Source organism: Metopolophium dirhodum, chromosome 1, assembly GCF_019925205.1.
Source record: "Metopolophium dirhodum isolate CAU chromosome 1, ASM1992520v1, whole genome shotgun sequence".
Classification (NCBI taxonomy): domain Eukaryota; kingdom Metazoa; phylum Arthropoda; class Insecta; order Hemiptera; family Aphididae; genus Metopolophium; species Metopolophium dirhodum.
This window is the reverse complement of record NC_083560.1, coordinates 100,288,903-100,416,123: the sequence shown is the minus strand read 5'-3', so window position 1 is coordinate 100,416,123 and position 127,221 is coordinate 100,288,903. Positions and strand designations below refer to the sequence as shown.

General features: G+C 29.4%; 4 protein-coding genes and 1 long non-coding RNA gene across 6 annotated transcripts; 3 read left to right on the top strand and 2 right to left on the bottom strand.

Annotated features, from left to right (window-relative positions):
* Positions 1–3,481: 3,481 nt before the first annotated feature.
* Positions 3,482–12,114, bottom strand: LOC132935760 (histone deacetylase 6). 2 transcript variants are annotated; one of them, XM_061002372.1, is made up of 18 exons: positions 11,852–12,113; positions 11,242–11,367; positions 7,737–7,867; positions 7,488–7,671; positions 7,251–7,348; positions 7,018–7,191; positions 6,760–6,952; positions 6,640–6,699; positions 6,487–6,576; positions 6,319–6,425; positions 6,021–6,232; positions 5,873–5,954; positions 5,382–5,469; positions 5,110–5,292; positions 4,865–5,022; positions 4,598–4,793; positions 4,382–4,511; positions 3,482–3,997 (listed from the first exon to the last, which is right to left on the bottom strand). In XM_061002372.1, the coding sequence occupies exons 1-18, from the start codon at positions 11,852–11,854 to the stop codon at positions 3,693–3,695; spliced, it is 2,520 nt and encodes an 839-aa protein (XP_060858355.1). In that variant the 5' UTR covers positions 11,855–12,113; the 3' UTR covers positions 3,482–3,692. The 2 variants fall into 2 exon arrangements, 1 of the variants encoding a protein (XP_060858355.1); XR_009663339.1 differs by having other exon boundaries at positions 3,858–3,997; positions 4,575–4,793; positions 11,852–12,114.
* A 13,108-nt stretch (positions 12,115–25,222) lies between these two features.
* Positions 25,223–32,558, top strand: LOC132936944 (WD repeat-containing protein 74-like). The gene is made up of 7 exons (XM_061003761.1): positions 25,223–25,357; positions 27,355–27,562; positions 27,624–27,831; positions 27,987–28,085; positions 29,490–29,596; positions 30,999–31,209; positions 32,428–32,558. The coding sequence occupies exons 1-7, from the start codon at positions 25,306–25,308 to the stop codon at positions 32,485–32,487; spliced, it is 945 nt and encodes a 314-aa protein (XP_060859744.1). The 5' UTR covers positions 25,223–25,305; the 3' UTR covers positions 32,488–32,558.
* A 9,546-nt stretch (positions 32,559–42,104) lies between these two features.
* Positions 42,105–82,867, bottom strand: LOC132936884 (homeobox protein SIX6-like). Its single transcript, XM_061003668.1, has 3 exons — positions 82,163–82,867; positions 73,376–73,753; positions 42,105–43,142 (listed from the first exon to the last, which is right to left on the bottom strand). The coding sequence occupies exons 1-3, from the start codon at positions 82,489–82,491 to the stop codon at positions 42,761–42,763; spliced, it is 1,089 nt and encodes a 362-aa protein (XP_060859651.1). The 5' UTR covers positions 82,492–82,867; the 3' UTR covers positions 42,105–42,760.
* Positions 82,868–108,611: 25,744 nt separating this feature from the next.
* Positions 108,612–114,760, top strand: LOC132932994 (uncharacterized). The gene is made up of 3 exons (XM_060999357.1): positions 108,612–109,144; positions 112,115–112,610; positions 114,170–114,760. Exons 1-3 carry the CDS (start codon positions 108,612–108,614, stop codon positions 114,758–114,760), a joined length of 1,620 nt encoding a protein of 539 aa, XP_060855340.1.
* A 5,923-nt stretch (positions 114,761–120,683) lies between these two features.
* Positions 120,684–121,457, top strand: LOC132938835 (uncharacterized). The gene is made up of 3 exons (XR_009663941.1): positions 120,684–120,906; positions 120,969–121,132; positions 121,222–121,457. It is a non-coding gene; the product is annotated as an uncharacterized LOC132938835 (long non-coding RNA).
* Positions 121,458–127,221: the final 5,764 nt, after the last annotated feature.

The following is a 127,221-nucleotide window of genomic DNA, read 5'->3' as shown; positions in this document are numbered from 1 at the left end:
AATCATTTGCGAGTCATCTTATTTCTACAACACATTAAAATATTAAATTAGGATATTAACAAAAAAGTAAACAAATTTCTGACTTAGGTATTAAAATATTATTTATTTACGCATCGTAATGAGTATGACTATTGACTATCTTGTTTTAACTTACGAAAACAGTGGTAAAATCAGGAATGGACGGTCAGACTTAATTTTAAAGTTAGCTTAGTAAATTTAAAGTATTTTTATATACATCCCGACACCCGGCGTGGCCAACTCGATCACTGCGATCACTCGGATAATTATAATCAAAAACATCTCTCGCCTTGTTATTATGTAAAACAACCTTGGATGGGTCTAAGACTTCAAATAGCTAAAACTTCATAACTAGTCTGACCGCCAAATTCTGACTTCACCATCGTTATGCACAACCCCGTTCTTAACTGAAATACCTATGTATGTTTCAAAAAAAAAATTGTTTATAATGCCAGGTAGCTAAAGTAAATTCATGCCTTAGGTTACTTTTTTACATTAGATGTTCACTTCATACACATCAGAAATCTTATTTTGATAAAAATATGTTCTGAAGATAAACTACGAAATTCTAAACAAATCACCTACTATCACAACATTCACACCAATATATATAGGTACCTACAACATCATATTTGATCGATACATACAAAGTATAGGATATATTAAAATGAAAAATAAAAAGCTAGAAATATCAAATATTGTATTTGTATAGGTACAAGCGCATTTATTTTCTTCTACTTGCCTATATCTTTCTCTGGAAATACAATAACCTAATTATTGTTTTGAAACATAAGTGGTTTTTATATTATAACAGTGATAATATATGTATTAAACAAATAAACTATATTTTATAATAATTTATTATATAAGTAATATATATTTAATAGAGAACAATAATAATAATGCTATAATATGCATGTATACTGTATACATATGTATAAATTGTTAAAATAAATCTAATCAAATTACTAAAAAGTTTTCATCAACAAAGCAATTTAATTTATGTATGAGCTACTCACACATATATTTTTTTACATGAACTGATGAACTACCAATATTATATTATAATCTACATTTAATAAGTTATACTAACGCAATAACACTACATCTGTATGTTGCTTGACGTAAAAACAATTCTGTTGTTTGATTTATATTATTTAAATAAATTTACTAAAGCATACGTAAATAAAAGACAATATTATATATTTTGATTGACCATTAATGCGTAATGCCTAATGCTATAATATTATACTGGCATACTAAATTTTATAATCTGCATTTAATAATCAAACATTAACAACGTTCAACTGTATATAGTTTAACGTAGGTATGATCTATTATGTATGTGGTTTTATTATACTTAAATATATATTGTTTTTTAATAGGTATTAAAAACTAAGAGCAGAAAAAAACCATTTTTCGAAAATTTTACCATTCACGGAAAATGCTAATATAAATATTTGATGAAAATGACAAGTCTATGGTTATTAGTTTTTGAGCTACTCCAAAAAAATTACCACCTTTTTTTTTGTTTTTTTTAACGGTTTCTAAAACTTGACCCCTCAAAAGACGAACTATATAGATTCACTTTTCTATCAAAAAAAATTCCGATCTCGAAAATCGGAGAATTTAAACTATTCTAAATGTTGATTACAGACAGAAAAAACACACAATCATTGTAAATAGAATATTTTTTTTTGCTTTGCTTAGAATTTACAATAAAAATAGTAAACAAAAAAATATGGATCTTATATTAATTACTATCATTACGTACTCATCTACATAAATATCATATAACATATTATATAATATTTATATGTACAAAGATTTCAATTCACACACAATATATGCACCTTGCCTCGATACAGTAACGAGTTATATTTATTACTGTTAAAATTGTTCATGATTACACAACTGGTTATGCCTCTTAATGATTATTGATTTCTATACTAATCTGTGTTCCAATTAATTATCAGTTGTACCCTACTAATATGCTTTAAATTTTATTTTTTTTTAATATAACTAATAGTTGGTAAAAAAATATTAAAATATTCGTGCAACATCTCTTAAAAAAGGAGTTAAATATGTCTTAAATGTGTGTCTTTTATTGATTCCTCTCCACCCCATTTCAATAAGAAATATGTAGGCTTAAATAATGTATTATATTTATAAATATATAGGTACATTATATGTATAAATGATTACCTAATACCTTGGAAGCATGCATATCAGAAGTTGCTGAGTAAATAAATTACTGGTGGTTCACAATCTGTGGTAGACCGCATACAATGTATCCTATAACATTAGATAGAATCTCAGTCCAAGTTATTACTCAAAAGGTATATTGACAAATTATCTATTCTGGTAAAGACGTATAAATCTTCATATAAAAATACTTATTTACAAAAATATTGTAATTTATAAAAATTGCAGGAAAAAATGTGTATTAAATATTGTGTAGTGTAATTTTTTTAAAATGTATATAAATAGTTAACATGGATTTTATGCACTAAAAAGTATCATAATATGCAGTACAAATCGTGAAAATATGCAACAAATATATAAAAAATTGGAAATAGAAAAAAAAATCTACACAATTAAATCATTTATTGGATACTTATAAATAAATTTGGTATAAAAATAATTTAAAATAAATTTAACAATGTAATTAGGTATTCATTGGAAAACAAATAATTATTTTAGTGAAATTGCAAGATGATGAACAAGTTCACTTCCTATTAAAAATGATAAAATTGAAATTAATTTACCGATATGTTCACAGTTATTCTTTATATAATTTCACAATATTATTATACTCCAAAATGTATTATTGGAATTTTCTACTTGACCAAATATTATTTTACATCTGTATTAGGTTTGGAAAACAGTCTATAATTTATCACTTCAATGTGCAATAAATATTAAAACTTGTTAAAATATGCAAAATATGTTAAAAAAATGTTTTATCATTAACTTGAAGCTATTACAATTCGTAAAGATTAGTAACAAATATCCAAAAATATACAATTGCATAGAATTCAACATTCTAAAAAAGCAATATTTTTAATTTAATATTATATTTAAAAAATAATTACACGACTGTTTTTAACTTTTAACATAAACAAAAATAATTGATTAAAATTGATTTTAAGGTTCATAAACTATAAATAATTATCATCAATAATGTGAATATGTATGGAATAATGGATATTATTTTTACTGAATAAATCTTCCATTAATTATTTACCTATTGAATTACAAAAATTAATTGATTGTGGACATTTTGTTAATATCTTTTACAATTAATAATCAAATAATTATTTTAAGTATATTTTTCGTATTTGTAGGACAAAATAAAATTTGTATTCATATTCCTCAGAATCTTTGCATTGTAACAGCATATTTTAAGTGAATAGTTTTTCATAGAACAGTGCTTTTTAAACCGCTTATAAATGTATAATAATAGTGTTTAGAAACTAATGTTTTATTTAACAGTGAAATCAGTAAGCATATTGAAAATTAAACAACATATGTGAAAAAATACAATACTAGTAGATAATATACTTAAACAATACATAAATACTTAAAAACCATGACACTTAAATTACAAAAATTATCTAAAATTGTATAAATAAATTGATCAACAATATAACTATAATTATTATCAAAGACATTTAATCATTTATACTAAATGAGTGTTTACTTGTTCTCTCATAATTGAAATACTTAAAACAAGACCAATAATTTTTCTGCACATTAACTACTCTTTTTATTGTCTTCTGAGCGTTTTTGCAAATGGGAAATTCCAGGTCTAAAGGTGGTAGAGGATCTCCAAGTAAAGCTTTCGTGCACATGGTCATACAATATGAAACCGCATCTATATTGTAGCCTCCTTCTAAGGCAAGTATGACTTTACCATTGGCTAAAGATGACAGAAAATGTGTGAGATGTCCATAACACTCGGGTGTCACTTTACAACCTGGAAAAATTACAGACATGAATAATTATATATTTAATTTCTGGCATAAGTAAATTTAATAATATATTATTTATCTAAAGCCAATAAATGTCAATAATCAATAGGAGAAAAATAGAGAAATATAAATACTGACATAGGATTTATATTAAGATTAATTAGATATTAAGATTCTAATTTGCGGACCCATTGGTTATTACATGGGATTAAAAATGTACTAAAATAATTATCAACAAAATCATATTGAAATGAATTAAATGTTTAACACGTCTATAGATTTCAACTAAATCTATTGTCAGGCGAGTGTGTGTCAATGACATAAATAAACTTAAATGTTATAGAATAATGAATATTATATGCTAAGCAATAAAAATATGATTTATTAACCTCCGAGTGGGTCCCCAACTGCAGCGTCAAATCCAGCTGACACCAAGACGAGCTCAGGACAAAACTCATAGGCTACTGGTAAAATTATATTTTGCATGACTGAGATGTACTCAGCATCACCCATGCCATTCTAAACAATAAAAAATAAATAATCAAACATTTTTTTTATCAAAATAATAATTTATTATCCGACTTTTTAACTAGAGCAATGTTTACTTTATTCCATGGTATATTAATGGTATATCCTTCTCCACTCCCTGAACCTGTCACCTTATGTGAGCCTTCTTCAGAGCATGGGAAAAATTTTGCGTTCTGGTAACGATGTATTGATATATACAAAACTCTTGGATCTGAATTAAACGCTCTCATTGTGCCATTACCAAAATGTATGTCCCAGTCCAAAATCATAATTCTAATTAAACATCCAGATATAGTGGTAGGTAAATAATATGACTAATATGTAACACATTTGTTGACACATACCTTTTGAGACCATACTTATTCAAAGCATAGCTTGCAGCAATAGCAACAGAATTAAAAATACAGAAACCACAAGCTATATCAAGTTCCGCGTGATGACCAGGAGGACGAATTACAGCTACGCCCGATGCACTTTCATTATTCATTACAGAATCAACAACCTGTGCGTAAAACAATTTGGTTTGGTTAATTGTTTCATTACTAAGACAACATATTTTGTAATAAAAATGATTGATTTATGTTAATACTTGCAACAAACACCCAGACGCTAGAGTCGAGACTTTATATGTATCTGTAGTCAAATACACAGAATCATAACATTTTTCTTTTTCACTCAATTCTGATGGTGACAATTTGTGTAAGTTTGACATTTCATCTACATGTTCTCTAGAATGAGCAAGGAGTAATTCACTTTCTTCAGCTTCCCTTGACTAAATAAAATAAAATACATTATTTTTTTAAAAAATGACGTTAAATTATTAAAAATAATAATATATTTGCTCAATAAATATGCTCATACTGGTAAAATTAAAAGCCGATGTGTCAATTGAAACTCATTGTACATATTCAAAATGGCACTTATTCTACCAGGGCATTCTGGATGTCCACTAAAACAATAAAATAAAATAATCACAATAAGTACTTACAACTTGCAGTCATAAGATGTGTACATTTTCTTTGAAAAATTTTTTTTATATAAATTTGTTACATTTACGTAAACTAAATGTATAAATACGTTATTAGTTTAAAACAAAATTTTTGTTTGAAATTTGTTTGTAATTTACAAGTAATGTACGATTCTGTATAGTAATTTTACTACTAACAAGTTAGAAGAAACATTAAAATGAGTATACATAAAAACAAATTGCCAACATTTGTTTATTTAGTTTTTGAGTGTCAAACATTTCAAAATACCATTAGTTTTATTATTTTATGTTAATTATAAGATCAATGATAATAATATGATAATTTTAACTAGGTAAGCTATACTAGATAAGCAACAAGTTATACCTTTCACTGCTTTCATGTTTTTGGTCCATAATCAGATCAAACGAAACACAAACTTTATTATTTATGTTTAATAATTGAGTCTCTATAAATATAAATTTTTAATTTTAAATATTGGATGAAAATATTAAAAGCACTTATATATCCTCACCAGAAATTAAATGTTGAAGAACTGAAAATTCATCTATTTTTGAGATATCTTGAGTAGGATAACAGTCAACAGTTGGAAACACACTCAATGGTTCCTCATCGTATGAATACATAGATACTGCCTTGAACGATTGACTTAACAAAAAGTCAACTTGAAAACATTTCCAGTACTTCTGATGTGCATAAATTACATTTTGTATTGTTTGCATAATACTAAAATAAAAATAACAATAATAAAGGTATTATATTTTTTTTTTTTTTAATCGCGCGTCTACAAACAAAATATTTAAAAACTTTACCTAGTGCATGGATTGCTAGTCATATCGAGTGATGGACATGGATCTCCGAGTAATGATTTTAGTGTTAATGCTGCACCTTCCGCTAATGATTTTAAACAATAACCCCCCTTCAAATATCTATGTTAGTAAATGTATTTTTTAATTGCTTGAAGCAAAAGTAAAATATACCTCAAGTAAAACAGCAACTCTACCACACGCAAAACCCATAAGAGAATGAACTAAATGAGCATAACATGCAGGTGTAACTTCCATTTCTCCCTAAATACAGACAATGATACACTTAAAAGTGTTTAACGTAGAACATAATGTTATGATAGTTACCTCTGGGCATCCTAGAGCAGCATCATAACCAGATGAAATTAATATAAGATCTGGTTGAAACTAAAATGAGCAATATTGTAATCAGATTTAAAAGAACAAACAAAAGTATCTGTAACTTACTTCGGAAGCAACTGGTAATAAAATTTGATGAAAAATGGCAAGGTAATCGGTGTCTCTCATGCCAGTAGCATTAAGAGGTACATTTATATTGAAACCTTGGCCATCACCATTACCAGTATAGTCCCAATCACTTTCACGCAAATTTGGCCAAAACTGTCCATGTTCATAACGATGAATAGAAAAATACAATACTCTGCAAAAATTAATACATCTCAGTAGAAATAAAAATTTAAATAGTAATAAAAATTTAAATCTTACCTTGGATCATCATAAAACATTTGTTGTGTAGATTGTCCGTGATGAACATCCCAATCAACAATTAAAATTTTAGAAACCGAATAGTGGCGAAGAACATATTCTGCAGTTATAGCTATATTGTTGAAAAAACAATAGCCACAAAATTCTGATTTCATAGCATGATGTCCGGGAGGTCTTAAAAACAAATTAGACTAACAACTTATAATGAATAAATTTAATATAATATTTCTTACCTGATAAAAGCCATTCCATTTTGTATTTTGTTTTCACAAATTGCTTTAACAAGTTCTATTGAACTACCTGTAGCTAACAAAGACTGCTTATACGTTGACTAAAATATAAATAAAATTATTTACAATATTAATATTTCTATGAAAAATAATATTACAAAATATTATATTAGGTAAACTAAATTTAATATAATTAATTATGTTCTTTTTTGATATACACTAAAATTAAAGTTAGCTTACCGGGTGAAAGTAAATTGCATCAAATTTAGAAGACAACGTTTGTAAAAGATCAACCGATTGTGTGTCATCAGTAGATTTTAATATGTCTATTATGCTTTGTGAATGTTTCATTAATAACTCATCATTAGTAGCATTCCGGCATTGTATTTTAATACATCTTTCAATCAATCCCAGCTCATTACATCTGTTGACATTTTGAAATATAGTAGATAAAAACAAATTTAACAAATGTTCTTCTGTTGAGCATACCTTTTAATGATCGATTCATATCGTTGAGGATTTTCTGGATAGTTAATATCCCAAGCACACAAATGGTTAGCAAACTGATCATCATAAATAATTCCAGTACTTTTAATTGACTTGTCAATAAAACTTCTAGCCTATAGAAAAAAAATAGTTCATTATTTACCTTGGTAATTAATTTTAACTTATTATATTTGGTGTAAATACTGTAAATAACATATTTAAGTATTAGAAATGGTTAAGTGATATATCTTAAATTAGAATTTAGTAGTACCTACACTGCAAATAAATAATAATAATTAAATAATTACTGAGTAAAAATTATGTTTTTCTTTTAATACAAATATTTGTACTTAACCACTTTAAAAATAATCTAGAAAAATTGTTTAAAAAAAAAAAATCAAAAATATTAATAAAATAATATTTATAAACAGATAATTAGAATAGTTCAAGTAATAATCACATGTGAAAATAAGCATAAGCGTGTGCACGGGGTAGTCATGTTAGGCACTTGACTACTCAGTGAACATTCCTCCCTCCACAATATTCAATATTATAATGATGATCAATCATTTTATTTTTATTTATAAAATACTTTTTTACTATGGTAAATGCATGACGAAATAACAAGGTATGATCACAATTTTGTGATATGCATTATATCTCTATTATCTGAAATAGGGGTATAGGAGTGGGAGTCTTCCTCGGCTTTACATTAAGATAATATTATATTATTATATATATTATTAACTCATAAAACAAGCAATAAATATAAGCCAATCAAATGACAAGGATGACTCCTACCCTAGTTTATTGTGATCATACCTTGTTATTTCGTCATGAGTAAATGTAGTTTAGGGAGGTTACTCCATCCGAATTAGTTTTTATAACTGTGAATAAGAATATAATATATACTGTGTGTGTGTTAGTGTGATATACTTAATAATTATGTATGACAACTCTGCCAGAAATGTCTGAGCACAAGTTTACAGCAATAATCAATATTCTGGAAACTACTTTTTGTATTGTAAAAATGTACCTATCAGAAATTCGTAGGTTGTAAAATAATTTTATACAATAATAATCAGAAATCTTGATAAAATTGTGTGTAATATTTTAAGTTTGATAGGTACACTAAATATCAAGTGTGATCCAATCAATAGATCATTTTTAAATGAATATGAAAAACATAATTTTTTAATTATACCTATCAACTAGAGATAATCTGTAGAATATTTTAAAAATGTCTCAAGGCATATTTAGCTCAGAGTCAAAATATTTCGATATTGTGATCATCTATTAAATATGCTAATACAATTATTAATTTTTTAGTTACACAAAAAAATAAAATTGAATTAGTTTTGTGTAAAAACTACCACTTTTTTTTTGTTTTTCTTGATGCTTTAAAAATCTACTAGGAATTTTCAATTTTAACCACTGTAAAGTACCAACTAGATTTGCTTTTCTATCAGAAAAGATGCTGATCTCAAAAACCAGAGCATTTTTACTATCCATAATGTTGCTGACAGAAAAAAAACATACACATCATTATAAAATCAATACATTCTTTAGCTCCACTCAGAATCTAAAAAAAGATTTGTATTAAAAACACTAGTCATTAATACCAAATCCAGTATTAGTTAAAAATGTTTTAATATAAATAAACGTGGTATTTCTTAAACCCTTTCAACTTTTTTTGAAAATTTCAACAGTTGGTTTTAATATATTGTGCATATTTTTAAATTCTAAAAAATTATATATTTCTTTAGATTTTAGTGTTTGAAAAAACTATCATTACCTATAGTTTATAAGAAACATTATTTTACTTTTAGATTCTGAGCGGATAAATGTATTGATTTTACAACGATGAGTGTTTTTTTTTTGTGTCAGTCATCATCTTTTAGGTTTTAGGACAGTAACAATGCTTAAATTGTCTTTACAGTATCTTTTTTGACAGGAAAGTAAATCTAGTTGGTACTTTAGAGGGTAAAGTAAAAAAAAGTAAAAATTTCCCAGTAGTTTTCAAAAATTCGGAGAAAAACAAAAGAAAAGTTAAAGAAAAACGGGAATTTTTAAGCAAAATCTATTTTTGAGGAATTCGATTTTGATTTTTGGTGTAACTCTAAAACAAATAACCATAACATTTTGACTGAATGTTTATATTAGCATTTTCTATACACTATAACATTTTCAAAATATTTTGATTTATTTTGAGTTGTTTACGGACATCTTTTTCTATAAAATAAATAAAATTGTATTTGTTGCTTAAAAAAGTTTGAACATTTAATAGAAAGCTCCTAGTCTATTGTTTCAAAGGTAGATAAATTAAAAATCCATGGCCACAATTTTTTTTATAAGCATTTAAAGTTCAAATATTGACAAAATATGTAAAATTCACAAAAATGTGCAAATTATTTTGAGTTAGAAATTCATAAAAACTTTTTTATTTAAATCTAAGATTATAAAATGTAATACAAGATTCCTCATAAGATTGTCTATCTTTATCAACAATAAAAATGTCTACAAGCAAATCAAATTCAATTTTTATTAGCGTTTGAAGTTCATATTTTTACAATATGGACATTGGATATTCACTCGATTTCTCAAGTAGCAATTTTGTTATTTTGTTGTAATTCAAAAACTAATAACTGTAGAAACATAAAAATTTCATTAAATGTTTGTACTTTTATTTCTTAAACACCATAACATTTTGACTCTTTCTGAGCTGTTTACAGACATTATCAGTTTTCTATTTTTTTTAGTTTTTTTTTCTATAATTGTCAATAAAATTGTATTTGTTGTGTATAAATACGTGAAAATTTAATACAATGCTCCTTATGTATTGTTACAATAGCAGTTAAAAAATATTAAAAATACATAGGTACAATTTTTTTTTATTTGTATTTAAAGTTTGAGTTTTGACAAAATTTATCAAATTTTAATAATTATTTTGAAGTTAGAAATGTATAAAATGTTCAATTTTTAAATCTAAAGATTGAAAATTTTAAACAAGGTTCCACGTAAACAGGTTATATATAAATTACTTTATTTACAATAATATCATAGGCTGACTGACCATCTTCGCTCAGAATCGTTTTTCTTATACAATGATATTATATCATTGAATTTAAATTTAACACTCTAACATTCTTGTTGTGTTTATAAAAAAAATGTTTGATTCACTAATTAGTAATTTTGGAGGTCAACTTTAGAATTCGGGAAGGTTTTGGGGGACCATCAAAATGTTAACCAAAGAAAGTAAAGGCAAAATCTAAAAATCAAATGAAAATTATTGAAATCCTTATTTAATTTTCCATCAAAGATAATAAAAATTAATGTTTTGTCTGCAACTAGATGAAGTTTGTTCACGGGCGATATGCTACCTTTAAGTCACCATTATAGCTATAAGGTATATACTTGAGTGTACACACATTTAAGTGAATATGGTTAAAATTATATTATGATATATTGTATTATTACTCTGTAACTTAATAGTACTAGAGCAACTCACATTTTTAAAATCATCTTGCACATGGTCATACATTTGACGACCTTTCATATTATTTGTTTCCAGAAATTCTTTTTTTCTTGCAGCTATTAGAGCACTTGTAGTGGGTTTTACTTTAATTTGATTTTCCTGGAATAAATGAATAATTACTTTAGTATTATTACGAGTCTTAAGCTGGGTTACATAAAAAGTTGATTTATTAAATAATTCAGGAATCTTGGGTCACTAAATTATGTTTAAGAGGACATATGCTCACTAATGATTCGTCAAATGTTTATATAACTCAGCATCTCAGCATTAGAAATGCACAGTTACCTATCATCTGAAAATGTCAATGTTTATAAGTTGTAATTATTATACTAGCATACATCTGTACCTGCATTATGATGAGTTGTATACTAAAAAACTATACTTAAAAAATTATTTTTGAAATTTACAAATCATATTAAAAGAATCTCAAAGATGAAAATCTATAAAACCTCAAGAGACACACAACAGAAACAAGTAACGCTAATTACCAACTAGGTGGATGATGATAGGTAATAGCTACACATTTTTTTCGGGAGGTTGTAAACATGAGAATCACTTACAGTAACCCTACCAGCATCCTTACCATTAGTTAAGTCCGTCGAGAGTCAAAACGCAATACAATATCATTTGGTGGTTGCGAAGAAGTTATGAGACAGTAATAATTATACTGTTGTTAAAAACGTTCAATATAATTCACACAAACATAGTGAGTGCCTCAAGAATAAAATCGTCAAAAGTGTAAAAAAAAAACCAATTATGTTAAAACTAAAAAAAAAAATGTTATTATTTAAACGCGACGACGCGATGTACTTATCACATACTCGAGCAGACTAATCCTAAAAAATGAGTGCTCTGCTTATCACCAATGATTGGCCGCGAAGTTAATGGAAACGGGCAACAGGGTAAACCGATAACGGTCGAGATTCAGTGGTTCCAAAACATATATTTAGTTATTGTTTCCGAGCGATTTGGCGGTAAAGTACATTGTTTTATTTTTTTTATGTTTTTCATGGTTTTGATTATTTGAAGCCCTGTCCCTTAATAAGTAATTATTGAAAAATCAATAAATTACTTAGGTACACGCACGACTCACACGGCACACTAATTGCAGTGGCATGTAAACATGGGGAAATTATACGGAAAATAGAATATTATTAACATTTCAATTCCTCCGGCAAACTACAAAGAAGTCAAAAATTGCAAATCCATCAAATCGACTTCTGATAATGAATTCACTTACACGATATAGCCCACTAGCCCATACGAGACGACATTATTATAACATAATATTATACTATAAAAAAAAATATATTCAGTTAATTTTAGATTAGTAACTAAGTACTTGGAGTTTGAACAAACCAATTTGTTAGGTTGAGACTATTTCGACGATCTCATAATTCGTATAGGTAGTTGTGGTAGTATAGTAAATCAGTTTTAGTTTTTTGGATTAGTCGCGTGTCACGTCATATTTTGAGAAAAGTGGATAGGCCCTCGACCAGATGACCTATTAACATAAGGTTTTAGGCGGTTTGGCGGCTGGCGCCAATGTAAGTAATATTTTTTTTTTTTTTATTTGACAAGGTTATTAATTATTTACAATCTGTATTTATAGAATAATAAATTGTAATACAATAAGAAAATTAGATAAAATGAAAACAAAAATAAATAGAAGGACAGGAGAACAAAGCTTCTAATATATTGTTACAATGACGGTTGAAAAATATTAAAAATATATTTTACATAGTCTTAATTTTTTTTTTATAAGCATTTCAACTTCAAATTTTGACAAAATACGTTAACTTTTATAGCTGAGGATTGAAATTTAAAGAAGGTTCGTAAATAGGTAAATAAATTACTTTATTCACAATAGTATCATCAAATATAATTAGTTATATACCTATCATAGGCTGACCGACCGTCTTCACTCAGAATCGTTTTTCGTATACAATGTTGTTATATCACTGAATTCAAATTTAATACCATCCATTTCATTGATCCCCTTGTAACTCACTATACAGCAGAGTGACACTCACTTGCCCACTTTTTTTTATTATGGCAACATTTTAGATTTTATGACACCGCTTTTGTTACTTTTGTTGAATCAATGAGTTCTGTATTGTAAATTTGTTTAAAAATGTACCTAATTTTCTTCAGACATATAAAAAAAGATTTTAACTCTTCTTGAAATAAATAGTTTTGTACCTAATCTATTTTAAGTTATATTACATTTGGAGAATATATTTTCACAATTTACTTAAGAACCACAAATGTACGATGATGTAAATGTGCATGCAAAAAATAAATTTGTTTAAGCCAGAGTGTAAATTGTTTATTTAAATTTGTCATTGCATTAAAATTAAAACAACATACAGGGTAATATTTATATTATTGGAGTATAAGCTTTTCTTTTTATAAATATTTACTCATATGATTAAAATTGTCTTCTTAAATATAATTATTTGTATGTGTTATCAAAGTGTTGACACTAAACCATTTCCAAAAAATGTATTCTATTTCCAATACAAAACCGGAAAATCATTAGGATATTTATCTATAGGTTGGTAATTGCTGTCTGCTGACTTCATCCCATTTGCCTATCCATATAATATATGATTCAATGATTCACTTACAAATACAGCACATGCATTTAATAGATATACCTACACCAAATTAACTTATAGGTACTATATGAGCATTTTAATGTTGTTCCTCATCACCAAATTGAACAGAGCCCATAACTTGGTTAGCTTGAGTTATCAAGATAATTTGTCAGTGGCTTATATAATAATATTTTAAATAGTATTTAATCATAAACCTTCCAGTCTCTTGCCCCACAGACCACAATATAAAATTTATTGCAACCCACCTAGTTTTACTCTGTAGCTTGGCTGCTCAACTAGCACCCAATATCGCCTATTGATTATTGCTGTATTGGTATAGACTATAGGGTACCTATCTCTAATAAGTTTTTCTAACTATATGTTGTTACTTATAATTTTATGCAATAAAAACACAATTTATTGTTTAAATCATTTGATTGTAAATAAACCAAATTAATCAAATTAAAATAATAAATTAGGCAACAATGAAATTTTATTTCATTTGTTCATCCATTTATAACTATGATAATATAGGTAATCTATTACTTCAATATTTGGTATAATAGTTTAATGGGTGGAGTTGTGCTTTGCATAATTTTTAGTTTCACTAACTTTTCAATTATTTTTTTTAACACATATTTTTATTTTTGAGAATATTCGAATAACTTACCTTATATATTTATTATATTATAATCTATTACTTACCTTTATATTACTTATTATAAAAATGTGTTAGTTAGTTCAGCTAAAATATATACAATATAGTATATACTAATGTAGGTAGGTACCTAATGGGAATTGCCTATAGCTCTTCTAGTTACCCCTCCCCAGCATTTACGCCACTTGACAGTGGACAATAATAATATGCAGGTTACATTACATGCTATTGCTATTAAAGATATAAAGCACTTCTCACATTTCAGATAATCAGATCGCAGTCCTGTTTGCAGAGTCGTAGTGGTGTAGAAGAAAAATATTATAACGATAAATAAACACTATAAACACGATCTTTTCACAGTTCTAAAATAGGTAGGTACCTTCCTATACAATATTCGATATAATATTATAACTTACGAGACAAATGAACGCTTTGTGCCCGGGAAAGAACCGAGAACGCTACTGCAGTCATAACTAAGAAACGAAATTTTCACCATATAAAAAGGAGAACTTTGGCTGTGCTATATCGTTTTTATTTTTTCGTTATCGGAACTTCAAAAAAAGTTATTAAAGTTTGAATAACAGTAATAACACAAATAAAAATGGATTTTGAAACAATAAGAACTTTTTTCGTATAAGTGATATCAAAAAAATAAAAACGATATTGTACAGCCAAAATTCTCCTTTATATTTGGTGAAAATTTCGTTTCATAGTAATGACTGTAGCGTTCTCGGTTCTTTCCCGGGCACAAAACCGTTTTTGCTGTCATTTATATTTGTTTCATAGTTATGAGTTATAACTGTAACCTTCTCGGTTCTCTCCCGCGCCAAAATGTTTTTTCTATGCCGTACGTATGAAAGACGGAGACAACATATGCGGGTGCAACGTCCTCTTAAAGAAGTTGTTCTATTATGAACTTAAAAAGTTAAGAAAATTATCTGTTATTATTATATTATATGTTACGACTTATTGTAGGTATTTCAATAGTTTTATGTGAGATGCCTGTTATGAGCATGTAAAAATGTTTCATATTAACTAGCTTTAAGATTAAAATATCATAAAAAATCAATGTATTAATTCAGATAATATTCTAAATCTAAACTTTGATAATAATTAATAGGTCTATTAGGTCAATTCATTTTAAAATTAAGCCTAACATGCAAACTTGGTAACTAGCTTGGTTCTGCCAAACGAAAATTTGGTATAACGTGTGTTGTATAGTAAGTTGTATCCGCACTCACATAAGTATATCGAAATATTTTTATCTATAACGACAACAAACCATATTTATATTTGGTACATACCGTCCAATGTAGTACCTACCTCTGTAAAATCGTACAATTAATGTAGTTATACTTGTGCATAATCGTACAGTCGTATGCCATTAATATTATAGGTAGGTAGTAGGTAGGTAGTAGCCAGTAGGTAGGTAGGTACTAGGTACCTACCTATAATTACATCCCAAATATGAAATAAATATTTTTTCTTATATTGCATCAATTGTGCGTACATCGGTACCTATGGTAAGTACAATATTATAATTTCTAAAGTGTATTACCAACAAAGTAATCGAAGAGTCTTCTTCGGTCTGGTTGGTCAAAATTCTTGACATTGTCAGCATTTTTATTATATTGTTTATATTTATAGTTTTTATTTTTTCAAAACGACGACGACATATTATTTTTGAATACAAAGAATTCTACAAATAGACGAGTTTATCTAAAATCAGTATAAAATATGACCGACGAATCTCCACTGACACAAGACTGTGGCACGACTGTACTAAACGTTATACCTACCGGCTACCACTATATGCCTATATTTAGGTACCTATACGTGTATAAATACAAATCAATAGAAAAATAACTAAAAAAACAACGTTAATATAAAAAAATATCGTACCGTGAAGTTAGTCACACTATAAAAAATATCGTTGTATAGGTACCATATTATTGTATTATTATGCATAAAATATTCACGCACGGCATTGCATTGATACCGGTATATGCGCCATATGCGATGTAAGGAGGCGAGAATGTGAAACCGCTCCAAACAAGGAAATGGCCAAATACGTCCCGTCCCGCCGAGTGATATTACCTTAACAGATAAAAGAAAACTTAATACGTGTAAAAATTCAATTCGAAGTGTTCCATATTCACGCATATATATAGGTAATATATATATTTGACATATTATAATAGGTAGGTATACTTATTGTGTCGTTTTATAGTTAATAGTAATACCTATCTATCTATATATATATACAAATAAGTGTACATTTTGAATAAATTTTATAACTCAAGATTCACTAAACCAATTTCGATAACAATTTCAGGGCATATTAAGATTAATATGTAGATGGTTTCTGTGAAGTTTTTACGCTGTAGGATAAGTGGTTCCAGAGTTATGGTCTCTTAAGTGCACACCTGGCGACATGGCCAAAAACAATAACAACGTGTATACAATTATTTTTATCTCTATATATAACCCATGGAAACCATTAAAAAACAAAAATTTCTATTGTAAATCTCAAAATTCCTGTTTGAGCACCTACCGGGGGTGATCACTTCCCTTTTTAAATTAACAAAGAATGTGACTTTGTATTGGTGAAAGAATTTTCGAAATTTTCAACAGAAAAGTTAAGATAAATTTTGAACACCATACACCGAATATTAAATAACGAATTGAACAAAGTTTGAGTCATATAGAATTGGTACATTTAACGGGCAACGAAGCGCCAGCGGGATCAGCTAGTATAATATTATAATAAACTAAAATACTTGTGTATTAATGTATATATTTTATATTATGATGTACTAATAATATTTTGTAGTGATTTTATATTAAGTATATTATTATTCAGTGTTGTATAAAAAAATACTCATAATATGTAATTGTAGTAGTTTTCAAGTACCTAATTTCTACAGCAGTTGACAACTATATGAACGAGAATTATTTAGTTCTTATTTATGTACCTACGAAAAACAGCACTGCTGCAGAAAACCACTACACCCACTTGCGTCTTGCTTACATTATATATTATAATATTTTAGATTCTGAGCGGAGCAAGGAAGCTAGTGGTTTTACAATAGTGTTTTTTTTTATATCCTGTATACAAAATTTCTATCAGAAGGAGTTCTTTGATCTCCACATATAGTACCTTATCTTTTAGAAAATTGGATCAAGATGGTACATTGGTCATTTTTTGATTTTCTCAATAGTTATTTAATGCCACGGGGAAAACTACTGACAAATTACGAAAAACCACTTAAAATGGGATTTTAATTTCTAACGATTTGTTTATCACTCGTTCAACGAATAACAAATTATAATATTATAATATTAATTCTAGGTACTTAAAAGGACGTGATACCCGCATGTGTTGTCTCCGTCTTACAAGTGCGTAATATAGCTAATTCTGTACGCTCAGCAGAACACCTGTAGCTCCGTTAGTTAAAAAATAAGAGTAAATTTACCTCTTATAAAATCTAAAGGTAAGAATATTATCTAGACAACCTCGTGGGTTTTTCATTATATTTTAATTTTAAAGCGAGCTATGAGTATTTTAAAATTGTAAATTGTTTGTATATCTTAAAGTACTCATAACTTACTTAAAAATAAAAATATAATGAAAAGCCTATGAGGTTGTCTAGATAATTATCTTACCTTTAGATTTTATAAGAGGTCAATTCACTCTAATTTTTAAACTAACGGAGCTACACGTGTTCTGCTGAGCGTAGAATTTGCTATATTACGTACTTGTAAGACGAAGACAACACATGCGGGTATCACGTCCTCTTAAAGGCTATAATAATTAATAAAAATTTAAAAAATCTAGACTGATAAACCGTTTCCGCTCAGAATCGTTTTTCTTATACAATAATATTATATCATTGAATTCAAGTTTAATACAATTCATTATACATTGTCCTACTTGTAACCTACTGTACAGCAGAGCGATATTCACTTACCCGCTTCTTAATATTTATTCTGTATATAAAACAATACCTAATATATATGTATATATCTAAAGTTTATACAGTATGACTCCATAATCCTAAATCCATAAGACCATAACCCTTATAGTTAAGTACCTGCAGATGGCAGGCCCAAAAAAAATGTAAATCAGGTTGGCTCCTGAAGTTCTTAGTACCTTGCAAGTTTAAGTCTGTTGTAGACTGTAAATTTTGTTTGTTGGTACTTTTTATATTTTATTAATAAGTAAAAAAGCTTGTTATTTTCATTTTACAATATTGGACGATATTGTATAATATGACTCGTTATATCTTAATATATATAATATATTTCTTCTGTCCATTATGTAAGTATCCAACTCCTCCTAAACGGCTACACCGATTTAGATGAATTTTTTTTTGTGTACTTGAGTCTTGAGTGGGTCATTGAGTAGTTTGGATTCACAATTGGACCCGGTAGATCCGACCCGGCGAGGTGGTTGAGATTTACGTTGGAAATGTTTGTTTATAAATGGTTGCTATAGGTTATAGGAGAAATAATAAAATTAGTAGAAATTTAAAATTAGTTTTTATTTATTAATGGTTGTCATTGGTAATTTGTGTAAATCAGGTACAAGCTGCTTCTAAACGATTTTTTGCACTTTGGCTACCGAGGTGGTTGAGTTGCACTAATAGCAGGTGGATTGCCTACTTGAAATGCTGTCGCACATTGTCCGCGTTCCGACATAGGTAGTAGAATTTCCCACCATTTATGGTGGCTCTTACTGCAGCGAGTTACACCCAAAAAGAGTTGAACAAGGAATCCCAATTTTTTAAGAGTCGTCAACTTTTACGGACAACGAAGTGGGAGGATCAGCTAGTATATTATATAAAATATAAATACTTGCAGATGTTTTGGACTTTGGTATACTGAACTATAATATTATGTATTTACTAATTATGTAAATAGGTATACAGTAACTACTAGTGATGGCGAACTTTCCCGATTTTTAAACTAGTAAACTCTCCCTGGTCGAGTGGTCAACATTATACGTTTACCTGAAGGAGTTATAATTTTTTTACTATTTACTATATGATTTATATACTTGACTTTTAAAAAAATAGTTTGTTCATATTATTATATTTTATAAAATGATACAAATATTGAAATATACAGTTATAATGTTCAAACGAAGTTATTACAGACACGGAAGAGTTAAAAATTACCTCGTCAACATAAGCGATAAGCAATGAGCTCAGCTTTCCGAAAAATATAATAATAATAACAATATTCTTGAATTTTTTATTTGAATACAATGTTTTTGATAATTTTTATAAAAGCATAAAGCGTTCATAATATTTAAAAGTAAATTGTAAATGGTTTTGTAATTAAATATTCATAGAACTTATAATTTTAATTTAACTAAGGTTTGAAAATGTATAATTCAAGATTCTTTTTAAGTCTTTTTACTGGATTCCCAGATTTAAAAATAAAGTTTAGCGTAAAGCTACTAACATTTTTTATGGCAATCTTATTTAAGGACGTTGGATAATATAAATTGTTTTTATTTTGTTGTAATTATAAAGGTATTAATTATTGAAACTCGAAGCATTCTACTATAGTAGATCACCAATAATTCAAGTTAGTACCTACTTGCCTACTTAATAATTAATTTATGGAATACATTTATGAAAAATGGTTTTTTAAATTTATATATTAAAACTAAAAAAAAAGTCTAACTTTTAACTTTTACTCTAACTTAAGTTACTATTTAAACTAACTTCTAACTAATTAAGTTAGAAATTTGATAATTTTTGGAAACTATCATATTCTAATTTAGTTACTTTTTAATTTCTTATATTAAAGTAACTTAATTTTAGCTAGGTAGTTGAAAAAATTGACGAACTTGGCCAGCTTTGACTATAATAACTAGTAAGCATTAGGTAAAGCATAGGATTAATAGCGATGATATTCCTATACTAGGTATATTAGGACATTAGGTACTTTTTTAAAATTCATCGGCTATTTAAATACCAATGTTGTATATAAATATATAATATTATAATTATGTTCTATAATAGATATATAATAAATTCAATTTGTTTATACCACCGTTCACAGAACACTAAACAGGGAACAGTATAACTTTCAATTAGGTAGGTATAGACCTACTTTAGGTACTTAAATTAAATTAATGTTAAACAGTTTAAATATAATATATAAGTGGTATACACAGGTACCAAAATATTAGAATAATAAAATCTGACTAATGAGTAACATAAGACATTATATTAATAAGAAATAAGTAAATAGTAATACTATTGTTGAAAAAAACTACATAGGTACAAAGTACAAAAGTAATAAAATATTAAATTATTTAAATTGATGAATATAGCTAGGACGCCAAGGCCACATCACTACACCAGCGTTTGTTATCTTCACCTTACAAGTGCGTAAAATAATGCTATTATAATTTATAGCACATAGCAAATGTACGCTCAGCAGTAAGTTCACGTTTTGCTTCATTAGTTAATTGGTCTATATAATATATAGATTGTTTTATCATACTCAATGTTACAATAGATACTGTGGTATGTGTTTGTACTTTGTACGTCAGCTTTTTTTCGATATTTAAATGTTTAGTGACTTAGACTTATAGTACCTACCTATTTCAATATTTATTACTTATACTAGTTATACTCACAACTTTCTTAAAATAATTTTATTGATGTATCGTATACAAAACCGACGTTAAACACAGTATAGGATGTTATACCTTTAAGTTTGACAATGGATAAATTCGCCATAATATTAAAATTAACAAAGGCTCAAAGCTGTAAAGTGCTAAACGTGAACTACTGAGTGTATTTAACTACTAAATGTTCAATGTTACGCACTAGTAAGACGCGGAAACAATGAAACATATTATTATGGGTGTGGCATCCTCCTAATCACAGTTGACAGCATAAATAATATAATAATATTATATACTGTGTCCTAATTTCCTATACCTAATGGCTAATACCTTATAATGGGTAAATCTACTATACTATACTATACTTACTAATACTTATCTAATATACTTATATACGTAAAATGTGACTTATTTTAACTTGTAAAGTACCTATACTCAATATTGCTGTATTAGACATTTGGACGTAGGTAATACAAATTCGACGAAAATAACTTATAATACGATAGCCGATAGGTTATAAATTATAGCTATGAGCTAATAATGATATAAGTAGGTAGGCACCTACATATATGTTATTGTTATAGGTAGGTATATATAAAAATATACATCATAATATTGAATATTAGGTAGCATATAATATATTAATATGATATTATAACTTTTATTATTCAAATGTTTGACGATCGATATTTTATAATATTAATTATTAAGTATTTAGTATATCCACCCAAGTACGTATCTCTAGTAAGTGCAAAATGTTAAATAATGCCTTATATTGATGTTTAATGTGGTACCATCATAATTTACCGTCGCTATGTCTACATTCACCTATGAATATATTACTTTTATTATAAAATCAATGGTTTAATGTACCTACATATATTATGTACCACAGATAAATAAATTAATGCACACATATTATATCAGAACATTTTTTATTTTATATCCACAAATGTAAATCATTCCGGTAGATACATAAAGTGAAGATTTATTGTTTTACAGAACTTAAAATTCAAGTTAATTTTATTGATCACGAAATTTTAAAGTATAGATAGATATTCCAAATTAAATATTAACAAATTACTTATATGGCTATATTATATTAAGAGAATATTTAATAATATTTAAAAAAACATTTCACTCTTTAATCTGTTTTTAAGGGATTTAGTATAGGCAATTTTTATGAATGTTAAGAATAATTAATAAAATATCTTATTACAAATTATTCAAATACCATTTTAGTTGACAACTATGTTGAATTAAATCAGTTATTAATGCTTCCAGTATGATTTCAAAGCTGAAACACTTATAATAAAATGGAAAGAGGTATATTGAAGTCTTGGAGAACATAACAGTTTTTGAATATATTTAGGATTTAATTTACGATTTAAGGTAACTAATAATTTATTATACTTTTAGATTCTTTGCGGAGCGATAAATGTATTGATTTTACAATGATGTGTGATATACTTTTATACATAAATTGGATAAACACTGACTTTTTAATCTTTTTTTTGGATTTCCTGGAGTTTCACATGATAGTTGAGTGATAACGAGGTTAAAATGTTGAGTTAGGTAGTTGCTATTATATCGGTTATAACTTATAGTAGAGTTTCGCTAATTGAGTGACAGTGGGTATTTTGAAGTCAGATTGAAGGGTATTATTGGAAACGTAGAAGAGAGCTTTTGATATAATGCGAATGACTTTCGATTGGTTAGTGTTAGAAATTTTGGCTGAGCCTCAAAGCTGTATGCCGTAGGACCAAATATCAAAAAGTAGTAGTCTCATGATAGCAGTACGCGACTATTCCCCTGATAATAATCAACTGACCGACGAAATGCAAGATTCACTTCTATGCTAACAGTATTATTATAATGTTAATTTATATTAAAATTATTTAGAAATTATTGTGAAACACTTATTTTTAGATAATTTGAATTTTATTATATTTATTGAAGTATGTTTATTGTTTATTATTATTGATTACTATTAATGATAAAGACTTACTAAAAAATAATTTTTTACGTCAGTCGATCCCCAAAGAAAAATATTTATCATTAGTTGATATATTTTTCTATGATATCATGGACTTAGATATATCAATTAACAAAAAGTTTGGCTATATCTGCTAACCCAGTATGGCAATAATAATATTTATTTAATATTTATTGTATAGCAAACCATAATAATAATATGTACTACCTATAATCCTGTTAGCATTATTTTAGACATGCGCCTATACGTCCTACCAACTTACAATTTAAGAAAATATATATTAGGTATGTTTAATATAAACAAATAAAAAAAAAATGTAGCCACTGACTCGATATCAAATCCCAATTTATATTTTTGAAATAATAAAATATTATATTTCTAATATAAAAACATCAGTATAATATATAAATTGTTTTTCTCTGGTAGATATCACTATAGCAGATCGAGATGCCGATATGCTGATTGTCGATATAATATCATGAACTAAGATGTACAGGACTGTACACCGAAAGGTGGGCGGGTATGTGGGGGCACAGTCAGTGATTGTTACGAGTTTTCTTTGTTCGGAGCTTACGTAATCTATGAGAATATATTCTCAACCATATAAAAAAACAAACTAGCATAGATGCTATAAATACAAAATACATTTTCAACCATATAAAAAAGTCAAATTAATGTAATATATTCATATTTTTTTCTTTGTTCATGTTTACAACCTAGTTCACATAACATGAAATATTAAATTTTAATCGTTTGACACTGTACAGTGTACACGCACACTTTATTATAGTTTATTAAAGATTGTACCTAATAATTGTTTTGTATACAAATTACAAACATAGTAAACAAGTAACAACTGTTCTGTTTTGCTCTGTAAAAGTCGGAAGCGCATTAAAAATGAATCGATTTTTTAAGCGCCGAACTGTGGTCAAAAATTGTGTCGAAGGTTAGCAACTGTAAACGTACTACAGAGAAGTTTTTGTATAAACGCCATTTCACCAATGACGATATAATAAATAATTATGATTTATGAATTATTCGGGCCGCTGGAATATGGAAGCTAAGCAAAACAGGTTGGTTCAGTGGCGTACCTGTGAATAGTTCAACAACATACTTTAAATTTAAAAGTTCCAAGTACCTACCCACGATTCTCGAATAATACATTATTAAATTAAGGGGCTCCACCGTATCATGTTTTAAGGAGTAATATATAGGCAATTCACATGACTTCAACATTTGGGCTATGTTTATGTGTGAGTAGTAAATTAACATTAATGTATGTTTCAGGGAAGCGCTGTAATGCCGCGCCGGATAACCGTCGCCGGATGCAACATTCTCGCACACGCACGCAAATGTTAATACTTGATGAAAAAGGAAAATATATATTCTTGTTCGTATAAATATAAAAACTTCTAAAGGCTGTATTAAATTAAACATACTTCCTGAAGTTCGATTGTAATTTCGAAAAAAATGGTTGAATTTTAGACTACGCCTTTTAGGAATCACTTTTTTGATTTAAAATCAGATATACCAAAAATAAAAACAAATGTTATGCAATTATTTCATGGGATTTTTGAAAAACAATTTTAATAATTTTAGTCTTTTAAATTGAAATAGTTATTTTAAGAAAACCGTGTTTTTATATTTTGTAAGATATTTTTTTTTATGAAGGTAAAAAAACTAATGAGGAATCTCGTATTTAATTTTCAAATGTTAGATATAAAAAGAACATTTTTTATAATTTTCCAACTCAAAATAATTTGAAAATGTTCGTGATTTCGACGAATTTTGTCCTATCATGTATAATAATATGTACCTATAACCGTATACAAATACAAACAATTACCAGCCTGTCCAGCCTACAGTTGTTACTGGTCCTATTTACAAATAATAAAAATTACATTGTGAAGTTATGGAGGCCGTAATGATTGTTGTTAAATCATGGAGGCAAAAATAATGTTTTACAGTCGCGCAGAGTAATCAATAAATTTACGTCGTTTCAAAACAACTACAAGCACGTGGTTTTCGATAACACAAGTGTTCGCGACGGGTGATAAGAGACCGCATAGTAAAAACTCGACTCGCCGTTTTTGTGGAGCGAATTTTTTCAATCGTTGTTTTTTATTCAATTAAAATGGCTTGGACTTACGATGCGATAATTGGGTTCAGCAATGGAATGTTAAAAGGTAATATTTGAAGTTATTTGTTATGCTAAGAAATTTGTGTAATGCCGATTTTGATTGGTCTCCTAGTGTACCGGTAATTTAAAATAATTTCTTAATATCTAAACTCATATGAGTGCGAGGAAATTAGTAACTTGTCGTTTAGGATTGTATACATTATTTAATTAAGTTAATGCATTGATACTAAATAGTTAATAAATATAACTAACCTGATCTGTTCATGCACGCGTTACTGCGTTCATACAGGCGACAAGTATAAACCATACTTTTAGGATGTGATAGTATTTAAATATTCATTGTTCAGTCAAAGAAATTAATACTGCATAATTTATTTAAAATAACTACTTACTTACTTTTTACGATATAATAATATCACAGTCAGTACAAAAGATCAACAGCAATGTCAGTAACTAACTATATTAATGAATTAAGTGGATTATCTCGACATGTGTATAGATGAATATCATGTCTGTCATACTGACATTTAATACATACTATATACCTAACAAATTAAGTTAGTTTTTGGGATGTAGGATTGCACCATCAGTGTATTAGTGGTGTAATTTCAATTTTTAGTAGCATGGGGTAAAAGTTTTGACCAGCTCATATAACTGAGCGAAAAACTACTCTCGTCAATCGCAAATTAATTTCCACTTACATTTTTATCTCAATACAATTCCGATCTTACTAAACTAGTTATAAAAATATGGTACCTACCTCAATAGTGTTGTTTTAGATTTTTATTTGCGGGTGGAACAACTCAAATTACAATACTAAACCTGACTGCTGTAACTGAAAAATCTATAAATATTAAATACTATCAGAGATTTTTAGAAATAGCTATTTACTGAGAATGTGTTCCCAGCCCTTCCTTCCACATTGGAATTTTAGAAATATAATTATCTGGGATTATAATACTTTTGTTGTTGTACATGCCCGCATACTGATCTTTGTAAATGTAGACATAATATAGGCAGATATAATATCATTGTATTCATAATATGTCATATACTCATGTGTATATAATATTTATTATCTTCCTTCACACACCACTTTATGTTACATCTTATATCATATACACTCCCTGCTTCTATATATTCAAACTTAAAAACTATAAATTTTCATTATTATTTTTTATAATTTCCTAATGCTTCGCAATATTAATTTTTATATTTCCTCAAAATTATAAAAAAAATATGTTTTATCACCAAAAGCCAGACCATTGGTTGTTCTAGTAATATATATTTAATGTTGACAGTATGCAAAATTAATTTCTATTCAATTTGCAAGTTGTATGTACCTAAATAATTATCTTTGATTCATTTTAAATTTACTTCTCATATTTAGTAATTAAGTATGCATCTAGTCCTTGACACAACAATGATTGTTGATTAACATTGTAGGTACATGTTTATTATTATTAATATTCATTGTTACTTTAATTTATAGTAAATATTTGATAAATAAATCAAATATTTTTTAGATTTTGTGTTTTTATCAATTATATACCTTTGTTTATTGGTATCTTTAAATAAGTACCTAAATAGTAAATATTTATCATTGAGGATTCTCCATATATTTAATATAAGTTTTATTATTTTAAGTTAATTTAATAAAAATAAAATTGACATAGAATTATTTTACTGCATACATACCATAATTATTTCTATTAGTAAGAATTGTCTACTAAGTAAATAGGTAAATTTAAGTATCTAATACATTTATAAAATTTAAATTAATAAATTATAATTCTTATTGGTTATGGACAATTGGACCAAAAAAAATATATATATAAACATGAACTTTTGTTGTTATTGAAATAAGTTTTACAACTGGAAATTTTATTAATATTCTATTGCTATTTGGATGTCTAATCAAGTTAATAAGTTTCTTAGTTTTAAAAATAAATAGTTAGATTTATTTACTTACAATAATCTTAGAGTAGCTTAGGAGATTGTTAGAATTGTTGTTTAACATGTTTTAAATATTTTTTTTAACAGGTGTTGAATTTAAAAAGAACAAGTTTAAATACACAAATTTATTGGATGCATCTATAACGCTAAATAACCTTGGCTATTATGATGAAAGCAAAATTATAATAAGCTCAAAAAGAAAAATGTTATTATTCGATTTAAAAAATAAGAAAATGTCTAAGAAATATATCATTCAAGAATCAGGAAATATTATTGGTGTATTTAAAAAAAATAAGTAAGTAATTTATCACAAATATTTTGTATTTTATTATTAATAATTTATGTCTTATGATAAGTGTTTTAATTGCTGGAGTGGACAATGGAATGGTTGTGGTTAAACCTATCAAACAAACTAAAATTGTTTCGGAAAAAATAAGCACTGGATCACATTTATCATGTATTAGAGAAGTTCTTACATTAGATAAATTTGCAACAGGAGGAAATGAAAATCCGTTAAAAATATGGGATTTAGAAACGGGAAAGGTTGAATTTACTGCTAAAAGTGTAAGTTTTAATTTAATTTTTCTGTTTCTTTTAAATATGTTAACCCTATTTACCTTTTTCGAGTAATAGTACAAATTTTGTTAATAATATGTTCCTACTTAATATTAGTCCATTAGTTTTAAAGGTTTATATTTATTTTATTTTATTTTTTTCAGCCTAAACCAGATATGCTTCAACTCAAATTGCCTTGTTATGTGTCTGATATTCAATTTTTTAATAACAATAAAGTAGTAGCTTCTCACAGACATGGAGTGGTAAATATTAATTTATAATTTGTTTAAGTATAAACATTTTTAGAAATTAAAGACTAAAAATAAATTAAATCTCGTAACTTAAGGCTCTGTCAAACAGTAAGTGTTATTTTCACGTCGCTTGATTTTGTAATTTGTTACAACGCGACGTTATTCACGCGCGTGAAAGCACCACCCCGACAAGCCATTTACCACTTTAACGCACGTTATAGTGAATTCTGTTTGACAGAACCTTTAATTGAAGCAATCCATAAAAAAAAATATTTTTTGTATTTTCTATCAATAAAATCATATTACGTCTTGACACATCATACATATAAATACAAATTAATAACTGTGATGGTTAAATTATACAATTTGGTATATACTAAAAGTAAAATTATATTTATAAGAAATTATTTTCATATTAAGTTGTTACATTATGTAGATACAAATGACTAAAACTTTGAGAAAATCAGTGCAAAAACCCATAAGCTTTAAGTTATGAATTAATTAATGAAAATAATATTTAAAAATGTTGATCTTATTTGTAATGTCTTAATTATTTTATACTTTTTACTTCAAAATATTTAAACATGGTTAGTAATAAAAAAATAAATTTACTACATTATTTCCACTGTTAAGTATCTAAACAAATATATAAAGAATTAATCAAAATTATGTTTAGTTAGTGTAAAACAAATTTTAGACAGGAAATATAACTAGAAATTTGAAGTTTAACCTCCGGTAGGGATCAGAGTAATTAATACTTTTTATTTATTGACACAACATTTTTATATTGCAATGGTCATTCTTCCTAAGTACACAATAAAAAAAAAAACTCCTACAAATAAATGTATGTTCATAAATTATACAAAGACAGAGACAACAAATGTCTGTGTAGCTTAAATCAATCTAAAGATTAGGTATTACTTAATACTTAGAATCTAGATAATGGTTTGTGGAGAGCTTTATTCTCTTATAGCTTAATATATGGTGGTAAGAACTGGCTATAAACTTAAACTAAGTTAATTTATAAATTAATTATATACCTAGTACCTAAATAATAATATAATATTTAATCAATGGTTACCCTATAAATGATAAGAAATAATAATATTATTTTTTCTTAAGCCAAAAATAATGTTATGCAACCAATGGCAACAATTTATACTACCTACAAAAATCCCATGGAAATGCCTTTCCATGCAAGGTTTTCCCTAATTTTCTGGCAACTTTTTCTATTTTTCTTTCTGTAAAAACCTCATTTGGAATATTATGAACGTTTAAAAAAAAAAAATGACTCAAATCAGTCTAACAGTCTAATAGTTTTTGATTGATACGGTTACCGAAGTTCAGCTTTAGATTCTTATTAATATAGATTATCAATTACTAATGAGTAATTTTAAATTTGCTTCTAAATTATAGGTTGATTTACATGATCCATTGTCTAGTCAAAGAAGACCAGTAGCATCTTGTAAAGCAGAAAACACAGGTTTTGTTAGCTTAAGAACTATGCCAGATTACAGTGATTAGTAAGTATATTATTACGTATTATTTATTGGATGACACCGAGTACCATAAAATAATTTTAGCTTATAAGAGCAGTTTATAGTTCTATATTTATAGTTTATTACTATAGTATTCTGAGGCTTGTACTTTAATTTAATATTATGATTAACTCTCTTAATAATTAATATACATTTAAAAAATTATATTTTATACTATGTAAATGTTATTATTTTTTTTAGTTTTTGCACAAATCTTTGTTTATTTGAAATTTTATTTGTTTCATTTAATTAAAATAAATATAATATAATAACATATTTAATCTTTGGGTAATAGATTTAAATGTAGACTGAGTAGTGCCTATTTTCTTCAATTAAATTTAACTAAAATTATAAATTTATAGTAGTTTGAGTTAGAATAACCCAATTTTTAAAATTATATGACCATAATATTATATTTTTAAAAAGAGTTAAACTGAATATGTAATTTCATTAATTAAAATTTCATTTTAAATATAAAATGCGCAACATTTTGAGATAATGTTATTTATATATATAATATGTCAAAAATGTAGTCTTCTGAAGTATAGAACTTTTTTTTATTATTATTAAATACTCTTATTCTTTATTTCTATTTCAATAAAAATTTATATTGTTTTTTTTTTTTATTTGATCCACTAACTATTGTGTTGAAATAAGTTAAATTAACAAGTTATCAACTCGTTGAATGCGTACTGACGCCATTTGGCGTCATGAGGATCAATCGGGCGTCCAATATACATTTAAAATAAATGGTATATTATTCTCTACGCATGGCTGAATGTTATTTTATTATTATTTAGCGTGGAATTAACGCATGTTTTTAAATATGTATGCATACATTGTTAAGAGCAGTTTCTTTATTTTTTTTCCTCTTGGTTTTTTCTTTTATCATACACTGAGTGAAAACTGCAAAAAGACAAACGCAATCAACATGTTAAAGAATATTTAATATAAATAAGATATAAGAACTACCATTCTAAATTTCAGTTATCTTTCAATTATCTGGATTAATAAATGTAATACATTTCTGAACATTTATTGTTACTTCTAATATCAGTTTTTACTAGTAATTTATCTGGATTATTAAATATAAAAAAAATAAATAATGTTTACTTGTGATGTTAAATCATTTTTTTTCTAATTATTTATTAAGTCTTATAGTTGATTACAAAGTATTCAAAAATATTTTTAGATTTAAACTTGTTTAACTTTTATTATAATTAACAATAATAAAATATACATTTGTTATATGTAAATTTAATTCTTCTTGTTTATTATTTACATGCCATTATTGTGATAATTTTAAAATTTGGAAATGTAGTTAAGTCTCCAATAGCTATTTATTCAAATATGTTTATAACTATGTATATTATTTTTTGAATTGCAGTGAAGTAATCGTAGGAACATCCAAAGGATCTATATTTCATTATGACTTTCGTGGAAAATCTACATTACCAGTGAAAACATTTAGAGGAAGTACTGGTTCTGTAAAATCAGTATCCTGTATTAATTATTTAAACCAAATGCATGTAATGAGCATAAGTTTGGACTGTCATTTAAGAATACACAACATGAACAGTGGTGCCCTCACAATGCAGGTATTGTTATTTATATTTATAATAACTATATGATAATAATCTTAAATAATGTTTAAGATTTTTATGCAAATCCAGCCTTAGGTAAAAATAAATTTTTTAGAGAACTCTAAAAAAAAAGTAATCGTAGATACTAGATACATACATGATATTATCACTAAATGTTTATATTAGCAATATTTCTATGTACCATTTATGAGCGGGCATATGAAAATTTCTATTTTTATTATTTTTTTTAAAAAATTAATGTCGATAAAACAATTTTTGCTTGGTCAAAAAACTGAAAAATTTAATTGATAGTTCCTCGTAAGTTTTTATTGGTGGAAGTAAGAGAAAAAGTTGAGCATAAACTCAATAATTATTTATGAGCGTCTGAAGTTAAAATGTTAACAAAATTAATCTAAGTCACAAACATTTGCAAATAATTATTTTGTTAAGAAATTATAAAATGTTCAATTTTTGTAGCTAAGGATTAAAAATTTAAAACAATGCTTCTCATAAATAAATCATACTGTACTCAAAAAGATCTAAAAAATATTTTAATACTGTTATTTTTTATAAAAATTTTGGATGAAATAAAATATTCAAATGAAGAATAACAATTTTAGTTATTTTGTTGTAATTTTAAAATATTATTTGTGGGTATTTGAATCTTTTAACATAAATTATTACAATATAGTATACTGTGGATTTCAAATGCAATTTTTTTGGCAAAAATGTATTTAACTTACTGTAGTACTAATGTCTAATAATAAATTAAATTACTTTAATCACAATAATATTATAAAATTTACCTAGTTATATTATAGACTAACAGATTGTCTTCGATCAGAATTGTTTTTCATATACAATGATTATTGAATTCAAATTGAACACATCCATTACAATGACTAGACACCTAATGTACTGCAGAATATTTTCCACTTGCCCGCTTTTTTTTGTAATGTTATTATTACATTTTAACAGTTAGGTATGTTGTATATTTAATATTACTTTGTGCTACAATCCCACGTGAGAGCTGCTCATTTTTGACCATATATTGTAAGGTTTTTCCTCCTCCACATTACCAGACAGATTCGGCAAGGGGGATGGGCGGCATCAACTGGTTTTGGTCAGTGTGTGGCCTGTCTTATCGTTATATTGTTATTTATGTATATTTTCATAAATTATGTGTTAAAATTTCGAACCTATTTATTATTTAATAATTGTTATTTGTTACAGGATTATATAATTGCTAAGCCATTAGCATTATTAAGCAAGCCAGATGAAATTCAAATTTAAAGTTCTACATTTTTAACTTTGGTTTAACTATAAATATTATTTTACTATAAATATACATTTTTTTTTAAAACTTTTGTCCATTATTGTATTTAATATCTCATAAGTAGAAACTGAATCAATTCGATTAATTTTTTTAATTAAAATTTAAGTGGTAAAATGTTAATTATTATTTATTAGGTATAAATAATTTTTAAAATTTATTAATGCTTCTATTCCACTTGAATTATAACCATTATTAGTAATTATAATGGGATTAGAGGGATTTATAAATTATCAAATGTTAATATAAACATTTTTTACATGTCGAGTGGTGGAATGGGCCACCGAGTATCATGCTATTGGCTGTAAGCTTGGATTGAATAAAACAGTGTGGTCCAACCTAACCTTTTGTAATTGGAGGGCCAGTTACACATTTATAAACACTAATATATTAAACACTAAAATTATTAAATATATGTACTAAATAATTATGTTTTCCAAGCAAGGTAAAAAAAAGTCCACCCTGGCTTCAATAAAGAGTTGACTGTCGTTGGGTTCCAATTTCATTTGAAATTGTTATGTTTAGTTTAGTGATTGGTTTAAACTGTAAATAATTTATTATAATGTACTTTGAATAGTATATTGAAGAATATTGGAAGTTATTATTTTATTCAAAAATACTTTTAGAATCGAATCCCCTTATGGCTTATGAGGCCTGGAGCGTAGCATATTTTAAGGAGTAATAATTAGGCAATTCATATGACAAGAGCTTTGTGAGTAGTAAATGAACACAAGTGTGTGTAATTATTTATCGTTTTTCACTCTCACACTCTCTCGCGCACGCACAAGTCAATACGTCACGTAGAGTCAAATATATTTTTTTGTTTGCATATGTAACTATGATAATTGAAAACTACTAAAAGCAGTAGTAAATTAATCATTAATCATTCCTGAAATCCTGAAATTCAATTGTAATTTAAAAAAAAAAAAAGTTAGAACTCAGAAGTTTCTAGATTAGGCTATTCAGATATTACTTTTATACTTAAAATCTGAAGTTCAAGAAGTCGATTTTCAATTTTCAACTTTAAAGAACTATAAAATTAAGATATTTTATTTAAAATATCGTGAATAATTGTAATAACATTACATTTGTATTTATTTTGACCACATTAGATTTTAAATAAAAAGAGTGATTTTTAAATAACCTAGTCTAGAAACTTATGAATTTAACTTTTTTTTGAAATTAAACTTCAGAAAAAATATTTAATTATTATTTTGTACGCACACTTAAATTTATTTACTACTCACTCATTGACACATTCCAAATGTACATGTATGAATTGCCTACATATTACTCTTTAAAATATGATACACTCGAGCCTTCTTAAAGGGATTCGATCCCGTCTGTGTTTTCTACCAGAATATGTAATTTTCAACAGTTTAGTCAAGATATGGTTTTGATGTGGGATATGGGAATATCATAGTAATGTTAATTTCATTGTAATTTATAACGTTAATATATTAATTCAATAATACAATCATGTACATTTTTAAGACTTGTTATTAACACATTAATTAGGTATTCTTATAATTTCCTCATAATTTTTTTTGCGTAACCTATCACAAGTAAAATACCTTTACAAGTATTCAACTAATTACTATATACAAGTATATTATAAATCAAAACTAAAATTATATTATCAAAATATATTTAATGTTTATGTATATTATAAATTAAGTTTATTTAAAACAGATTTTGATTATCTGTAGGGCTAGGGACTTATAGGAGTTTGCTTGTTTTCTAATATCCATACAAAAGGCAAAACATATAGTTTAGTGATATAGAAGTATAAAACTGAGAGTCTATAGTAATTTTTTTTCCATATTTTGCATATTTAAATATTTAACTGTATTTTACGTGTTAGTGCATATTTTATTATATTCTATTTTAACTGCATATTTTACATATATTTTTAAATTAGAAGTTAATCTTTCTTTAAATTGTTAAAAAAAAGTTGAATGAACCTAAAAAAATATTAAAATAAATTAGTATGGATTGTGTTTTCCTCGTTTACGGGACATTTATATTTGAAATTATGAACCAACAATATGCTTTTATTAATTTTAATCATAGAATGTTGTACATTAATACAACTATTAATTTGGTTAATAATTTATTTATTAGTATTTATTTAATTAATTATAGAAAAATAAAGAGAACAATAAATGGAATTATAAATATTAATATTAAGGGAAATAATTGGAATTATTATTAAATGATTAATAAATATTAATATTACGATATTTTTTACAACATAAATTAATAATAATCTTACCAATAAAAATATTTTTTTAATATATAGCGTACCTAGTAAAAATGTTTCATATTTAAAGGTTTTTTAGGGCATGACGTCTTTAGCCCTAATTATCACACTATAGCTTAATTAATGTAGGTAATATTGCTGTTGTCGAAGCATTTGGTGAATTGTATTTATTAAATAATAAAATATTGGTTGCACACTTTAACCTGATAATTCATAATTGAAAAGAATTAGGAGAGTTTAAATTCTATTTTCAAATAATTTGAGTTGTTAGGTATCATGTCAAGTTTTCTGATTAACAAAGAAAAAAATTACGAGTATAGTCTTACGAGAGCGAGATGAATCCAACAACTCATATATTCTATATTATGTTTACGTACTTGGATTTTTGAGCTGTCTAGTTTTGTATTTTCTGGTGAAAAACAGAAAAACCAGATAGGTTGGTCCAAGAATCAAGATAATGTTATCGTGAATAAAATTAATGAATAGGTTCTAAGTTCTGATCATAATACAAGATAGCTCCAAGCCTCCAGAGGTTATTTTTAGTATTTTTAACTTTTAAAATAATTTTTAAAAAAAATTGTAAATTTGAGATATAAGCATTTTACCTATAAAGTGATTTAAATTTATTTATATTCATAAAATATATAAATTAATTAAAATATTCAAGTATATTATAAAAAAACCGTTAGTAGCCACCAGAAGTCACTCTGCTGTTTAGTAGGTGTCGGTTGTACCTAGTAATTGAATGGGACACTGTAATGGATTTATTACATTTGAATTCAATGATGAATCCTTGTGTACGAAAAACAATTATGAGATTTCCGTCTGTCTGTTTCTAAGGATATTTTATTAAATATTTATTATTATTTATTTGTATATTATGATTTATGATTCATAGAAAAACCAAATATTTGTCAGGTATATAATTAAAATATTCCAAGAGATTACTAAAACCTATAAACAAAAACTGAACCTGAATGTTGTGTCTATAGCAAATAGGTAGTAAAATATAGTAAAGCCGGATTGTAAGGATTGTAATTTAAAGAAGGTTCCACGTAAATAGGTAAATAAATTACTTTATTCACTTAACCTAACCTATCATAATATACTGACTGAGTGTCTTCGCTCAGAATCGTTTTTCTTATACAATGATATTATATCATTGAATTAAAATTTAACACCATCCATTGTTACCCACTTGTAACCTACTGTACAGCAGAGCGACACCCACTTGTACACCTTTTTCTAATTGTACAGTTGTTTTTCATATTTCAATGTACTTTAAGGATTCATTCATTCCTACTTATCTTCAATTTTACAAACTTTATCTGTCATGGAATTTACTGATTAAGTTAAATATTTAATTCCTAAGATAAAAAGATGTATGCCATTTATAAATGTAATAAATGTACCTATGATAAGTGAATTAATTTTTTTATTAGTATTGATATACTATTTTTTAATCAAATACTTAAAATATTATATTATTTGAATATTATAGTCAAGTGCAGTTAGACATTTTTTTATTATGTTGCAATTACCAAAGAAAAATGACAAGTGGGTAGGACACTTTTGTTTGATACATGAACTCTTAATATGCCTATATCCTGTCTGCCACTGTTTATGTCTTAAGTACGTCATATAAGAAATTTCGGGGGGGCTAACATTTTATTCATCAATGTGAGAAAAGGGCTTGGTTACCACACAACCAAAATAACTTTATATATATTTTTTTTTTATTTTTGGAGGGGGGGGGGGGTATTTATGGTATATTTGGTGGCTAACTTTAAAAACTAAAAGGGCCTCTAAAATATTTTTGAACCGGGCCTCAAAATTGTAATTGCGGCACTGTTTCCAGTAGTTTTCAAAATCACCGTGAAAAACGGGAATTTTCACGCTAAATCGGATTTTTACATAGTCGATTTTGTTTTTTGGTTTAATTCTAAAAAAAATTACCGTAGATACATGACATTTTTGCTGAATATTTATATCTAAATAAAGTTTTTTTTTTTTAGGTGTCAATAAACATTCACTTGTTGGGTGAAAAAATTTGAAATTGTTACAATAGCAGTTGAAAAATATTAAAAATACATAGTCACAAGTTTTTATTATAAACATTTACAATAATGTAAATATAATTAACATTATTAATTATTAACAATAACAATATTATTAAATACACACTTGAAATGATCGAATCTAACAACTGTAATTTGTGCACAACATGTGTTTATTTTTCTAATTCAGCGGTCTTTTAAAGAGCTTCCGGCCAATAAGTTATAGCGTGACGACTTTAATAATCCTTCAAAAGGTGGAAGAGATGTTTAGGATCTTTTACAGGATTTTAATGCTTTAAAAAGAAGCGGAGAGGGTGAGAGAGGTGATCAACACACAACAATTGTCAATTTTTAGTTCATTGTTATATTCATCATTTACATCATTTATTAATAATATCAAAATTACTTTTTTATTATTTTTCTCCTTTTATTAGAAAATTCTGGGTTGACGTACCTACCGTTTGTTAGCAATATTTAAAGCATTAGGCTTTTGCGTTTTCATATTCATTTTTAAATTTTTCCGATAACAATCAATTTAAAATTAATGTAAATAGTTTATAATTCAATACGAAATAATACGATCGTGTTCATATATTATATAATATTTATACCGTGTTATTTATTTTTGGTTGACTACAAATATTTCAATTTATAATATAAAAGCCCATTATCTAATATGTGCGAAATATGATATGATTTGCACTTTTACTCCCTTCAAGTCCAAGGCCCCGGGGCATTTCTGTGCCTCACCATTCCATAATTATGCCACTGCAGCCAACACACAGAGGAATTAGAACGCAATTTCTAGAACGGCGGACGGCTTGGAAAGAGGACTAAGGCATATGCATGAGTTATCTAGGGGGCGGCCTTTGCTCGGCTCGAGAATACTATTTCAGGATAACGAGTGGGGATTAATATATGGTGTGAGGGCTGGTAAGACCAGGGCATGTGCCGTCTGCCTCCCATACAATTGTGTTAAGATTTACGACCGCCGGGTATATAGATATATGGAACCTGCACATACACACTAGCAGTGCCGGCGCTAGGGGAGGCCCCGCGCTTGTTAAAGGGCCCAGCAATTTTTAATTATCATCTTAATACCGCGAAACACATTGATATTTTATATTAACAAATTATAAATCCATACATTTATTGACTTATTGTTATATACTACACATGTATAATATTAATATTATTTCTATCATTAGCTATTTGGAAAATGATATCTAAATTTAGCCATAGTACAAAGAAAATCGTTATCGATACGATGAAGGAGTAATATTTTGAGGATACTCGAGGATTGTAGGAGTATATTATAATTAATAATATAAATATTTATTATCTCTATAGTTATTGTTTTTTCTGTTCTTTGTTTGGAAAAGCTCTCCGCGTATTGTCGTATGACCGTATTATAGAAGGGGCAAGAGCTATATTCTCAAAACATTTATTTGATTATATTATGTTCAACATTTGAGTATTTGACTGCAATCCGCTTTGCACCTTACAGTATTTTTCAACAATTTCTGCATAATATCATAAAATTAAGTTTTCATTTTATGAAATTATTATTACAATTTAGTTTAGATATAGTAGGTATAGCTGTATTAAAAAATATGTACCTACTGCGTGCGTATCTAGTGTATCAGGATTAGTTTTAATGTAGTTTATTGTCTACCGCCGCCGCGTCCTTAGATATTAAACAATTTATTATATCATTCAAACATTTTGATGATTTTATTTATTTTTTATTGATGTTTTTATAAGTTGTAATTATTAAAATAAATATTAATTAATTAAATAATAGGCCCACCACGAATTTATTAACTTATAATTTTCAACACATGCATATTATTTTATTATTTGTAAATAATTTTTTGTTAACATATTATAATTAAAAAAGAATAACTTGATAATATTATTTTTAATGTTTGAAATTCAAATAAAAACCGCATTAATTTTAAATAATCCTGATTTAAAAAAAGCTAAAATTTTGCCTTCCTCTGGGCACCTATTACCTATGTCCAGGGCCTCGCAATACCTAGTGCCGGCACTGCACACTGGCCAAATGCTAAGGATGCAGCTTCTGGTCATAACTCCTGGCTTTTTATGATGCACCTACCTGTAGATTTTGGTTTTTTGCTCCAATAATTGATGTTGCATAGGGGAAAGTATTATACAAAATTTGTGCACCCCTATTATAATATGATATGGTGTTTATGAAAATAGAGGGGGAGTAACCCCTACATATCTATGGTATCTACTATCACATAATATAACCTATTTTCTCTACATTTGGCGTATTAGGTACACGACTTAAAATTGTTGGCTACAATATGATAATGTTAAACATTTTTTTTGTTTGGGTTTTATGCAATTTCTGTAGATATTGAGAGCGATTGAGTGCAACGACGAAGTATTAAAACAAGTAATGAAAAATAATAATTGTATTATTATTCTACTAACTAAAAAATGAAGTAGGATTTCAAAACGTTTATAAATAATCAGTTGGGTACTTCTAACTAGTAATCGAATGATAATTTCAGTTTGGTGCAAATCGTTTGAGCACATACAACATTGTTTACTTGAAATTGACGACTAGTTGGGGCACAGAGAAAACAGGCATATAAATATTTAAATGTTAACCTACTTAAGGTAAATTAATTATCAGTCACAGATATAGACCAGAACAAATTAATAATTATTGAACAATGAAAACAATCGTTTGGGTAGATTATATAATTTTAGATTTTACGTACCTACCTACCTTTTTTTAGTTGGTATATCTTGAGTTTCACAATGATCAACACGTCGGTGACTGTGTATAGTCTGTTGAATCGTAAGTCTTAGGCCAGTAAACGGTGAGAAAATTCTGTGATAATATGAACGTCAACATTTCTAATATTTTTGAAACGTGGTGAACCGATACACATACTCAACTGTGCGTTCAAATGAGTTTATATTCTAAGGTCTTTTGTCACAGGTAGCTAAAATCGATTTGCAGCCTTTCAGTTGGAATGAGTAAAAAAAAAAAACCAAAATACTTATTTGATCATAACAGGGCAGAGTATTTATACAAAACGCCTCACCTAAAAAAAATGTTCTACTCGCCATACGCAGGTCACTGTGTATACCATACTTTACTACATGAGAACAGGACGCGGTGGCATGAAGAAAAAGTGTAACCTGCGGGGCAGTAAAATTATAAATACGCCTCTGGACCGTATATGCCTAATGATATCCTTTAACACGCGTATTAGGATTATAAGTACCTATATAATAGTTTTCTGCGCCCATTCAGTATTAAATGTAACAAGAAATGACAAATAAAATATACGAATTTTTTACAATACATAATATATATATATATATATATTATTCAGTTATATTTTATTTAAAGAACAATTTGTACAGTACATAATATAATAATATAAGATAAAAATACGAATACCCGTTCAATACAACCCACTCAGGCGTTTCTATTTTACAATACTAAAAAATTAACAAAAAATGTGCAAAAATGTGCCACTCCGTTAAAAAGATTTTAATTTGGTTACATAATATAATAAATCTAATCACCGCAGCAGCACACATACAGTTAGGACCCAGCTAGGTTTCTGTTTTCCTAACGCGATTTCTATTCGACTGTAACATTTAGTGTATGGTTTTCAATATGCCCACTAAATATTCCAAATAACAACGACACGTGACTTTTTTTTAAATTGTTAATTCTATTTCATACGAATTAAGTAAATTACCTGCAAGGCTATGTAACTGGGTTACATCGAGACAAACGCCAGGTATATAAGATATTTAGATTGAAAACAGATTTTTTTGACGTCGCCAGTCAACTTGTAATCATCTTTATACAAATTGCGCGGGAAACTAAAAACCTAATTCGGGTTTTGTATTTGTATTGAAACGAAAAATATACAAAATAATTTTAAAATTACCATAAAACATAATACATTGTAATATTTAATTGGGATAACTTTATGCGATTTATGTATTATTATATCATACACAATATATACCTAATATATTATATTATATTCAACCACTTACGAAATGTATTTGGCATTTCAATTAAATCAACTAGGTAACAACGATAAAAACTATTTTAATCATTTATACACACACGCATGTACACCTATTTTTTATGACATAAAATAAACCTACTTATATTATAGTGATTATTTTCAAATCGATTGCACACGCCAATATTGTATCGTTACTCGTGTATGTATATAATTGCGGCGAACTATTCGGCACACTTCGGAAACAAATTTATCATATACATATACATAGACAGGCGTAGGCGATATTTATAATACTGAAGTTATCTGTCATTGGTCAATCAACCTATGTGGTTTATTATATTATAAGTTAAAAGCATGGCCGAATCAAGCATATTTATTTTTTTTTTTTTTGGTGGGGGGGGGGGTGGGGGGGGAGTGACTCGAGTTGAAAACAAATGAACAAGTAAACGTGTCATTAGTAATCTAATGAATAACGTATAGCGAAATTCCAATAAAATAAAAATCGAAATTATGAAATCTATCGATAGATTTAAAACAACTCTACTGCCAAATTTGAAAATAAGAATATTTTTGGTATGGGTATTATTTATTTATATTTATTTAGTATAGTGAAATATTTTTAATTTTCTATAGAATATTGTATAAAATATAAGAAGTTACAGCGTTTTACGTTTTCTTACACTATATTATGTTATATAATTACTTGTGCCATATTTGTTCACTGCGTACGAGTTAGGTAGAATCCGAATAATAATCGTGCCAAAAACAAAAAAGTAGATATAAATGAGATGTGTCTGGCAGTGCACAGTTATGTCTGTTATCTGGCAATAGCTTCAAAACAAGGTATGACTAATATGATATCCATTTATTGTTATTATTTTTAAATCGTATAACATTATGATTCATATAAATATGTGTACCTACCTACCAACATAATTTCGACTAATTATATTTTCGGATTTTCATACCCATTAGCAGAATTATATTATGACGGGTAAAAATATATCATTGTTTTTTTATTCCAATGCCGTAATTTGATTGCTAAAATCTAAAAAAAAAAGTCGAAATTAAATAAAATTGTCCCACGAGTATTGCTAAATATAAATAAATGTTATTAATATAACCATCTAAATATCATGTATGAGACGCGCATATATAATATTACCTACACAGTGCAGAAAAGGTAAAATGATTCACAAAATATGTAAATTGATTTGTTAAAACGCATTTGATAGACACCAGGCATTTTAGAAACCAAATAAGCCGAACCCAGTAAAAAAAAATAAATGTTCACTAGATGGCACATAATGTGTTTTGGCACCGGAATTAAAAAAAATTAATTTTTAGTACAAGATCAGCACAGAAAATGCAGCTAATGTAGGTGGGCTTCATATAGTCCCCGTTTTAAAAAGTAGAAATAAAACTTTCTTTCAATCACTATTCACTGTTTAACAGTGACTGTTAAAAGTTTTGTAAAATGCCCCCAATCACCGATCGAATTAAGTTATTATTTATTAATAATTATTATAATTCTCTTTTTGCAAATTGTTAGCGTGCTGTGAAATTGACCGACGGGCGCGTTCGTTAGTTCGGGGCACAAATTGCAGGCTCGCTGAATACCTATTGTTTAGTATGGTAATATGATTGACATTATTTGAAAAATTTGAACAAAAAAACGAATAATATTCATACTTATATAATAATTAATAGGTAATGGGGTTTTGTATACAATTTGTGCCATTTTGTATTCTTCGTTTTTATAATATATACTTATTAATACCTAAAAATATTATAAGGTAGGGGTACTTCTATATTAATATCTAACTAGTACCTATATATACAATATATATTATAATAATTAATAATCATAAATTCATTAAGAATGCGATGCGGCCGAAGTTTGTGGTATGGGCTGGAGCATTTGGTGATGGTGATTGTGGTATAGGTGACTGAGATGATTGTTGTTATTGTTGTTTATGTTATTGTTGTTGTTGCTGTAATGGTGTTGGTGGGGATGATGGTGATGGTGATGGAGGTGGTGTGACGGATAGTCGGACGCAAACATTTCCGTGTCGGACGATGGGTATCCGGCCACCACCGTGGCCGTGGCGGATTTGAGAGCCGCGGCTGCTACCACAGAACTCATTTTCCCGCCACCTGTGGACGAGGCCACGCTTTGGTAACACATGGACTTGACACCGTGCACATCAGCCATTTCATAGTTTCTGCTATCTGAACTGCCTATACTCAGCAAATCACTGAAACAAAAATATAAAAAAAATTTAAAATTATAATATGGAAATTAATTTAACCTATCGCGATCGTTATGAAAAGGGTGTGAAAATAAATAAATATGTACATTTGGATCGGTCTGTAGATGAATTTGATAATATAAAACTGCGCAGCAATAAAATAAATTATGTTTATTCTTGTGCGCGACATAATATTATTATTATGAGACATACAATATTATTTTTGTCTTTACTATACAATATACGATTCGTTCCTCTGAAAGACAAATTACAATAACCGAAGTATTTTGCGTTTAAAATATGTACTAATTGCAATTTTGTATAACACAAATGTTATACCTACATGAATAGTAGGTAGCTAATATGGTAATAAATGAGAGCTGTAAATTCAACGCTCTCAAATTAAAAGTATCAAGGTGCATCGAATAATATTTTTGAACTACAACAGATATTTAAAATTTTGAATCTTTGTTTAAATATCTAACTTGGTCCATATTTTTGAACTTCCAAAAGTATATAAAAAAAAAATTATGCTTAATTATTTAGTTAATAAATTTCTCAGAATAAGCTACTTATGAGGAACCTTGTAGTAAATTTTCAAGCCTTAGCTATAAAAATTGAACATTTTGAATTAATGACATTTTCGCGGTTTTGACGAATTTTGTCAAAATTTGAACTGTGAATTCTTATACATAAAAAATCGTACGGATGGATTTTTAATATTTTAAATAGGTATATAATAACAACTTATCAGGAGCCTACAATTTTCAAAGCTTAAGGGCCGTGACCTAATATTTTTTTGTTAATTCTTAGAGAAAAAAAAAATCGAAAACGTCAAATATTTACAAATAGTTCAAAAAGAGACAAAATATTTTTGGAAATTGTATCACGTGATTAAAATAAATTTAGTAAAATTTGAAGTACCTCTCATCTATACGGTTATTCGTTATTGAGTTATACAAAACAAGAAAATCGATTTAAGTGGAATACTGGTTTTCGTATAAAAATTCAAATTTTTCCTAATCTAAGAATCTAAAGATTCTGACAACTCTGCTCCGATGAATGGACTCAGTGGTGTGACGAAGGGACTTTATTTGAGGCACGTGCCTCAGCTTAAAGTGTGGTGGGTGTCCTGGAGACTAGAGGCATTTCACATATAGTAAATAATGTATTAAGTACACACTAAGACTAAGCCAATCATTCTCAGTTACCATTTAAGTAAATAGGTAATTATTTATTTAAGTATTTATAATTACTAATATAAATTATTTGTGCCTCATAAGCTAATGAAGTTCGCCACACCACTGAATGGACTTATATGTTTGTCAGCTTTTGGAGCAGTAAAAATGCTTTGATTTGCTACATCAGTATTTTTTCTGGTAAAACAGTGATACTAGTTGGTACTTTTGGGTGTTAAAAATAAAAAAATGTCTAGTGGTTTTCAGAAAAGTGTCTGGAAAAAACCAAAATAAAAATTAAGGGAAAACCGGGGTATTTTCGAAAAACCAGTTTTTTACAAAAATTTTTTTTTTTGGTCTAAAAGTAACGGTAGATTACACTGACTTTTCAAAAAATGTTTTATGAAAATTTTCCATGCATGATAACATTTTCAAAATATTTTGACTGTTTTTGAACTGTTGATAGCCTTAAACAATATTTGATTTTTTTAAGCTTTTTTTCAATTATTGTCGAAAATTAATTTTTTGCTTTGTCAAAAAACGTGAAGGTTAAACACAAGGTTCCTCATAAGTTGATATTAGTGTAATTAAAAAAAAAAAGTTGAGCGTTTTTCGTTAATAATTTTTTATGAGTGTCTAAAGTTAGAATTTTGACAATTACGTCAAGATCGTGAAAATAATTGCAAATTATTATGTATACAAAAACAATTTTTTGTTTTCATGGATAACATTTGAATATTTAATACAAGATACCTCATACATTTTTCTACATTTAACAACAAAAAGTTAACGGGAAAGTTTTATTAAATTATTAATTGTCTTTAGATACACACAAAAAAAACTACTACTACTACTACTACTAATAATAATACTACTACTATTATTGTAAAATCAATACATTCATCGTGGCGCTCAGAATCTAAAACTACAACTTAGGATAATAAACAAATTGAATTTGAAAAACCTGCAGTAGATAATCATAAAATAAGTATTTCAATATAGGAAGTTTCAAGTTTGCTATATTAACCATAAGTAAATAATTATCTTAGCAAACAATTTAACAATGAAATTATCTATACAAATAATCTTATTTAAAATTATATATGCTCATTAGATAATAATACTCAGAAATTGCGTATTTTAGTCGTAGTTATTTCAAGATTTGGCTGTACTCGATGTTTTTGGTATCGTTGTTTAGTTTAGTGAGAATAAACAAATTCATTCGATACACATATTATTATCTTGCCTATGACATTCCAACATAAACAATAGGCCATGCGAAATTGCGTAATGAAATTTATTATCTGTTAGGCATATTATTTTATTATTATTATTTATTATTATATAGGTAATGGTAAATGCTAGCCGAACATGAATTGTTTCTCGACAATCAAGTAAAAATACATGATTATAATTTATAACTGCAATTTTATCGTATAATGCTTTATAATAGATACGCAGCAAATTGCCAATTTTTATACCGCCATCCCCCTTAATTGTGCTATATTATTTTCAGTTCAGAGTTATTATTTTACAAATTGTAATGTTTTATGGAATTGTTTAATTGTTTAGTCAAATATTGTTCATTGTCTATGTAGGTATTAGTATATTAATATATTTCTATATTTTTAGGACTTGTCCAGTACCTATAGCACTTAAAATAAAATACGCATTAAAGTAATTTATTAATTACCATTAATATATTATATTATTTATGTTTTATCATTGATATTTGTTTGAAAAACCTTAGGAATAATTAAATAATATCTTATTATAATAATGAATTTCTCGAAATAAAATATCAGTGATAAATTTAAAAGTTTAAATAATTAATGGAAAGTAAATTAAGTAAGTACCTATTGAGTATTAATATTCGGAGGAATCTGCGGAAACTAGTAATAAATATATTCTCTGGGAATATTTTAGTTTCAGATAATTTTAATAAATAATAAGTTATTATTAAGTATTAACTAACATTTTACTACCAGCTAGTATAAAATTTCTATTTTCCAATATTCCAAAATTAAAAATGACCAATAAGAATCGAATTATTTCACGAAGAAAAATTACAAAAAATTGAATTTATGAAATTAATTTTGTAAACATTTGAAAAATAAAATTATATTTTAAAAAATGTCATCAAATGCCACGGTAAAAACAGGACCGAAGCGTTCCATGTGCTGGAATTGAGTCGGTCGTATGTAGCCTAAATATTATGCTGGTTAGTGGTTCGAGGCCGGATCGTTTGTCGAAATCTGTCCGGTATTTAGAGAGATGACCTCGGACGAAAAATATGATTTTGTTTTAAATATAAAAAGATAATAATATAATGTTTACCAATTTTTTGGATATATACTAGGTCTTAAAATATGCTTGAACCAGAATACTTAGAAAATACGCAGTTAATATAATATAGTATAATAATATTAATACAAAGTGATTTTTTTAGCACGAGGAACTCATTTTTTGGAGAAGTATTAACATTTATCAAGTTCTTCTTTATAAAAGTTTTTAAAAATATGAAAATCTAGATTTTTTTTATTATTATATTACTTAGTATTTTTTATCATTACCTATATATTTTGAAGTACCTATTTACTTTTTAAATAACAACATACATTTTTAATTTTATATTTCAAAACGGAATATTTTTGTTATATATATATTTATATATATGTATGTAAAAATGTAATTTCGAAAAAATAGTTAAGAGAATTAGAGGATGTCAGTGAAGTATTTGTTTTCTCTCTTTAACCCACGTGCAACATAGCAAATTTTACGTTCATAATAATGATTATAATCATATTCATTTCTCTAACTGTGAGTGAAATAACCTCTTATAAAATTTAAAGGTAAGAATAAGATCTAACCAGGGCATCTCATAGACATTTTATTATATTTAAATTTTAAAGTGAGTTAAGAGTATTTTTAGATGTACAAACAATTTACAATTTTATAATACTCATAACTCGGTTTAAAACTAAAACATAATAAAACGCCTATGAGATTCCCTAGAGAATAATCTTACCTTTAAATTTTATAAGGGGTCAATTCACTCTAGTTTGAGAAATTAATGTGATTATAATCATTATTGTGAACGTAAAATTTACTATATTACAGGTGGGTCAGAAAACTAAAACAAATAGTGCGCTAACATTATTTATTATGTAGGCATACGTTTTTATTATTCTAAGTTCAAATTATTTAGAATTTAGATGCTCGGAGTGTATTGGCACAGACCACAGGCTTACGGGTATTGATCCACTTCTCCACTACTCAACCTTTAAATGTTTTTATAATCAACTATATATTTGTTTAAAATTTTATTTTAGATATTGAGCGGAGCGATGAATGTATTTATTTTAAAATTACACTTTTTACATTTGACACTTTTTCTAGTAGAAAAACTACTCCAACTGTCAACTTCAATGGAGGGTTCTGGTAGAAAATAGGATCTAATTTAATTCTACTTCGGTGGGTCAAAAATAGAAATTTCTTAGGACTTTTTAAAATAAAAAAATATATACTAAAATTTGTTAACATTTTAGTATAATTTCAAGTTAATAAGTGCTAATATAATGGGAGGCTCCTTATTCACGCAACCCCAATAATGTTATTTTTTATTCCCTTTCACACATACATATACTAATTGTGCTTAATTGTATAGATTGTATATTTCTTAAAAATAAAAATAATTTTTTTAATATTATTATTATTATTAAAGTAATAAATGTTTAGTAACCTATTTAGATTAGACCGTCTCCGCTTCTATCGTATATCTACGGTAGTCGATTTTAATCGATTAGAACGATTGAACATTGATTGTCATTGAATTAAAATTGAACACTTCCATTATAGTAATGACTTTGGCCCGGATGGTTGATATCATTTGCATATTTTTATGGTATATCATAGACAATACTTTCCAAGTTTAAAATGTGTTTCAATAACATACAAATCTATAATACAAATTTTTATTTTGCATTTTTTGCGTTTTTTGCGTTTTTTCAATTTTTGTGACTTAAGGTAATTTTTAGTATTTTTAGAGCATTTTTCCTTTTTTTTTTAATAACTGAGAGAAAAATTACCAGTTAATAAATTCTTTGTCATCAGCTATTATGCTATTCAAAATTTATAGGTATGAATATTACCATTTAACTTAATTTAATTTTACTTTCTATAAGAAAAATACTAACAAAATGTTTAGTTGTTTTCTAGATTAAAACCAGTTTTGAAATTCAAATTTAAATCACAATCGCGTATATGTTTACAAATCGTATTTTTTAATTTTAAAATTAATAAATAATTGTACTAACTTTAATAATTTTAAGAGCGTTTTTTTAGTATTTAGTTCATTAACATAACAATTTTTTAGGTTATATTAGATTCTGAGAAGAGCGGTGAATGTATTGATTTAACAATGATGTGTTTTTTTTTATGTCTGTCATCGCCTTTTAGGACAGTAAAAGTACTTGGATTTTCTTCAACAGTAACTTTTCTGATAGAAAAGTGAATCTAGTTGGTACTTCAAAAGTAAAAATTTCTCAGTAGTTTTCAAACGCGACGTGAAAAACAAAAGAAAAATTAAGGAAAAACGGGAATTTTTACGCAAAATCTGTTTTCGAGAAAATCGGTTTTGGTTTTTGGTGTAACTCTAAAACAAATGACCGTAGGTACATGAAATTTTGACTGAACGTTTATATTAGCATATTTTTCTATACACCATAACATTTTCCAAATATTTTGACTTATTTTGAGCTGTTTACGGACATTTTCAGTTACCATTTTTTTTAGTTTTTTTTTCTATAAATATCAATACAATTTTATCTGTTGGGTAAAAAAGCTTGAAAATTTAATAGAAGGATCCTAGGTTATTGTTTCAAAGGTAGATGAAAAAAATTAAAAATCCTTTGTCACAGTTTTTATTTATAAGCATTTAAAGTTCAAATCTTTACAAAATACGGAAAAATCACGAAAATTAGCAAATTATTTTGAGTTGAGAATTCATAAAAATTTTTTTTTTAAATTTAAGATTTGAAAATTTTATACAAGATTATCCATAAGTTTGTTTCCCTTTATCAAAAAAAAAATGTCTACAAGAAAGTAAAATTACATTTTTATGAGCGTTTGAAATTCATATTTTTACAACATTTGATATTCACTCGATATCTCATGTAACGATTTTCTTATTTTGTTGTAATTAAAAAACATATGACTGTAGATACTTGAAAATTTCACTGAATGTTTGTATTAGTATTTTCTATGCACGCTAAAATTTGACTCTTTTTGAGCTGTTTACGGACATTGTCAGTTTTCAATTTTTTTAGTTTTTTTTTATATAAATATCAATAAAATTTTATTTGTTGGGTAAAAAAGCGTGAAAATTTAATATAAGGCTCCTGGATATCGTTCTAATAGCAGTTGAAAAATATTAAAAATACATACGCACAATTTTTTTTTATAAGCATTTAAAGTTCAAATTTATCAAATTTATAATTTAATAATTATTTTGTAGTTAAAAATTTATAAAATGTTCAACTTTTATAGTTAAGGATTGAAAATTGAAAACAAGGCTCTTAGGCTCCACGTAAATAGGTTATATATAAATTATTTTTTCACAATAATATCATCAAATATACTTGGTAATATCATAGGCTGACTGACCGTTTTCGCTCAGAATCGTTTTTCTTATACAATGATATTGTATCATTGAATTCAAATTTAACACCATCCAATACAGTGACCCACTTGTAACCTACTGTACAGCAGAGCGACATCCACTTACCCACCTTTTTTTTCATTTGTTTTTAGGGCATCAACATCCAGGGCCTAGTGATGACAGTTTATGGTATTCCTATTATTACTTTTGATTAGGACCAAGACCTTGGTTTCCAGCTTTCACCAAATTTATTCCCCGAACAAAATATACAAAATATTTGCTGTCAAGTCCTTAAAATCCTCCATTTCGTCAGACGTAGGTATATCATTAAAATTCAAACTTCACAACTCGCTAAAAATCCTCTACTGTTCTATATATAGTCCACCTACTGCTTAAGTACGAACTTGTTCTATGGGACCACAAACCAGCTACTGATTAGCAATTAAGATAAACCAGCTCAGATTTTTAGGCTTTACTTCCTATTTATTAAAGGTTCCTTGCTCTACATTAAATATGAATAAACCCTCATCCGTAAATGTCTTAACTTGACTACCTTTACCAAACGGTGACGTTCCATCAACTTGTTTCTCTAAAAAATATTATCCAATTCGATTGACTGTCCAACGCACTTTTCTCGATTAAATTTTCTCCATGTCATACTCGATTCGCACCCTTCCCTCCTCTTTATTCTTTTCACCATAACTAATTAGGTACCTACTCTAATTGACTCTATACTCACCACTCACCTCTGACTGATTGTAGGTTATAGCAAATGAAGACCCCCACCTTCAATTCCCTCTAGTTTAAATTAAATGTTGGTCTATTAATTGTATTGTATTTATTTTATTATTATCTTATTATATTATTTTTGTTGTTATTGTTGTTATTATATTGTCTCTATCATTTACAAACTTGTTTTTGGGGCCTTGGCCTGTTAATGAAATAAATATATATATAAAATATACGTTATAAGTTTATAACATTTCATTAGATATTATATATTTATATAATACAATAATACATGTCCATTTTTCATTGCTTATAGATAAAAAATATTTACTACGTTTTAAACACAATATGACAAACACATTGTAGGTAGTAGGTACATTCAAAAAACAGTCTAGCTGTAGTAACCGGTACGCGCAAAGAATGTTCATATATTAATTTTAAACATAACTTAAAATAGTAGCATTTTATTCTTCATGACTAATCATTCTGTTTGATAATCGTTTAAATAAACTAATGCTCGTATTACTCGTTTATGTCTGTTTTTTGTATATATTTATAATAATTTACTATTGTCATTGATTATAATTTTTTTAATATTTATAATCAATGATATTGTTTTCAGTTACTTTATTAATATTATAAGCTCCACTCCAGTACACACATTTAATTTTTACTAAGAGTCAGCGTAAACACATTTTTTATGAATAATATAAGAGTTGTGTATGAGGTGTAAATTCCTATATGGCTATATAATATATATACTACATTATGGTATTTGATTATCATTCATTAAAAATGTTATAATGTTAACGAACTATTTATGCCTATTATTATATCTACATAGTATATCTTATGTCATTGTACGCTTGGTTTTTTTTTAATGATTAGATACGGATCGATAAAATGGAATTTAAAAAAAATTAACAAATTTAGGTTAATTATTAATGGATTCTAGTATTGCGTTTTTTAAATACATTTTTTTTTTTTATCGAATCGTCAATTTTGGGTCATTAACTTATAAACCTATTGATCTTTGACCGTCTAAATTCTTAAGTTCGGTAAGTAATGAATATAGATTTAATTCAAGTAATCGATTATTTTCATATATTTATAACATTATAATATTATGTTACATTAATAACTTTAAAATATCAGTTGTCACAATGTGTCAAAGAGTCATAGAACTATTCGTATACCTATTGAGTTTCCAGAGGCGATGTTTCACCTGGATTATTGATTTAAAATTCAACTATGAATATAATAAATATCATTATAAAATTGATTTAATAGGAGATTTATGGTTATGACAATATCCGCCCCCCCTGCGTACCCCCTCCCAAGTCGAGCACTGTTTAAATGTATAAAATAAGACAAGATTGATATTTTTTTAAATGTTTAAAAATTAAATTAATTTACTTGTATATCTATGTGAACTAATATTTTTGATAACGAGTCACAGTGCAGTGTGCACAGATAACACTAATACCGAAATTATGAAAGAATTAGGTATAGATTGAGCTGTTCGGATAAAAATAATTGAAACCCTGTAAAACGTTCAATTTTCTAAACTTATAAGTATAACTCTAAAAAAAGTATAAACAATAAATTGTAAATTTTCATATAATAAATAAAAAATATTAACGGTTAATATCAGTTTCCAAAGTGGAATATTTTTCTTACAATGTTTATGCATTAGATTTATTAAATCTAATACAAAACGAGTAGTTAATTAGTGATAACTTATAAGTGTTTAAAGTTTAGAAGAATGATTTTGTACTTATAGTACCTAGGCCCGTTCTTACAATGTCCGGTTAAAGTGTTCGTAAAGTGTTGGTTACCTAACCGTAATGTCGTCGGTTAAATACCGGTTACCGGAGCTTAAAACAATCCGTTCTTACAACCTTCGATTAACGATCGTATAACTAACCGTCAGTTATAATACAAGTGATTCCCAAAACAACCGCGCATGACCAAATTTTAATGTTCTACGCATGCGTCGTTCTCGAGTTAGCATTTATTATTGTTGTTATCATTTATCAGTCAGATAATTCGATATAATATTGCATAGTCCTATATTGTTATATGTTCTTCATTTGTGTCTGTTTCGTTTTTTAATTTTGAAAAACATGTCGAAAAATAATATGAAGAGACCTCGTTGCACTAATTTCTCTGCAACAGAAGAGAATACGTTGGTCGAGTTGGCCGCAAAATATTCTAACGTGTTGGAATGTAAAAAATCAGACCACGATGTTTGGCAGGGAAAAATTTAGGGAAATTTAGGGAAAAATACCCCTTTCTATTTCTGTATTGTTCCCCATATTCTCTCGATGGAGATTGTAATTTGATGTGGGTACAATCTATTGCACCTATTACTTTTGGGAAACGGGCTAATCCATAAAACTTCACTTTCAGCTCCATTATCTCTGCTGTTGTTTTAAGCATTTTTATATATCTACAAAAACAAATTATAATTAATATACATATCAAATAATTCTTAAAAATCATCAAAGATCAAGAAAACCCCATTGAATTCTTTTCTCCTCTCCAATTTTCCAAAATACAGGTAGGTTCTATTATCTTATATTGAATGTATTAATATTACAATGTGTGTTTTTTTTTAATTTAAAATTTTTTTTTGTTTCATCACCTTTTAGGACAGTAAAAAAAAGTGCTTACATTTCTTCAATGATATTTTTGTTAATAGGAAAGTTAATCTAGTTTAGGGGGTCAAAAGCACCGTGAAAAAATAACAAAAGAAAAGTTAAGGAAAAACGTAAATATTTACTCAAAATAGATTTTCGACTAAATCGATTTTGGTTTTTGGTGTAACTTTACAACAAATTACCGTAGACATATGAAATTTTGACTGAATTTTTAAATTAGCATTTTATATAGGCTGCTGATATATTGTTACAATAGCAGTTGAAAAATATTAAAAATAAATGGTCACAATTTTTTTTTATAAGCATTCAAAGTTCGATTTTTGACAAAATTTAAGATTTAATAATTATTTTGCAGTTGAAACTTTATAAAATGTTTAACTGTTATAGCTAAGGATTGAAAATTTAAAACAAGATTCCACGTAAATAGGTTATATTATATAAATTCCTTTATTCACAATATTATCATCAAATATACTACCCTAGTAGTATCATAGGTTGGCAGACCGTCTTCGTTCAACAATAGTTAAACCTAAAAACTATTTCAAAAACATTGAATTTCGTTTTTTTAAAAAATTCAAAATATACAATGGATGTAACTTATTATGATAAACAATGTAATCTCCGAGGTTTGTAACCCTATACTTCACTGTTTTTGAGTAAAACAACTCGTAAAAGTTTTTCAAAATGTTTTGATTTTAAATTACGTTTTCTCGAGAACCCATTAGTCAAACAAATATTTTTTACTGGTCACTTGATCTCCTCAGTATTTTGTTATAGACACAGTTTTTAATTTTTATAAAATATAAAAATTGAAGATTTTTGGTTTTCAAAAATAGTCAAACCAAAAAATTTGTTTCAAAAAAATTGAATTTCGTTTTTTTTTTTAATTCAAAATATACGACGGACGTAACTCATTATGATAATAACGTATAAACATTATGATGTAGCTTAACTTTTATCATAATAAAAAGTAATCATAATAAGTTACTACTGGGCTACTGGATATTATCTCACTGTTTTACATATTGAGTAACGATATTGTACACTCATCGTACACTCATCTTGGTCGATTAAACAGTAGTTATGAAGAACTTTATTCATAATTGTTAATTGTAACAAAAAAAATAACAAAAATGTATAGACTATACTACGTGAAAACTCCAACGTCGAATTTAAAACAAAAATCAATAATAAAACGATGATAAAGTGTATTATTGATAACACAAACCGACAGATTTTAGATAACCGGAGGATAACCGGCCGAATTCGGCCGGTTAAAAATCTGACCGTAAAACATCCGGTAACCGGAGACTTTTTGCATAACCGACGTATGTAAGAACCAACTATCCGTTAAATTTCAGTATAACCTCCGGTTAGCGCTAACCGACACTTAACCGGACATTGTAAGAACGGGCCCTAGTGATACACATTTTGCGTGGAATCCATTAAGTATCATTCCACTAATCCACTCCGATCATCATATTTAGAGTTCGAGATTATGATCATAGACTGTTAAAATATTCACCCGTGCACAAGTGTACAGTATGGTTTACATAATATTATGTACTTATAACAGGTTATAGGTTACGTGTAAAAACCCTACGAAACAGACGTAGTTTAAAAAACACTTTTCATCACACTTCTTCAAGGTTTGTTGCATTTTTATCATGAAATAATATTGATAATGTACATCAAATATTAATAAATTACCTATTTTAATATATTATAATAAACCTTATGCCTGTGATAACATAATAAGTGATAATTATTTTTTTTCCTGGCTGTGTTATCAATGCAAGTCCAGAGTTTTCTGTTACTATATAGTGTCTTACATACTCGTACTAATATATTATACTATATTATACAGAAACTTGAGCAACTCTATATTAAGTGCATTCGCATTAAATACTATTAATGATGACTGTAATGTGTAATTGAAATCATTAACGCAGTCTAATTCGTATAATATAATATATTATATAGTATATAGGTATAGGAAGTTAGTAATACCAGCCTTGTATTTTAATATTCGGTACACTAACTATAACTAGTTTTTTCAGATTGTACACGTACATATAATATATTATGTATAATATATTGTAGCACTTAAAGAGGTAATAGTATATCCATAATCCATGTATAATATATATTAGGTATATTGTATAGGTATATTATATATAGTAAAATATATGTAGGTATATGCTATATATGCTAGGTTCATAATTTTTAAATACAATACACGAATATACAATGTAAATTATGCATCTATCTATATGACCTACGATTGAGAGGCACGACAACTATTCTTAAGGGTGTCGGTGACGGTTTTAATTTGAAAATTATATTTTATATTTTAGTTGCTATCTAAATTATATTTCTTATCCACTAATCTACTGCCCGTTATCTATTTGTGTACGGTGTATTTTATCAACAAAAATGACTTCACAGGAAAAACTCCTATGCCTCATTGTGCCACTGTTGATTGTTAAACCACAAAATGTGTTCAAAGACATGGTTTATATAATTGTCTTATTTGTTTTGTATTTATTCAGGAATATATTAGGTAATTTGGAAATAAAATAATACCTAATATTATCGAATGCATTACTCTCGTACTAACGTACTACGCTATATCTTTACGGACAGAAAACCATAAAGCAATAAAATTACAATATTGCTTTTGGGTGTTTAGTTTTACATGGCCATATGTTAGCGTATACTCCAGTAGTCCAGTATTATATAGGTAGGTACTTGACAACAGAGAGATCCTAACATTTTGCTGCCCTCCGCACGTGCGTATTTTATTAATGCCTTAATGGCCCACCCACCCACTTTTTATAATATATATTATATAATAAAGATGTTATGAGTAAAATAGTTTTCATATTGTAACTGCATGACATTTTACATAGTAAATAATAATTATGCATAAATATTTTTTAAATAATAATTACAATTTTATTTTTTGAAAATTATTTTATGATTTTGTTTTGTTAGTATATTATTGTTTCTCAGGAAAATAAAATATTTTCAATACGATTGTATCTAAATAATAACACTTTTCACTATTTGTGCTATATAATCATGTATATTATATAGGTATTAATTATATTTTTTCTATGTATTGCCAAAGAATTAATTATAATTGTGTTGACTGTCTTACAACATTGTTATGCCTATTTCTATGTTATAAGTGCATATAATTACATTTTTAAGAACTTTTATTATATATATACCTGTATGAACGCATATTTTAAATTATTAAGTCCCGATCACTGTGATAATAATGATTATAATAATCAGTGCATACTAATATTGAGTTCCATACCCGTACGGAAAAAAAATAAAATACTAATTGGCGAGTCCACGGACTTGAGAAAAGTAAAATATAAATAACAATCGTATAGGTACCTATATATACGTATAATACGAAGGCGACTATACGTTATATCGTTCTTATCATTTTGTACGATTTTCATAGGATAAAAAATAATATTTTATATGTAAAAATGAGAAGTAGGTACTCATAAAATGAATAAAAGAAATAACATCAAAACCAAAGAAAAAGAAATTAGAGAAAAATGCAGCTGTTACATTCAAAGCAAATAACAATATTTGAATACCTATATATTGCCATAGTATGTAGTATGTACCTATACAATGTTTATCACACAAGTTTTTACCAATGTATAAACACTATAAGACATTCAATTTAATTCTTATATTTATTTATTAACTTAGACAACTACATTTTACCTCGCATTTTATTTATTATAGATATTAGTTACCTAGGTAACTTAGGCTATTAGGCTTAATTACCTAGGCTATATTATATACACATATTAATCTAATTTTCAAAATGAACGTAAAACAAAACATTTTTAATCATACTTTTAGTAGAATATTTTGTTACAGACAGTCCCGGGTCAGAAGTCTGTAAAAACGAAAGATGTAAGATTTTAAATTTTGCACAGACTCGGTTAAAACATGGACTCAAATTAGTACCTATATGCATTTAAACAGGCAAAGACTCAGTTGGTATACAGCCACAATAATAATATTATTTTTTATACGCACGATATTTGCCAGCTGTTGATCGTGTACCTCCGTGTATGTATTATATTGTGTTATGTCTCATCACGCGGATGTTTACATATTAGATTTGCGTAAATCAGTCGTATGGGCAAGATTTAAGCGACACGTATTAAATTGAGAACAACGTCAAATCAAGCGTGGCGATGGCCGAAATATGATATCAAACGCTCGGCTTGTTTGATTTTTTTCGATCGATGAAACAACATAAACGGTACCTACATAGCGGCCAGTCATCAAACGCGCAATAATATCATTTAATAACAGATCAACAGAATGGTATAAATATATTATATAGGTCACGGTTTTAACCCAATGCATTTCAAAAGCACGGTATAGGTAACTATAACTACCTATAGGTAATATCATATTATAATATTTATAACTTTTTTTTGATCTGTCTCAAATGGTAACTGACGGCAACGTTGCAGGTCGATTTGGGCTATAAATCAGGGTGTTATGTATTTTTTTTTTTTTTTGGGCTCAAATAATGCCCATATAATCCTCGGGCGCAAATGGGCTACAGCCATATTGTACGAACAACATCAGTCAGTTACTGGTTATGAAGTTTGACATTTCCGTTCGACAACCTCGCGTAATTTATTTTCCCCAACGATAGATGGGCGTATAACATATTATGATTTTATAGGAACATCCAAACATGTAGATGCACATTTTGCAGGCACTCAAAAAAATTATTTGAACATATTATTTGATTATTTTTGAAAATTGTATGACGTATAATATGACTATTCAGTATTGGCCGCGTTCGGTTATTACTGCAGCAGCAATCATATTATGATCCTATATATAACAACGTTGTAACTATAATGAATAAATTAGTGTAATTGCAGCGTGAGTTATACAGTTTTGGATGAAAATCATTATTCGATTGTATATATTATTATAGTATATAGGTACATTTTGTAGATAATATTATAATATTATATTGTATAATTAATACTTTGACGGCGCCGTATGCTGGTCGAGTGGGGTCGACTGCTGCACGACGGCGCGGCGATGATAAAATAAAATAATACACGGTCGTATATATTTCGCCGACGTGGGGTTCCGCGTATTTTTCTCCACACGCATTCGATAGGATCCGAACGGTCTCGCGGCGGCGACAACGGCTGAGATAGAGCAACACCGTCATCGTATATTATGGTATAATATCGTACATGGGTACGCACTACGCACACACGCACACACACGCACACACACACACACACACACACACACACACACACACACACACACACACACACACACACGTGTATAGTTAAATAACCCAGCCAGTAAAAACGTCAAAAACATCGTATATTAAATAATAAATAATATATGACCTCCGAAAACCGGGCTGAAAACCCAAATTTTATATCAGTAAACAATAATAATATATTATATCTTTAAAATTACAAACACTTGGTCGTTGGTATTTTTCAAACCTCCGTATCACGGAGAGGCCGTTTACTAATCCCACACACACAAACATGTATAATATATATATATTATACGCGTAACGTCCCTTTTGACTTGCCGGGAGGCACGACCACCGTCGCCGGCTTTGGGCGTCCTTATAATAAATGCGTTTTTGTTTGTTTTCGGATGTATTAGAGATGTTAGTGTTTTTTTTTTTTTTTTTTTAAATTAGTTTACGCGTCGAAACGGAACGTTGTACCGAAATGAAGAGCGCGGGAGAAAATACTGCACTTGTACGAATATCTAAAATAATAACATTATGCTTATGCAGCGTAGGAACTGTGCACATAGTTCGATTGATAATAATTAAATCTAAGAAATGTATAAATATTATTGGTATAATACGTAAAAAAAAAATAGTTCGTAGGTAAGTGGTAGGTATCACGTGTTATCATTCACTCAAAGCAAAAAAAAAACATTAGTAAACTAATTACATACATGGGTCACGGGCACACCACTAAAAACTTGGGATGTTCGAAACCGAAGCAGATAGTACTACAGGATAACTAGGAAAATAGTGACAAAAAAAACATAGATTAATGTTCAAGTTTTTCATCACCAGTATATATTTTATATCGGTATTTTTACACGTTGCTACAAAATAATTAACCACAACTCTGATACATCCGGTAATCGGCATATACGTATAACGTATTATAATTTATACTGTCATTTGTTAAGACAGAGATAGTCCATATTATGACTTATGATACCTATATTATACTCAGGGGCCTGTATTAAATAATATTTGTGAAGCGTATTGATATTCACTACAATTCCATAATATCTCAATTTTTGATTTGAAAATGTAAATATCACGCAACAAATTAAACACCAAGATAACAGTAACTATAGTTGGATACGCGATCAAACCATTCAATTATATTTTAGTTTAACATAACCTTAATATTTCACATTTTATTGTATCTTTATTCTTTACTCTTTATCACATAAAAATAGTTACAAAATAATAAATCTATAACTTAATTAATTTTTAATTTTAATAAATGATATAGATGCTTAGAAATGTACTATATTAAATAATAATTTAACTGTTTGTAACATAATATTATTATGTTCAAAAACACTGATTATCAAAAAAATAATTTGGTTAACAATTCGACATGAAAAAACAAAATTTATATGTCACATTAACATTGAATGATACAAATTTAAATGATCGAAAACATTGACCTTAAGTAGGTACTTAAAAATTACTTAAAAATTTCCAAATCAGAATTGATTAATTTAAAACTTTTATAGAAATTGTAACTTGAAAATAATAATAATTTTATACACATTATACATTATAGTTTAAAAGTATACTCAATATTACATATATATATATAAATAAATATAGGCGTAGTATTTATAAATAGTTCAACCCAGTCACACTACAGTGGCTCTTATTTATATACTTGGGAACAAAATTTATTCGTAATTGTATATACATATTTAAGTATTGTACGTGTACCCATTACCCACGTCAATGCAATAATATAATAATATGACTGATGTAAAATGTGAGTATAATGAGCATTCCGCGACTACCGTTTGTGCGGAGGAATTTATGTGTGTCGATTAATAATAATAATAAAAAAATCAGCCGACCAAACAAATTTCGTAAGATAGAAAATAAAATATGTAGTTACAAACAACATTATTATAGAGTACGAGTATAATATTATTTGATGTACACATTGACGAACGATGCGGTGGCGTCGACCTTGAATATGCAACGCCTCGCAATGCACAATGTGTGCATCTTGACTTACCCACATGCACATTAGGCGCCTTACTTTATTAGCCGAATGTACATTATATTATTATTGTGTTCTATAAACACAATATCATTGCGGATGTGTGTCTTATACGCACGTGTCTGTGCTACATACCTAGTTTTGAGGTCGAGCGGCGGCGGCTGCAACAGTGAACATCGGCACAATAATATTCATTATTGCAGTATTATATGCGCTAGTCCGCAAACGTCACAATAGTCACAACACCACGGAAATATGTGGGAAATGAACGAAAAATGCGCAGTCTACAATCGATTGGCACGCGGTCGGATTGTCTTGCAAATTATAAAATATATTTACATCGTTATATCGCGTCAATCGGAATTAATAATCATGTCACAGATTCTTCCACTAGGCGTATAATTTTATAAACGAGGAACTCATGTCATCACACATTGGCATATTGACACGGATATTTAACGTACTAGTAACATATTATACTAGAGCTTGGGTATTTCGGTACATCACCTATATAGTTAACATCCATGCAGGACGTTTTTCCAACCCAAAACATGGCGGACGAGCGACGAGCTTCAATTATTTTGTATTCGTTTTATTCAGAGTTCCTTTAATCTAGTGCATCTGTTCCATATATAGATATAAAAAGTATACAAAAATCCGTGTATAATATACATACACGTTTGCATTTCTATAAGAGTGCGTAGGTAATAATGTAGTATATTATGCATGTCTAGATCCAATAAACCTCGATCGTAATAATAATATTACAATTATGTTAGTATAATAATATATAGGTCACACGGTGATTCATTGCAGCCACCGATCTGTTTTTGAAAACAAAGGACAATTGAAACTTTTTATTTTAATGAAATCATTTAGAAAATAGCAAACACTAACCCCGACATCACACCCTGCACATTCATGATACATACCCACAAACCACGATTCAATCGCTCAATAAAAATGCTGTGGGACATATTATCTTAATCCCGGTAGTGACGCGGTGTTCCTGCAAGCCTTGCAATATGTGTATATTATAGAGTATAGACAGCCCGATTACTATGGATAATTATATTATCTATTATATCTATTATAATACTATTATAGTCCTCGAACCGAATAAGTCATTGTCATAGTTTTACGACGTAATAATAATAATATTTTAAATGAAAAAGCCTGGTAGACGATTTATTTATTTATTTAATTATTTACCTAACCGTAACCGGATGCACCGGACAGACTATATGGGTAGACGGGCAGTTTAATAATTATTGTAACGTACGTATAATGTACCTATATTGTATATAATAATAATAATCACAATATATGAGGCGAGGTCAATGTTGTTACGTAAAAGCGCGGGAAAGAAATGCGTCCGTGTAGGTACCATGTCATTGTAAAACGATCCGCCGCCCGTGAGAATTGCATTTTGGAAAAACGCATATTATGTTTAGCGTCAATAATGTCAACCCCCCCCACCCCCACCTCGCTCAAACGCCAGACCACTCATAGGTCGGTCACACGCCGCAGACGCATTTGCCGCCGAAACGTGTACCGACCCGTGTAATATATTGTTATTAATATCATTATTATTATTATTATTATTATTATTATTATTATTATAACGTCATATTAATATTATCGTGTACCTAAACGGCCAAACGGAATATTGTTTACGGGCGATGGGCGGGTGGATTTATATCCCCTTATGTTTATTGAGCCGTGATACAATATTTTATCTTCATTATATTCCGATATACAATATTAGACACCAACCCCCCTCCAACCATCACTACCGCAGGACAGACCACTGCGCCTGTTCTTTGAATAATAATCCCGCGGATATCGGCGACTAACCTGACCTAACCGATTGTATTATTTTGTACTCGATAGATCGATGGTTCGGTTTTTGTTAAAAAAAAAAAAAGGTATAGGTAACCGGCTATTAAAAGAAACAATCGACCAGTCGTAAGATTAAACGGTTATGTCAGCAAAATAGTTTAATAATAATTTGCGCACGCGTATTTTCAAGCTTAAGTAAGTACGCTGGAAAACGAACAAAATCCGTGTCAAGTATGCGGCGAACGTGTTGTCGGCCAAGAGAAAACACGCGATTCGGCGTAAACGGACAGGAGTCTCATCACTCGGGAATTTCATTTTGTAAAATAAAAAATAATAATAATATTCCACGACGCGTACGCGCCGATTTCATATTAATTCGTGTCATTATTAAATTAAAATCATTGCGAACGAAATACGTGTTATCCGAATTCCGAGACCCGCCAAACGGTATCTAAATAGGTTGGGTTATATTGATACATTTCCCATTTTCGTGGGTCATCGAAAAGCGTTGGCGCCCGCACAAGGGGGCACATTCATTTTTATATTAGGTAGGTACCTAACCCGTTAATTTCAGATATTTTTATTTACAATATAATATTTTAGTTTATTTAACGCATTAGATGTCCAAATTTTCGTATACCAGTGGCATATTTACGAATTTGTCATGGGGAGGGTCCAGGTAATTTTCAGAAAACAGAGCCGCAGGGGGCAAAGCCCCACACACAACCCAATTACTCTTTGTTAAATAAATATACCATATTTATAAGACGATATAAAATGTTTGAGTTTTTAATTATTAAATAATAATATGTACAAAACAAATTAAAAAAAAGCGGGTAAGTGGATGTCGCTCTGCTGTACAGTAGAGTACAAGTGGGTCAATGCATAATGGATTGTATAAAGCTTGAATTCAATAAAATAATATCATTGCATAAGAAAAACGATTCTGAGCGGAGACGGTTTGTCAGTCTGGATATATTATATTATTATTATTATGTATTATAGCCTGTAAGTTAAATTAATATTGAAATATTATTTATTTTTTTATTCGTTTCAATATGGTGATAAACAAAGTGTTAGAAATTAAAATCCCATTTTTAGCGGTTTTTCGTAATTTCTCGGTGGTTTTTCCCTTGGCATTAAATAACAATTGAGATAATCAAAAAATGACCTCCCTAAAGTACTATCTTGAACCAATTTGCCAAAAAATAAGGTACTATAGTATATATTTATATATTGAAATCAAAGCACTCCTTCTGGTAGAAATTTTGTACACAGGATAAAAAAAAAATAATAAGTAAACACCATTGTAAAACCACTAGCTTCATAGCTCCGCTCAGAATCTAATATAGTTATGTTGTAACTTATAACTTTTATAAAAATATTTCCTAAAATACATTACTTATCATTCATAGTTGATCTTAGATAACTTTTCAACCTTTTTAAGGTTAGTTCTGGAGTGGCTATAAATACTGGAAATGTACAAAACTACAAAATATTATAATTAAAAAATGAACTCCGTATTTTTCAACCAATGTCGGTACCAAATAGATAACAAAAAAAATAACGATATTAATTGAAAATGTTGATAAATGAAGATTCGAAAATTTTTAACAAAATCCTTCGTATCGTATGATAAAATTTGTTTTTCTTAATCATGTAAAAACACAACATTTAACATGTACGAGACACGAGTCAATAGGTGGGGGGGGGGTCGGACCCATGAACCCCTCATCACCGTAAATACGCTACTGCCGTATACCTAATATTATGTAGTTAAGTAGTTAATACGCATTCGTACAGACTTTGGTGAACTTTACAATAGCTTAGTAACATGTAAAATTCTATTTACCTATTTAAATGTTATAAACTTATAGCTTACAAGTTAAAATTACAACTTTGACGAATACAAAAATTTTTTTTTAAAGTTTTGACGAGCGTAGTATGCCCACAAGCTCCACTCCAAACGTGTAAGATTTAAATGATCATAATTAATTATAACTACCTATACATGTTCTTACATAATATTCAAATTTTCAAAATATTCGGAATATGAAATCAAAATCGTACTACGACGTGGAAAATCGCAATATATATAATATTTTATGTTATTGTCTTGTACAACGATTACAAATCGTATAAAAAATTTTTTCTCCTCAAAAACTGCACGTAGGTACATTTACCGAGAAAATGATTGCTTAGTGATAAAATAATCACCCTGGATAGGTATGATGTGTATGTACGTGCGTGCGTAGAGGGCGTATTGCGTAATTTGACCGAAGATTTGACTTGTTATTTTGTCGAAATACTTTTGGTATCCCTGGTTGCACGTGCGTTCGCCGTAAAACCGCGGACAGCGTACAACATAATATTATTACGTCTAAACAGATAATGTCTCTCTAAACATAATAATAATAATAATAATATAGAATAGATGTTATTATGTACACAGACACACAGTATAATACCATACGGTTTTCGCGGAAACGGTTCGAACGCGAAAACAACACAGACGGCGAGCGCACATATTCTGTACACAGCGATATGACATGTCGTAATATTGTACCTTTATTAATATGATATCACGATAAATTTTTCTATTTTTTAGAAGAAAACCTGGTTCACATCTCCTTGGACTCCAATTTTTTAAATAACTTTGAATAATGCCAGACAAATACATTTCGAAATATTCAACCACTTGTGATGATAGACGTTTATTACAACTTATGAAAATAGAGTTAATAGTTCGGAGTCCAAACGTCCAATCCGACCTGCATAAAGTAGGTATACTATTGGTATTCTGGTATTCATGTATGTAAAATAAAAAAAAAATATTCAAATTTGACTATTTTACGAGGCGTATAAGACGCTTTCCTGCAGTAAGTTTTTGTATCTTCTAAAACGCGTCAGCTCCGACGTCCTACCCGAATATTGATGATAAAGGTACAAATTATAAAGTTAATAAACTTAAACATTTTAAAAGTTGAGTACCTATGATTTTTGGTATTGATCAACACTTTTATAGAGAAAATTCTACACAGTGACTAGAGAAAAAACACTCATATTATATGCATTCAACCGGAACCAACTAATAATTGACGGGTTATTAATGTAGTCGCCTACACCAAGAATATTAATATTATGTATACATCATATATAGATACTACAACTAGATCGAATACCTAGGTACATAATAATATATTGCATACAAATATACAACAATATGCTATTATATATTTGTACAACAGCATAATATTATACATTATTTGCTGTCCCCATTTGGACGATACAGTGTCGGACAAAATGCTCAGGGATGACCCCGGTCGATTCGATTTTTCTGTACACACGAAACAAACTCGATAACGTATTTATACGTATGCGAATATGTGATATTATAATATATATTATATTATGTGCACATATGGGCACGCACGTGTGTGTGGAAGTCCCCCAGGAGTAGCGTGTAACGTATTGTGTATCGTACGAATTAAAAACAATTCGATTTCCGTAGTTTCGTGTGATGACAACAATGATAAATATTATAATATAATCATGGGTGTAACAAGGATTTGATAATTACTGCACGGGCTAGAGTCCTAGAAATTCAAAGTTCACAATACCCGCGGGGTGCAAAGTCCCCCCTTCTACTATCATGAGCGTTACTAAGAGCTTAGCAGTCACAGGGCCCAGAAAATCCTGCAAATAAAAGTTTAAAAGCGCCTCCTCCCTCGTCATTAAAAATAAAATGTGAACAATAAAAGAAGTATGTAAAGTTAAAATAAACGTAAAAATCCTTATTAAATCAAAATTTTTTCTTGGTGGGGAGGGAGGGTGATGTCCACAAACAGTTTTTAAAACCTTGATCGCAAAATGTTGGCACTTGACCCACAAAAGGTTCACCCCACCTGTAGTATACTGTATACAGCAATATACATTTAACTACAATGTGTAATTATATCAACATATAACTGCTGCTACAGGTATCATATTTCAATGGTGCTGCAGATATCGTACGATTCAAGTGTTGAAACATATTATTACAATTTAAATTTTCCACCGGGTGCTATAAATTATAAATAATTTATAATAGGTACTTTTAAATGAATTGTTCAATTTCATTCGAATTTTTAAGTATTGATGTTAAAATGTTTCGAATATGTAGGTATTACCGATCAAGTTCAACCATGAAAAATTTCAATTCATTTCATATTTTACTTTTGAATAAAAATACTGCGTCTAATCAATAATTACCATGTTTTTTTATAGTATAGAATCAAAATACAACATTTTATACCAAACTACTCGAACACTCATTGTGAAGAGGATATTTTATACAATATAATATAGTTATACAATTATATAGTTACCTATATTAAACTTATATATTAATTACATATTATTCTATATAGGTAGGTACAATTGTCCATCAATTTGCTTAATATGTTATACGTTAAGAGACGGAGACAACGCGCGCCGGTGTATAGCGTCTTCTTAACGTATCGTATTATTACTGTAAACCTGTAAAAACTAAAAATGCACGAACATTTGAAATCGGACGAATCGTTTTGAATATAAAACCCATGCAGTGGGTATATAATAGGTATATATACCGGTAGGTGGGCGCTCGGACTTTATAATACAGTACAATGGGTATAATAATTTGTATTTACCTAGCAGTTATATCCGTGGACGTGGTGCGCGTGTACGGTACACCAGCGCACCTGCAGCCTCCGCGGGGGGGTGAATCGCGCAAATGGGTGAGCTTTTCAAAAATGTATTACTACACGCGGCGCGTCGAATCGCTCCACTAATCCTCGCGACGATGCGACCGTCGTTCCGGTAGGCGTGTCCGACCGTTACACAAACGCACACACGCTCCCGCGGAGGATATTATAGACGGGAACGGTGTGGAGGCGACCACCGCTTCGTCTGTTCAGTGTAATAATAACAATAATACAACTAATAACGTGTACCTACCTACATTTATAATTTATACGGTATTGTGCCTCCAGCTGCCCCGAACTCTAGCGCCGTTTTAATAATATTATATTATAATATAGGTAGATGTGTGTGTGTGTGTGTGTGTTTAATGTTATTTTCGTCGAGGTGCGGCTGGCGTGGCGCGAATACTGTCGTTTCGAAATCCAAAATGGCTTTATGAACTTAACGCGCGGTGCGGTGAAGTTGGTATAGTTAGTTCAAGTTATAACCAAAATAATATAAAGCGAATTCACGAAATCAACGAATTTGTAATAACTAATAAATTATAATAATATCATGGTATTTAATAAACTGTATTCCCAGTCCCCAGATACTCTATTGTTGTTAAATTATGGTATTCGTATCTGGTCGTTTGGGCGAATGATATTTTGGCATATAAATAAATACGCATTGAACAATAATCGAATGGTTTCCCATTTCAGCATGTACCTATGCTCTGTATACCAAATTGTTTAAGAGGTGTTATTTTTTATGTCCCATCAAACCATCAACATTGCCATCCTTTTTATATAATTTCAACGTATAAATAAATAGGTACCTTTTAACGAAATAGGCAGACCTCCCCCCCCCTGCACATAAAATGCTAGGCCACTATGTACTAAATGTTTTTACGGACATTATAAGAAACTTCTAATAAAATACAATCCATTACAAGCGAAACGGGTGTTTCATAAGGCCATACGCGATTTCCAGGTAATCAATTGTTAACCCACAGCTAAAACTATAAGTATTCCTATCAACATTTCAAAAATTACAAATTAATTTCAACGGGCCCTTGCGATTCAGGTCCAACAGCCCCCCTTGTGGTGGCCCTGTGTTTGGGTATTGTAGACATTCAATTATTTGCACGAATTGATTTGGACTGATACTGCAGGGGACTGTTTTGAAAACAGAAAAACTATGAACGTTCATTCCCTGTAAAAAACGAACTTTCAACTATTCCAAATGTTAAAAGTGCATCGGCATTACTTTTTTTTATCAATATTCTTTGTATACATATACACTACACACAGAGTCCAGACTCCAGAGATACATTACAGTGTATCCCAAAGATCTAACATATTATTTAAATATAATCTCAATGTCATAATGTATTCTTGGTTCTGTACTACGGCAGCAATTGCAGTGCGGTGGTTACTTGCACTATGTAGGTCGCTTAATATGTATATTGGACATTGGTATTATCGTTCCAAAGGATTTCGTCGTGTATAGCAACAGGGGAGGCAGCAGTAGTAAGTGTGGTCTTAGAAGCGACGGTGTTGGGCCGTAGGGGTGACATTGGGATGGTGGTAGGGGTGGTCGAAACAGCAGGGATCTACTATAGATGATCTGTATGTACCCGGCAAATCTGGTAACAACGTGATTAGACGGACGGACGGAGTGAGCGTAAACGGCTCAGGCGACGACTGTTGTGTGGCGGCGGCGGAGGGTAATTTGTCACGGACGCCGAAATACAAGAATGTGTGATTAGCAAACACGTGTTCCACCGAAAGGGACGCGCGGTTCTTTTCAGTCTCTACCATTCATTCTACACACATACATGCATATTATATATATATATATATAATACACTTCTCGCGACCTCTCTCTATATAATATTATATTATTATACCTCTCTCACCCCCTCTCACTCTCTGTCTCTCGTTAATTTTCGGACACGGAGCATATATACTGCACACAGACACACACACGCACCAATATATATTATGTGTATATAAATATATAATATAATATATATTTTACATGTGCGCGCATGTACACAATAACATCGTAAACCCGGCAGTCGGTACTCACCATTATTATATGTTTGTACTACTGGGCTTGACCGTCGAACACACCGACGCCGCCGTCGCCCCATATTATATTAAATATATGCGTTTAATGGCAAACACGACGTCGTGATTTTCTTTACGGAAACGTTGTGCCGCCACCGTCGTCGTCGACGAATTTTACGAAGATTTTAATATTTTTTTCTCCCACCTATAGTATACCTACAATATATTTTAGGTTTCCCCGTTTTCGTAGGCAGTTATTAAACAATATTAAATAAATATATATATTTTTTTACTCGTCTTCAGTTATTGTATATCTAAACATTACCTATACACATTATTGTAGACCTATAAGTTATAACTGTATAGAATAAATGCGCTCGTTCAAACCCACGGGTTACATACACATTATAGTATTATACAAAGTTTTAATATATGTACTTTTAAGAGCCGTATCGTATGTTCAAATACTTAGATTTTTATACCATTTAAGGAGTGTCCTGTGACGAAACAAACATCGTTTATCACTCGTTCAAATTTTTATTTAGATAAATCAACATTAAAAAAAAATTGGGGGGCGAACATGCTCGGTAAATCACTCTGTATAGAGGCGTATAAATAGGATAAATATTTTTATCGGAGGCTAACCTACATAGCTGTTGATTTTTTAAATTTAACAACTTAAAACGTAGGTATTGTATAATATATTTGATAATGGTTTTTGAAAGGAATCTATCGCATTGCGCTTATATTATCATATTATCATCTAGACCTTTCGACCACCAAAACCATCTTTACGGACTATGATATATACCCGTAAGCTATATCCATTCTCGGCGATATTACATATCTGTGTTCCATATATATTATATAATATAAATATATTACACATATGCCATAAGTCTTGTGTATCGAAGATTCGTGACGTAAATACTCTGGTTCAAGAATCTAGATATCTATACTGGGTCATTATTTAAATTCGAACCAGCAAAAACATATTTCATATTATATTTTAACTGCGCGTATTTTAAAATCGGTCCTTGTGTGTGTATGGCATCAATTATTAATGAGATTCTATCCCGTATAATAGGAATTTCTGGGGAAAAAAGTCTGGTCTTATGGTTTTCCATTTAGGACTGGCCCACGTCAATTTTTATGCTACACATGTGTTATGCAATCGACTAGTTGACTAATCGCTTTTGTCAATCTTTTCGAAATGCAGCTATTTAGGGTAAAATATAATGTCTGCGCATATAGCTGAATTTTTGGTTAACCATATAAATAAAACGTTTTCACTCGAACCGTGTAAAGTATATTATTTTATACTGTACGCTGAACCAACAAAAATAAATTTTGTCTAAAATTACAATAACACGCCAATAAAATATCAATTAAAAGCATCCAGATTCCCAGTAAATGAAAAAAAATTTAATTATTATTTATAAATTTCGTTAGTTTTGTAAATGTAACACATTTTATATGAATTATATAGAATACTGCAGTCTGCAGCTAACCTAATGGTTTTTTTATTTTGTATACAATATAATAATATATTGCACCTATACAATTACGTTTTTTAAAAAATATAAAAATTACTACTTATTGAGCATTTTTTTTTAACATGTCACGAAAAAAAATGTATACACTGCGAAAACCCCATGAATTATTAGTTTTATTGATGAATAATAGTTTGAGAATATTAAATGTAAAATACATGTCTAACTGCACAGTGCAGTGTATTATACAGGGGAATAGGCGTAGGTACCTACTATGCGAGGGCACAGTAAAAGAAACAACAACAATCATTAATAATTTAGCCTTGAAATAAATAAATAATATCATTCGAGTATTTTCAACTACCTATTTACATTTTTATTTCCTTAACGATAACCTATTCTGGTTAGTTGTTACAAAAGAAAATATTAACGTATGTATATTTCTATGTTTTCATAATAATTTTGATAGTGCATAATAATAATATAAACACTATACTGACGAGACAATTCGTCGTCGCGTGGACGGTCGTTTTACCATTATTCTGCGATTGACGTTAAACAAAACAAAAAAAATTAAAAATTAAATGAAATTATTAAACGACAGGGAATATTATATCAATCTCTTCGTTTATTCATCTTTAAAATGTCGACAATTTTTTACGAAATGTTCCGCGTTGTAAAAAATATTATTACGACTGTCGGCGGTAGCGTGTGATTATATTATATTATTGTTATTGTTATTGTCTGTTAACGCGATGTAGTGCGTGAAAAAAATATTGTTTCGTCTTTGTTTGACGTCCGAATGTCCGATTGCGTATGAATCGCGTAAACTGTAAATACTAAATGTGTAATACAATTTATATTATAGTACCTAATACCAAACTATAGTAATATTACACCGTCGTAGCGGTGTGGATTATAACAGAGTAGTAACAATAGTGATCATTCACTTCGGTGTATTGTACTAAAATACATCGCACTCGCGTTTATATTATTAATTATTATTGTTGATTAGTGGAAAATCTCAGAATTTATTGTAATGCGCATTGAGAGGACGCCGCCGTTAAGACACACACGTACGATATAGCAAATTTTCGTTCTCCAGTTTCAATAATGTGCTGTTAGATTTGATATAAGAGCGAATTGACCTATTATCAAACTTTTAGGCAGGTAAAAACATTATCTGTGTTCTCACGATCGGTTTTTTATGATGTTTTAATTTTTAAGTGAGTTATTATGAGTACGTAAAATATTAATTTTTAAAATGCTCATAATTCAATTAAAATAACGCAAAAACAGATATAGAGACAACAAATAATGTTCTTACCTAAAAGTTTGATAGTAAGTCGACTCACAGTATGTTCATTGTTCACCCACTAATAATGTTTTGAGAAATTATCAGTTAAAAGAGGTCGTAATGTTAACGGCAGATTCCACCGGAAACACCGTCGTGGTCGTAGCTGAAGGACCGAACAAGAATGACATAATAATAGTATATATTGTAATTTATTTTTCAACAATTAGATATAAATTTAGTTATTAATATTTAGATTTATTTATCTGAGGCTGAGACTCACTATTAGTGTGTTAAATCGTTCAGCTAATAACATCGTATCGTTAGACCGTTCCTTAATGTTATCCTAACTTTTTCACATTTCTCTTATCATGTTGCTTATTTAAATACTGCACTCATTGCATTCAGATTACATATTATGTTTTCAACAGTTTTTGCGTGTCAAATACGAAAACAACTATTGTTTTCAACGAAATTATCTTTATTATTGAGATAAATTAATTTGGACTAACAGAGTAATCGACAGTATATATTTTAATATATTAAGATTATAGCTATATCAAGGACTGATACAACTATCTAATTGGGCTTAAACTTGCCAGTTGCCATCATAACATGTACTATATACAACTACAGTACATCAGAATTGCATGCCATGGCTGCCATGGGCTATAAAATATACATTACATAATTTAATTTATTTTGCGTACCTAAATTATTTAACTAGAAATAAAGTTCAACATTTTGAGTTGTTATAGTACTGTAATCGGTCAGTCCTAACTCGGCTAGCTCCTAAGTCTGTAACAGTGGAAAAACTAAAAAAAAAAAAAATGTTTGTTTCATAATAGGTAGGTAAAATTATTATATTTATTTATTACATTTAGTGAACTATTATTATAAGGGTTTCGTATTATAATATCTATATTTTGGTTTTAAATATAAAATAAAGAAATTATTCTTGAAATAGTTTTTCGAATACAACTTTTAAAAATATTAATTGTGAATTTTTTTATTTTTAGAATAATTAAACCCATAAATTGAGTAAAGCTTTTGTAAAATGTAATAAAATATGTTGATAATATATAATATATATATGTATTCCACGAGGCCCGTAGCATGCAACTATCGACGATCCTTTTATAAGTGATGTGGCATAATGCAAACGTTTTTGTGTTTCTGTTTTTGACCCACAATTTGTATGCATCAGCTGACCATGCAACTTAACGACCAACTAACTATTAACTAAACAACTATTATAAGTTACAACTGACCTGTGCTGCTGGGGCGTCCTGTCACGCTGCCGCCGGTTCTTGAACCAGTTGCTGACTTGCGTGAGCGTCAGGCCCGTCCGCCGGGCCAGCTCGCGTTTCTCGTCCGGTGTTGGGTACCTGTTCTTCAGGTAACAGTCCTTCAGCGCGTTCCTCGACTTCTCTTTGAAACAGTACACAGTCTCCTCGCCGTCCCATATGGTCTTCGGCAGCGGATATTTCTTGCGCAGCCGATACTTGTCCACAGCGCCTAGCGATCGGCCGCGGATCTTTTCCGCTTCCAGATAGTGAGCCTTGAACCACAACTGCTGGAGCTGCAAGTGGTGCCTCGAGTCAAAGCTCTGGCTCTCCAGTATGGCATATAGCTCGTGGAATGCGTTCCTGTTAACAATTTTTAAGTGAATTATGAGAATTTTTCAATTACATATAACATTTTACATAAAGGTAAGTACATATAATTTGTTTAAAAATTGAAATACCTATCGTTCAAACACAAAGCAATATACTTACCATCGCCATTTCGCTTAACAAGAGCAATATATAATATAATATATTTATATATACCTACATATGACCTTATATACCTACTTACATATTATATAGGTACCAGTAGTGAAATTTTAGGAAAATTTAAAAATGCTTTCAGTGTTCTGTGAATGTATATTAAGACGTAGGTATAACCATTCATTAGAAAAGTAACTTGCATTAAGATTGATGAATGTCTAAATACCTCCATGGCATTAGCATACCAAACTTATGAGAGGCATCCTAGTTAACAGCCTCCCTTATACATAATAAATTATCAATAACAAATCAAAATCTTAGGTATGCCTAAATGACCATATCACCTATACAGCTAAAGTACTCATATGGATGTACCTATTACATATGACTTATGAGTTAAGCTTATAACTAGAGATAGGATTTTAATGACCTCTAAAAAAACGCTTTAATATCTTCTTTTTTTTTTTTTTTATTTAAAAGCCGCTAGTATAGACTATGATAGCTTAACAATTACATAAACTTGGCTTTAATATCTTAAAAATATAAAAAAATGAAACATTTAAATTTTAAGCTAAGTGTCACTAATGGGTGGCATCTTATTCAAGAAATCCATGTTTTTTTTAACCCTTATCCTATATGCTTATTGTACAAAATTGTATAGATTGTGTATGTGCGTTTGTGAAATAAAAAAAAAAGATAAATTTACAGTAAAAAAAATATAGGTATGAAATTATTAAAAAAAAAATTAAAAATTAAAATATAAAAAAATGTCAGTTTCATTGTTTGTCTTTGTTTTCATGTCCGTGTGAATGGAAATCTGTATCTGTACATACATTTAGTTACAACAAAAACCCACCAATAATAATCAAAACATTTTCTCCAAAATCTAAAATTCGATAAAAATGTCCCACAATGTATAAAAACTACAAAAAATGACCTAAAAGTATAAAAAAAGGACTTTAAAAACAAAAAATGCATTTATAGTAAAAATTTAAAAAAAAATACAAAATAAAATTAGTATATTCTGAATCAGAGATCATGAAACGAATTTTTAGCCAAAATAGCATTTTATAGGATCAAAGGAAAAAAAATGCAAGTCATCAACACCCTATCTCTACTTAATACTTATAATTTTATGAGTAAACTATAAGTATACATAATATTCGTATTTGCATTGCCGTCGTCCGATGTATAATATAATATTATTTTAACTGAACTATTTTATTTCGCCATATTTTATCGTGATTGTGATGACATCATTTTCACTCGATCCGTATATTATACATAATATATGTTTATCAGTCGTGCAGACATGCATGTAATTTTTAAACAGACTATTACTGGTGTAGGTACCTATAACTGAGTATTATAACTGGTAACCTATTGGTGACCAAAAATGTTTGTATTACCAAATACATTAAAAAAAGTATTGTTTCAGAAATTTTTGACTGTTAATTGTTATTATAATTATAATTCAGTATAGCGTTTATAACAATAACGTTATTGTGATACATCGCATTGAATATAATATGCTCCATGTTTATATCCGCTTTATCCGTAAAATATTATGTACATTTTGCAGACTAGCTCGTTTTTATAATGTCTTTAATTACAATATTACGTGTTTTTATTTTTTCATTTATATTTATTATAAGAATTAATATGAGATTTTTTTCAACAATTGCAACATGGGTTTTTATTAGATTTTTTTTTGTAAAATCCGTGTAATTTTTTGTTTACACAATTAATTCGGGTACTTAGGTCACGTACAACGTTATTGTTATAGGATTTGTTTAAAGATCACTGTGTATCTACGAGGTCTACTATATAAATCATAAGCGAGTCAAATTTCACTCATTTGTTTAGGTTTTTACTTTTGCACCTCATTGTGCGCCACTTTGAGTTGATCATATATTATCTACTTACTGCGAAACAAATTACTGGATATAGACTCCCCAGTCTGAATAAGTGTATTTAACGTTCTACACACAACTACACAAGCCTAAAAAACTGTTCAATATTACCAATTATGGTTGTTATTAATAAATCGCATAAACTAATGTATGCCTAAATGATATAAATGCATATATACCTAAAATATGTAAAGTAAATGCTCGTTGGGGAGGGTCCAAGGGAGGGATGCTATGGTGTTTGGATGCTTTTTCAAAAATTCTTTCTTGTTCATATTAATTAATTTACAAAAATTTGTAATTTCTACTTTCGTCTCTATAACAGAAAGCTAGAATATATCTAAAAGTTTGTGATCAATCATTTATTAAAACCACTAATTTAGTACAGACTAAAAATCTAAGAATTTCCGTGAAAAACCAAGTATACGATGTTATATTCATATAAATGTACAAAAGGTAATTATGTAGGTCTTATGTATTTTACAAGGGGGGGGGGGTTGAGAGTAGGATGTAACGTGGTTACTGTAAGAACAACTGACCACACTCGAACGACAACTCGTTTAATGCCAAATTATGTCACACAGGATTTGAAAAAAACCTGTATTTTTTATCTTTACAATTTATTTTCCTACTACATACAATGCATTCCATTCTAACTGGAACTGTACATAGGACCGCGGGTAAGGGTGATGGAGGGTTACCCTGAACCGTATACACATCGTGTCGTTATCTCGTTTCAGGTTCTCTATTATAATACTTAAAAATATGAGGTGTACCTATATCAAAATCACTCCCTCTTCTCGCTGTTCTCTCCCTTCCGATCTCGCCCGCGGATCTTTTATTATGATGGTTGTCTCGATATTTATACATAATCTGCACCTTTATCATCACTTTATCCGGTATTTTGTTCGTTCAACGCGTTATTAAAGTATTTACATATAAAATCGTTGCATAATTGAAGCGTAGTTATTATAACATTGGTGCATTTCCGGTTGATATTGTTTTTTTTTTTTTTAAGCATCCAAATTGTTAGACGAACATATTTTTTTTTTTGCGAAATTTCACGTATAACGCTTAATATAGTAGTATATTTACATTTTGTTTTTTATTGTTATTTTATTACATTCATGCACATAAGGTGGTGGCCTAATACCGCTTATCGACAAAAACATTTACTTCAGCAAAAACTTAAAAACGGCGTGAGAATTAGAAATAAAGAAATAAAAATATATGCTACGTCTGTCAGGAAATATATTGGCGTTTAGATGTCTGTGAATGTGATTACGCTTTCGTCGTTTCCGTTGTTAAAAAAAAAAAAAAAAAACGATCGCACGTAAAATATTATAATATTTATACATTGAGTGAAAAAAATTAATAATTAATATAACCTTATACGCGTTCTAATGAATTGCGAAAATAAAAAAAACATCATACTAATAGCAGTGCTTAAAACGTGTATCATTCTATTCAAACATATTATAATATGTTTATAATAGGTACATGCATATTTTGTCAGAGAATATTTTAAGGAATTTTTTATAGGCGACGTTGCGGAATAAAATTGAGTGTCTTATCGGCAGGTTCCAAATAATACTTTAATTCATCAAATATTTTGTTGTAATGTATACATTTTGTTACCATTAATAACATTCATCCGATCCTTTTAGATTATAGTATTATTAATTTTCAAACACATGTGCACATCCATGAAAAATATTAGATACCGAGCACGCAATATTTATAGACATGTGTTCATGTGCGTATTGTGTTCTTTTTGTAGATAAGTAATAATGGGTGAAAATGTTTGTAATTATTTTTATTTTTTTCCTCTTATGCCTAATAATATCAATGCCTTATTTCCCCAATTATTTTAGCTGAAGATTTTGGTAATTTTAATCGCTTATTATGAATATTTTAAATGTAATGAGTCTTTATTTATATAATATATTATTTTACCCTATATTCACTCTTCCATTTCGTATTCGCATGAGTAGATATCTACACAAATTATCGTTTAAATTTTCTGTACATGATATTATTATGATGATGGTATTGAATAACAGCAGGTCCCCAAAAATCTCTATCAGTACTGCAGTATGGTTCTAATATTCAGTACCTATATAGTTTCTTCATATGGTAAAACAACATTTTGATTTCGATTTCCGGAAATTGCAGTCTTATATTTTACGAATACGTACAAATTAACCATATATCATAACGATCGGTAAATATAGTGCGAACATATTTTACCAACGTTTAATATTCAACAACACCTGTCATTTGTTTACAATTTTTACGGCAAATGGATAAGTCACTCCAACAATAATTTTAGAAGATATGGTCATATTATGCCATTGTTTATTTTATGTATTCCAATAAACCATCGAGTGAGAGTGTATATACACAGTGACAGCTGAACGTTTTACAAACACCGTATTAGATTCTGAGCAGAAGCGAGGAATCTATAATATTTGTTTTAAAATAATATGTTTTTTCTTTCGTTTCAAAAAAAAACTTACTCATATATAGGTACGTTATGGCGCGTTATACCCACAGCACATACTATATAAGTGCTTAATACGTAATCTATATACGTTTCACGCATTTGTCGATTCGAATTTAGATGCGATACACGGTCAAATTGATTTAAGAATTTTCAAAATACTTGAAAAACTTTAAATATCAAAAATTGCATGTATGTTAATAAAAACATTTTTCATAGGAGAAAAAGTGCATCAAAACGTAGGAAGCGTGTACTGGTACACACATATGATGAATCCAGGTTTTGAATTACCTAAAACCTGGATAAACATCCGTCCGCAGTTTATACAATATTGTTGTTTCAGGAAATTACGAAAAATAATCAAATTTTATGAGTAAAACGATCAGGAATTCGAATTCTATTTTCCGTATAATTTTCGGAGTAGGTATATAATTATTATAATTTTTAACTAAAATTATATAGATAGGTATATATTATAGTGACATTTTCATTATTTGTATAAACGAACAGTTTTTATACAATTCATGGAATTTTTTTATTCAAATTAAAGGAATTCCTCTTCAATATATTATAATATCGCCGTCATATTATAATGATATTTATGTTTTTTTTCGTACCAACCATCATAATTCATTAGCGTGTCCTATTAATAATATTATAATATGAAAAATGCAGCGCTGTTAGACTTTAGCGCCAGTTAGTACCTTCATGTTAAAAGTAATATATAATAATTTATAAATTTAAACAATTTTACTTACGTGCAGCGTGCGCATATTATTATTGAAAAAAACATTGCATAGGTATTGTTATATTATATATAAAACAATTTCATAAGCCACACACTCGCACATATATTCAATAATAATTTTAACGATTACTAGGTAAATTATAACAGTTTGTAGTATTTTGTATATTTATGTCTATATGTAGCCTGTAAGTAAGTAAATATTATCGTATTAATTGAAATCTTTGGTCCATTTTAAAGAGGTTGTACATCGTATAAACTAAAATTTAAATCTACTCAACACACATTTTTATGCAAATTCATTAATAAAAGTCTACTTAACTTGTAATTAGGTAAACGTTGGTTTTATAGAACCCATAGATCCATGGAGCTATTGAGCCATGGTTAAAAGGTCAACATTTCTATATATAATTCTATATAGGTATATCAAAATCTGTTACCATTACAAAAATATTTGTGTTGAGCAGATTTTGTACAAAAAATGTGTATTTCAATATTCAGTATTCCTTAGCGCGTCTCGAAAACTCCAGTTTAATCCTATAGGACACTGGACAGAGATATTTTGTGTTACTTTTAAAAGGAAATATACTGTATAACTGTATAAAGTTATGTGTAACTTAAATAATTATTCGCGAACAAAATGTTATTATTAAATTAAGATTGAATGTTGCTATATTATGCTAATCTTTGAAAACTGCGGGGAGCATTGCTGCAGTGTCGTACTCGAATCACGTGAATTCAGAAATAATAGTCGATATTAATAATTCCATGTTCACATTTATCATACATCTTTAGTACACTATGTGTAAAGTAGTTTTTTTATTTTTACTATTGGAAACGTTTATAATTATTGTGTGTTCTACTTATCCGTAATAAACAGATTTAAAAAACCTTGTTTTCTCATAGAGGGTCGCGTTTGGAAGAAAAACGAACTAGACTTAATGTTATATTGAGCAAGCAAAAAAGTAACAAAAAAAAAAAATCAAGGAATATTGTTTTATGGCCAGCAATAAGTTTAAGAGTGTATATTATTAAGTATCGTGTTTATACTTTATACGAAACAAAAATTTAAAAAAAACAACTCGTTTGAACAGTGCCGGAGATTTCTGAAAGGGTTACAACGAAAACAATAAAACATATTATTATAGGTACATTTATATATATGTATAATATTATATTTTAATAAACGAAAACTCGTACAACTATATATATGCGTATATTGTAATGTCGATGTGCAAAACGTGTACAACAATCGATTCCGGTCGGTGGTATTACATAAATATACATAATATATAAAGTTAATACTAATTTACATTATTTTTATTAATCATTTTTTAAGGCATCAATAGGTATAACCACTATTATAACATTACACATTATAGTATAAAATAATATTATACTATAAGTCACAAATATAAAATTATTGCGGAACATCGAGCGAAGTCTTGTTGTATTTAGAACATAATACACTGGCATATAATATTAGGATTTTGTAATTATATATAGGTAAGTACATTAATATATAAGTATATATATTAATATATAAGCTCCCATAAAGACGATGTTTAAAAAGATTTTTTAAAATTATGTTTATACAATTTTAATCATTAACTATTTTAAACTTTAGTCTGGCTTATTATTGATAAACTATCTATAAATACATGATTATTGTTGCTGTAGAAACGGGTTGAAATTTACTTGGCGAAAATTATGCGTATAGAGCCATAACCGTAGAGAGGATCTAACCTATTCAAATGTACCTATAATCGATACGACGTTATAGGTACTTGAATGAATTCATTTTTCCTAGGCAGTATTGTGTTTATTTTTATCCTCAAAACTTATAAACATTTTAACATTGATAAATTAATTAGGTAGATACGTAAAAAAATACATTAATGTGTTTCTTTGAAAGTAATTTTATATAAGATTTTTTTATTGATTGGAAAACTTACTAAAATAATGTTCGTCTGTTACACATTATTGTCATAATAACTCGCATATGAATAAACGATCCCAAGCTTGATCCATAGTACTGAGGTGTGATATTCTAGTGTGGACATGAGGAATAAGAGGTTAGGTGGTAAAAATACGATATTAAAGTATATCAATAGATGGTTTGAAGGACATACTATATTTATATGTTATCTGCAACGTAAATACTCTTTTTTCCGCAGTTACTATAATAATATTCTAATTCCTATTCCTATTGCTTTAAGAGGACGATGTTCCTCGTCCTAAAAACGTAATAAATATTATCAAACCAATTGGGTATAGTTAGCTTAAATATTACAGTGAATTACAGGAGAGAAAGGTAAAACCATTATTTGTGTTTTGTCACTATAGTTTTTGCTTACTATATTTTAATTTTTAAGCGAGTTCTAAGCATTATTAAATATTAATAACTGAAAAAGTTACAAATCTATATATGTTATGTATTATATAAAATAACTTGTCCTGGCTGACTGATTAATTCATCCTCGCCTAGCCGGAACCGCCAAAGCTATGAGTATGTAATTTGGTCAGTAGTTTCATTTTATAATGTAGAGACCCACTAAGATTTTCCAAAATTTTCCAAAATTCAGAGGTTCTAAAACAAGGATTTTGAGGATTCATGATGGAAATTGAAACTTTTTTTGTTTATAAATGGTTGCAATTGGTTACTCGAGCAGCAAGTATACATCAAATGAGCATGCAGCAAGCATATCTTGTAACCAAATGTATGTTTGTACCTAGTTTATAGGTACATTTAAAAACTACTTAAATGATTTTGACAAAAATTTCAAAGATTGTTTTTAGAGAAATCAGAAAAATGTAGGGATTAAGAGTTTTTACCACGTTAAAAAATATACTAAGTGCTACATTCAATCCGTGACTTGCGGATACCCATCTAGGTCAAATTATTTCTCAATGCTATAGGTACACTGACGCCGATTTGTCTGTGAATTGAGGTATTTTAGTGTATCTTCACTAAAACTGAGATAGGTACGCTCAAGGCGAGATACACCTACCTATATAAAGCTATAGCGTACCTAAGTAATCGATGATGAACATGAAACTATGTAATAATATACTACCAACTACCAAGTACCTACAATACTTGCCTACAATAAATACATATTAAGTACCTGTGAAACGCCACTAGGGCCCTGGCCCGGAGGACGGTCTCTTGGCCACGGAGCAGTTCACTCGGTGGCAGGTACCACAGGAACCTGGCTAGCCTGTCCACGTCACCGGACTGCTGGAGGGCTTCACACATGCACGACACCTGTTCGGACGAGAACGACAGGCTGCGCTTGGTCTGCAGGAAGTCGGACACGGTGACGGATCCGCCCGCCGCGGCCGCCGCACTCGACGCCGAACTCTCGCTGAGAGCTTCCATACAACTGCCGGGCGACAGGCTGATGCTGCCGGCGGCACGGACGCCGACGACGTCCCTCGGCGACATGTACGACATGCGATGGCCGGCGCGCGTCGTCGTCGTTGGCGCGCTGCACCTGACAACCGTTTAGTGAAACGCGCGCGTCATCGTCTACCGCGATTAAACTGTTAATATTACAATTATTTTTTATAATAACACCGCAGCTGCAGATGCACCAGCAGCGTCGCATCCGGGCGCGAGACCCTTTCGAGTTCGATCTGAGCTGCAGTGCGGCGAAATCGCACCCATACAGCCAGCCAACCGATTATAGTTCGTCTTATCGCGTTCTGTGTGGATGTAACTATTAAACGCGCGCTAGTCGATCGAGATCCTTACGTGGTGGATACAGTTGCAATGCGTTTTCGTGTCTGCGACAGACACGCGTCACGATCGTCTCGTCGTTGTCTCGTCGTCGTCGTCACCGTGCGAATACTGACGAAGACGGCTGTGGCGGTGGCGGGCGCGTCTGGTCGGTAGGAGGGCCCCTGGATAAGGTTGGTCTCGCCCCGGACGTGCTCATTGGTTGCGCGGTTGCGCGCGCGTCCCGTCACCGCGGCGGCCGACGTAGAGTCTTTGTCGCCGACGACTCTGCACTCTGCAGCCGCGACCGTCGAGCCCGAAAACGACTGCAATATGGTAATAGTGGTTTAGATATTATTATTATTAATTATTATACTATCTGCCCACCGAACATTTTTGAAATGGACCGAAAATCATTTTTGTTTTGGTAAGATAGCCGATAGGTACAATAATAATTAATAATTAGTACGCATATATTTATAAATAACATATTACAGATAAAAATGTAATCGTTGCCTATATAATCGGCGGGACCTTACCACGAAACCATCACGCTAAAATGTCAGCTGTACCCTGCAGTCACCCTACGTTATATTATAGGTATATTTAATATTATACTGTATGTCTAAATAGGCAAAGGCGTTTGGTACGCCTCAATAATCCATTATCATGTGGAAATCTATTTGAGCGCACATATTATATTATAATGTTGACATAGTGTCGTGTTGTAGGTACATATATGTATATATAGAAGTATTAGTCTCTAACCGTTAAGGGCAACATCTTAAATTGACGATAACCTTTTAAAGTTGTGTTTTTTTAGTACGCATAGTACGTATAGTAGGTATATATAATAAATAGTAGTTGATTCCATAGATAATATATAAGAATGGATAGGACATACGATAATGTTATATGGGGCAAATATTGATATGATAATTGATAAATGATAATAAATAACATTAATGATTAATTAGTAATGATTAACGATCTATATTATTCTATATTCTAATTACAATCAATTATGTAAGTATTTAAGTTTAGAGTAATTTGAGTATTCCAATTTCCATTTTCAAGCACAACAATCAAAATACAAATTTGAAATTGACAAATATTGTAAACAGTTTTTGGACATAACCTTAAAAAAAGCCCCATATCCCCATATCTCTTTTTACTTTATCTCTTACCCAAAAAAGCTCACGGCCCCATATTAAACTGGTATAGGCATGTTCTTTATCCATTCTTATATTATCTATGGTCGATTCCTGAAAAACAAGATTCCTAAAAAAGTTTTAATGAATAAATACATTAATAGCAGTTGACCTATATGTGTAGATTATAATATATTATATGTGTAGTTGGGGATAAGCTAACTTTATATGTAAAAAAATGGCACCCGAACTATTATTTTAAAAACTTTTTTTTGGTATAGGTAACCATAAATTAACTTTATTAAAGTTTATTTTGTTTGACTCATAAAAGTGTAATAGGTACCACTCGTATGAGTGTTAATATTACAAACTTAGTTTAAAACAGTTCATTTATAAATATTATTTAAAAAAGGCTATTAAATTCTTAAATTTTCTCACGAATTCGTACTATTTTCGGAAAAAAATACTTTTTTTGACGAATGTAAACGAGTGACTGATATCAATAATCGTTATCCCAGAATTGACGAGTCATATTAATACCAACTTATATGTTCATTGTTCAATAATATTTAATCGTCAATATTCAAAAATGTATTAACATTATTCACTTTGCCTTGCAGTTATCTGCTTTACCCGGCTGGTATATTCCCTATATATAGGTACACATATTAATATATTGTTGATAGGTATAATATTATTGTATTATTTATTATAAAGTTGCAATATTTATCTTGACTCGGCGTTGCAGTTAAATTGGATCAACTATTCAAATAAGTATATAGGTACCTAACCTAACCTACAATCTACATGATGGCTTGTGGAAAATTTATAAATTTTCCTGTCAGGCTTTGCATTGCAATATTAGGTATAGGTACCTACACATGTTTCGCGGGTGGCTTAAAATATTTTATTTTATCCTATAGATACAGTATGCAGCCATTAGCTTTACAAAACAATATTAGATAGATACAACAAAATATTAGATGGCTGGTCTCTGATGGTTGTACCTATAAGCTATACAGTATACTGTATAGGATTTCATTAGAATTTCGCTTTTCTAGAATTTATTTTTTCAGGGGACCGAACCGGAACCGGAACCGTAAAAATCATCAAGTCCCTGTCTTAAGTATACTTAAATACCGACTCTAAAAATCAGAATTTCAATAAATTAATTATTAGATATAGGTGAAATACAGAATAAAAAGATGTTAGGGGGGGAGGGGGTGACTTGTGAGAGCATGCTTGGTACACTCGGTACGTACAATACTGTAGATTTGAAAAATTAAACGTTATTTGATTAATCATATGCTAAGAATTCGCTAAAATAATCATTATCATATAGACTGTTTGAAAATATTCATTCCATTAACGCATCCTTATACCTACCTACTATTATACGTCTAATAATACGTATCTATTAGATATAATTTATTTTTCAAATCATTATACAGTTAATTATAATTGTATACAACGAATCGTACACAGGTGCAGTCTTCTTTTCGAATTTCTCTACTTGCTAAATTTGTCTATGTCTTGTTGTATATACAACACTGTTTATTTATTATAATTGTATTTTGAGCTTAGTTTAGCTGTCAAGCGTATAATATACCTATAAATTAAAATACTTTTACAATATGCGTTTATACTTTATATTATATTACTCTCTGTAGGAATGGAGTCGATTCGTAAAAATAATACCAGTATATTCAGTGGTGCATGTAAAAATATTGCCACCCCAAGGCTATATACGGCCTACGCCCCTATACCTGTTGCCAACCCCCCTCTTGAAATATAGCAATTTGGGGGAACGCCGGAATCACGAATAATGTGACGTGTGGGTGTCCTCATACAAAAAAATGAATATATTTTCGGGGCCGACCCCATTATTTTATCCGGGCAAAAAACTCGCATCATATTAAATATTAATGACATCCGCTATTCGCTAAAGTAGCAAAACCTGTGACCGTCTTACAACCTTAGTCCTGAGAAATTTTAATCTAAAAATAATAAATATATATAATAATTTATAACCAGATATTTCCGTTTACTCTTATTTATGGTATTATCTCATAAGTCATAATTTAACTAAATTAATAGTATTGCACATTTGTACATTTGTACCTATTTTACAATTTAACATGGGTAAACACATAATCTGAAATCTGAACAAAAGATGGAACACATATATTACAAAACAAAGTAATTGCACTATTACACTAACAACCTATATTATATTTAATCCATAATTTTTCTGATCTGCATTATGCTCGGGACTTCATAATATTTTTTTGTGTAATGGATAATATTGCTATCTATATGCATATATAATATTATGTATAGGCATGCTTAACCTAACTCGTGCAGTAGGTAGGTAGATGTGTAGATGAAATAACGTTGTGTGCAAAAAAATTAATGTTATTGATTGTTTATTATACTGACTATATAAGATTAGTTCAGTCTAGAAGGTAATTAATAATTATAGTGTTAAACTGATGATCAGGGTTAGAATTTCGAATTATGTATATATAAAACCGTACCTATAGATAGTAGATACATTTTAGTATCTACTATCTAAGAAGGTACCTTTGAACTGTAATAATTTCGTGTTTATATAGACATATGGTAACAACTGTAGAGCTATTCATAGTTTTAAACTGAAAAAAAAAATAATAATAATAAATAAGCGGTAACCACTTGTGGGTTGGATGTACATTAGGTGTCTAGGGAGTCATGGATGGTGTTAAATTTTAATTCAATGATATAAAATCATTGTATACAAAAAACAATTCTGAGCGACGACCGTCTGTCAGCCTATAATATTAAACTACTTAAGTAAATTTGATGATATTATTGGGATTAAAGTCATTTATTTTACTTTAGTACAACAGTAGGTTAAATTCTTAGGACTTATAATAGGATTATTCGTAATAATTTACGTATATTTATGTTTATTTTTTTTGTTTATGTGGATATTTATCAAAAAACTGAAAAACACATTACTATAATTATTATGTTGCAATTATTGTTATTATTTATAATTATTATGATTTATGACTATTGATATATTATACAGGGTGATTCACCATGCTCACCTCCTTTTTTTTTCAAGAATGCAGTTATTCAACATTTGATTTATAGAATTTTTAAATATACTTTAAGACCATATTTTCAAACTCTTGAGATTTTTTTGTAATAGGTAAAGAGTGTCCTGTGGAGATACAATTTTCTGTTTTTTAAATGAGAACATCCCTTTTCAACTGTAAATTACAGTGGATAATTTTTCTGAAATTTTTGACGCATCAGAATCAAAATTCGAATGCGTAGTTTTTGAGTTATTCAACTTTGTGTTCTAGGGATAATAGATCCATGGTAATGGATATATAAGATATGGGGGCTATGGTTATTTGAAAATTTTAGTAATTAATATTAATTTACAATATTATTATAATCAATATTTATAATAATTTGTAAAAATGACCCAAGCTTATTTAAGTGTAATAAATACTAGATCCAGTTATACATCCATTTTATATTTATGTAAAATCATTTTTAAGGACTATTATCCTTAATACAACAATTTTAATAACTAACAAGCTGGATTATTTACATCAACATTTTCAAAAAAATTATCCACAAAATAATTTACTGTAAAAAAGGGGGTTGTCATTTGAAAATCAGAAGTTTGTATCGCAACAGGACATTCCTTAAGTAGTACAAAAAATTCAAACATTTGAAAATCACGCCTATGAGTACATTTAAAAATTCCAACTCAGAATATGAATAAATTCATTATTAAAGGAAAAAAGGGGGTGAGCATGCTCGGTGAATTAAATAGTATACCAAATATTTGTTTCATTTATTTTTTCATGGAATTGTTATATTTTAGTATTTTACCGTGTTAAACTATGTTAGTATAGTACATATCGGTTCATAACGCATATTATATATTATTCATATGAGATTTTATGGTCTAAAAAGTAAATCAATAATTGTTACTATATTATAGCGTACATTTAAAAAACTTGTAAATTACCCATATTATAGTACTATACAAAACCCGAGCTGTGTTAGTAGGTAACTTATTTAAACAAAAAAAATGACAATACACATTTTAATTTATTAATGTTTTAAAATAATAAAATGATACTCGAGTACTTACAGAAGAGAAGCTAAAACAAATTTTCTCATTTTAGTGACTATTCGTTACAAAAATATAAGCATCCCAGCCCAGGTCACATTTAGTGCCATCTGCAACAGTTCACAGCAGCACCTGCCACTAGTAACTATATTATAGCCTAGTGGCTACAAATAAGCAGCAAGCTCGTATTTATTAAGAAGTGAATTTTTATATTTGTAATTTTATTTTAAGTACACAGAAAAAAATGCAGTACATTTAACAACATCAACTACTCTACGTCTCTATAAAACCTTCTGCGCAATAATGTATACATAATAGGATTATTGGCGCCAATAGTGATTTATATTTTTATGAACATTTTCAAAAAGCTGAAAATTATGAAAATGTTATGATTTCTTATCAAATTTTATGATAAAGTGTATTATATTATTTTAACCCACATAATTATATTTAAAACAATAACATTGTGTAGGTACTCGTATTATTGTTTACCCATTTTAATATTATTTTAGTATTATTCTATTGAACATATTACATAGGAAATATAAAACCCAAAAATTTATCTCAGTTATGTATGTGCATTTTTATATATTATTAACAATTTTCCAAACAACAAGTACTAACTAAAATTGAAATAAAATGCCATCTCCCACGAATATACCTATATTATATAATATAATATATACGACCATGTATACGGTATGTATATACGCGAGTATTGCTTACGATATCAGTAGGTATATAGTATTATAGGTACCTATACAATAAACACATAATATTATAAATCGGACGAGTCATTAACGCGTTATCTATAGGTATACGTGTGTATGATATTATATTATAATAATGCTATGCATAAGTACCTATATAGAATTATAATATTATTTATTATATTCTTAATTATTATGTAACAACGTATCGCACGCGAAGAAATATCCTACACAACTCGTCACCGCATATATTATTATTGGGACCCGCGACAATGCGAGGTAAGCGTTTCTATCACGCTGCACGTGCATAATTTATTACATAATTGTATACCTATGTTTGTGTGTGTGTGTGTGTGTGTGTGTGTGTAAATTATATGTATAAAGTGTTAACAGTATATTGATCAACGGACTGCATTGCACATTCGACCAAAAATGATGGGAACTGAATTACATACATGTCGTATTGTCGAGCCGGGCGCGTCATTACAGCTTACTCGCAATTATTACTTTTTTTTTTAAATCGTCTAAATACGCGTTTGTAGTTTTTTTTTTTTATCGCAAAAAGTTAAATGAACATGCAGACGTTGACCCGAGAAAACGACCGTCTATATTATATAATTATATGTACCTACTGCAGTGCATATTATATAAAACTTTCGTGGAAATACCGATATTTAAACGAATTATATAATAAACATATAGGTATACATAGGTATATAGGTATTAGATAAATTCATAAGATTTCGATAAAAATGTAGGAACCTTCCTTTTTTATTTTAAGCAATACCCAATACGAATTTTTTTTATGGCGTAAATGGTTAATTTTTGTAGATAGGCACTACTGCATTAGTAGAAGTTTTTGAACATAAAAATTATAACACCTACTGTCTGCAGTATAGTATCTATTGCTAAGTATTGCCTTTATATAGATAGGTTGACCTAATGTCAATAACCACAACTATTCAGTGGCGTGGCGAACTTCATTAACTTATGAGGCACAATAATTTATATTAGTAATTATAAGTACTTATTATAAATAATTACGTATTTACGTAATGGTAACTGAAAATGATTGGCTTAGTCTTAGTGTGTACTTAATAAAATATTATTTACTATACCTATGTGAAATTCCCCTAGTCTCCAGGACACCCACCACCCTTATAGCTGAGGCACGTGCCTTAAATAAAGTCCTTGGCCACGCCACTGCAACTACTCCTCAATACTCAAGGCTTCCTTTGAGGTATTATTTATTGAATATTATTATGATCAAAGTATGAAATGTATTATACACATATACCTAGGTATTTATTTTGATGGACGATTTAATAGTAACTACAACAATACATAACAATAGTGTAGAGCGAAAACCGAATCCCGATCCTCAAGATTTTTTTGTCGATTATGTTACCAAATATAATACTATTTACTGCGAGGCGCCGCCGCGAGTCGGTGTGCGTAGATAGTACAGATTATATATATACAATATTATATACATAAATGTATATGAATTCGGTTGAAACGGCCGTGGGTAAGGAATACTAAGGAATGATGTGATTATTGCGATCGAAAGCTTTGTCAGCATAATACGATTAAATATATTATAGCAACAATGGGTTAATACTGCAACTCGTTCTAGCACATTTGTCTTTTTTAGTTTTTTACAACTCGTTACGCTAAGAAAACACTATACTCGATAACGCGCAAACGTTAAGTACTATTTACTTACTTCACACTACTTATTGGCTTACGGCTAACGATTCTACAAATACCGACGTGTTGCACAGAACTGTAATTGTTTACTGTGAAACTGTACCTACTAAAATATTACGTAAAATTCAAAATGATATAATCTAAATACAATAATAATTTATTTTAATATTAAGATATAGGTATTTCTATCAAATATTCGATCATTAATTTTACTGCTATCTGTGACCGATAATTAATTTAACTTATATAGTTAAAAACTAAAAAAAAAAAATATAGAATGGATGCAATGGAGTTTCACTCTCGTAGTATGAATACGCAATATTTGTATAATCTATATAATAAAAATGAAAGTCTGTCCGTTGCAGGTAACCGCATTAATTGAAAACGGCTGGACTAATTTGGCTATTTTTTTTTTAAATTTACTTAATATTCCGAATGAGGTTTTTACGGAAAGAAAAATTGGAAAATTCGGGAAAAACTGAAAAGCTTTTTTTAAATGGGATTTTTGTTTAGGTGTAAATATAAGCATAAATTAGAATTAATTTTTCTATATAAATTGTTGCCACAGGTTACATAATAATATAATATAATTAATTGGGTATAGATAATAATTAAAATGTATAATTTTGATATTCATCACTTTATTTTTAACCCAAATTGACTTTATTAAAGTCATTTTATCTAAAGTTAATAGACTTGAACCGATTTGAATAAAATGTTATACCAACAGATTCCTTGAGACTTGGCGGATGTTTAATGTTATAAGTTATTTTATTAACCCCTAAAAGTAGCTCTCACACATGCATTTTTTTTCAGCTCATTAAAAAGTCTTCTTTGTTTTTAATTTATGTCTTATGTGGTTACCATTGGTTACATTATTATTGTGCATAGTAGATATAATGTATAATATACATTTTTTTTACAAATATCATACCTATAAAATAAACCGATATCTTTAGTACGGGCAACGCCGAGTGGGACGGCTATATATAATAAAAAACAATAAACACTAAACATTACCTAGCTATTGAAGTATTTGACGGATTTAAAAGTATACAATATCGCAAACGGAGGTAGGTAAATACGCCGCCTGCAGTGTATATGCTGGGCAGAGCATAATGTAGATACATATTTTGTATATTACTATCGCAGTGAATCAAAATATCCGGTTTCGTCTGTGCCATATACACATAGGTTTTATTTTTTGAGATTTGAAAATCGCTGCAGACACGTATACAACATATTATATGATATGCAAAGCACCGAATTTCAAAGCACCCTTACCCCTGTTATATTAAAACGATAAATGGAATTTCAACAGTTTAGTATTTCACTGCTTAGTATTTACAATAATATAATATAACATGATGCGAAAATCTATGTATTATGATAATAACATCGAACACGCACATATTATCCGAGCTGTATGGTATATATAATATTATGGTTTGCGAGCGCCAATAAAATATTTTATAAATTCATATTATAATTTATAATAAATACCCAAGACTGACCTTAAGGTTTGTGAGGCCCAGTGCGAAAATAATTGCGAAGCCAATCATCAAAATGTATGTTTTTCGTGTGTCTTTAAAATACCTAAATCTCCTTTTTTATCTGTTCATATTAATTGATTCAACATAAAAGAAATTTTAGAAAAGCTGTTCATCTTTCGACAGATGAAGGCAAAGTAGTACAGACTTTGCATTACATAAAAAAAATACATGGCAGCTGGGACATGGATATGTATACATTTCCTGGAAGAATTGAATTAAAGCTATATGTGCAGAACACGGAACAATAAAGCTCTAGGGCTTTAAACTACACTAGGTCTGTTTTTTGCAGTCTTACCGTATTTGTACATATTTTAACATAATAATCTATCATTATTTTTAACCAAAACAGATGTTTACTTATATTATATAATATTAAGAAAATCGGTAGGTACTATGTTAATATTTCTAAGAAAATCTTATTCTTTATTTCTGTATAAGAAACATTACATTTTGAATACTATATGAAATAATATCATTTTTAAAACCAATTATACTTTTTTGAACACGAGGCTCCAACTGTAAGTGATAATCTCTAAAGACGGTTATGAATAAATACCTAGGATATACCTAGGATACGATATGGATGCCAGTACGCCACAGTCCTCACGCACGTTGTTAACATTATATGATGTACTTAAATATTATAATATCATTGTAGACATTAAATAACGAATTTATGACAAGTTGGCGGTCGACGTATCTATAGTCGTATAATATTATTATATGTATTGATAGTGCGGGCGTCGCCGCTCGCTGCTGCATCGGTGGCAGACTCTCGGGACGGCGATACGCGAGCGGGTCTTACAATAGCCGAGGAAAGCGACGGATAAACACACACATATTATATACACAGGAGGGGAGGGCGTGTTATACGATGGCCCACGCGCAGTATATACCACGGCGAAACGGGCGCGCCTGCACCTCCCCACTCGCGCCGCCTCGGGGGTCATACCACCCGCTCGCGCTGCAACACCTCATCCGAGCCGCCGACCACCCTCCGTATAGCTGCTGTATCGCTGCAGCTCTCGCTCCCTTATTCGCAACCACCGCCCCTATATCGCTGTATTACCCCACTCACCCCCCCCCCCCCCTCCCCCCACGACGACCGAGCGCGAATATTACGCACGTCGACACGGCATTCTTTACCGCCGCCGTCGTGTATATAATATATATATATACACCGTCATCATCATTCGTCCCGCGCGCGCGTAATCCGACCCGCCCAAGGGTGTCATTCTACCTGTTCGTCTTTATTGTCTAACGAGCTCCCTTATATATATATAAGTTGCCGTGCTTTCCAATGTCTCCCAACGCCCCCCCCCCCCTTCCCACCACCACCGCGTACCGCCACCTACCTTTGCGTTCGCAGTTCCTACCTACCATATACCACTATCCGACTATACTATATATATGTACAGAACAACCGTCGTTCAGTTCCACCCCGTCACCACATGCAAAGCCTTTCCCTCTCTGTCACACGTCTCTGTCTCTGTCCAACTATATCATTCTTCGTGTACACGCACCCCATTATCGGATCAACGCCACCGCCACCGTCGCCGTCACGTCTCCCCGCGCGTACGTGGCAGCAACTCCACAGCTACCTTCCAATTATTATTCGTGTTTCGTTTTTATGACGACGTTCTCTTTTATTTTCCTCCTCGTTCGTTGCTATCCTCCTCTCCGTCGTCGCCGTCCACGTTTTTTTCCGTCGTCCGTCTCATCCCTCCCGCGAGGATTACGCGTAGGTATATATTGTTATAAAACGACAATGTACCATACGTCCTCCTATAACATTTTATTCCTCCTCAGAAGAGGTTCGAGAAAGTAAAGAGAAAAAAAAATTGAAAAAATAAAAAAATTGGTACCGTGCCAATCGAAAACAAGCGTTTCCACGAATCCCAACGGCGCGGCGACGGCTTTCTTCGACTGCCCCGACACGTCATGTATTGTTATAGGTACCTTTATAACAATATATTTATATATACTTAATACTATATACTGATGTAGTGATGTATATGTTTAGATTCAGAACATAATATAATATACTATTATATATATAATTATATAGATAGTAGACACATAATATTATTCGTTTGACGCGTTTTATTTTCGACTGCCGTTCTCCGTTCGAGATAAATTGGTACTACGGCTATACAATATTATTATGTTCAAAAACACATTTACACCTGTATGCTATATAGGTACCAATATTATCGATTATAACGTCCATAATTCACACTTCACACGCGTACGCATATTATCTAAACATTACATTCGAGAGAAGTATTTCGATAATGCGTATTGTAAAAGTATATTAATAGGTTGAAAAATCCCGACAAAATAACCCAAAACTAAAATATTCCATGACAACATATCTTGCGTAAATATTAATTCAAAATTTTAACCTCTAAAAACGTTTTATCAATATAAACGAGAACCCAGGTCTGTACTCTGTATAGGAGGCCAAAATTGAACGACAAACAGGTAGAGTATCTCAACAAAAAAAAGACGATAATATAAACATTTGGAAAAGCGATTAAATGCTGTTGTAAAAGATTACGATGAAACTAATCAAAATAAATGTTTAAAACCAATAGCACATAACTTGGTTTTATAATAATGTATTGATTTTTTTTCCAATTTTTTACGAAAAATATTTTGAAACATTTTTTATATTCTATTTAAGTTTTTTTTTTATTCAATACGTTTAAATGAGTCAACATAATATCTCATGCTATTACAGGTGTAAAAAATTATGCGTCTATACATGTTAATAATAATTGTATTGTATTAATATTTATGCCGGATATTTTATTATGTCATGGAATATTTTCGGGGGAATATTTTGGTTTTGGGTTATTTTGTCGGAGATATTTTGACGTGTCACCTATTAATATACCTTATACAATGCATTAATGAAATACTTCTCTCAAATGTAATACCTAGGTATACGCGTGTGAAGTGTGAACAGTGGACGGTATAGGCGTAAAATGTGTTTTTGAACATAATGTATAAGTACACAATACATATATATATATAATAGGTATACTATATATAGGTGCACAATATAATATGCTGAATTTGGTATTATATATCAGTTATTTTTTTGCTTACATTTAATCTCATTTTTTTTATTAGAAAGGCAGTGTAGTACTATATACTATACATTGATGATGTTATTTTTCAATTTTCCTTGAGCGTACGGGAAAACTTTATCACTTATCAAGCTCGGCGGACAGTGAAAAACCGCGCTCACAACAGTTTTTGGAATGCGATCATTGAATCTATTTATTTTTTATTTGTATATTTAGAAAACGACCTGATATTATTTTCATATTATCATATTTCAATATTTTTATATAATAATACACTTGAGAAAATTCAAGTACCCACGAATAATATTTTTAAAATACAACGAATTTGAATACAAATTTAAATTACAACAAAATAACTAAAATCGTTGTTCTTGCAGGTTATTTAATATATAATTTTGTCGAAATTTGAACATAAAATAATTATAAAAAAATTCTAAGTTTTATATTTTTTGTTTACAAAATAACTTACATACGTGGAACCTTGTTTGCTAACTTATTAACTTAACTGATTTTCGTGATTTTAAACAATCATTGAAAATGTCAAGTATTTACGGTAATTTTTTAGAGTTACACTAAAACCAAAATCGATATTTTTCCTTAATTTTTTTGTGTTTTTCCCTGCGCTTTTGAAAACTAGTTTTAAACTTCGAGTCTTCGACCTTCTGAATGAACCAACTAGATTCACTTTACCATCGAACAAGATACTAAAGTTAAAAATTGAAGCATTATTTCGACTACTTATCGTGTATACTGACACAAAAAAAACTCCCAACATTGTTAGCTGTTGGAATCATTAATATTGATAAATTAATAACCAAGGAAAAAATACAACAGAATAATACTACCTTAGAAAATAAAAAACATATTTGTAAACATTTAGATAAAAGTATAGAAATATGCAAAATTATTTAATTTACTGTTTGTGAATTGTGGTTATATAGGTTTTTTGGTTTGTTTATTTTTCCTTATTTTTCTTTCAGGGATTCCACGCATACCCATCAACGCACATGTACAAACAGATACGGAAATATTAGGTTGACACGTTAAACACAGCAATATGTCCAATAAAAAAGTGAACAACAATAATTAATATTGGCAATATTGCTTCATATAACCTGTTGACTATTATTATTTGAAGAATTCTATAGATAGAGGTACCTACTGTTATTTTATTTTAATTTATTAAACTAATGGTTAAGCGATTGTTTTTTAATGTTTCAACTTCTAAATACTACGTTAACTTCTTTGATCAATGACCATCAGTTTTTACATTTTTTTTTTGAGCTTAAATATTATTATTCATTACAATTATTTTTAATTTCATTAAACAGATTTGTAGTTTTATAAGTTTATTGTTTAATCATATTTAAGTTTTGTGTCTCACACATTATACATTATTATACATAATATACAATATACATATACATGGATTCGAGCATAAATTAAATAACTTTCGACTGAATAAATGTGGCATTTTATAATAAATACACCATTGTGGCCAATGCTAATTTAGTAATATCTTACTATTGAACTAGAGACAAAAAGTATAGTGTCAATATATAGAAAGTAGAGACATAATAATGAATTCACGAATTACAGTTAGTTTGATGTTACTAATCTGTGAACATATTATGTTTTTGGTAGATAATTTAAACGTTTTATTTGAAAAATAATTTGTGGGATATGCATTTTAATAGTCACCGTTTATTTTTGGAAGCCAGTTTGACGTCAATATATTAATAATAACCTACATATTCAAGGAAAAATAATTATTTATAAAAAAACAGCTGCTGCGGCGCTCCTTATCATCGTGGGATTTGCAATATATCAACTCATCAGGTCACTGGCCATTTTAAAAGTTTAATGCACGAGAACAAAATTAATAATAGTATTAAAAAAAATAAAGAAGAGATAAATTTCGCTTGTTTGAATTTTTTTGTCGTCATTTGCTCATCATAATAGCATTCTTGTAAAAATGTCATATGCGTTTTGCCACGCTATGGTTTTTATAGATCAGCCTAATTTTTGTTCATGGGGTTTCGTAGTATTTTGTTTCTATGGTTTGTTTTACTGTAGACAAAGTGGCGAACGGATGATATTTAAACTCATCATAATCGTTTATGAAAAAAAAGCGATACTTAACATTTTTCGACTTATATTATATGCTTATATATATTATATATATTTTTACTAGACCTATTCAAAATAATTTTTTTTTTGTTTACCTCTCACCTATTGTAGGTAATTGTTATTCTTGATAAAATTAAGTATTTCTCTAAATGAATTTTTTTCGATTTTATTTTAAGTGTATCGTCGATAATTTCGATTTTCCATTTGATGTTACGTGATCGTTGCTCTTTTTTTATTGAAATCATTATCACTTTTTAATTTCTAGATAAACAGATTTCAATTGGGACTCATTTAAAATCTTATTAAAAGTAATTTAATTGTGTATGACAATTTTTTTATCACGTGATTATTTTGTTTTTTATACAGACAAGTATGCTCAATAAAAAATACCAATATAGCAAAAATAAAATAAAAACATAATATTATGAGTTATGACTGTATATAATTATTTAAAACTATTTTTATAAACTTTAAAATGAGCCTCAATTGAAGTCTCTATCTTAAAAATTATAAAAAAGTTATGACGGTTTTAATAAACAATGAGCTACAATGTAAGCTGCTTACGTAATATCAAATGGAAAATCGAAATTATGGACGGTACACTTAAAATAAAATCGAAAAAAATCATTCAAGGAAACACTTCATTTTATCAAGAACAACAATTACAGTGGATGTCAAAAAAAATGTATTTATATTATAATATATACCTACTCTAATCTAATATGGATCCATGGAGGTATGGGATGAGCAGTGAGCTTGATGCATTTGCACGTTTTTTCTGCTATAATTTGTAGAAGTTCGATAAAAATGTATTTATTAGTGTAAATACTATATTACATTTTTCATATTTGAGGGATTATGACTTCATTTAGGCACTTAGGTACTTTAAAAATATTTTTAATATTTCTGATATCAAAAGTTTGTCACGGCAAGTTTACCAAACATTGTCTTATATAGTTATATGTTGCTAATAAAAGTTGTAGGTAGTTCTTATTATACATGTAGAAACAGATATTTCATTAAAGAATTATTTAAAATTAATTAGTTTTGGCTATTACTTATGTTTTTGGATTTTTAGATCATATTTTTCCAATTTGTGTTATACAAGTCACAAGTAAAATGTGCATGCTTATTCAACAGTCTTTTAGTGCAATAAATTGTCAGCTCAGCAATCATATTTGCATACATTATTCGTGACGAACGCGCTGAAATGTACTGCAAAAAATATATTATAATAGTCTATTGTTGATCGTCGCACAAGAACAACTGTGCATTACAAATAATATAATACTCAATATATAGTTATAGTATATTTACATAATTTGAGGTCTATTTCAAGCGCACGAAAACGAACAATTATTATTTGCTCGACCGGCGTAGTCTTGCGAAAAATCGATACGAATAATGTATGTGTGGTGTATTTGTGTGCTGTATCATATTATACATGTATTAAAAAATGTATATTCGGTTTTTTTGTCATCGCAGGGTTAAAATGTTTAACCGTCATCACGATATTTCATTTTTATTCGCGCGCGGCAGTAATTGGCAAGTTTGTGAATAATAATAAAAAAAAAGAAACCATCCCTTCAATGCGGTATGTAATATATAGACATAATAATAATACGGTGAAATGTGATTGATGACTGTACATTATTGTATCTGTTGGGAGCCAATTAGGTGCCCGTTCGGTTCATATCACACTGCGCGCAGTGCAATCAGCTAATTAAACTCGACAACAGTGTACAACAATAATTTTGGTCCATTACTACTATCATCATATTATATATTGCCACCACCGTATAATAACAATATGTTTTGCCCGCCACCGGTGCAGTGCGCGGTGTATGTGTATAATACACGAATTAACGAATTTCCTAGTGGGGTTCTACTGCAACTCATATATGTATACACTATACGTCATAAACTCATAAAGTTCAGAGAGGGATCCCTTTAATTTTTAATAGGGAAAACACATACATTTTTATTATTTTTTTGCGTAAAATGACGACAGTAAAAATATAGTATCCGCAATTGAACTGTTAAAACAAATGATTCAAAATAAGTGAAATAATATATATTTTAATATTTATTTATTAAAAACTAGAAAATTAAAATAGAACTAATCTTGGACAGTTTGGTGGGTTCTATATTTTGGACGAGTAAATCTCCTTTAAAATATAAGGTAGATATATAGTCTGGTAGACATAAAATGTATGATCATTTAGTATGAGGAGCGATGGAAGTGTGTAAAATACTTACACTAAACTATTTTCTTATGTATGTATGTATGTATGTATGTATGTATGTATGTATATGTACTATGTATGTATAATATACACATATACGATAAACGAGCGTTGGAAGCGCGGTGGCCGCAATAATGTCTATTTAATTATTGTTACCTATACATAACCACGGTATTTACAGTAAACGTATACATGAATATTATATAATATTATTATGATAAAACAGCAAATATTTTTTAACAGAATACAACGTCACTGATCGCCTCTTTTTCAGAGTGGGACATTTTTCAGTACACGCAGCTATAGTATAAACCCATAATATACACTGAAGCACGGCCCGGCCACGGCGGGAGTTGACGAAAACGCACAACGACCACTTCCATTTTATAAGCACGCCGGCTGTGTAAAGCACCGACTGCACGTCATATTATAATATTATAATATCGACCCTTTTATTCGGTTCGATTGCGCGACGATGACGACGACGACGCGCGGGGGCCTCAATCGAAACGCGGCGGAATCTCGGTAATCCGACGCTCAAAGGACATAATATGTACCTACCTCTATAATATACGAAAAACAATTCGCGAAATTTAAATCACCGTCGTTTTTGCTTTTGTAGGAACCTCTATATATACATATATTGTACTTTATACGCGTTATATTATGTATACACCGTTTCGAATTAATGCTCCACGTCGTCGTTTATATAGGTACCTATATAATATATATATATGATAATATAATATGTTAAGTACATACACAATATATGCTATACATGGCGTGGTAGGGTAACTCGAATCACAAATTATATATATATAATAATACTCGCACTTGACTATATTGAATGCGTTTTATTCGCATTATATAATTTTAAACGTTACACGCTGCAGCTCGTCCGATTCGATGTGCCTATAGATATAAATTATTTATTTATTTATTTTTATTAGTTAACCCGCGGCAACTTAGGCTATTGGGTGGTTTTTAAACTGTTGGGGAGGTAACTGTAGGTGTAAACACGTGTGTGTAGTTTTGACAAATTTTTTAGTGGGCACTTGTGGGTATCTTCCATGCCCGATTGGGGGATGGCGGCACTTCTTATAAATTATTTTATATTTGTTTAAAAACAGATTCCCACAATAGATATTCCTATAAATTATGTAGGTATATTTATAATATTATTAATATTATATAGTAAGTCTATATCAGAACGAAACATTTTTATCAAACAATATTATAATATTGACAAACACAGTTTGTACATTTATCGAGAATTTTGTTAGTTCTATTAAAAATATATTCACGGTTTCAAATATCAACCCGACTTTATTGCATTATTTTATCACATAGTTCTTTTACTGTTAATCAAAATTGCTTATAATTTATATTATTCTGACAAAGTACCTAAGTGGCTAAGTACTAACTTAGTTACATATATTTTGAGTTCATAGAGATGTAGAGTTTGTAGAATTAACAATATTACGTGAATAAAATCAACAAAATTTCATTAGATACATAGTAAAATCATAAAACTGTTTATTGTCACATTTATTTATTGCCAATAAAAAATAATTGAATCTACCTTGGGTACCCTTGAGACCTTGAATATACTAAGGGTTTCGTTCTGTTAGTTTCGTTCTGTTCAAGGACACAATAGGTGATTGACCAATGACCAAGCAATAATTTGCTCCTTTAGTAATTATACAAAATAATGAATTTATTCGTATTCTGACTTATCTGAATTCTTATTTTTTTAATAAACCTAACCCTTTAAATTTTTTTAATCATCATCTGGTGATACAAACTTTTTTTTACAAATGAGAATCAACTTATTTTCCTGTAAATTGTTATTTGTTAAGCAGTTGACTTTTTTGAAAATATTAATTTATCTAAATAAAAATTTGAACGAGTAGATTCTGAATAAGTTATTAAAATGTATATAAGTACTAAACACAATAGCCCTTAAATAAACAAAAATATAAAATAGTTTTGATATTGAATCTAGTATTTATTTGTTTATTTATTTATGCTCAGACAATGTTTATAAATTATAAAATATTGATGGATTAAATATTATAAATTAGTATAATATTCAAACCTTCGTATATTCCAAAATTTTTACCTTAAACCTATTCCCAACTTTTAGACTTAAGTAAACAATGAAAAATAACTCAAAAATTACTCGTTCAAATTTCGCATTCTTAAAAATTTTCAAAAAAGTAATCGGCTCAACAATTTACAGAAAAAATAACAGTTTTCATTCTAAAAAAATGAGTTGATTTCGCTTTACAGGACAATCCTTAAAATGGTATAAATAAAATCTAAGCAATTGAATATATCGTTCCTATGTATATAAATATTCCAAAAATGGTGGTGAACATGCATGGTGAATCACCCTGTATGATTATAGCGAGAGGAGTATTTACTACCAGGCGGTGTAAGTGCCCCACAGACTTTTAATTGAGTGGATGAGGGTGGGTGTCCCTTGTTTATGTCATTGCAGTGATTAAGGGTTTGATTTCTCTAAACAATTACATTAATTTCATTCATAAATAAAAATGTTCAAGTGTAATAAGTATATTTTACAATAAGCATGGTAACAATATGTTTGGATGGCTCAGACCTATAATGCTTGCTACTCCAGTAAACACATATTGGCACAACTTCTGCAAATGTATTATTCTATTACTTTCATCTAGTGTTGAATTTCACGAATCTGCACTTTTCAGCCACCAAACGTTTTCAATGAGCTATAATAACATGCATTTTATATTTTCTTTTTTATTATTTTATGGATCATACAGATACGGCAACTATTTAAAATTAATATCGCGTGCAACTTTTGAATTCCACGTGAAGAACTAGTTTTTAGTATACTTATTGTATACCATCATAATGTATATTGTCATAATATGCAAAGAATAACGCAGCTTGTCGTGATTTGTATCAAAAGTTCTTATTTTTTTTTATCCATTAGAGCAAGTAATTCTACAGTAAGGTAACAGTTTTTAAATTTTTGAATTCAAATAATCTTATTTAGTAAGAAAGTGAAACTAGATGGTATTTTTGAGAAGTCAGAGATAAAAATTTCCAGTACTTTTCAAAATAATCAGGAAAACAAAAAATAAGATTTCTCACGAAGAATGAATAAGTTGTTATTAAAGCTATTTAAAAATATTATAGATACGAGATACCTTCAGTACCTATTATCGACAACCTTTTTTTTAAGCCTTTAATACAATTTTCAATTTTTATAGCTTAAGCTTGGAAATTTAATACAAGATTCAAATTCGGTTATTTTGAAACCAAAAAATTTAAAAAATATATCAACTTATTTATTTTATAGACTTTTAGTTCAAGTTTTAACAAATAATTATATTTTATACTCACAATGGCATTTTCAAAATATTTAGAATAATTGTACCTTTATATTGCTTATTTATATCATGAGCCTATTCTTGCCATTCTATACAGTAGGTCGGTATTGACTTAACAGTTAATTACAATAATATAGGTTTGATAGAAACATATACTTTTATAATAATTAATTTAACAAATGCAATGTTTCCGGTAAAACTAGTTCAACCTAGGTACCGTATCAGTGTATCACTAATTGTAATAGTATATTGTGTGGCAAGGGCGGGAAGTGAGCTTTTTCAGTCCGAGATTTCAGTTATTTGATCGCCCAAGACTGAAATTGCCTTACCGCACGAGCCACACATACCTTTTTTGTCTGCATTCATCGATCACGGCAAAGGTAATGTAGGCATCTATGCATCAACTAGACCATAATTCTACGACAACAATATTTCATGAAAGAAACGATTTGGTTTTATTTTAAGCGTCACGCATGGAGGTTGTAAATATTATAATGTGAATATAAGATGTAACCAAAAGTTTATGTTTTGTAAGGACCGTGGTATAGATTGAAGTGTCTGGTTGTGCAGGGGATACGCGGGTGATATGTGCGCCCGGCATTTTTTGGGATTTCCACTTAACCGCCCACCGGACGGAAAAATAAGAACGCTTTCCAACGCTTCAACCGCTATCGAAAACCAAACTTTCGATGCGGGCGTGACAAAAAATAAATTACTATATGTAATAATATGTTCTTTGCTCAAGATCGTTTTACGTATGCAATGATTTATTAAAATTTAACACATTCGCTACATTGACAATAATATATCCTAATATTATATGTTTTTGATTTTAAATTTATATGACTACACTTTTTTCATGTTTTGTCAATAATTGTTTTAATAATTAAAATCCAATTATTGGACTTCACTCTCTTTTTATTTAATAATTTACCGTCTAATGTCTATATCTATTGATTATATTTTCGAATGCAGTACCTATGCACCTAAAATGAATACAATTATAATTATGCTAAATATGCAGAAGACATCAAAATATGCAATTATATGCAAAATTAAATTTCATATTATATTGAATCATTAAAAGGTTAGCATTGAAGAAAATTCCTTTGTTTCCAAGCATTTAATACGGTGATTGGTGAGATTACTATGAGCTTACGAGCTTATCACTTCTATTATGATATAGGTGAGTAGTCCATTTATATCAACTTTTGATTTTTAAATTTTCAATTACTCGGTCTAGAATACTTTTATAAAACTGTTGATGTAGGTAAAATATAAAATATTATAAACTATAAGATGCTAAGATGCATCGCATGTATAAATGTATCCATTTTTATTTATACAAGAATCAAATAGAGCTTCAAAGAACCTCATAATTTCGCTCAAAGCATAATATATACCTTTCACCTATAGTTATGTTGACGATCCATTCATAAAGGGTTGGCATACACGCACATATTAAGATTAAAATATGTAGGTACAATATGACATATTATATTAACATAGTGCGTGTACCTACGACCATAATCGCGCTGTTCTGCAGCAGACATCACAATGCGCATATTATGATAAACCTGTTGACCTGCCGACGCCGACGACTACATCGACACTGCGTCTGTTCCCGCGGGACATTTCCCGCATCAGACAATATACGCCATTTTGTCGTCACGATTCTCATCATTGTGGTGGTTTGTAAACAAGCTCATTGCAAAAATAACAAAATCAGCAGTGGGTCCTCGACCGGTGGCGGTGGTGTGAAATCTTCTATACTCGACAGCTGCTGTTGCCCCGAACAGCGGTGAGAGACGCGCGTACCACCTACCACCCCGAGAGCCGTACAATAACGCAAAAGAAATGCGCGACGAAATTTGTCCGACGAATATTATTATTGTGTCGTCGTCGACGTTCGCGCACAGGTGCAGGACCCGTCGTTTATTATGTTTAATATAATAATAATGATTATACATGATTTTTTTGTGGCGATTTAAGGTATATCGAAAAATATTGTGCTCGTATGTGAATTTGGGGAGGGGGACGCGTCGGCATCCGCGAGTTGCGGGGTCCCTCCTGTGTGTATAGGTACCACTATACAGTAATACACTATACACACATACGCCTATATAATAATAATATAATGTATTATGTTCGCCGTGTGCCAAACCATAGGACGCTATTGTATTATTGGCACTAGCCGCGGAAAAAGAATCGTAAATTCGCACTTGAATTTATTATTATTATATCAACTTGACATCGCGGTGTAAAGGCGCATTCGTCCGTGCGAATATTATTACTGCACATTATAATATTATAAATGCCACAACAACAACGATCGTGTGCATTCTTATCGTTGAACCGTAGGTATATAGGTTTATATTATGTTGCTACCGGATAAACGATTTCGGGTTTTCATAATATTTTATAACTATTCAGTACATTGTACTATGTGCATCGTCGGACCGAACATATAAGCGACTATAATATACTATTATTATTATAAAATGTGCTCATACCTCGTCGAAATGGGAAAATACCGTTATAGTTAACTGCAGAAATTAAACGCGAATTGCCGAGTACTCGAAATATTGTGTTTTGACTTTTTGAGAATAGGTACCTAGTACCTACCTACCTGTAATTCAACGTAATAATATAGATTATAGGCGTAGGTGGATCGCGGTTTTACAACAAGCGAGTATTTCTGGAATGAGTAAATTATATTTTGGAAACCGAAGTTGAATGTGATTATATATCTATAACCATCAACTTTATAGAGTTTAAATTTAAACTGTTGCACATATTCAATCAAGGGATTAGAAGAGGTGATTTTCTATCTTTATCTAACATACGCAAAACATACGAATTCAGACATGTTTTAATTCCAACGTAGCGATTGATCTAGTGAAGGGATAATATATTTTAAAAAAAACAGATATGCAGTTGTAATCAAGTCTACTTGGGATTGACTTTCCAACATTTTTGATTTTAAAAATGAGGATTTAAAAAAAATTAAATATATCAAATTTTGAAGAATTTAAATCAAAAGACGTTCTAAAGTAAACTTTACGACAAATTCAAATTTATTTTCAGAATTCTTATTGCTTTACTAGATCAATTGGTACGTTGGAATGGAAACACTCCTATTCTCCTAAAGGCAGAAAATCACCGCTTCTAGTTATCTTATATTTATTAATTTATTATTTAGTTATTCTTACCAATATTGTAGGTGCATTATAATAATATAGATTTGGCGTAAAAATATATTTTGATAAAATCTGTACATATTTTAGTATTTTTTTACATCTATTCCAACTGAATTTACCATTCAATTTTATAAAAGTAATATATTTTAGTTAAGATGGTATATTTTTGAATAGTTTGTCCACCTATTTATTATTAATTACCACTTTCAAGATTTATCTACTAGAAAATAAAAACTATATTTTTCATATTAAATAAAAATATGACTTTATTATAGCATGAGTTATTTACTTCTTAATAAACTGAAGAACAAATCTATAATTCAATGAATTATTTTAACACTTTTGACGATTTTCCTATAATTTGTTTATTTAATTTTCGTAGTCTATACTTTGCGTCTTTTTCACAGTTTAAAAGCATCAAGCTTTCAAGGAGATTATGGACAATGTTGAGCAAAAACGTGATTTCAATATTTTCAATGTTTTAAAATGTACAGTTTCAAAATGGTCATAACTTACTTAAAAATAATAATATCAATTAACACCTACGCCGTGCCCTAGATAATAATCTTACCTTTAAATTGTATAATAGATCGATTCACTCTAATACCAAAACTTACAGCACACTACTGAAACTGGTGAACGAACATTTGCTATGTCGTAAGTGTGACGGAGACAACACACGTAGATACGTCGTCCTCTTAATATTATATTATTATTATTTAGGTATGCTCTGTATAAGCAATGTGTATACGTATACGCGTACCTTGTTGACGTGTTGTATATGTATTGTAGTATTGAACAATACAGTTGCATTCCAATAATTGATTGATGTGATTATTATTATTATTACTATTTAATATAATCATACTTATATAAATTGTACGGGCAATAATGTAATATTGAAACATGGTTGTGGTGTAGGCTAGCTAGACAAGGCATCAGATTCATTACCATTTGACATTCTTGCGATGTGTATATTATTATTATAATGCCGGAGTGAGTGTAATCTGATGATATACCGCGATAACTGTATTATTTAATATGAATACTAAAGAGGGTTCTAATATATCGAATTATGTGATCGCAAAACAATTGTTCATTTACAGCATTAGTTATATCAGATTATATCATCATATAGTATGTACATCACAAATTCTCTAAACGTATAAATATTGTCTAATTTTATAAAGAATAGCTTTTTTTAATCTATACTTATATATAAAGCTGTAGACTTTGTTTGTTTGTTTGTACGTGCTAATCTCAGGAACTACTGGTTGGAATTGAAAAATTATTTTTTTGTTGGATAGTCCATTCATCGCGGAAGCTAGGATAGCCTATATAACACCGCGCTACAACAAATTAATAGAAGCCTGGGGAAGTGCTTAAACAGGGATTTTGAGATTTACGGTGGAAATGTTTGTTTATATAAAATATGGTCGCTATTGGTTATAGTTAATTAGTAGATAAAGTATTTATATTAACCTGTTCAGAGAAAATCCAAAAGACTGTTTTTTAAATGTAAATGCAATACTTAAATATTTAAATCTTTTTGTTAAAAATCTCAATATTAGATTATTATTATTTTATTGTTAATTTTTACCAAAATAATATTATAAACATTTTTTTGTAAACAAAACTATAATTTTAATTTTAATTTATGTTGGTATTTCTTATTTATTTATTTAAACATTTTTTTTTCCTGTTAAAATAATAATTTAAAACAATAAACAATTTGTTTTTATTAGTTTAGATCACGTTTTAAACATTTGTTTTAAACTTAATGTTTTAAACATGTCAACACATATGATTATTTAATATTTTATTGTTTTTAGCATGTACCTATGGTGCTATGTACGCGGAGGCAACACATACGGACGTGAGACCTATTTTAAAAGCTTACATACAACGTAAACGTCGTAAACTTAATTTATTTTTAATTTATTCGTGGCTTTAGTATGACTTAGTTGTTGGCCCTAGAAGTTTTAAGTAGGTGTACATTGTACATAATATATGTACAATCTACACGTATTAAAGAAGTTGTTGATAGGTATACACTATACATGCAGTGTTCGATGTGTTTGGTAATGCAACAGTAAACTACTTACAAATATTGATATTGATATGATAATATGTTGACTTTTTTCACGTACCTAAGCAACACCTATTCATTATTTTATTTATCATTATTTTGTTTTCCACATTCCTTATCAGTGTAATGTAAATTTAAACATTATAACTGTTAGATATAAGGAAACTAATTGACCGTTTTATCGGTTTCATATCTCATCAGAACTATAGATACCTCCTATATATTACCAAGTAAGCCAATCTACTGTAGTATCTGCCACTATGTATATTATATTTATGTATATCTGCAGGATATGTCACTTTTTATATATTTTTATAATCTGTGAAAGAACGCTATGGCAACCATCCTTACGAGTTGTTACTCGCTATACTTAATGTACGTTAATATTATAACATGTAATAATATTTGGGACTATTTCTAGAACTACTTACACTATTGCGAAAGACGTACATATAAGATGGAGTTTCAGATGAATCGGGAATCGGAAGTTCTCAGGAATCAAAAGGAATTTCAGAGATTTCGGAAAAAGTTGTTTGAAGTGCACCTTAAACCTGGAAAAGTTATCGCGAAGAAATTTGAAAACTACATTGACGAGAATGAATACGAAATGCCATCGTCTGACGATATTCGGCCACCGCACGCCGACGGGACTGCAGCCCTGAGCGCGTTGGAAACGAATGAAGCCACCGCGGATGCCGATGATGTAACCACCACCGTGGACGTAACCACCGCCAAAGATCTAGAGTTGGCCAAGGACGGCGATAAAGAATCGCAACATGGAGTGGAGTCGACCGCGTGGATGGCTGGCATACTTGACGATAGCGCCGCGGCGATCGCTGATTATCACCGTGAATCGTTTAAGGAAACTCCCATAGCCGGTTATGACGACGACGACGACGATGACGATGATGATGACTATGGGGATGCCCATGACGACCATGCTGACGTAAACGAAAATGCACATGAGGAGATGAAACTGGAATGCGAGTCGTGAGGATAAACGCACATTTTTATACGAAATTTACCGTAACTATTATAATATTATTATATGATATTGACCAAATGCAGGGTGTGTGCTCGGGATTTATGATAGGCAAGGTTTCAACTTTAAAGGTCCGATCTAGGGCGACGAAAGCATATTTTTCTCCAAAAATAAGATTCTGTATTCCTCCACTGTTAATTTCCCTCAATTATTGTAAAAATAAGAAATGTTCGCCTTCTTATTCGAATAGGCACCTAAAATTTTCTGATCAATAATACATTGTTTTATATGTACCTATAGATAAACATCAAAATAAATAAAATAGGGATAAGATGACGAGGTCAAGCTTCTGTCATTTTCCCTGGCTATTGCAAATGGATTTAAGAACTGAAATTGTTATGAGGATTTCTATTATATTTTGCTTAATACTATGATTTATTTCAATTGCCTCTTTCGTCTTCAAAGGGTTATCACTCAAGTTTTCCCATAAAATTTAATTTTTTTTATCTTTCCCCAACTAAGAGGTATGATAACGAATGAGACAGGGTAAGATGACGAAAAATACCTGGGATTTGAAACATAAAAAACCTTATTTAACAAGTTATATACTATATAGTACTAAAAACTATTTAAATGAAACTTTGAAACTTAATATTATGATGACTTAATTTGATCGTAAAATATAAAAATGTAAAGTAAAAGGTATTTAAGTGCAGAAGTCACATTTATAGGCCTAAGGTTAAGAGAGCCCTCTTTGATTCCACCCGGTACACTAAGAATGAGCCCACTGGTTCATTATTGCCTTATTCCGAGCATATGATACACAGTTAGTCTTCTTCGAAATCCGGAAGGTCCATATCCGTGTCGGTGTAAGGTACGGGATAAGATGGCTCGTAGTCAGAAGATGAAAGATAGTGAAATAAATTGACGTCGTGCTTTTTTTTTGTACGACTCCTCAGTTAATCGCCTATGTTTTTTTAACTCTTTCTCTTCTTGCTCCTTCTTTTTCTGTTTCAACGCTTCTTTTACAGGAGTTCCTGATAAAAGAAATGACGACAATTTCTTCCTTGGTTTTCTGACAGTATTTTTACTTGCCTCGGGAATTGGAAGAAGAGCCAAATAAATTTTACTATATTTCCTAATCATAAACTATTGTATTTGTTAACTCGAACAAAATATGTATCTGTAATCATAAAGAACTAGAATTTATGTCTTTTATGTATAAAAATTAATATTATAAATATCATCACATGCCTAACTGTAGGCTGCCTTTAAAGGTCTTGCCCCCCTCCAAGGGCTGCAATCAGTGGCTGTTGTGAGGTTTGCAACTCGAGCATAACTATTCCATTATCCCTGCAGAACTGAATGGCTTCAATTGTAAGATGAGAGGCATGAGAATTAGAATGGGACGTTGAATAATTGGGCGAGCGTGTGAGGCAAAATGTTTCAGGTATTTCACAAAGTTGATAGCTATCATGCATCTTGATATATGTGGAACTGCTCATGGCACCTTCTAAAAATCTCGGCTTCAACCTCACCCTTGGATAAATAAAGAACGGAGGGATGCAGTGGCGGCTCGTGCCTCATCAACTAATGTGCAGGTCTGTCAGATAACCGTCGGTCTGTGTAAATTCGTTCGACTGTTGAATGGTGGGGGTTAACAAATAAAAGGGACCTAGGTGTAAAAAAAAATATTTCTTACAAATAAGTGGGACCTAGTCTGTAGTGATGTCACCGTATTGGCATTATTTTCTTAATTTCACCCGTATTTTCTATTTTTATTTTTTTTCATTTCAAAAATGTTGAATTTGGAGTTGACCAATATTTTTTTATTTTAAAGAACTTTTGCAATAATTGCATACCATCTACTTTAAACATCACGAGTCACCACTGTGTGCACCACCAAATATTTTACCCACGAGGAATGTAATTTCCAGTTGCACTTATGACACACCTACATGTAACCGTGACCCCGCGTTTAGCTGAAGACATTTTGAGTTTTTGTTGCCACAGTGAAAAATCCCGTTTCGTCAAAGTTGTAGATTTGTTCAGATGTGAATGAGTATTTCAGCATCACATATCTAAGCAACTCAAAAAAATTTCCAACGTTGACTCGGTTAAATGTCATGAGCCAAGCAACTGATGTAAACCCAGAATTTCTCATACTCAGCCCGCATTCTTTCATAAATTCCGTGCCTGACGAAGCCTCCACTAGCAATTTTTTTTCTGTATTAAATCTATGGTTTACTTCTTTTTTCAGAATATTTCAAAACATACAGTAGCGAATTGCTTTTGCTCTTTTGACAATGTCAGTTACATATGGCTTCAGCTCTTCAATATGTGCTGTAGAAAACTTTTTCTGAATTTCCTTTAGTTTTGGGAGAGTTCAACTTCGATTTCTCCTCCTTCTAAAGGATGAACTCTTTTTTAAAAATATCTTCTCAACTAGTTATTTATAAATAATGTAGGTATGCTGCAAGTTTTCTGCATAAGAAAATTGTAAAAATGTTGACTAGTATTCAAATTTATGTGTATGATAATTAAATACAAAATACAAAAAAAATGTTTGGAAAATCAAAAATCTGGAACTGATTAAACAAATTTAAAATTTTCAATTTACCTTGAAATTATTTTACGAAAGTCATCAATATTAAATATATCTTTTTATATTTTAAATATAAAGTTCAATACATAAGTTAATATAATATATTTTGTACGTGAATGAACTTGTCCCACCGCACCGATTGATTATTTTTCTTGCAAATTACTGATATCTAATTAGTGATATTTTTTATATATTTTGAGCGTTAATGTCACAAAACTAAAACAATTTAAAATTTAATTATACAAAGTAAGCCAACTATGCCCGGTCCTCCCCTAAACGCTATGTACATATTTTATAATTTAGTAACAGTAAATAAATAGTTAGAAAAAGTGAAATGACAAAACTAGACGTGACCGTTTCACACCGTCGACAGTGTTACAGATTATGAACGCGCTGGAACGAGCCTTCGGGAAATGCCGTCCCTCGACTACAGTCTCGACTCCAAAGACCCGTTTGCCGTATCACGGTTGATCGGGACGTCAGAGCTGACCGTCTACGAAGCGTTCGGGGCGGCGTGCGTGTTGGGCATATGGGTCGACCGTATCGGCTTGATGGACGCGATGGACGGGACGGGAACACTGCGCGACTTAGACCGTCATCCACCCTCCACCGCCACTGACGACGAGGAGCCCGATACCACGTCGGACCGCGGTAAGGTTACCAAGTTGCTGGCGTTTGTGAGGGACACTCTCCGGCTGACAGTCCAGGAGTTGTGGTCGAGCGGGACGTACGACGAGCTGCGCCTGGTCAATAACACGATGCTTAGGGCGGTGCGCGAAGAACGACAACTAGAAGCGGAGTTGGCGTACAACCGGAACTCGTTAAGCGTTTTGCGGGTCACGATAAAAGAACGGAAGAAACATTACAACGTAATTATTTAAAATGTAAAATATAAATTAATATTGTTGTAGGTAGATGTGTTTTTAACTCTACTAACCACTCGTATTTTAACATGAATACCTAATATTTCCCCCCCGTCCCCACCACTATATAACAATTTTGACGAAGTACTTTCGCTCGGAAGTCTCGTAAGTCTTAACTCTGAATTTCTGGCCGCTATTATTGTATCTAATACCTATTTTTATAAGTGCCGTCTGTTCTTCACGCGCATTATGTAGGTAACAGATATAACCTAAATAAAAATCATGTATAAAAAAATACATTTTTGAATTGTTGGTGGCTGTTTATACTTATACGGGGAAATTAGTTTCATAAATTAAAAGGTGGAGGGTGTCAATCTGCTGTACAGTAGGTTACAAGTGGGTCACTGTAATGGATGGTGTTACATTTGGATTCATTGATATAAAATCAATGTAGGTATACCGTATACGAAAAAATGATTCTAAGCGAAAACGGTCTATTGGTGTTGTCGGGTCATAAAGCGTGAACATTTTAATAGGTAAATAAATTTCTTTATTCATAATAATATCATCAAATATACTTAGTATAATATAATATGTTATTATATATATTGTTATAATATCATAGGCTGACTGACCATCTTCGCTCAGAATCGTTTTTAGTATAAAATTATATTAGATCAAATTCAACACCATCCATTACAGTAACTCACTTGTTGTAACCTACTGTACAGCGGAGCGATTATTTAACCACAATTTTATTATTATCAAAAAATAAAATATTTTGACTTCATTTTTTAAGAAAAGTTAAATGTTTGCAAAATTCGTCAAAATCACGAAAATATCTAAATTATTCTTTAGTTAAAATATTAATAATAATTGTATAAATGTTTTAATTTCAACACTTAAGGCTTGAAGATTGAATATAAGATTTTTTATATTGTTTTTTTTTATTACGGACATTGAAAATACAGTTAATCATAAAACCACATTACTTTTTTATGAGTGGTTGAAGTTTTGAAGTTCAAGTTTTGACAACATTGGATAGTCAAACGTATAATAACAATATACCCACAAACATATTATGTTATTATTAAAATAATATTCATTTCAAACATTCCACTATTATTTAAATAATATTTTTAAATACTTAAACTAATTTCTAGTTATTTTTTTGGGGTGATTACTGATTATCTATTTTTTTTTTTTATAATAATTGTTCGTAACAATTTGTTCGCTTGATGAAATACCTTAAACATTTAAAACAAGATTCCTCTTAAGTTTTTCTTGTACTAACTTAAAAATGTAAAAAATATATAATATGCACAATTTTTTTCATATAAACATTATTTCAATTCCAAATGTTAACAATAATGAAATATCAAAACTCAATTTGCAGTTATATATGAAAGATTTGAAATTATTTGGTGGTATTTTTAAGTCGATAGGACAAAATGAGGAGCATGGCAACTTTATGTAGGTACATGCCACAGGATGATTTATTATCCAATGAAAAAAAAATGTACTTACATAGTTATATTATATTTCGTGGCACCTATATGTTTTAGACTGATAAATGGCGCATTCAATCGGATATAAGCAATTTAGACAAAAAGTTAGAGAAAACCAAGAAGCTAATAGATTTAGAAGCCGATTATATACAGTCGTGGGAAATGCAATGTTTGAACGAGAATGACGAGTTATTAAAAGAAGAGGCAAACCGTCTCCGTCAGCCGATACAACTACACGATAGCACAGCTATAGCAAAAAATGTTATATTCCCTGAATTAATAGCAAACATAGGTCTCATTTTAGAAAAGTGGGAACGAATGTATGACATACAAGTGAGCGCTATCGACGTAGACACGTTGACTCTAGAAAGTGAAGAAGAACAAGAAAACGACAAGATAAAAAATTTGCAAGAAATCTGCGACTGGATGCAAATTACAATAGATGAATTCGAAGAACGTAAACAAAAATACGAGGAGCGCATAAGGTACGAAGCTCACATTAATATGATGGCCACTAGGATACAAGCGTTCTGGAGAGGTACAATGGTGAGGAGATTTTTGGGTCGTTACAAATATCTAAGGAAACTATTCGGAAAAAAATTAAAGAAAAGAAACAAATCAAAAAAAAATAAATTGAAAAAAAAATGATAATTCGTGTAATAATATTGTATCAATTCAAATAAAAAGTAATAATAATAAATTATTTTAGATATTATTATTAATAACTATTAACATTTCGGTGTGACCGTGCTAGATTCTGTTTGAAGTGAGTTTTATATTTTAGAACATTTCTTTTTAACACCTGCTGGTAAAAATAGGAGTTCTGTTTTTACATCAGTCCAACTTGCCGTATAGACAAATAAATGTCTAGGTATTAGGTAATAGCAATATATTAATTATAATAATAAAATATTATATTAACTATTTACTGTGTATTAATGTAAATTTTTTTTTATTATATACCTTATAAAATATCCTTATAAATATAATCTGATAGGTCGTTTTTTTTATGTGGAATGATTCATCATTATTGAATACAAATTTAAGTTTTAACATAATACACATACAGTATATTTGCTACTGCCTACTGTTGTGACAATATAAAGGGATGGTATACTATATAATATTAGGTATGCATTATGTACCTATTGTAATTTGTAATCATAATATATTATGCAAAGATATTTTTAATATAAAGTAATTTGTACGTAATAATTAGAATTATAAGATAATAAACACGTAACAAACGTTTGTTTGGATTTGTTTGCCCAAAAAAATCTAGGCCGGTTTTAATGTTAAAATAACTATAATATTTAACTCGCCTGCTAGTAATATTTGCAAAAAAAATTTGCTAGATGTTAAATGTGTGGGGCTGACGTACATTTTTTAATAAATTTAAAATATTTTAATATAGGTATTCTACTCAATAGACAATAATATAGTAGTCGTCTATACTTGAAAATAATTACCCATCGCTGTTTTTGTTTACGAGCAGTTAACATTTCCATTTGGCGTCCTATACAAACACCTTATTAAACACGCTACATTAAACCATGTTCCGCTCAGCATCGTGTTTCGAAAGCAATGATTTATCATCGCTTAGCAAAAAAAAACCCGTCTTAGTGCCCATCACGGCACTACCCAATTATACGTCTGTATTTTATATTTTTTACACTCGCAATTTCATTATGTGGAATGAGCCAAATTGTTTTCAAACTTTTTTTGAAGAATTAAGCTATGCTCTATTATGCAAATAATTTGATACTTATAAATGTTAATAATTAACATAATATTAATGTATTAATGTTTTGATGTTGTTAACACAATATCAAAATTATTTATTATATTCCTAGCTGAGGTGCTGCAGACGTCTTTTGCTCAGTTGATTATTGTTATGAACCTGAAGTGCTGACACCCGAATCGACTAAACACGAGTTTGTCGATTGTTGAATTTAATATTATATAAAATGAAAATGGAAATATTCATTAATTCATTTTACACTCAATTATTGTGTTAGTAATTATATACCCGAGAGTGAATATTGTTATATTAATCATGGTTTTATTGTCAATATTATATTATGATATTTCATAAACAAGGTAGTAACAAATAACTTCAATAAAAAATAATAACAAAACTAAACGCCTTTAAAACAATGAGTAATAATTGGAAAAATGAAAAATAAAAATAAGTATATTATGTTATTAACGAGGAATCTAATTGTTTTGGTAAGTATATGTTTTCTAGATTATAGACATAACATTGTTTAGATTTGGATCATAATATTATAAAAGTGAGTAAATACTATTGTTATCAGGTTATACGGTATATTTACTCTTCGGTCTCTTCCTATTTTACATTTTAAACAAAGAGAGTACCTACCTAATAATATTGTTTTTTCAATAATGTCAGAGAAAAAGTAGAAGATGCTTAGTACTTTTTTTAATAATTGGGAAAAACTAAAAATGTTGTTTCTCGGTTACATAATATGACAATTTAATTCAAGGTTCCCCAAAAATTTCTTTTGTAGTATTTAAAACATGTACCGATTTTTATTTTTATTTTTCAAATGTTTATAAAAATTTATATTTAAACGAAAAATAACGATTTTAGTTAATATTATTTGTGATTCAAAAAATTGTTAATCGTATAGATCAGTGGTTTTCAAACTTTTTTTATACACGGCACACCGTTCACTTCAAAAAATTTTCACGGCACACTGACCTTTTTTAGACGAACAAAATTGTTTTGAATTAATTATAATTTTATATACATTTAATTAGAAATGTGTGATTGATGGGATAACAAATATTTATTAATTATTTATTTATTTATTAATATTACAATTACAGTATAGTTATTAAATTTATTTACAAAAAAAAGTGTAGTTTATAAATAGGTATATTTAATGAGAAATGTGTGCCTGATGGGCGTTACAAATATTTTTAATTCTTGGACGAATAGTTGACAGACATACTCTCATTTCTTCTTCCACTGAATTTAGTTTTTCTCGTTTTTCTCGTTTTTTATTTTTTATATTCGTAAGCGCTGAAAACCCTTGTTCACAAAGATATGAGGTTGAGAACGGCAAAAGAATAGTCAGTGCTTTTATAGATATCTCTGGATATTCGTTAGAAACATATATCCAGAATTTATTGAGAGTGATCTTTTTGAATTTCAACTGCAATGTTCGATAATTTTTAATTGAACAGAGATTTTCTTCTTCAACAAGTTTTAAATCAACCAAGTCACTAATAGACACATTAAAAGGGTCTCGTACCCAGTCATAATTTTTAATATTAATACTTGGAAAATATTTATTCATTTTTACTTCTAACAATGTGATAGACTTGACTATTAATGACAAAATGTTGTCATCCGCAACTAGTAAAAAAGTACGTGGAAACATGATTAAATTACCTTGATTAATTTTAGTTTTCCATAAATTCAATTTTTCGATGAAAGCTATAATTTTGTCCGACGATGTTAGTATATTTTCATCACGACCTTGCATACTTGAATTTAGTTTATTGAGATGCTCAAACAAATCAGTTAAGAAAGATGACTTTGTCCACCACTCTTCATCCCCAAGAAAGTTGAATTTAGTATCTTCCATAGTTAAAAGCCGCGGCACACCTAGTGGATACTCGCGGCACACTAGTGTGCCGCGGCACCCAGTTTAAAAACCACTAGTATAGATACTAGAAATTTTAAAAAATAAGTAAATATATATTATTTTCTATATACTTGATAAAATGTTCAAAATATTTGGACTAATTTTAATCAATTTTGTTGAATCTCAAAAAATATAAATCGAAGATATCTAAATAAACTTAATATTTCATTATTACTTATATTATAATCTAAACACAATAATATAATAATTTTAAATATCTAATTTTACCAACATTTGAATTTCAAATGTATATAAAAAAAATGTATGAGTATGTATTTTCGATATTTTTTTTAATGTTGTAAGAACAACTTATGAGGTAACTTGCATTAAATTGTCAATCTTTTCGATCGAGGAATAACATTAATTTCAAAAAAAAATTTTAAAATTGAAAGTTAAGTTTAAAAGTTACTTTTAACTAAGTTATAGATCAGTCAAGTAATTTTATAGTCACGTTAATTTAATTTAGTTAATTTTTTTCCTAATACGAACCCCACAGATTTAAAACATATTTTCTTTTGTATTAATTATTGTTTTTATATATAAAAAAAAATGGAAAATTATTTATAGGTACGTAATGTTATTTGTATTGTAATTTATACTAAATTTTAAGCTTTTGAAGTGTTTTATCTGCACTTTCATTGGGGATTAAAGTAACGTAAATAAATCGAACTTTATACAGGTATATATACATCTCATAGAAAATAACATTCGGACACAACACATTAATTTCAAATCTTAACAATAACAACGTTCGACGCTTAAAGATCAGTTGGTGGCCGTGCTCCCTTAAAAATTAACCTAAATAATTAATAACTTCTGTTATTATAGGCTGTATCATTTCATTATCTTTCTGTTATTTTTCCTATTAATGTTACTATATATATTTATTTTGTGTGGGTATATATTTAAAAAAAAATTATTTATTATGCTTATTAGTATGGATAATACAGTATGTATAATATATAGTATATATATTAATATATTAAGTTAAAAAAAGAGTTATAATTTGATTTTGAAGGAAGTTACATTGATTGGTTTTTTCTATTTTATTAAGATTTTCATGTTAGAATGAAAAAAATCAACTTTAAGAGGACGTGATACCCGCATGTGTTGTCTCCGTCTTACAAGTGTGTAACATAGCAAAGTCTACGCAAAGCAGAACACGTGTAGCTCCGTTAGTTTAAAAATTAGAGTGAATTGACCTCTTATAAAATCTAAAGGTGAGATTATTATCTAGACAACCTCATGGGCTTTTCATTATATTTTAATTTTTAAGCGAGCTATTAGTATTTTAAAAATGTAAATTGTTTGTAGATCTTAAAGTACTCATAACTAGCTTAAAAATAAAAATATTATAAAAAGCCCATGAGATTGTCTATATAATAATTTTACCTTTAGATTTTATAAGAGGTTAATTTACTCTAATTTTTAAATTAACGGAGCTACATGTGTTTTGCCGAGCGTACAATTTGCTATGTTATGCACTTGTAAGACGGAGACAACACATACGGCCATACGGGTATCACGTCTTCTTAACTTGTTACTTAAATTACATTTTTAAATGTTGATTTAACTCGGTCCCAACTCCCAATACGGCAAAACGTTAATTGCTTGGTGGTATTATACCTGTCGGGTTTGTCGTTTGTTTTGTGTGCCGAAAATTTTTTTTTTGAAACTGAAGCTGTAAGTGCGAAGAGTGTGATTGCATTTTTGAGGCAATACTGCTTATTAGACACTCATGAAGAGAAACATCTCTGTGCCACAAGTGTGAAAGTGAAATAGTGATTGCTAGAAAACGTGATCCGTGATCTTGGGGTTGATTTTCGTCCTGTCAGCTATCCTAACTTGTTAATATTTTTTTATAAGTACCTATTCGAAACAATAACAATAATAAACAATAATATTACCTAATAATTATAACGTCCACAACGATACTCGACTGTTCTATAAATATTTAATTGCCGAATGTGATATGATATCAGCTGATTGCTGATGCATAATATCTGAGTTGCACCGGAGAAATCGTTTCCGATCTTTGGCGGCGGGGAGTATATAGGACGTTTATGCTGGTCTTGTAGATCTCGCATATACCTACATACCATAATATTATCTATATTGATAATAGGAAGTGTGTGTGTGTGTATGTGTGTGTGTCACCGATCAACAGCCAAGTCTATCACACTCATAGTTCTGAAATTTGTTTCACAGGTAATACTCGATAATGTGCACCTCGAAGCCGAATTTTTAAATTTTGCATTTTAATGAGGGTCTCAGTGTCTCAAACAGGGAATTTTTGTTTGTATATATATATATAGGGTTGCATTGGTTACGGAAAATACAATTATAATTGGTTATAATATTAGATCTGGCACGGTGTTTGGCCGAAGTCACTAACGTGTGCTGAGGTCAAGCTAGTTCCTGGATGGGTGACCACCGGGTTTTTAGTGACAAATCCTCGCCCTATACACACGTGTTCCGAACCAACCATAACCCCCCCCCCCCCCCCATTCAGTCAAAATCGGCTAATAACCATGCAGCTGACGCCTTAAAAAAAAATACAAACATATTAGACAAGTATTTTATACTTGGTCAAAACCCCTCATCAAATGAATGTGTTAAAAATATGTGTAGTTTTCATAAATTGACGGAGTTTAAGTAGGATAAATCAACTGGCATCATATAATTTGTCTCGTGCGACGCCGCGCCGTGCAGGATTAACCATATAGTTATGGACAGTATAAAATATGTAATGTGTTATTAATAAACGTTTTCAAAGTCTTTTTGTGATATTTTTACACTTGTTTTTTTTCCGCCTTGGCATATTATCATGATATACAAATATACAATGTATAATATTATATTATTCACAAATCTTTTTGTTCTCGGCCGCGGAAGTTTCGCCGTCACCGTCGCCGGTCTTCTTATGACGTGTTGTTCACCACCACGATTTCGGTTTTCGTTTCACAATAGATATATACTTATAACTATATTATAATATTATTATTATTGTGTTCGGCGTGGAATGGATCCAACAAACGGCCCCTACGCGTCGATGATGAACGCCCGTCAAAACCGTCGTATAACATATACGTGCGCGACACACACCTCGTGCGACAAGTAGGTACCTACAAAGACATATTATTATTATAATTATTATTAATAATACGATATTAATATAGGTACCTATAGACAATATTATGAAGGAGCACGCGACCGGGACTCGCCGAGCGACGTGTGTTCGTCTGCCGAGACGACGACGGAAGAGTCGTCGTCGCGTCGTTGGCGGTTAGTGCGGTACATACAGAGTGATTCACCAAGCAAACATTTTTTCTTCGATTGTGCAGTAAGTAGAAATATGATTTTTTACATTTTCAAGTATACTCAATTACCGGATTTTCAATTTCATGATATTTTTTGTATTATCTACTTTAGGAGTGTCTTGTGATGGAGATAAAAACGTTTGTTTTTCAAAAGAGAACCCGTGTGGAGACTTTTTTCTGAAAATGCAGATCAATTTTCTGGAAAACTTGACGTCCCAAAATCAAAATTTGAATGAGTTATTTAACTTTAAGTACTAATAATAGTATAATATATTAATAGGTTCATGGGTTTGAAAGACATTTTAGTAAATATATTAATCTAACAATATTTTTAATTCGTAAAAATGGTCTGAGTAAAATAAATTCTAGATACAATATTAAATATCTATTTTATATTTTTGTAAAACCATCTATAAGGATTATTGTCTTGGTGTAATGACTTGATAATAACTGATCAACTAAGTACAAGTTTGAATTTTGAGTTAGGTAGGTATAGCTTAGGTACATCAACATTTTCAAAATAATTATCCACTTATTAATTTACAGTATAAAACGGTTCATTGTCAAAGTAAACAAATGGAGAAGGCGGGCATGCTTATCAGTTATCACCCTGTATAGTGTATACATAATATGTACACGCACACAGGACCGTTAAAATATAATATGTAATATTATGTTATATCCTAGCGTGACCCTGCGCCCCGTCCCCTGCCTCCCACGACCGCCGTCAAAAGGGCTGCTCTTATATTCTTGCCGCACGCGCTTAACGAGCTGCGCGTACGCCGCCGACGTGTCGGGTGTCATCCGCGTGACTTTCTCTATGGATAGACGAGTGTGTGTGTGTGTTCAATACAAGTACTTATGTATACCTATATAATATGCGCCATTATAATATGTTATATTTGAATATAACATAATATAGGTTATTATAATATTATTTATATTCACTCGGATGATATGAACTGCACCGGCTGATGTGTATAATATAATCATAATAATATATTACATGAGCGTAACCGTCTAGATATTATCTTATCTTATCTAGATAATTCCCAACACTAAATTTACGCGTAACCACGGCCGTATGAATAATATAAGCAAAGAGCTCGGATGTTAATGACTATTCATAAAATATGCATTATTGAAAAGCAATAATTTAGAATTATATGTATACCGGCTATATGCCTTAAAATGTGTTAAATATTTTTCAAGAATCCTACATTAAAAAAAAAATTAATGAGTATATTTTATTTGCAACTACTTATTTTAAAATAGGATTTATAAATTTAATAGGATTACATATTAAGAATAAAACATAAAAAAAACAGTTTTCAAACATCCAATTTGGCATAATATAAATACAATTTTACATAAACTAATAGTAGTAATGTAATGTCCGGTAAGTAAATTGAAACACACCTGTTTTGATACAATTTATTTTTGTAGATATTATTATTATTGATTATAATATAAATACCTACTCAACGATATTAGTACTACGATTTATATTTTACGTAATTTTTATAATAATGCAGTTAAAAAAATTCATAAATTAGGAAATGTAAATAAAAATTGAAAATTTTTATCATTGCTAGAACCCATATTATAATGATTTGTAGCTGTGGCTACCAATATTAATGGACAAAAAAAAAATAAAAAAATAATGTTGTGTCACGATTATTTTAGATTCTTAGATAATGGTTTATTTACTACCTATACATTATTATACTGTCTTATCTTCTGATAAACTATAATCGAATAAGAATTATTGATGGTTATATATATTATATCTATATAGATTATAGATAAATAATTTATATCGTCAGTGTGCGACACGCGTGCCTCTTCCATTGTTAGCATCTAATCTAGTCGTTCGATAACCACCGTGTGTTCGAGTTTAAATTTTGTTGCGTGTATTCCACGCATGTAAATTTTAAAAATTTTTAACGCTTTGTGTATCACCATAGAAACGAATAAAAATTTATAATATTATAATATTATAATATCAATATTCAACTTACAGGCTATAATAAATAATACAAATATAAAAAATCCTGACCCACAAACCGTCTCCACTCAGAATCGTTTTTCTTATACAAGGATATTATATTAATTCAAGTTAAATACAATCCATTATAAATTGACCACATTGTAACCTACTGTACAGCAGAGCGACATCCACTTACCCGCTTTTTAAATTTTTTAAATAGTGGTTTGTAGATATTATAATAATTATATAGTACCTAAGCACAAATAAAAAGTCTATAAATTCTAAAATAAATCAATCGTTTATCACATTTATATTGTGCAATGTACCCAGCGTTAAGCGCACACAGCCCGCGGCCGGCGTAGACCTCAAATTATATCGCTCAGAAGGCCAGAAGAGGTAGACAGCATACTGTATTAGCACTGAATAATTTAAGTTAATAATATTGGTTATTCGTGAGCCAATGACTGTGTCATCCGTCAGCCCCTTTTTAAAATAAACAATTAAAACATTTAGCTTCCTAGTGCACATTATCGGGTATAGGATTCCTATGTACCTACCAATTTTCTGAGCCACGCGAGTTCGATTGACGATTGGCTGTTGATCGCTTACACACTTTCAAACTTGCTTATGTGTATAATAATTAATATTACTTTAGTTACAGCATGTATAATATTACCAATATAGTAAAAGTAAAAATGGCCAACATTTAAAATTGACAATTTATTGTATTATTATATAAAATTATTTTTTCTACCTATATTGTAGTCTGCGATTATAGCTATAAACAATATGATTTAATTCATATATACTATATAGAATCAGTGAGTCGTTCTCAGTAAATGCATATTACGTGCTCAATGGAACGGATAAAAAAAGTGTCTACGGAGTCAGTCCCACTCGCACTTCAACACGATATTTATGTCGTCATATGCAGTTATTATCTAAAATGTCATTAAATGTATAGTTATAAATAATTAATAAACAAATACCTATACAATAATTTAATTTGTAGATTATAGGTGCCTAATAAATTTCATCTTTAAATTTCTATAGAAAAACAAATTTTTTAAAAATATTTCTGCTTAAAAAAAGTTAACTATTGGAACTGATTACGTTAAATAACGTACATGCGCATTGGCGTGTTATTTAACCGAAAGCTCCAAAAAAATATAAAGTAGCTGCGATAAGCGATTAGACTAATTTTTTCTCTTGATTTTCTTTAAGTTTATTGGTATGATGGATCATGATGGATATCTTAGCCACATTGGTCAATACATACTGATTTTTCACAAGATTGAAAATATAAAACTTGTTCTTTACTTCTAAACATTTTATTAGTAAATTCTTGTAAATAAAGACCAAATTGTTGTGCGTGTTTGGGCTTATTTAAATTATTAAAAATAAAGACTACACAAATGAAATCAATAACGTATAATCGTAAAACGCGTATGCTATACTGACGTCTGACATACTTACAAAAATACCAGATAAGATATCCAATCGTCATCGTTTTATGTCAAAAGGTACACCTACTTTATAGTCTACACACAGTACACACCTTATCATATCGTGCCAGTGACACGATTTCACATCGTAAGATACTAAAATAAACGCTGAAATTCTACAATAATACACAACAATATATTATTATGTATGTATTTATTTATAAAATATTTATAGTAAAATTTGCATCAATTTATTCAAAATCAAATGAAACATTATACTTATCTGTTAACAAAGGTTCCGGTATTTATAAGCTACATAAGAATATTTATTTAAATTAAAATTCGTTCCCCAGACCGATTACGTCATAATATAAGTTATTTATATTTGAATCATAGGTAGACTGTCTACTTATACTTACTATAAAATAAGAATTGTTGCTTATTTTGCTATTTTTTTGCAAGTCATTACGAATTATTTACGTAATGTATATTTTAATAACGTTAAAAGTAAACGATAAAAAAAAAATAACAATTTTAATAATGTGAGAAAATTTCCATGCAGCCATATTTCCTTCGTTTTTTAAGTTGACCATATTTTTGGTAGTTTTCAATAAATTACTGTCATTTATTTATATTTTAGATTCTGAGCGGAGCGATTGACTTAATAACAACGAGGTACACATGACATTTTTATGTTTTACATCATTTAACAAACACCAGAGTGACTTAGGATGGTGTTTTTTAGCATTATCATGTTGGATGCAATTAAAAAAAATAGAAATTTTATGTTTTGAATATCGGTCATGTGTGAAAAATAAGTGATATCACATTAGCCAACGTTGCTTATAATTATATGATGGCGTGTTACTCTTTTTTTTAATAAACGCCAAACGGAAACAATAATATTTTTCATAGAAATAAGATACACACTAAAACGTAAAATAAATGCTTCCATAAAAAAATATCATTACAGCATGTCAGCATTGATTATTGACTTCTTATTACTTGATAGTATACCCATTATAGATATTAGATACATTGCAGCGATTTGATTCCGTTCGAATGCGTTTGTAGTTTTCTATTATTTAAGTTTTGACGTACCTATAATCGTTTGTTTTTTCACAATATTTCCACAATTTTTCACGGAATTTTCTTTAATTATTCGAAGGTGTTTTTTATACGATTTAGGTTTTTTAATGGGTTCTTATAAATCGGTTTTAGGTATATTTCAGAACATCTAAATGTATGTCTATAAAGAATAATTGAAAATGTCTTTAAATAGCTAAAACAGAATAAAGAATATTTCAAAAAGTTTGTTATGCATAGACAATTCTAATAAAAACATGAAAATAAAAATTGTAATGCTAAATTATGTAATTGTAATTGAGATTCTCCCGTTTAAAATTAAAAATACAAGTAATAAGAATAAAAAAATACTTAGGCACGATTTTTTTTACAAGTATTTTGACTAAATAAATAAATTAAAAATTAAACAAAATAAATTTACCCATTATTAAAATTTATTTGAATTTATTTATAGTCGACTTGTCAGTTACCGTAATTTGGATGGTAGAAATTTGATGAAAACGACGTGCGAGTCACGGCGTTATGGTTTGTATTTTACTCGGTTGTTTCATTTGATGTTGTAGGAACGTTGCTGCGACGTTAAAGAAATCACGACGGAGGCCGTTCGAAATACATGTAACAGGAGCGTATGCTTTGACCGTGATGGCCGCCGAACGATTGACTACAACTAGAGAGCCTTTATAATGCCACCACCGTTCGTCGCAATCATTGTCGAACTAAGTCGAAGAACTGAAGCGAGTAGTGCGTGAGACTCTGGTGCACGGAGCTCGCAAGTATACCCGGACACACACTTTTACACACTCCTAGAAAGTATCCTCAGAAATCGAAATGTTGGGACAATTAGTTTTTCGAATTCTTTGTTTTTAACATGGAAATTAGTATTTTCACTTATTTTTTTTGGATTTAAGTTATTCACAGGCATCTTTAATTATTTTGAAAGTTTTTGTTTGTATACTTGGTCAATTATTTTCATTTTTTTTTTCGTTTTTAAACTGCACACTATCTAGTGCAATCGAAATTATAAGTAAAATCAACTTAAAAAAAAAAGCGGATGAAAAGTGGATGTCGCTCTGGTGTACAGTAGGTTAGTGGGTCAATGTATAATGGATTGTATTAAGCTTGAATTCAATGATATAATATCATTGTATAAGAAAAACACGTAAATGTCCCCAGCCCCACCCAATAAAAATGTTAACATTTTTTTCAACTCAACATTTAGCAGTCAATTAGCAACAATTTGCAAGACTATTTTCATAATTTGCAAGCCTTTAGTTGAATCATAAAATAAAAAAACTAAGGTTGGGGCTGGGGACATGTGTCTCCCGCCCCACCTATATCATCGAAAACACATTTTTTAATTTTTCTTGAACCATCATTTATAGCAGCCATTTGCCAATTAGCAACGATTTGCAAGGTAGTTGTCGAAATTTGCAAACCAATATATGTGTAAATTTCGGAAATGCTTATAACAGATGAAATATTGGCTTGCAAATTTTGACAACTACCTTGCAGATCGTTGCTAATTGGCTGCTAAATGATGGTTCAAGAAAAATTTAAAAATGTGTTTTCGATGATACGGGTGGGGCGGGAG

Excerpts from the sequence above, each read along its gene's own strand:
- LOC132935760 (XM_061002372.1), bottom strand. Across the intron at positions 6,700-6,759 it reads TATTACCAGTTGCTTCCGAA|TTTCAACCAGATCTTATATT; the intron begins GTAAGTTACAGA and ends TGCTCATTTTAG. Across the intron at positions 5,293-5,381 it reads ATCGGCTTTTAATTTTACCA|TCAAGGGAAGCTGAAGAAAG; the intron begins GTATGAGCATAT and ends TATTTTATTTAG.
- LOC132936944 (XM_061003761.1), top strand. The coding sequence starts at position 25,306 with ATGGCTTGGACTTACGATGCGATAATTGGGTTCAGCAATGGAATGTTA. Across the intron at positions 27,563-27,623 it reads GGTGTATTTAAAAAAAATAA|TGTTTTAATTGCTGGAGTGG; the intron begins GTAAGTAATTTA and ends TCTTATGATAAG. Across the intron at positions 31,210-32,427 it reads GTGGTGCCCTCACAATGCAG|GATTATATAATTGCTAAGCC; the intron begins GTATTGTTATTT and ends TATTTGTTACAG.
- LOC132936884 (XM_061003668.1), bottom strand. The coding sequence starts at position 82,491 with ATGTCGTACATGTCGCCGAGGGACGTCGTCGGCGTCCGTGCCGCCGGC. Across the intron at positions 73,754-82,162 it reads GCCCTAGTGGCGTTTCACAG|GAACGCATTCCACGAGCTAT; the intron begins GTACTTAATATG and ends AATTGTTAACAG. Across the intron at positions 43,143-73,375 it reads AGGACGCCCCAGCAGCACAG|TGATTTGCTGAGTATAGGCA; the intron begins GTCAGTTGTAAC and ends TTTTTGTTTCAG.
- LOC132932994 (XM_060999357.1), top strand. The coding sequence starts at position 108,612 with ATGGAGTTTCAGATGAATCGGGAATCGGAAGTTCTCAGGAATCAAAAG. Across the intron at positions 109,145-112,114 it reads ATGAAACTGGAATGCGAGTC|TGTTACAGATTATGAACGCG; the intron begins GTGAGGATAAAC and ends CACCGTCGACAG. Across the intron at positions 112,611-114,169 it reads AACGGAAGAAACATTACAAC|ACTGATAAATGGCGCATTCA; the intron begins GTAATTATTTAA and ends TATATGTTTTAG.